This window comes from Telopea speciosissima, chromosome 9 (genome assembly GCF_018873765.1).
Source record: "Telopea speciosissima isolate NSW1024214 ecotype Mountain lineage chromosome 9, Tspe_v1, whole genome shotgun sequence".
Taxonomy (NCBI): domain Eukaryota; kingdom Viridiplantae; phylum Streptophyta; class Magnoliopsida; order Proteales; family Proteaceae; genus Telopea; species Telopea speciosissima.
Window position 1 is genome coordinate 14067880 of NC_057924.1, and position 106947 is coordinate 14174826.

Here is a 106947-nt window from a genome sequence, read left to right on the forward strand (position 1 = left end):
TTTGCTTATTAAACGTGAATTTACTTACTATGTCTCTTCCTCTCTTTCCAGCCTCCTCTCTCTCTCTCCATTAGAATGGTTCCTATATCGGCTGAGCATGTTCCTCACAACACCTTGATGTCGTCTACTTCTTCTCCTTTAGTTGTGTCCTTCAAAGAAAAACTTCTCAATTCACGTCACACCCCTCTCCCACTTGGGCATAATCGTTGACACCGACCATGAGGCGATGGAACTCTATGGCTTCAAACTCTTTGGTTGCTTCTCTAACATACCAACAATTGATATTGACCCAAAATTTCAAACTCGTCTGCAAGAACCTTGACGCCTCAACTTCATCACCAAACTTCTAGGTTTGTGCCTTTCTTAGCTTATGCTTAAAATTTGTATTCATGCTCTATGGAAGTTACAATAACTCCCGCAAATCATTAATGTAGGTTCAGGTTATTATGTGTTTAAGTTCTCTTGTTCAAAGAATTATAACGAGGTTCTCTTCAGTGGTCCTTGGTCGATAGCTAACCGGTTCCTCTCTCTTTGTCGATGGAAACCTAGATTTAGACCCTCTCTAGTTACTGATACACACATTGTTCTATGGCTCAGATTTCTCAAACTCCCTTTGGAATTGTATGGCCATGAGATTATCTTTCTTTTGGACTGTCTATTAGGCATGTTATGCCCGTGCCCAAACCGCATTTGATTTGACCTTAATGTGCAGGTACTACGCTAGCATCTGTCAGTACTGGCAATATGTGGGCCATAACAGTCAAACAACCACATAGGATCCTTGATGAGAAGACAGAGAGATATGTGGAAGATCAAGTTTATTGACCAAAACAGTGGTGGTTTGTCGACCGTGGCAGCTTTGTAGATGGTCCTCCTCTTATGGCCGGACGCAATGAGCGACAGGTTTAGAAAGCGATGGCCCCATCCGATTCCGGACGACTTGAGTTCATAGTTAACCCTCCACATCATTCTAAACCCCTCCGGCATGGTAGGACACACCCACATTACTGTGCACAAATACCCATTGCGATGCCCTCGCAAGTGGGCGAGAGCCCCGACCAAATCCCAGCCCAAACAGAGCTGGAATTGACCTGCCAGTCAATCATTTGGGCAGGCCCAGATCAGTCGGCTACATCAATCGGTGGGTCCTGCCGTCCTGTTTCGGGTTGTTGTGTGTGGGACCCCCAAATCCCGCATCGTATAGAACCCCGTGTGCATGGAATTATGGTGTGACCTACCTTTAACTCCATGACCAGTATGGAGTCAAAGTGGGGGGTCCACGGGATCCAACCGAAAAATTAATTCGTTTTGACCCAAATAGGTGCGCAGGCAAACGGGCCTCAGTAGCTCTAACCTCTATATGCAAACTGAGTTTCTAAAACTCAGTTCTCACTTCATTTAAACCGGAGAGAGGAGAGGAAAGAAAAGAAAGAGAAGAAGAAAAGGAGGAGGAAGGAGGAGTTGGCCTTGGATTGGTCCCAGCTGCCGGTTGCATTCCAAGTTAGGTAGGCCTTAGTTCCCCATCTTTTTCTCTCCTATGCTACCATTTTATACTTAGGTTTTAGGATTTTCGGTTGGGTTTCAGTTGAAACCCAGTGTCTGGCAAGGAGGCCAGCTGGAGTGTTGTTGTGTGAGGGTTCTACACCTTCTTTCACACTCCCATATTTGTTCCCGGCCAATTCCAAGGTGATTTGGGTGAAAACTTTCCAAACTCTAGCTTTTAGGTTTTGATTGGAAATTCGATTGTATCTTTGATTTCATCTGGTGAAAATGCAGTGCAACTAAGCTCTGTGTGTAGGTGGAGTGATCCACTACAATCTCTATGGGGTGGAAATAATCTAGGCAAAGTGTTGGATTGCATCTGAACTGAAGAACAGTTCTCAGAGCATCAATCGTTCGATGACTGTGGATCCACCCCGGTCGATGACTGTGGATCCACCGGTCGATGACCACATCAACCGATGGGAAAATTTTGGAAAACTAGAGCTTCTGCCAAGCCACTGGTTGATCATAAGGCTTAGCACCGATTGATGAGTACATTAGCCGGCTACATCAACCGTCTGGTTCCCAATGTGAAATTGAGATTTACTCTTCTAGGAAAACCCTTGGCATTCGTCCAATGTTGGGTCTAACACTTGGTTAATATGAATAGGTCAACCCTAGTACATCCAGTGAGGCGTATCTTGGGATCTCTTGGGCATCCATTGGGTTGTGATCACCTAGTCTACTAAGAAGGTGAGTGGGTGTTGTTGACTATTTTTGCAGAGTGTTTTTTTTATTTCAATTTAAGAATGACCATTCCATTCATCTCAAATATGAATTGGTGTCCATATAACCATGCTTGATTATGTGCTATGAATGAGAGGTATGCTGAGAGTTGGAAATGAGATCTAGTGTGGCCGAGGTGGATTTTGGTACCGAGATCGCCATAACTATGTTGTGTTTATGCTGCATTTTATTTATTTATGCAAACGGATTACGGTGTGGCCGAGGTGGTTCCAGTACTGTATTCTTGTAATTATAGTATATGTATGTGTATGTTAGTGGAGACAAAGTGGGTAGTGAGCCAGAGCGGATTTCAATACTATCATCTTGTTCTCTGATATACATATATATATATATATATATATATATGCGACATCTATCATATTAGATGCATGCTGGTTAGGATAATCAACCATGTGCTACAACCCCTAGTCAACATGGGGTTACGTGTTGGTAAAGCCTTCGTGGCATGTCGGATGTTGATTTTCCCGAATGCCACATCCGTGGTACGATGTGATTATTGCCAGAGGCGGTTCCGAGCCGGGTGACCGAGGTTGTTCTGGGACCGATAGGGTCTATCGGGGTTTGCTGGGTGGCCCAAGACTCATGTTGGGACCGACAAGCTCCTAATCGCAACTAGGGGTGTATTGCTAGGTGACCCAGGACACATGCGTGGACCAGTAATACATCTGAATGTGTTGCAGTAGCACAATACCAATATGGCTTAGTTTTGTTGTTAGGTTTTCATTATAAAACTGGAAATCATGCACTCCATCATATTTATTGTGTATGTTTGCATGCCCCCATCCCTCATTGAGCTTAGTGAAGCTCACACCACATGTGTGCCTCTTTTAGATGTTTCCACAAGTGATGCAGTCATGGACTATGTTGATTCTCCCTCTTTCATGGCGGATGAGTGGTGGCTTCTGAGTACAAGGATCACGAGTTTGGACGTGTTTGTGAAGTTTATGCCTATAGTGACACTTTTTTATGCTTATTTGTAATAACTTATATACATTATCTTTTGTTAGATTTTGGGTATCAATTTTGGTATTTTTGAACATCTTGGATAAATGTAATTATATCACTTAGATGCCTTATTACAATGATCTTATTATATTATAGAATCAAGTCTTCCGTTGACTTTCATTGGTTACTGTGTTGTTAAGATACTGTATCTGTGATTCTGGCAGGTGGTGTAGGATGATGTAAGCATCCCCGTCGCACTTCCATTGTCTTTGGAAGTGGGATGTGAAAAAGCAAGCCCTTGAAGGCCGATTACACCATTGATACTATTTCTCAGGGCCGCTATGCACGGGTTTGTATTCAAATCTCTCTATCTCTCTCTCTCTCTCTCTCTCCCCCCACCTTGCAGTACATCATCATTGGCTATACTTTCGCCGTCTAGTGATTCAAGGACCTCCCTTGGCCCTTGGATGTTGATTTCTCCCACACAATGTCATCGCCCCCTCCAGGATTCGCTACCCTAGTCTAGCAACTCAGACCATCTTGTCGCCTTCCACAGTTCCCCCCCCCCCCACTCCTTCCTCTCCCCTTGCGGCACATGGTGAACCCCCATCTTCCTCCTTGCCACCTCATGACTTATCCCTGGCCTCCCACCACCACCCTCGTTCGCCCTAATTCTACCCCTTGATGCCACGACATCCTTGCCTCATAATAGCGATAAATCCAACCCACTGACCTCCTTGCCACGTGGCAACCATCCTTCCATGCCACTAACTCCACTACAATGTAGTACACAAAGTACAACCCCTCCCTTTCCATGCCACCTTTTTACAGCCACCACAACGCCCTCACCGCATCCTCCTTATGCTTACGCACAAAACTACCCCTCTTCTCGAAAGCTTTGCGGGGACTACTTTACGACAACAGATGACCACCTATAAGGGTTTTACAACACAAGGCCCCTGTAGAGGAAAAACTTTATCTCAGTGAATAGAAGATGCTTAGCTCCGCACAACATAGGGATTGGCATGCTTTCAGGAAAAATATAGAATAGTTCTTACTTAACCCCTTGATACATGGTACACACCTTCTACTTCATCACCACTTGGCGACACATCTGCGTCATTTGTGACTTCCTCATCTTCATCACCTAGTGGCCCTTTTGTCTGGCACGCCTTAGCCAAGCGGTAGTAATATTCCTACAACGCTCCCCTTGGCCGCTTAGTATTTAGTAATACCAACCCCTTCTATAGTGGACCTCCCACCTAACAACACTTCATCTAAAAGTCCATCGTTTGCCCCCTCGCCTTGGCTGTCAACCTCTCACTTCCCGCTTAGTCTCTCTTAAGAAAATCGCCCTCAGACATCACAATATGGATAAAGGACTTCTCTCCACTGGCTCCAACGTCGTCAACTACCTGCAAGTATCATCGAGCACCCTCCTTTTCCTCTTTCAATTGGTATTACGTGGTCTCAATTGGGAGAGTCCTAAGTTCCCATATTTGTGTTGATTACAATCTCTTTTGGTTGAGATTGAATCAATCTCTTTTATTTGATTTGATTTTTCTTTCCTTATCTCAAGTGATTCAATCCCATCTCTTGTATTCTTATATATACTCTTCACATGTGATAATAAAGATAATTCCTTTTTTTTTGGTAAGAAGATAATTCCATTCATTCTCAAATTCTATATGGTTGGTCTCAATTGGGAGAGTCCTAAGTTCCCATATTTGTGTTGATTACAATCTCTTTTGGTTGAGATTGAATCAATCTTTTTTATTTTATTTGATTTTTCTTTCAATTATTTTTATGTATACTCTTCACATGTGATAATAAAGATAATTCCATTCATTATCAAATTCTATAACTGCGTCTCTTACAATGGATGTACTCACAACACCAGCACTTTGATGACCATTTAGTTAATGTTTGATTGAATTTCATGTCTTGTTTGCTCTACAACTCTTTTATTTTGTTTATCTTTTATCAAATGATTTTCATGATATTTTTTTCGACATCAGTTATACTCGGGCTCTATAAAGTCCTACTTGAGCATACTCTTTAAGTAATACAAATTTCTTTTCTATTGTCAAAAAAAAAAAAAAATTCATTAGAAGTATTTTTGCAGTCTGCCCTTCCTACCTACAATATTGCTAAATGTTCTAGCAAATTTTTACTCCTTGAAAGTGAATTACCCATAGAAATTCGAATCGTAGGGCTTGCTCAAGTTCACGTACAAGAACATCCTCGTATGCCCCTGAGCCGACCTAATGAAATCCACTGTAGACCCCACTTTGTGGATTCCATAAGGTCAGTTCAGGGGCGTATGAGATGGTTCTCATACATGAACCTAAGCTGAACTCTCGAATCATTGACATACTCTGAATATGCTATTTTGCCAACCCTTGATCAAATCTCTTGACATCAAATCCTAAATTCCTCATGAGAACTGGGAACTAATCCACCTGGGCCACTTCTATCTGATTATTATCACTACAGGGCTAATTAGATTCATGGAAAAGGCACCATAGGGTGTGTTTCAAAAAATTTGTTCCCCACGAGATAATAGAGGCTTTTCATTGGAATTGCCTTTTCTAAACATCTGATTTGTCCGCAAGGCTACTCATGCATGCCGAGTTGCATAGTACTTGTCCTAAGGCTATGTTTGGATGCCAAGAAAAGAAAAGGAAAAAAAAAATGTAATGACAAAATAATCATGATGATGCAATAATTGATTTATGTGTTCACAAAACAAAATTATGTTCATCAAAAAAAAATTTATGTGTTCATAATTTTTTTTTTAAATTTGTTGTTTTCTTTTATCGGCATCCCAACATACCTTAAAGTTATACCAAAAAAAAAAAACATAGCCTAAAGTAGAAAAGCAAGAGAGCAAATATCTCTTCCATCTGCTTTTCAACAAGTGGCACACTGGGAATCTGGGAAAATGAAAGCAGATATCAATTTCTTTTACTATTTCAAAGGTTTAGGGTTTGACAAAGAAAAAAAAAATTAGGGTTTGACGGGTTCATCTAGCCTTGCCTTACCCATCTTGGAATTCCCAAACGATAATATTAGGTTACTATTAAGTATCAAGGATAAACAGAGCTTCGGTTACTGCTATCTTTCTCCACATGGACTCCATGGGAAGAAAGCTTCTGATGCATCAAATATCAATAATTAATGCCTTAGCTCTTGGATCCATTTTATATCTTTTATTTAATACATAAATGTGTAAACAAGCAGAGTGATGAATTGTAGGGACCCATGTTCTTTGACTGAAATTGGAAATTTTCGGTTTGGGAGGAATATTGAATTGGAAGTAACCTGTAGAAACAGGTACCCCACTCAGCTGTTCGATACCAACATTGCACCCCAAAACCTTACCCTCCACCCTCCACCCTCCCATTCATTTCCTTTTTCTCTGATTTCTTCTGCCAATGCCAATGTAGAGAGCAACGTTACATCTTACCTCATCATATATAAAACCCATCAAACCAGGACAAAAAAACCCACAAATGAACAAATCAATCTCTCTTTCTCCCATTCTCTATTCCATGTTGTAGTTTGGTTTATAATTATTGGTGCATTATGGTTGTGGCTATCTGATCATGCGTGTTTATTTGAAGGTTTTAGATTTTGGGTATCTTCCAAATTCCTTCAGTGTCCCGCATTCATTCGCCTTCTACAGTTCTACATCTGGTATTGTTGCTCTGTAGATTTGTTGATGAAGAAAATTGTTTCCGTTTAGGTTGTTTAGGTCTTGTTGATTTGTGGGGTAAGAGATCCAGGATTGAGCCCTTCTCTGTTTTGAGGACATTTTGGGAGAGAGACAATTATGGCAGGCAATGGGTTGTTGTATCCACTGCTAGGTTTTACATCCTGTTTGGCTTTCATGTATATGTTCTTGGGGGATTTGAGCTTCACTAGTTATAAGCAGCCTAAGATGTCATTTGTGGATACAAATGGAGCTCAGTTCATGGTGGACGGGAAGGCATTCTACGTGAACGGATGGAATTCGTACTGGTTGATGTATCTGGCTACGGATTACAATACCGCGCCTAGGGTCAGGGAAGTGCTCCAGCTGGGTGCCAAGATGGGTCTTACGGTTTGTCGAACCTGGGCTTTTAATGATGGAGCCTACAATGCCCTCCAGATCTCCCCTGGTCAGTTTGATGAGCGCGTTTTCAGGGTATGGCATAAATTCTTACTTTTCTCTTCTTCTGTTCTTCTCTGCTCTCCTTCTTCTTTTCTCTTTCTGCAAGTTATCTGCGTTGCATATTTATGTCTTCTTATATGAGATCGTAAGAGGAAAGGGGAACGAAGAGATGAAAGCTTTAGACTGTTAAAAGAGTCCCAAAACCCAAAAAGAAAAAAAAAACCCTTAAATTCAACACTTGCAATATTGTTATCTTACATCTGGTTTGAGATCTTTGAATGAAATTGATCTTTGTATTAATTCATAAATGAATTGTTCAGTTGCGATACAGAAGGTAGTTTTCTTGAATGGCTATAATAATGTATTGCATACCTTATTATTATCAGTGACATTAGAACTATTAATGAGATTTGTAAATAAACCCTTTTGGTTTTTGAACGACAAACCCTCTTGGAATTTTTGTATATTTGTTTCTTCATATTCTAAATTTTTTGTTATGAAACAAGCTTACTGGAAGTTGAGGCAACATTTTATTCACTGACCAACTGATTAAGCAATGAGGGTTCATTGCAGATTTGCAGTTTAAGGCTCATTTCTGGAAGGAAATGATTGAGCTCCTAAAGATCACCTCCTTTTTAATGGCATAGGATATCATTAATTTTGATCCTCTTTCTCATTCTACCTGTTTTGAATAATGCACTTATCTTCAAATGTACATTAATTTTGGCTTATGTTACACATAAGTTTCTAATTGTAATATATGCATTCGTGATGTTTGTTAGAGCTAGTCACACAATACCTGATAAACAAGGTCCAAGTGTTCTAACTTCCCCCCACCCCCCCCCCCCCAAAAAAAAATCTTCATGACTTTTATTGTCTGTTGATCATGCCATTCCATGCTTTAAATACCCTTTGTCCTTTTTCTTTCTTTCTTTTGTTTTTTTTTTTTTTTGCAATTAATAACCATGAAGAATGGCAGGCATTGGATCATGTCATTGCAGAAGCAAGACTGCATGGGATAAGGCTGATTCTTAGCTTGGTTAATAACTTGCACAATTTTGGTGGGAAGACCCAGTATGTCAAATGGGCATGGGAAGAAGGTGTTGCTTTGAGTGCTTCTAACGATTCATTCTTCTTTGATCCATCCATCCGCAGTTATTTCAAGAACTATGTCAAGGTAGGCTCTATTCTCTTGTGAAATTAGTATGTTTACCAAAAGGAAACATCTTTGATTCTATGTATTACAGCAAGAATATGGCATTGTAGAGTGCCTGATAGGAAATTTAATCTGAAAATGCAATATTTGACATGATATGATACATCACCCATTATGAAGTATATGGAACGTTGTTAAATCATTTGCACTTTATAGATGATTGCTATGCCAACAAGGGATTCTTCCTAATGAAGTGTAAAAATGTTTCTAGAATATCAATTATGAATTTGTCTATATTTGTTTGCAGTATCTGGAGAAACGCCAACCTGGTGGTTGATTTGTATGTGTATGTGTCTCTATGTGTGCGCCCTTTGAAGTGTTGGCTGCAAACGATGAAATTGATACTCTTAAATAAACCTCAAGCATTTCAGTTAGTTCCAACTTGGGATTGGGTACCCAAAATTGTTCTGCTATTCCATTCTGTCTAAGGCCATGTCATCTCTAAACTCATGATCCAGTCGGTCTTTCTTTAGGGTCTTGACCCACATACATTTTTGCTAATCCCCTTCTAACAAATAAATATATTGACAATTTTCAGAACAATATTAGCTTTGAATGACTTGTTCTCTTGCCTTGGACTGAGACTGTTAAGTTAACATATTCATGATTAGGACTGTAGCATTCAGAAAAGAATTGTCTAGGTAGGCTCTATTCCCATGTGAAATTAGTATGTTTACCAAAAGGAAACATCTTTGATTCTATGTGAATACGGCAAGAACATGGCATTATAGAATTGCCTAATGTAGTCCTAGATAGGTAGAAGACCTACTAGGAGCCAGGTAGATCAAACCCTCACAAAGGTGCTGGCTGATTGGGCAGAATTGAGAGTTTTAGGTCAAAACTAGGGTTAGGTTTTGGATAATGAAGTGGGGGTTTATTGGGTAAAGCTAGGCAGGCCTATGAGAGTTTAATGGGGTAGGATTTGTAGGGTTTAAGTGAAGATTTGAATTTTAGGAAATTAGGGTTTCGGGTTTTGGGTTTCAGGAATGAGGGGGATAATGAGATCTAGGGTTTAGAGGGGGAATTATGTCAAGGGGTGCTGGTCGAGTATTGTAGGTATGGAGGGGATGATTCGGTTGAAGTTTGGTGAGATTTGGATGATTGAATAGGGCTGGACAGAATTTAGGAGTTTTTAGGGTTTTGGGGTTTTACAGAGATGAGGGAGAATTAGGGTTTTGGGTGTTAGGATGGGGCTGCAAGCTAGGTCGAGTGGAGGAGATGAGAGGGGGCTGTAGTTGGAATCTAATTGAATTTGGTTGGTAGAATTGGACTGGGCAGATTCTGGATGACCTGCAGTTTAATGGATATCGATTAAGGTTAGGTGGGAGGATTAAGAAGAAGATGGGGAATGCTGAAACAGTAACTAACTTACTGAATTAAGAAGATCTTCAATGGCAGCAACCTTGAAGACAGCCTTGAAGAAGAACCTCCCGATCTACAAGATGCAAGGAGTCACTGGAAATCCACCAGCCCTTCACCTTGATGTTACTCACAAGGCAAACTCATGTAGAGCTCAACAGCAGCAGCATTGGCAGCAGCAAAACAAATGAAAATTTTAAAGTCTGATTGTGGGGGAGCCTCCCACGATTTCAATATTAATAATAGAAGGCCATAGGCCAAATCCTGGTCTAAACAAAACACTCCCTCACTAAATCATGGAGGGATGGACCTAATTAAAACAACTTAAAATTTTAAAAAGGTTAAAAGACCTATCTACCCCTGATAACTTAAAATAAAAGACACTTAATTAAATCACTTAAATTAGACCAACTTAAATTGAACCAATTGGATGAAACCAATTTGAACCGGTTCAATTAAAAACTTAAAAATAAAACTAAGTGCAGAACTAATCTAAGGCTCCTACTATGACCCTATGCCTAGGTTGGTTTCTTCAACTCGAGGAGGCTTGGATCTACTTCAATGCCTGATGGGAAATTTATTCTGAAATTTTAGGTATTTGACATGATATGATACAACACCCATTTTGAAGTATATGGAACTTCGTTTAACTTTTTATTGTGAAATCATTTGCATATGCCAACAAGGGATTCTTCTAAATGAAGTGTAAAAATGTTTCCAGAATATGGATTATGAATTTGACTAAGTTTGTTTGCAGTATCTGGAGAAACGCCAAACTGGTGGTTAGATTTGTATGTGTATGTGTCTCTTTATGTGTGCTCTTCGAAGTGTTGGCCACAAATGGTGAAATTGATACTCTTAAATAAACCTAAGCATTTCAATTAGGTAGACAAGCATGAAATTTGCAGAGAATGAGAGAAAACGAGAAAAAAGAACCTTGATTAATAATATCAAGAAAGCTTTATCCAACTTTGGATCGGGTACCCAAAATTGATCTGCAATTCCATTGTGTCTAAGGCCATATCATCTCTAATTTCATGATCCAGTCAGTCTTTCTTTAGGGCCTTTTTGCTATCATTTTTCATTTTCATTTTTTCATGTGTTTGATATCTCACTTTTGAAACTTGTCTTTATTTTTGGATTATGGCCAAAAGTGTTTTTCTTTCATTTTTTCGGTAGTTTAATGAGCATGTGCTCTTAAACCCTCAAAGTCGACGGTAAAAGCGTCATTTGGCTTATTTTTAGAAGGGCATGCTTCCCGCCCCCTCTTTTCTTCTTCTTCTACCTGCAAAGCCTTGCGATTTGGGAGGGTGATAGAGAGGGAGGGAGCCAGATCCATGGTGGAATAATCGGCCGATTGCTGAATCAGCTTCATCACCTTCTTCTTCTACTTAGATCCCCTTTTTTAATTAAAATAAAAAAGCTTTCACAGCCCAAGCCACAAGGGGCCTGCGGGCAGACTGCTCAGTTGCAGAGGGATCGGTTGCTATTGGTTGTTTTAGACTGCTCAATAGTTCTAATTGGTTCCAGATTCTTCTTTTATATGGGGCTAACCTGGGGGCCTGGTCATTTCAATTTTTTCTCACCTAACTCACAAGGGAACCTACCAATCGAACAATTTATCAGGGAATTACGGTCCCTGGACTGTTGAGCCCTCTGACGTTCACGAGGTATTGGTTTCTCATGATTCCTTTTTGGTTTCAACTTCTACCCTTGGTTGCAATTACTTCATTCCCCCCCCCCCCCCATTCAACGAGAATTAATCACTTCGTATCCATGGAGCTATAGCAGAAAAATAAATCACTTTGTATCGGAAACTCTCTCTCTGGGTGTGTGTGTTTCTCTCTCTCTGCCATTTTGGTTTCTTTTCCCGGTTAGTTGAACTTGTTTGAGGTTCAGATTGGTGAATGGACCGACTTGCGCCAACTCCGCATTCCTTTTCTACAATCAGTGATTGAACTGAATTTTTTATGTTGAAATTCGGCTGCAAAGAAATAATTTATTGTAAGAGATGCTTTTTCTGTTACCCTGTTGTGGGATCACCGATGATATTTACGTTTCTTGAGAACACATTTCCGTTGATTTCAAGCATTTGTTGATTCCTTATAAATCCTCCATTAGGACCATTACTGAGAGAAGTATGAGATTGAAAAATCTGTCCTATCAACTTTCTCCTGGCCTTGGATACTCTTTGGTTTCCAGATAAAAACCATGTAAAAGGAAAATTTTCAGGTAAAACAAGAAAATAGGATTTACCTTAAAAATGTTCCTTAGAGGGGCGCAGATATAGCAAGTAAATTCAGTTTGAGAGACATGCTAGAAAATTTTGAAGTTTCGGACTGTCAAAGTGGGGAAGCATACTGGCTGAAGTGCTTGGAAGGATGAGCAACAAAAGATGGAGATGTGGGTGCAACGGCTGGCCATACCCGATCGTGGTGGCGGAGCTTGCAGCGATGGGTAAGATGCACAGGCACTGGTGTTCGTACACCTACCCCACCCCTAAATTCCCAACCCATCAAACCCTCCATCAAACAAACAGGTTTAGAGTTGATTTGGGAAAGATGGGTGATGGGAGAGTTTCTTCACCTACTATATGGGCTTTGGGCCCATTTGTTCAAAAAGTGTTATAAAAGTTATTTACACAGATAGTTCCCAAACTTATTTTTCATTCTACAACCTATTGTGTTTAGCATTTACTAAACAATTTTTATTTTTTGATCAAAATGGATTTTATTTTTAAATAGGCCAAAAACAAAATGAAAAATGATACCAAAAAGACCCTTAGTGTCTTGACCCGTGTATATTTTTGCTAATCTCCATCTAACAAATAAATATACTGACAATTTTTAGAACAATATTAACTTTGAATGACTTGTTCTCTTGCCTTGGACTGAGACTGGTAAGTTCACGTATTCTTGATTAGACTGTAGCATTCAGAAAAGGATTGTCGAATTGCTCTTTCCAAAGCCACTTTTGGGTGGCTGACAACAGTTGGGAGGTCTAATTTGAAACTTGTTTTCTTAGAGCCTTGAGATCATTGTTGATATGTTAATCATTTAGGAGTTTTACTTTCAAACTTGTCTCTTTGAAGCCTTGACATCATTGTAAACACTGAAGGTAATTGCATCAATAACAGACCTTTTCTCAGTATAGTCACTTCTCATTTGCAGGCTATCTTGACAAGGAAGAACAGTGCCACTGGAATTGAATATAGAGATGACCCCACTATCTTTGCATGGGAGTTGATGAATGAACCCCGTTGTTTCTCGGATCCCTCTGGTGACACCCTCCAAGTAAGTCGCCCACCCAGCTGTCTGTACCATCTAAACAATGCTACATGTTTCAGGTCCAATTAACCCATTTTAAGGGCCAGGAATGGGATGATTACATTTAATTAAAGCTGTTGGAGACGGATGTTTGTTGCTTTACTCAGTATCTGTAACATAGAGTTTATTGAGTCCTGAGTTTGATGTAATCGTCTCGTCAAGAATTGCAGGATTGGATTGAAGAAATGGCTGGTTTTGTGAAAAAAATTGACAAGAAACATCTATTAACTGTGGGGCTTGAAGGATTTTATGGTCGTACGAGCCCAGGAAAATTGAATTTGAACCCAGCAGAATGGGCAGGTGCTTTTGGGACTGATTTTATTCGAAATTCCAAGATCCCAACCATCGATTTTGCCTCTGTCCATGTTTACCCCGATCACTGGTAAGCATTGAATCACACCAAACTGTTTGTGAATTTCTTCTCTACAAGGATAACAATAGATATGAGGGGATGAAACTTGCCTTGGTGAAAAAAGAAAGTGCTAGATCAAAACTTGCATCTCCTTTTCTCTTATACCCATTTAAAAATCAAATTCTGACACATTTTGATTGTATTCTTTTTGTAGGTTTGATGATCTAGATCTTGAAGACCAAATTAAATTTGCTTCAAAATGGGTGAAGTCTCACATTGAAGATGGTGACAATGAACTGAAGAAGCCTATCTTGTTCACTGAATTTGGGTTGTCAGCCAACCAAAAGAACTTTCAACCATTACATCGTGAAAAATTTTATAAGACAATATATGACCTTATTTACAAGTCAGCTAAGAAGAAGGGATCAGGAGCAGGGGCATTTGTTTGGCAGTTCATAGTTGGAGGTATGGAAGAGTATGAGGACGGTAATGGGATTGTGCCATGGGAGAGGGCATCCACTTATAGTATTATAACAGAGCAGTCATGTAGGCTGGCTAGAATCCAGGGAGGGCAAGATCAATTGCAAGGGAGCCTGAAAGATCTTTGTTCAAAGATGGTGAACTAGTCATTCTTTTTTTTTATTTTTTTTATTTCAAATTTAATTTTGTTTTTGGCAGAATTGTGTTTTCCTTCATGCTTTTGGCATTGTTTGCTCAAGGGTTGCAGAGATCACTGCCCCTGTTAGCATCATTGCATTTAGGCTGCCTCGCAATCTTTGGTGCTCAATAGGTTGCCTGATTACAAAAATACCCATGTAACCTTGACTATCACATATAAATGCTTTACTCAATTACTTGTATGGGAAAGGGTTCTCTAAGCAAGCGACATAGAGGAACGCACCAATGAGGTGCAACAGAATGGTTTTATACATAGGAGGGCAGCTAGGTCATTTCATATGGCCGTTCTTGTTTTGCCTTCTATGCTTGATCCTAATGGACATTCTGCCATGACGGTTGAAATCAAAGTTTTTGAAGACAATAATACTGGGGACTGTTACCAATCTTCCTCCTATCAAAGTGGTCACTGGCTGCAAGTGGGTATATAAGATCAAACTTATCTAATAAGTCCATTGAATGTTATAAGGTCCCGGCTTGATTATAAAGAGACTTTTGCTCTTGTGGCTAAGCTAGTTATTGTTTATCACCTCCTTGCCATCGCCGTTTCTTGTTATTGGTATTTCTATCAACTTGATGTTAATAATATATTTTTGCATGGTGATCTAGAAGAAGTGTATATGAAACTTCTACTTGGATTTTCTCGAAAGGGGAGAAAAAATTTAGTTTGTTGTCTTCGCAAATTCATATATGGTTAAAAAAACAGTTAATAATGTGAGGAGAGAGATGGAGAGAGGGCGTGTTAGCGTACCTTCACCTACCGGCTCAGTGAACCTTTTTCCTACTAGTATAATTTAAAAATACTGAACCGGAAGCAAACTGTTCAGTGCTTTATTCTAGTTAAACCACCTTCGGTTTCACCAACCACAGGATTCTTACCGGAAAGCTGGGAAATGCTTTTGGTTGGTTTTTACTTCGACCAGCTTGACCGGCCGGTCTGGCAGTCCCGTCTGGTTCTACAACAATTGTTATGATTGGGCAGCGGTAAAGTTAGGAGCTTCACCACAAGGTAAAATGATGAACAAACGACCTTGTGGGAAAATCAATCTCAATTTCCCATTAATTTTGGGTTATGGGCCTCAATCTATAGGCCCATATCAACCTATTTATGAGCAATTGGATTGCCACATGGGCTTTCGTATATGGGCTTGGGCCTGATTAGCCCAATAATTTAAAGATTGGAGGAAACAAATTATACTAATAATAATAATATGACCAAATTACCATTAAACAACAAAGATAATTACGTTACACAGTTACTATGTATGAAGCACAGCCATGGCTGACACCCAACAATAGCACACAAACACAGAAGAAGATGGAGGAATACACACAGCTTATTCAGCACAAACACACATATCATACCACACCTCCTATTACATTCTTATGTTTTCCCCCCAAACTACTATTTCTGTTTATTATTATTTAGTGTCCACAAGTGCAGTCAGTGCAAGCGCAGGCTGCTCCGCACTTGCACTTGCCATCGTGCTCCGCTCCGGCAACTTCAATCACGGCATCATCGTTGTAGCTGCAATATAGGAGAAACCCATCAGGAAAGATCTCAATTTCCATGTATGTTCCTATGTGGAGGGAGAGATTGTTGGATTCCACGCGGAGCAATTATCCCACATAGGGTGTGAGTAAACCGATGCAACAACAACAACAACAACAACAACTGAGCCTTATCCTAACTAAATGGGGTTGATTACATGGATCCTTTAAAAAACGCAGTAAGAGGAACGAAGAGGAATGCAGATTAAAATGAAGAAATGAGATAAGAAAAGTAAGTAATGAAAAATGAAAAATGAAAGTAAGAAGAAAGATGATATCCCAGGAATTCAAGAAAATCTCAGCTATATAATGTTGATAACGTGGATCCTTGCCCTCCAAAAGACTCTATCCGAGGGCATACTTGGTACAAGGCCCAGACTAAGCATATCATTCTTCACAACCTCACCTATGGTCATCTTAGGCCTACCCCTAGCTCTTTTAACTCTTTTAGCTCCTTCATCCGATGCATTAGGTACTTAACAGAAAGAGTAGATCGAAATCGTACCTCTTCTGGGTTTCGACGATTTCGATGCCATAGCTGTTTCCCTTCTTCCTGTGATTCAGAAACATATATATTAGCTGAATCAAATGAAATATTGATCATCAAGTATGTATAGATGGAGAAGAAAAAACAGCACTTACACACACTGGCTCTTGTCAGCGCAGTCACAGTTGCCACAGGTAGACATGGTGATGAAGTAAAAGAAAGATGAAACAGAGAATGAAGTATGAGAGTAGGAATTAGTTCTCTTGTACTCAGCTATACCTTTGAGAAACTTAGCTTTGGTATTTATAGGGAAAATGGGAAAGGTAGTCAAGGAGAAGATATGGAACACAGAAGGACTGTGAGGAGCACACGCCTTCTCTGAAAAAATCCAAAGGAATCTCAATTATATATAGTGGGCTGGCCTTCTATTGTCCTCTCATGTCATCTTCATTACTATTTTATATAGAGAAGCTACAGTGAAATTACATAATCTATCTCTTTCTTTCTTAATCTTTGAAATTGAAAGTGTGAAAACAAGAAATTGAGACCCCACACTTGGGTTATATCCTACTTCTTATTTATCAAACAGATTTCTGTAAAAAATTTAAAAAAAATAATAAAAATGGAGATTGATTGATTAAGAAACAAAGTTGATTAGGCCTAAAGATAGGATACAATATACTATCCATTATTTGATTCTATTCGTGAAGTTAATGCATGTGAATTGATTGGTTAAAAATTAATTAAGATTGACAAAGTGATATCATTGTTCAAAATTCAAATGAAATATAAGTAACTTTGTTGAAATGTTGGGAGGAAGTGATTTAAAGTCTTACATTGGTGCCTTCATATACTTGAGAAGCTTTCTGTTCGTCTAATGTCTTAAGGTTTTTGGTTGAACCTTTCAATATGGTATCAAAGCCTAGGTCTCTTTGTTGTTTGACCATCTATAGAGCCAAGTAGCGGTGTCAATCATCAGTTTGGATTGGTTTCAGTCCAGATTGCATTGGTTTTGGTTTTGTAAGGTTGAATCCGAAACCTAGGAAAGCTTGAGTTTCGGTTCAGTTCAGTTTGATTAGGTTTCTTATCGATTTGTTATTGGTCCGGGCTGAATCGGTTTCAATTTGGTAAGGGTGAATCTGAAACCAAACCAAGAAGGAAAGCATCTGTTTCGGTTTCTTATCGATTTGTTACCGGGTTGGTTTTTTTGTCTGTTTTGGGTTCAGTTTAACATATACATATGTATGCAACATTATGGAAAACATATGCTTTTCTAATGAGTTTTGGGCTGTTCTTATCGGGTTATATTGGTTTAGTTTCAGTTTCGATCAGGTTTTTTCATCCTGTTTCAATTTCAGATTAAGTCAGTTTTTGTTTGGTTCCTTTTGATTTTAGGTATGCAATACCCTAATCCAAACCCAATCTAATAAGGATTGGTTCGGCCTGTATTGGTTCGATACAAGTTAATTTCACCAACTTGATCCAAGTTTTGACACCCCTAGAGCCAAGTATGTCGAAGCCACATGTGAGGGAACTCTCAAACAAATATACTATAATTTATTGTGTCTACTATCTTAGCCTTGATTTTAGTGCATGGTATCAGATCGAGTATCAACCTGTTCCAAAATCTATACCGATATTGATATGTATTTGTCCATTTCAAACATTTTTGCACTCAAAGATACCAATGACATACCATAATTTGACCATTCTACCCTTTGTCCATACCATTGATTCGGTATCGACTAGGTATTGATATTTGTATCAGTCGATACCAATATGGATTGACTGATATGACCCTGATCTTAGCTTTCTTTTTTTTCTTTTTCTTTTTTATTTTATGAAAACTTGTGATTATTTTGGCGGGGAATAATGTGCATGGTCATTAAGTTTAATCACCCATATTCCAAGACATGGTTGGCCCATATAGCACATATGCCTTGGCTCTTCTTCTTTGTTTTCAAACTACCTTTTCAAATGGCATCAACTTGATCAAGAAAATTAATCAAAAAGGATTAAATTAATTTTTTTAATTAACAAAGTTTTCATACACAGCCGTGCAAGTATCCACGATCATGTTCCCTCTTACAAAGAGTGGAAAAGTCATAATCCCTCATCTATACTTAATGCCTTGAAACTCCCACCCTCTCACATACACGACTTACACAGCCATGTATGAAAACTTTCTCCTTATTTGCTTCCAAGATATTTTCACTTTTAGTTGAATAGTAAACTATGGTTTGAGATATCCAACAAGCCTTAACATCTTATTACCAAAAAAAAAAACAAAGCAGCCTTTAACACCTTATGTGTTCCAATGGGAATTTTATTCGCTGCTGTAACTGCAACGCTGCTGTACTCATCGTACGGTGCTGTAGGTACCATGTATGCCATGTGGGGTTCACTGTGCACACATGGCACCTGCAGCGCCACACGATGAGTACAGTAACGCTGCAGTTACAACAGCAGATAATAATCCGTTCTAATGGATTCCAAAAAGTGCCGTGTAGGGCACGGTTTGCTTTAAGTAGTGTGCCATAGAAATGTATGGGTCACTGTCAACTGTCAACAACAAAAGCGCCCTTCATTTCATTTCCTTTGATAGCAATAGCCACTTTATATCAAACCTTCTTCTTATCAGTTAAAATTTTTTTGTCAAACGAACGCTGGCCTTGTGTTTTTGGCCTTTTCCTTTAATCCATAGGTGCACTTAATTGATGGTGGTCCTCCCTCTCTCTCTCTCTCTCCATTCTATGTCATGGTTCTAAGTATCGGTCTTGTATCACTTGTATCGGGCGATATGTATTGATTTTGCTAGTTGCCGATACTGATATCATGCTAATATCGTATCGATAACACGATATGGACAAGGGGTAAAATGGTCAGAAAACTCATTTTTTAAAGAAAATTTAGAGGCATTTGTGTTCGATACAGTCGATCCAGACCGATACCGTATCGATTTTATATCAGTTTTGCAAGTCACCGATACCCATTCCGATACCATACACTAAAACCATGAGTCTATGTACCAAGTCAAAATCAATTTTTTTTTTGGCAAACATCATACTCTTTCTTGTGATGTATTGTCTGTGGTTCAAGACTTTCGTCGGCTCTTCTTCTCTAGAAGAAGTTAGAATTCTTGGGATTTGTAGTTCTTGGGGGTGTGCGAAGGTAATTTGATTCATGTAGTAACCCTATTCTATTTTAGAATTATGGGGTACTTCAATTGTGTTTCCTTTCCATGGGTAACATATTTAAGGTCAAGGGTCCTAGTACAAGAATCGTTATAAGGTACCTTAAACCCTAAACCCTAAACCCTATTGTAATAGTATGTTACAAAACGAGAACCTAAAAAAAATATAGAAATCATATAAAAAAATGAAAATCATAGACAACGTACAATTACATAATACACATTAGAATTTACATGCTTCAATAAAATTGCCTATGTCCAGATCAAATGAGATTTGTTTCACTATCAATAAAAAATAGGGTTAAGTCGTCCGTCTCACATCTCTCTCAGATTGATTATAGAGAAAGAACCTTCGCTACAAATAATATATAATGAAACTCTATATAAACAGTTTACCGAAACACTTATATTGCCCTAAAAAAGTTCTTTCAGGGGTTGTTGCCCGTGAACACCTGCATGAATCTACCAGTTCATTACAGCCCCAGTATCAAAGATTAACGCATAAGGCGGGCCAATTCCTCTAGGTCTTAAGGCCTACAACCTCTTAATGACCCTTCAGAATCAACCCACTTTATAATACTCATCATTAATGCAAGTGTGCAAAAACAAAAAAAGCAAATACCAAAAGCCATGTCCTTCCATGCGTAAGGTCCCCTACAGCCTCAATATATACACCTTCAGAGTTCTTCTGCACTTTCTCTTCCAAAGTCGATATCAAACTTCCATAAGATAACATATTGCTACTGGCCTACCTAAAGGAAGACCTCCGAAATCTAAAGTTGGATTGGATTGTGATAGATCACTGAATATGGTATGGCCCAGCCCTTACCCATCCTACAATACTGTACAACTTTGCCCACTACGCTCATTGATGAGGAAAATTGATTTGGCAAATGAAGCCTAATCCATTAAGCCTATATGGGGTCCATTGGGGGGAATGAAGAACTTTCTCTGATCTTATCTGTTTTATGACTTTGTGCTTGTTAACAATCAACTAGGAATTTGCAATTTTCAGTAATTTTGCACTGGTTTTTTCTTATACTCACTCTGCAACATTATCTTTTGGAGAGTCTACATCTACACTACTCCCAGTAGAAACCCATCAAATAATTCTCAAGTGTGTTGTAGGGTGAGCTTGGAGATGGAAGTCTTCTAGAAGCTCAGGTTCTCGTACGAGAACTATTCTCGTATGGTCTGAATCACACAAATGGAATCCAAGAGAGGTGGGTCTCACTCTTGGATTCCATTTGTGCTGCTTAGGCCCGTACGAGAACCTGAGCCAACCATTTTATCATCCTAGGTCGGAACAAGTTGATAGGGTACCCTTTTTGAAGTACACAAAGAATGAAGAGCAGAATGCCTTTTCGGGGACATGAGGAGTCATACCGTAGTGTACATGAACCAAGATCTAAGAATGATCCAAAGAATTTTTTTTATTATGCGAACACCTGACTTGCTCAGGTGGCTTGCTCCCTGCTTGTAGAATGCAGGGCGGAGGGCTTGGTCTCATGTTTAAGCCTCCCCACCTGCACATGTAGTGCAGGGCAGCCCCTACCCCCATCCCCCCTGTTACGTGCGCAGATCTTGGTGGTGAGAAAATAGATAAACAAATAAAAAAAAGGAGAAGAGATAAGAGAGAGAGTGAGAATTGGCTTTACGGACGAAGTCGGGCATCCTGGCGCAATTGGGAGGCTGCCAATCCTCTCTCAAGATAAACTCAAGAATTAATTAATATTTTTCGTATTGCTTTCTGCTTCTTCATTCATCATTAAATACACAGATAATATTAACTACCCACTTTCCCACTCCTACAATTTCTCTCAACTCCTACAATATCTCCCTACAACTCATCCCACTTTTAATAACTATAAGGGTAAATTACACGACACTCCCAGATTTTCAAACGAAACTCAAATCACCCCCTGGTTTTTTCAGAACTCAAATTACCCCCTCTACAGTAATGGTGTTAGTCTGTTGTTGGTTATTGATGTGAAAGGATTATTTTACCCTTGTACTAAAACATTAGAATTAAATTTACAATACTACCCTTCAAAATCTATGTTTGAATGTCAAGGGTAGTTTAGGTATTTAAATTTATTTAATTGGCTGACATCTTCACTTAACAACATAAAACAAACGGTAGGGACTAATTTGTCATATTGGGGTCTAAACCAATGGGTGATTTGAGTTTTTTCAAAAACTAGGGATGACGTGTAATTTACCCTAACTATAAATAATAACTAACCACAATCCCGTACATACATATAATTAATAAAATAATAATTAACTATAATAACAAATAACTACACCTAAGCAATAACGACACATAACTACCCCCCTTGGGTGGCCCCATAGGGCGCCCCACTTTGGCATTAAAAAAAAGATTTTTTTGTGATTTGGTTCTCTGAGCAAGCTGCATAGGGAGCACACCAATGAAGAGCAACGAAACAGTTTCATACATTGACGAGCAAAGACATCATTTTTTTTCTTTTGGTGAAGGGAAAAGAGAGGATGCTAGTTGTACCCCCCACAAAGCTGCATAGGGAGCACACCAATGAAGAGCAATGAAACATTTCATACATAGAGGGGTAGAGAGATCATTACATGTGAAGAGAAGAGAGAGTTAGAGAGAGAGGATGTTAGTGTGTACCCTCCTCCAAGCTGCATAGGGAGCACACCAATGAAGAGTGTTGTACATAAGAGAGGGCATAAAGGTCATTTCATTTGTATAGAGAGAGAGGGAGAGAGAGAGAGGATGCTAGCTTGTGTGTCCCCCCTCGGGTGGCCCCACAAAGTGCCTCACTTTGGCACCAAAAAAATATTTTTTTGGTCATAGGAAGCACCACCAATGAAGAGTGATGAAACAATTTCCTCTGTAGAGGGATAGATAGATCATTTCATGTGAAGAGAAGAGAGAAATAGAGAGAGGATGTTAGTGTGTACCCTCTATCGCAATCAGAAGAAAACCTTTTTTCCAACCCCTTCGATGAAGGCTGGGCAGCTCCAAAGACGTCTAGGGAGCACCTCAACTGCCAAGGGCCTCCTCTCCTCTCCTCTCGAAAATTCCAAAGAACTGTTTGAAGCTTTTATTTCGCAAGATACGAGTGCCTCTTCAGCTTTGGATCAAGAGAGCAAAAGAAAAATTGTGATAGGTTCCTATAGGATCCTCCCAGGTTCCTATAAGATCCTTCCCCCCCCTCCCCCCTCCCCCCCCCCCCCAAAAAAAAACCAGATATGAAGGTTTCTCCGGGTCAAATAGTTACACCAACTAAAGATTAAAAAAAAATAAAAAGGTGTTCTCGTTTTCAAATATTGTTCTAGAAACCCCCTAAAGTGTGCACCCTCTTTTGCAATCAGCAGGGAATCTTTTTCCCAAACACAAGACCACATGAAATGACAAAAAAGAAAATCCCAATCCTGTTGATGCCCCTGCATACACTCTCATTAGCCCCATACTTGTGCCATCTTTTTATAATCTCGCCAAAATATAAATCTTTGGACCCTTATGAGCTCTTATATATTTTCTTCCTAACATAAAACGGAAAAAAAAGATAAGGAAAGTTGAAATCACCTTATCGACTTTTTTATTTAGATAATATCTTGTGTTGGTCGGAGCTGATCCCCTCATCAAGGTACACATGGTAAGCTACAAGGGCCAAATACCTGTAGAACAGTCTAATTTCCCAGAGCAAAGATATTGTTTTTTCCTTTTTTAGGTGAGATCCAAAGATATTCCTAGAAACCAAATATCTATTACAGAGTTATAGTCTTTGATGCATAGCTACAAGATTTACGGTTTCTGCCACCTTTGGTTTCGCTCTTCAGATTAGGTTACCTAACAGCAGATCCTTGGAAGAGAAACAAGGTATCACCGGAAATGGTGAAGATGACGAGGCTTTTTCTTTATTGTTACCTTTGAACACTTTTTTTTTTTTTTTTTTTTTCATAATTTTAGAATTCCAACACTATTCGGGTTTGAGAATATAAAAAAAACTTTCAAGTTGTGCTCAATCAACGAGGACAAGAGTATAAAAAATAAGGGAGAATGTTCTCTGTGCCGCAGTGCAGCCTGTGCCCAGACACATGGGCAGCTTGTGCAAGGGGGCAGGGTGGTCATTGCGTCCACCCAATGTGCCTGGGCGCAGGTTGCGCTGCGGCACAGAGAACAGCGCCCTAAAAAGTAAAAACACTTAACCTAAAATAGGGAAAACTGGAGACAAAATCAGAATAGGAGTTTGAGAGTACATGAGACTGAGAAAGAGTTTAGAACGCTTAGAATGATACTCTAAGGCTGCGTTTGGTAAATGTCTGAACAAAGAACGGTCGTTCTTGACTAGAAACATTCTTTGGCGTTTCTGGTCTGAGACGGCGTTCTGAGACCGAAAATGACTGTTTGGCAATGGTCTCAAGAACACCGTTCAGAATGAATATGGTGTTTGGATGAATGCCGTTCAGAACGAAAAGGTTGGGTTTCCCTGATTTTTCCATTTTTTCCTCTCTGATTTTCTTCTCCATCTTTCATCATTTAAATGCAAACAACGGAAAAGCAATAGACTTCAGACTGGTTTGTTGTTGAATAAGGTGGATCAGAGCACAATAGTCGATCTTTAGGATGAAGAAATTGACATCCAAACAGTCAAAACCCTAGGGATTTCTAACTGATTTGCTGGAAAATGTTGAAAATGGATACCCGAAAGGAACTTCATTAGGGCCTAGTTGTTTGTCTTGGCGATAGTGGTGGTGGTGGTGGACCAAAGTGAAGGTTGGAGGCGGGCATATAGGTTCCGGTGGAGAATGGCATCTGGATTTTTTGACACTGAACATTCTTCCATTCCCTATGCAGAACACATAGGTTCGAAAGGCAGAGAGAGAGAGAGATGCAAAAACTACAAGAGATAGAGAGGGAGAGAGAGAGCAAACGAGAGACAAAGAGAGACAGATAGCGAGAGAGAGAGAGAGAGAGATGAGAGTACCTTGGGAGGAAGCTCCCGTAGTTGCAGGTTTCCTTCTCTTCCCCCTTCTAACTGCAACGGCCTGTAAAAGCTCAAATCTCACAATGTTGAAAAGCCAAAAAACCTAATCACGAGTTTCCTTGAATTTTTTGCCCGATAAATTTGTTCTTGTTCTTTACAGACTGTCTCAGAGATGTTCTGTAAAGAACGTTATTTGATGGAAAGATTCCTTCGATTCGTTCTAAAAGAACGACAAAACTAACCAACATGCAAAATGTATTTTCGTGCTTTTTTGTTATATAAGAAGTGCATTCTTTGGAAGGGTTGGTACTAGTTTAATGAAGCTTTGGAGCTGATCACCACGACACACGCTCAAGTGGCCTTTGCGTTTCTCGAAAGCAACAGAGCAGCGGATTGGATGGCTAATCATGCCTGTGATTTGGGCTCCTCGGTCATGTACCTTCAGGGCAGGTTGCCAGGTGGGAACTTTGCAGACATCATTCGAGAGGACAAGGCAGGAATGCCTTGCTTTAGGTTTTAATGTGCAGTTTCTTTTGTAAAGGGAGCAGGATTTCCCTATCTGAGGGTTGAGAGTGCGCTAAGCATTAGGCTGAGGTAAGGCAGTATGTCTCTTGTATTCTCTGATTTTTTATTAGATTTGTATAAAAGATAGGGGCTGCCACGGGTCCCAGATAAGTTTCGGTTATTAAAAAAAAAAAAAAAAAAGAAAAGAACTATTCTGAACGGCGTTCAGACATTTACCGAACGCAGCCTAAAGTGTCTTGAATGTCTTCTATTTATAAAGAAGAGATGCCCTTTGAAAACACTTGTCCAAAGAAGTCAATAGGATGCGTCTCTGTACGAGAGAAGACACGGAAAACTATTCATTGCCGGCATCCAAAGAATTCCAATTTAAGTTCTTTCATGGTCAAGTCATCCACTCCAATTGGACACAAAGCTTATTCCAGCACCACAAGGTCTCCTAGAGAGCAACCATAAGAACCGAGTTCTAAACAACCCAAGGAGGCTGCAACCACCCCTCTCATAACCACATCTCCACCGCTATTGAATGAACAGCACAAGCCTAATCTCTAAATGTTAACATCCCTTAAGGCTCCCCTATAGAGAGCAACTATTCCAATTGAGTTTGAATCAACCCAAGGGATGCTGCAAGCCTGCAACCATTCTCTTATAACCACATCTCCCCTGGTATCAAATTGATACCATCCACGCCATCACTAATTTGTATCATCATCCCTACAGATCCTTAGAGATGTCCAACTTCCCATGCTACTAGATCCAACTGCAGTATGACTGACCCTGGAGTGATTTTTTTTCCTATTTCCCTCACTTATTAACAGTAGTGACAGGGCTAGCTACTACAAGGGGTCGTTACTGGAAGCCGGCCAAAGAGATAATAGCTTTCAGCTTCTCAATCTTCACTCTGGCTGCAAGATGACATCCACATCCAAACTAGTTTTAACAGAAAAATGAGAAAGAGGGATGGGGGTGGGGGACGGGGAGAGGTAATTCTCCATGTACTTGGAAAGAAAGCAACCAATCATAACTACGAATATAAAACCAACAAGTCAAGTGCCGAGGACTCCAAAAACTGCTCAGTAGAATGTAACATAAAACAATTGGGGAAGAAATGAACACAATTACAAGTAGGAAACATGTAGGAAACAAAACTGTGGTACTGCAATGAATATATAACTCTTTTGTCTATACAATATAACATGTGCACTAAGGGCGGACAACATCGCCCAAGCAATCAAAGAAATGACTGATGCCAATCTTCTCCTTACCAGAGTAAATGGCCTCTGCAGCCCCACCTCGCTCACCTTGGGCAGCCATTTCGATTATCATGTAAACCTTCTTTATTGGCATCTGAAACACGGAAAAATACAAGTTCATGAAGTGAGAAGAGCATGATATGATTCTCATATCAACCCCATGTTTTTAACTAAAATGCACCAATCTTTTTGAAATCAAATCATATACAGATAATATCATACAGGAGTTGACTGGTACATATAAAGTAACCATATAATGACCAAATTACCCATTACATGTTAGTTTAAAAACTGCATCCTAATTGGCCACCATATAGGATGGCCGGTAGAGGATTTTGTTCTCCATTTTCAAAATAATAAAGACCAATATATTTAATTGGAAAGAACAATATTTTTTAAAAAACATGCTCCGAAAAATTCATCCCATATGAATTGGATCCCATCCTTGAATTATGTAATCACCAGATAAGTTAGGTTAAAACACCTCCACTCAAAGGACACTTATCTGTTTTTTAAAGGCGAAAGCTTAATAAGCTTCAGAAGACAAGAGATAAAATAAAAAGAAAATAGATTTCACGCAAAATGTCACCAATATGATATAAAATGCTGAAACAATTCATTTCAGTTTCATTCACAATTACCATCATATGTGCTGCTCCGATCCATAATGGCTCCAGTATGGGTGGAGGAGGGATCTGCAAATCCCCTTTATTTAAGGTCACTAAGGCTCCGTTTGGTTAGATTTAAAGTGAACGGAAATAGAATTTTCATTGGTAAAGCAAATGAGACAAGTCCACGAAAGTGAGTGAGTGAAAATAACCAAAAGTGGGACAATATCAACACATATTACATTCAAAATCAATTTTAATGTGTTTGGTTGCAATAAAAATTTGTGCCCCACACTTTTTTTCTGTTCAGGTATTACTTATAATGGCTGTTTTCCATCTCTGCATAAATACAGCAGAAAATTATTCATTACCTACTTCTATTTTGTGGTCCCAACATTTCACACACCACTTTGCATCGACTTTACTTCTAACCTAATACCCTATTGAAAATTCTATTATATTTCCTTTTCATTTCACTTCAATTCACATTGCTGATGAGCATTTTATTTTACTTCACACCAAACCAAACAGGGCCTAAGCATTGTTCCGTCTACATAGCATCCTAAGAGGTAGTACAGAAAATAAACAAATAATTACTGAATAAATAAATGAAGAGATCTGCCTGAAACACAAATGAAATTAAGCTTACATCATTCAAGGCCTCTGCGGCAGCATCAATATCATGTGGTGCAAAAACGTTTAGCTGTTCTAGAACCTGTGGATAAGAGATAGGAACCATGTCAGCAAAAAATATGTTATTTCAAAAAAAGATATATATATAAGGAAATATCCTCTTAAACCAAATGATCCTTCGAACCCAAAATATAAGGAAACCGTAGAAAAATGGTTAGAAATTACAACACCAACTATGCTAATCCCTCTCGAATCTTACAGCACAATGGATATCAGAAATTGCAACCATCAAAAGTACACCAATTTCCTACATGGATTGGAAAAATCCAGCATTTCATAGAGGTTGCAGACTAAAACAACACGAGGAATACCCCCAAAATAGCATTCCATAGAGAGAGCAACCTAACTATTGGGAAAAAACCCCTAAATAGTTTTCTTTCTCCACGAAAGAATAAATTAAACTAGAACCTAAAACATATGAAACAAAATATCATTTTCTAAAAAGCACTGACTAATAATTTATACTATATTTAAGCACAGTTCAAACTGAGTAATGCCCGAGGCCATAATCCCAGTACAAAGGTGACATATTAGATCTCCCAAATGCAGACACATTAACTTCCATAAAGCCAAACTAGTTATTGGGAATACACATGCATTAAGATTTTATACTCGAAAATCGGTCGTGAGGATCATTACTTGGAAAACAATAGAAAGCTCATTCCCATTTGGAAAGATACAGCACACATGCACATGAAAACATCAGAACTACCTCAAAATAATGAATATTATTATGTGCAGACCTATAAATCAACTTTACTCCCTGGTATCCCAAGAGATGAATACTTTTTCCCTAAACCAAGCTAGAACGATAAATACTGAACTACCTACTCTATCCTTCTCTGAAATTTCATCATAAGAAAAATCAAGTCCCTGGAAGCAACCTTAAGGATCCCTTCTTGGAAAACAAGAATAGAGAGCTCTTACCTGTTAGAAAGGCACAACATAAATGCATATCTAAGAAGAAGATTAATTCCAATAGAGAATCCAAAGTTCCAAACCATACGAGATTGCACACACTTGCCAAATGTCTAGGAGACAAATGGGTACACCAATCTTAGAGATAGTTGTATCAAGTGTTATAGAAATGTCCGCATAGTTCTCTTCACTATTAGTTTCTTTAAATTTCCTACAAACTTTTATCACAGGCATGGAAAGAAATTGCTTACAAGGACTTATTTAACAAAGCAATTAATTGAGATAGCTAAAAAATATGATGATCATTTACCTTTTTGGCATCTCCTGTCTTCAGTGTTGGAACATTGTAAGTGACTGAGAAGGCATCACAGAAACCAACTGAATCCAGGAAATCCACCTCACTAGTTGTCCCAATCACCAGCATGTTTTTCCCCTGCCAACAAAGCAAGAACAGAACAGATTTTCTTGTGCCCCCCTTGTGACTTTGGGCTACATATAAAACCATATGGTCAACAGATCCAGTACTAAAAAACTATCAAAACTGCCAGCGACCTCACATAGACTCGTATAAGCAAATACCATCAAGTACAGCTTCAATATTGGGTTGATATCAAGAACCAGATCAACTACATATAGTTTTAAGAGGACCAACCATGTACAAGATTAACTAGATTAAGAGTAAACATCTTGAGCTACAAGTGGAATTAAGCTTCATGTTAAAATAACATATTAAAATCAGGAATTGATCTAATCAAGAAAATTGATGCCACGGAAGTGACTATCTCAACCTTCATGCATGGTAATTTGTTGGCATTTCAGCCTTACACAGTTGCAAAATTAGATTGATATGACCTGTAGAAGTGAAAGCAATGGGTTGCCCCAAAAGAGGGAGGGGGAATCACTCCATTGGGAAGACACGTCTAACTCATAGCAGTAAAATATGGAAGTAGTGTAATGCAATCTGAAAATCCAAATTATAGATCTCATATGCAAGCAGACCCAATGATGTATGGTATATGCAAGCCCTTATTTTTTTGCACTAATCATAGATGATTTAACTAGAGATATTCAAGATGAGGTTCCTTGGTGTATGCTTTTTTCTGATGATATTGTTTTGGTGGATGAAACAAAAGCAGGAATCAACGCCAAGTTGGAGTTATGGAAATAAACCTTGAAATCAAAAGGTTTTAAGATAAGTAAAACGAAAAGAGTATATACTGTTTAACTTTAATTATACTATTCACCCCCCAAAAAAAAAACTTTAGTTACACTAGAACTAATAATGCGGTGGTGAAAATTGCTGAGAGGGAGATCCCACAAAATGATTATTTTAGGTATCCCGGTTCAATCATAAATAAAGAAGGTGATATAGAGAATGATGTTTCACAGAGAATTAAAATAGGATGGAAGACGTGGAGAGATGGGTCCAGAGGGTTGTGTGATCGATGTATTTCTTTATAACTTGAAGGAAAATTTTATAAAGCAGACCTACGACTGGCTATGATGTATGGTGCGAAATGTTGGGCAGTTAAGAAGCATCATATAGATAAATTGAGTGTAGCTGAGACGAGGATTTTGAGATGGATGTGTGGCAAAACTAGGAAGAATAAAGTAACGAATAATCATTATTAGAGCTGATTTGAGAGTAGCTCCGATACATGATAGCTACAAGAAAATTGTTTGAGGTGGCATGGGCATGTTCAATGGAGACCTTTAGATGTTCTAGTACAGAGGAGTGATTTAATTCAAGATTAAAGGGGCTAAAAGAATCAAGGGCAAACCTAAAATGACTCTGGGAGAAGTTGAGGCAGATAAGTCACATAATGGGCTTATTTTATTGGAAATAAGCCTTGGATGGGGTTATGTATGCATTGGGCCTTTGATTCTATGTGTTTTCTTTGTAATGGACCTAAAATATGGGTACAAGGAAGGCATACGGGATTAGGCTTAGTAGTAGCTTATTTAGTTATTTTCATATATCTAGGTAGTTAAGTGTCTTTTCATATTCCTAGGCAGATTTATTATTTTCCTTGTTTGTAGTTCCAAAGTCGTGGAGCAAGTCTCTAGTTTTCTTGGGGGTGGGGTTCAATGTATTGGGTTTATGTTTTCTATGTAATGGGTTGGGAATACCAACAGTTCATAATTGCTTACATGTATGTTTGGGGAACTCCTTCCTCCCCTATAAATTCAAATGGTGAAGGCTGCTTTGCCATTCCAGAATTCTTAAAACAAAGACTTAGTCTTCTTCTCTCTTTGAGAACTTTTTCTTGTGAGACTCAAGTGGGATCAAGGTGGGATCAAGGTGGGACTCCTTCGATCGTGACCTCGCCACCTCGGTGCGACTCCGGTGGTTGGGCAACTAGTGGGACCCTAGGCTGCCACCTATATATCTTCTTCTTCAACTGTCATCATCCTCATCAGTATTCCGTAGATTTATTATTTTCCTTGTTTATAGTTCCAAAGTCTTGGAAGAAGTCTCTAGTTTTCTTGGGGGTAGGATTCAATGTATTGGGTTTATGTTTTCTATGTAATGGGTTGGGAATACCAACAGTCCATTAATTGCTTACATGTATCTAAGGGGTTTTTGAACTCCTTCCTCCCCTATAAATTCAAATGGTGGAAGGCTGCTTTGCCATTCCAGAATTCTTAAAACAAAGACTTAGTCTTCTCTCTTTGAGAACTTTTCTTGTCAGACCCAAGTGGGATCAAGGTGGGACTCCTTCGATCGTGACCTCAGTGGGACTCCGGCGGTTGAGCAACTAGTGGGACTCTAGGCTGCCACCTATATATCTTCATCTTCAACTATCATCATCTTCATTGGCTCCATCATCATAAGGTCCTACTAAGCCTAATCCCGTATGCCTTCCTTGTACCCATATTTTAGATTAAAGTGGCCCATTACAAAGAAAACACATAGAATCAAAGGCCCAATGCATACATAACCCCACCCAAGGCTTATTTCCAACAAAATAAGCCCATTATGTGATTTATCTGCATCAGAAGTGGCGAGGAAAGACATGCATAGCTTAAGCATTGTATCAAACATAGTTCAAAATCTCGACGAAATTTCATTGAGAACTTGAATATTTCAAGTATTTCGGTCGAGCCGAAACAAGATGCTATGTCGAAATGAAAAAATGCAATATTTTGAAAACTTAAATTTCGGTCATCTAGTTTCAGAAATTTCGGTTAAAAAAATGCACTGTTTCATCGAAATTTCGATTATTTCGGTCATTTCAGCATTTTACACAAATGACCAAACAAGATTCAGAGAAAAAATACAATATTTCAAAGAAATTTCACTGCAATTTCGGTATCTCGGAAATTTCGGTCTGGCTGAAATGGCCTTCCAAAATGAGATTTAATACTATGGTACCAAGTATGACCTCGAACAGAGCTAATTGGAGGGTAAGGATGCCGACCATATTTAGTTGAGATAAGGCTGAGTTGTTTTTTACACAAGCAGGTCAAATGATCAAATCCAGAATCAGATATGAGATAAAGGAAGTAAGTGTGTTGTCAAGGGAAGAAATCAGATCGATGAAAGGGGAGGGAAAAGATATGAGACTGATCTTCTTTGGAGGAAGAAGAGAGAAGAAGAGAACATATGAGAAGAGATAAGGTTTAGGATACTAATCATGTATGCACTACTCAACAACAACAAAACTCTTATTAAAAAAAAATAAAAAATAAAACTCTTATTCTATAATCTATACTCAAATCATCCCTAATTGATGAGGGTGTATTACATATATAGGGCGCACCCAGTGTACGAGGCTCGCACCACTGGGGTCTAGGGAGAGTCATAATGTACACAGCCTTACCCCTGCTTTTCGCAAAGAGGCTGTTTCCAGACTCGAACCTGTGACCACTTGGACACAATAGAGCAACCTTTACCGTTGCACCAAGACCCACCTCTAGGGTGTATTACATATATAAAGACCTAAAATTCCTAAATTGACTCATAAAAGGACTCCTAATCACATTCACACTCAAAGTAAATAAACTCAAAATATAACACAATCTAGATATTAAGTATTCTAATCTAAATCAAACACTCAACATAACTAATGAAACTCAAAAAAATAAAAGGCCCAACCTATAATATAATTACACAGATCAATTTCAGCCCAATGGACTGCAACAAGAACCTTATACGCCTCCCAAGCTTGTGCATAGGCCTCTATACTGGATAAATATCTAATGTAACTACATCAATTCCTCTGGTGTTGAGAAAAAATCGCCCTTGAGTTTTGTAGAATGGTAGGAATAAAGACACTTTAATGGGTGTTGCAGTTCCTTATTTGGAAGACTGGAACTTGAACAAAATCCAAAATATGAAGCTTCGATGTTGCATCCATGCCTTGAAATAAGTGGTGAACAACATGTTGAACATCCTCTGTTGCAGTGGAGTATGTTGTTACTTCACTACTTCACCCATAAAAACATTTCGTCTCCCTTTGTCATTCCTTGTTGTCCCTCATCAGAGGGATCTTCCTCTTGTGTTGATTAATTATGTGGCTGCACTGTTGGTTTCACCTCCTTTGCCTCTGAGCATACTTCGTCAACCAATCCTTCAAAACAAACGTCTGTTGTAGATGAGAAGGTTTTAGGATGCACATATTGTTATTGCAAACCACACCTTTGTGCTCGCCGACTAACTTTAATGATGCGTTCCAAAGATTCAAATATCCCACAATAGGCACCATCACAATATTGAGAAATTGATATGACATTGTAACTCTGTCTGCCATCTGTAAGTAAAATAGCAGTTTTCTGTTCAGCAAACTTACTTTAGTCTTAAAAATGTAAGTTTCCTTGGCCAGTTCAGCTTTGATACCAATTAATGCAATCTGAAAAATCTAGATTATGGATCTCAGATGCAAATAGGCCCAATCATCAAATCTGAGATAAAGGAAGCAACTACATTGTTGAGGGAAGAAATCAAATCGATGGAAGGGGAGGGAAAAGAGATGAGATCGATCTTTGTGGGAAGAAGAAGAGAGAAGACGATAAGAGAAGAAATCAAGCTTGGGATACCATCCTGTATACACTGCTCAACAACACCAAAACTCTATAAACACTCATATTATTTACTCAAATCATCTCTAATTGATAGGGTGTAATATATATATAAAACCTACTAAAATTCTTAAATCGACTCATAAAAAGACTCCTAATCACAATCACACTCAATAAAGCAATAAACTCAAAACAGAACTTTATCAAGCTATTAAGTATTTTAATCTAACCCAAACACTCAACTTAACTACTAATCCCATGTACTAATTTTATCCCCACTTTATAAGCTTATAAATTAGTCTCATTACAATGAAACCCCAAAAAATATAAGGCCCAATCTATTATATAAATATACAAAGGTCTATTTCAGCCCATTGGACTGCCACAAGCACCCTATGGGCCTCCCAAGCATGCGCATAGGCTTTCATAACGGATTAATGTCTAATGCAACTGCATCATTATATGACTCTCAAAACATCGAAGTAATATTGACCAAAGTTTGACCCCAAAAATTCTCCTTACAAGAATTAAGTAAGAAAACCTCTGAACACAAATTAAGTAGACCTGTTAGAGGGCTTATTCAGAAAGCCTCAGAACTACCACAGAGTTTATCTTTCAATTATCTTTTAAGTTCTTTTTTTTTTTCTCTTTTTCTTTTCCCCTTTAGGATCAGCAATAAAGAAAGACGACAGAAGGCAAAACCTTTGGAGGAGGTCGTTTGAGAAGGACCAACAATGTCTGGCATATCAAATTTGAAAATCGAGGTCCAATTGCAACATATTCCAGTAACCTGCATTTCATATAACCATTGAATACAAATGAGTTCATCATTACTTAAAGAAAGAAAAGGGGGGGGGGGGGGGAAGTAAGAGAATAAACACTCTTAGGCCTTATAAGATTCCAATCAGCTGTTTAACCTTTCAATGTCATCAAGGATGATGATGCTTAATGGTGACTTGTAAGCATCTTCAAATACCTGTAAGAGAACATATAAAGAGATGTTTTATTTCTCTTAAACATTGGGGATAAAACTTTTATTGTTCAAAATAAGTTATCTCATTCTCCTAAAAGCACAAAGTAAGATACATTTCTTCCTTTAGACAAGTGAGTAACTAGGATTTCTCAAGTGGGGTTCATAATGTATTCTTCAACAGACCTTGACAATTTGAGCACATTTACTGCTTTCACTAAGACCAATCATTGTTTCTGCTGAGATCTGAAGTCAAAGAAATACGGGAAACGTTAGAAAGAGAAGAAAAAAAGTGAAAACCATAGGAAGTATTACATAATATCAGAAATGGGAAGGAACTTACTATCTTCACAAAGGGAAAATCACTGTCAATACCAATAGTAGCTGCCAGTGCAGTCTTTCCACTGTCCAAGAGACGATGTTTTTTAGAATAATGACAATACCAAATATAAATACAAAAAAATGTAACAACCAAGATGCATTCCTACTAAATCAACAGAATATTTCTTGTCAATGATCAGACCAACCTGCCGCTTAGGCCTTCAAGAAGGCAAGTGACAAGTGGGCTTCCTTCGCTCACTTTAACTTGCTCCACTAGTAGCATGGCTCTTTCATAGAGGTGCTTGTGCCGTTCACCACATTCCACCATGCCATTAAGTCTGCAATACATTGAATGGACAGAAGGAAGACATGGCATCTAAATAAGAGTTATTCCTTCTTCTTTTTTTTTTTGGGGGGGGGGGGTAGTATTGGGGGAAGAGGGGGTAGCTCAAGGCATCAAAATAACAAAGCTGGTCTGCCAAGTGGCAAGAATGAAATCCCATGCCAAGCCCACAGCCATACTAGCACCAAATGACATTGACCTGCTGCTTCCTAGACCATCTTATATTTTGACGAGGAAAAAAGAACACTATAATGCAAAAAACATGTACTAAAATAAACATATCAATTATAATTCAAAAAGTTAATTAACAAACACTTAATATTCAGATATAATATTAATATTATATCCGAATAAGAAAGCTGGTCTGCCAAGTGGCAAGAATGAAATCTCATGCCAAGCCCAAAGCCATACTAGCACCAAATGACATTGACCTGCTGCTTCCTAGACCATCTTATATTTTGACGAGGAAAAAAGAACACTATAATGCAAAAAAACATGTACTAAAATAAACATAACAATTATAATTCAAAAAGTTAATTACCAAACACTTAATATTCAGATATAATATTAATATTACTTAGATCTAACTACGTATCTTTTTCATGTTTTCTTACAAATGATGGAATAAAATGATATTAATGATTTAAAAACATAAAAAGTAAATATCAAATTAATGTAGGATAGTTCTTAAAGTTAATTGTATGTGGATTCTATATGATTCACATTAATACTGCTCTCTTCAGCTCTGGGGGACTCACAGTAATATACTTGGTTGGATGCCATCCTTGAACTATATGTATGATGTTCAATTGTTGTACTGTGATCAAGTTCACATTAAGATTTCATGGAGTTTTAGAAAAAAAAATCCATGTTTTCCAAATATTTACCTTGAACCAAAAATTTTTGCAGTATTTCAAAATTTATAGCAAAATTTTTAAACAATTTACCAGTTAAATATCAATTTATTTAGAAAATTGGATGCAATTTTTCACTGTGCAAACAAAAATTACCTGCGGCGTTCAAGGTCATCTGTGGAGGCTCCAAATGCAGGACGAATTTCTTGAATTGCAGTAAGAAAATCATCCATGGTTACTTTTATACTCTCTTCATCAACTGGCTTAGTAAGATCGTCTAGGCTTAGTTGCCGATTCAAGGCAAATGATACCGCACTTTTTACAACACCTTCAAGTTCGGCTCCACTGTAGTTCTTAGTCCGGGCCGCTTTATCCAGATGAACAGTTTAAGGGATTGAATAAGAAGTTAGCATCGTCAAATTATGCCTAGTAGTTCTCATAATTGCAATCATAGTTGGTATAGTAAAATCATCCAAGCATACAAGTCACAAGGTTTGTTTCCAAAAGCTATATGAGAGGATATATCCAAAACTGATTTATATCATCCACTACTAAAATTCATAAATGTTGAACCTAGTTCAAAAAATGAAAGAACAAAAGGCAATAGTGGGACTGGGCCGACTGGCAATAGCAGGAATAAATAGGAGAAAAATAACAAAGCATCACCTAATCCATTTTTTCCACTAATCACTTCCTGAGCATGATTCAAAATGATGGTCTCGATAATGACTAACCAAAGACAAAATATATTTCTTTATAAAACATTTTCTTGTGGTGGATCATGAAGGAATAGTCAGAACCTTTTCCTGAGAAGTTATAAAGGGCTTTGGTCTGTAGAAGAAATACTGGCAGTGAACATCTGACTATACTAACCAGTACAGGGATGGAGAAATTAATAATGAGAAACATAATCTGCACTTCTTAAACAAAAAGAGATGCAAAGCTTAAAACAAAAGGTTAAGAAAAAATTACCAATTGTCCAAGAAAGCACAATACAATAAAGAGCAGAATCATGTCATAAAATAAAATGGGCAGTTTATTTTAAATTAACTTTCCAAAGCACATACCAAGCTCCTGAAGGTCCACATCTGCAGCAAGGAAGGAATTTTCTTTCATCTTGTTTGTATGAATTTGAAGAATTTGTAAACGACCAGCCTCATCAGGAAGGCTTATTTCAACATGAACCTCCAAACGTCCAGGTCTACAAACCGAATAACAAACTGAATTTAGAAGATGGAGCATCTAACAGAATGATTAACGTATAATAAGTCCCACTAAAGCAGGTTTACTACAGATTACAGAGTTTGTTGGCTATGTAAAAAAATTCAATTCGAACAAGAAAATAAATATTTATGCAGTTTCTGCATTATCATAGTTGTCAAGGCGTCCAGGCGGCTTTGCCTGGATTGGCACCTTGCTGGTGTTGTCTTAATTTTTGCTCCCCTAGACCACCTTGGTTTGCCTAGGCACCATGACAACTATGTTCTACAACTGATTGTTTTGCTCCTTCCTTTTTTATGTAATACAGGCTCAGTCAGGAAAAATAAATAGTATTCATAACCATTTTCACAGAACAGTTGACAAATAACCATTATGATACCCATAATTGCCTTGTTCTAAATATGTAACCAAACATATGGTGTGATCCAATATGATCAACTACGTTTTAACAGGTAAATCATTACCATTTTTTGTCTACATGCAAAAAAATACTTGCCAAGTACAATAGAAAGTTTCTTATATCATATCGAAAGGATGGAACCCCACAAAAAGCATTAATACAAGATTACTCGTATCTCAATTTATACTTTTTTCATTTTTTAGGGGAGAGAACGGGCCTTGGTGCAATGGTAAGGTTGCTCCATTGTGACCAAGTGGACACAGGTACGAGTCTGGAAGCAGCCTCCCTGCAAAAGTAGGGGTAAGGCTGCGTACATTATGACCCTCCACAGACCCTGCAGTAGCAGGAGTCTCATGCACGGGGTACGCCCTTTTTTCTTTTTTTAGGAGAATATATACGTCATTATCTGTAGCGCGCAGATTTGAATGACTTAAGATTGTATCAAGCATTCTCATGGAGATAATTTTGCCAAGATAGCAAGCAAATGCAGAAACGACAAGAGGGGGAAGGAGGTTACCTCAAAAGGGCTTCGTCAAGCAAATCCTTTCTGTTCGTCATCCCAATTAATAAGACATTATTCAAAGCCTCCACACCATCTATCTAAAAACAATTTCCATTTGCTAAGTATAATGATGAATATAGTGCCAAAAATGGGGTTGATATGGTAGCCAAATTTCTACATTTCCTTGAAGAGGTAAAGAAACCCCTTCAAACTAACCTTAGTAAGGAGCTGGTTCACGATGCTATCATGAACTCCGGTACCATCTCTAGTTGATCCTCTTGACTGCAGATTCAGAATAAAACAACCAATCATTAACCATACAAATTCTCATGCATGAATGTTCAAAAGGAACCCCCATATCTATCAATAGATGGATCAATCAAGTGAATTAAAATCACTAGAGAAATTAATGGATACTCAACTACATGTAAATTTCATCACAAGAAATTACAAATGGGTCAAATTAATTCAACATTCCATTAACGCAAATGAACAGTGAATTAATGAAGCATGACATTTTAGATAGAGTTGTGCATGTACAATCTCCTACCTTACAGATAGCATCAATTTCATCAAAAATGATAACATGTAAGTCACTCTGATCCCCTGAAAATGATAAAGTAGAGTATTATACAAAGTAGAGTATTATACACTGGAAATAATAATCCAAAACTCTATTTTCCACCCAAACCTTGCTTACTTACCTAGAGTCCTTTGGTCATTCTCAGCATCAGCAAATAAATCACGTACATTCTTTTCAGTTTCACCAACAAACTTGCTAAGAACTTCAGGCCCATTAACAATCTAGAGTTAAAAGGAATAAGTGGTGGTCAAAAACAGAAGCCATATAAGCATTCAATGATGATGTCTAGAAAAGAGCATTTTTAACAAAGAAAAAGAATGAGAGAGAGATTTCCTTCAACCATGCACCTAGAGAGAGGAAATCATAAGGAACATGCAGTAAGGAAATAGGAAGCAAAATTAATCGGTTAGGACAAGTAAATAGAAGCCACTATCCTGGTCAGAGAGGGGGATGTTTGGCCAGAGTACCATATTGGTCTTCTATTAAAAAGATGTGCGACCTCCCTCCAAGATATAACTCTTGTCTAATCTTTCAATTCCTACTGAAACTACCACTAATAAATAGAGATACCCAGAACTGCTAACACAGGAAATAATCCCCATGCTCCAAATGGAGTTCAACAGTAGAACCATTGCACCGTCCCGATATTTTTCACTTATGCACATTAAGAACTTAGGGTCTAGATCACTTAGAAATGGCAATGATCCAATTCTTCAAATGCAGTTCAGTTATGAAGCATTAGTATCCACCTTAGTAAGATCCATCAACTTATATGCATATTTACTTTCTCAAGTACCCTATGGAAAACAACAATTCAACCATCCCTATACCTTTGGATCCCTTCCATTTAACATTTTCCCAATCTGACGAGCAATAAGAGTCTTTCCAGTGCCAGGAGGCCCATGAAGCAGCATTCCCTTGACATGCTTGATACCCAATCTGGAACATCAAAAGCTTTTATAATGAGGTATAGAAATAATGAAATACTAGAAAGTGAGTGTTTAGAACCAAGGAAGTTTTAAATTAATTATAAGTATAAATTACTTATTGGCCACATGTGGAGGGAAAACACGAGAGGCAAATGCTCTTCGAAATATATCTGCAAATTCTGCACTTAGACCACCTATACCCAGTGACTGAAGATTAAACTCCTTCTGCCTGAAGATGTTGCTGCTGGCAGCTTCTCTTTGATTAACAATCTGTAGAATTCAGTATAAGAAGGTAATCAATAGAATAAATCCCTGTTTCACTCCATTTTCCAAATAAAAACATAACTTCTTCCATACCATCTTCTAATGATAAGAGTTTCATCAGTTAAAAATTAAGCAAAAGAAAGCTAAATATTAAAAAAGAAAAGTGTAAGCACATGAAGATGACCTTTATGCCACTGGCATTTGATGCTTCAAAAACCAAATATGTATCACTTGTTATCATCCCTCTTTCAGGGCCATTAGATTTTTCCTGACCCTCCACATTAGCACGAGTTACAGTAAATATATAGTTGTTGCCATGATATTCAAATGATACCCTTTGCCCTTCAGTCATGACCTGCACCACATAAAAGCATTTTTCAGATAGATACCCACGAAATGAATGTGCTACCTATAAAGAAATAAAGTAATAAGCATCACTCAATTAAGTGGTAGCTAGTATAATAAAGTAAACCAACAACGAGAGAAAGGGAGGAACTAGAGTGTACCCCACACAACTATTGTAGATTAAGATGCAATATTTACATGGATGCTTTACATGGGGTGTTGGACTCAAAAACATAGTTGTCAAAGCACTAGGCGATCCAAGGCATTCGAGGGACAGATAAGCGCTTAGGCGACAAGGCGCCCGCATAGGCATCCCCTAAGCCCCCTAGGCGCTTTAGTATATTTTAATGTATTCTCATAAAATTTGTCATCATCTCAATCTTAAAATGTCCAAAAATGCTTTTCAACCCAATCAATCATTCCTCCTTCATCGTCATTCAAGACCTAACCTTCATGCCATTACCCATTCTAGAAGCCAAGTTTACTAAAAACTTTGATTTCTCCTTATATTCATTCACATACCCACCCCATGAGATATCCTACCTGGTCCAGATTCCAAAGCCCGTCTGCAAAGCCTATTCCTGCGTGTAATAAAGTGATACACACTCAAAGCTAAAACTCCCTCCAAACACCCCCTACCTCATGTTTTACACAATGCGATCAAATCAATGTTTCAGATTTTTCCTAGGTGATGATTTCGACCCCTGGTGACACACAAATATTTTTCCAGTTTCAACATGTTCCCCTCAATTTTTGGCAATTTTGCCAACTTCAACAGATTTCAACCCCCTGGCAAGACAGAAATGCTATACCAATTTCAACAGATTTCACTCTAAATTACAAACATTATGTCAAATAGACTGAAACAGAAATAAAGATCTGTTTCAATTGTACCCTTTTTTTTTTTAATAAGCCGGAAAGGAAAACAAGAAGGGGATAACCTGAAAAATATACAAGAATAACCCAACCAGAAAGGAATCAGTTGTACATCTTACGCTTTCATTAAATATATATATATATATTATATAAAAAATGCTCCACCTTATGCAATTCATTTGCTTTACATTAATAAAAATATACTTACACCATTCCCCCCCCCCTAAAAAAAAATGTTATACAATTCATTTAAGAGGAGCAAGTATCGGCCTCATTGCAGACTTGTAAGCCAATAGGTACCATAAATCATATCATCATTAACCAGATTCATCATATAGATTCGATAAGGAAAATTAAGCATAGCTGTCAAGGCAACCCAAGGCAGTGGAGGGCTGCCTAGGCACCTAGGTGACAAGGCACCCTATTGTTTTTCCCCCTATCCTGAATATCTAGTATAGACACATCATAAACATCATAAGTACATTAACAGCCAATTAAAGAAACAGCAGTTACATATACTTACCATCCTCCCCCCACCCCCAGAAAAGAAAATGTTATTCAATTCTTTTAAGAGGAGCAAGTAGTGGCATCATTGCAGACTTGTAACCCAATAGGGACCATATATCATACCATCATTAACCAGACTCATCATAAAAATTCCATGAGGAAATTTAGGCATAGTTGTCAGGGGAACCCAAGGCGGTGGAGGGCTGCTGCCTAGGCACCCTAGTCTTTTCCCCCCTATCCCATATATCTAGTATAGACACATCATAAACATCACAAGTACATTAACAGCCAATTAAAGAAACCAGCAGTTACATATAAATTAACATCTATTGTAAGACTGACCAATTGTTCACAACAAACTAGCAGTAAAAACGAGCAGTTAAACATAAATTGAACAAAATTTGAGTAGTTCAGTTCAATGATATTTGATGTCACATAGGACCAGATTTGACTCTAGCTGAGAATTAGCAAAAAACTACAATGGTATAACCAGATACAGTATAGCAAGGTTTCAGATTCATGATTCCATGTATTGCAAGCATTATAATCATGTCACCACCAAATAAAAAGGTTAGGAAAAGAATCTATACTATGTAACCAAAAAACAAAAAACAGCAAAAGGCACTGCCCAGCCACCTAGGTGGACCAAGGCATCCAAGGCAACACCTAGACAGTCGCCTTACCTACATCTAATAAGGCGAGGCATCGCCTTGACACCCTGAAGGTGTCTAGACGCCTTGATAACCATGAATTTAAGCTTACATGATCTGATGAACATTCCCCATTTCCATGCAATTAACTAACAGAACTTATAGCTGCAACTATATCCAAGGCAGGGATGACATTACATTTTTAAACAACTTTAATTAGTAAATAGACAATCAGAAAACTGCTGGCAAATACATGCATATGTAATATAGGGAAAGCAAGAAAGTAGATTTAATACCACACATAACTTCTACCTGGTCAGTAAATCTCTTCCGAAGTTGTTGAGACAAAAGAGCAGCATCAATCTGCAAAAGAGTATGTCTAGTTGAGTCCTAGAACCCTTCATAATCAACTTCTATACTAAAAGGACTAGGTAGGCAATTTTGCATGCCCCAATACAAGAAACCAAGCACACAAATGAATTGAGCAGAAAGCTGCATAATCAGATTGAACAACTGAAAGACTAAGATCGACGTATCCAACAAAAAGAAATACCCCTTGCTTTTTTTTATCTTTTAAAAGTTGAATATTATATTGATAAAAGTAGTGCACACCATGTCATACAACCAAAAAGCATACCTGTTCACTTTTTGTTCCTTTCTTCACAAACTCCAACTCCAAAGTAAGCAATGCCAAGTTGAAATTGTCAGGTGGGACAAATCTAAGTACAGCATTTCCACAAAACAATTATAAGACTGCAGAAAGGTACACCAGAAAATCCAAAATATGCTCAAATGAAAATAAATAGATTAAGGAGTAGATAACTAACCTGCTCGCAGATACTGTGTCCCCAGTAGAAACTCTAGCATGACGACGTTGGATAGCATTCAAGGCAATAGAACCATCACGTATGCTTTCATGGGCAGTACGTCTTGGTCAAGGGTCAACATTTTCAAAAGGAATTTCACTACAATATTTTTAAGTTTATTGAAATATTTTTTATAAAAGGGTAGACCTCGGGGCAATGGTAAGGTTGCTCCATTGCGACCTATTGGTCGCGTGTTCAAGTTGGGAAACAGCCTCTCTGAAAAGCGGGGTACGGCTGCATACATTATGACCCTCCCCAGATCCTGCAGTGGCGGGAGCCTCATGCACTAGGTACGCCCTTTTTGAAATAATTATTATACCCCAAAGAGAAATCTAGATTTTCTGAACACATGTTAAATTGTTGCTCCTTTCAAAAATTTGCCACTGCAGGTCCTCTAGTGATCCATTACCAACATAAAAGCTGAATAACAAATACTTACATACAATACAAAGAAGTGATTGGTAGATAAAAAAAAAATTAGCCGACTAAAATAAATGGCACCCAGAATAAAGAATATGATTCATGAATCTACAAATAAACACAACCAGGGAGGAGGGGCAGATGAACAAAGGAAGTGTAGATGACAGACACATGCTATGCACAAGGCTCACAAATCACACTCCTTGAGGAATTACCTGTGAAAACAGATACTGCAATTAACTCAAAAGCCTTATCCTAGTTATTTGGGTCATCTACAGAATCCTGCATTCCTGTTCCACCATTGAATCCTCTCACAGACCAACAGCTCAAAGGCACCAACAGAGTTGGATTGACAAATAACATAGAAAATAAAAGGAGAAACAGAAATGCAAATTCAGAAACTAATGCTTAAACTTACAACAACTGGTAACAAGCTTTGAATTGTCCAGAATTCTGACTATTAAAGTCCAATCTACAAATAACAGTTATTTTTGAACCTAATGCATTCCCCCCCCCCCCCTTGTTTTCTTTTTTCACCTTGTGGTCAAACATTAATGCATCTTGTTGATTAGAATCATCTTCAACTCGCTGATTTTGAATCTCATATTCTATGGTAAAGATACCATTGAATTACAAGTTTAATACTTAGTTACTGATTTCCCATAAAAGGATTTGACACAGACAAATATACAATGACACATACAGGTATGATACCTAATGAATTATAAAGGAATTAAAAAATGATTGTTGCTTCAGGTATCATGCTCAAAACTCCTAAATACAGTCAAGCCTCAACATGACAAGTGCCCCTGAGAATTTCAATGAAACAACCCTTCAGAATTGTGCCTCAATGATGCGCTTGGCTATACTGTTGACTTACCCAGAAATCTACATCTGGAGTTGTAGGGGGATTTGACTCTTCTAAGAATGCTGAATAGAATCTCACTCGCAAATGTCGGATTCATTGAGTGATTCTTACCATTGTTCTTATGTGGATTTTTTATTTTTAAATGAAAATATTTCACCTGTATCCCAAAGAATTACTCCCTCATTTAGGGTGGGTAGGATCATTCACATAACTGTTAATTTAGTGTAAGAATCACGTTTATTAATCAAACTATCAAAGAAGCAATTCCCAAAAGAATCGTTCTTTAAAGTGAGATGTTTATCAAAGACAGCCGAAGCATCCGAAATTTGATGACCTGAATAAGGAATTAAATTTTTTCTACGACATTGTATCCAACCAAACCTATTTCAATATTCAACAATCTCATGCCAGTTAAACCATAAGAACACATAGAAATTAAGAATCCGAATAACATACTGAAATGATCAAAAAAAATACAAAATAAAATTCGCACTTGGAAAGCATAGAACACAGTAAAGGACAAACCGTTTATGAATTAAAGGATATCGTAGAGAGAGAGTGAAGACATCAGCCACCAATGCAAGATGGAGCTTAGATCCAGGGACCGAAAACTTCTTAAGATCTGAAACAGAACAATAAGCAAAATTCGTAAGCGCTAGATCTGCAGCTGGAGTGTTGGTGACGGTCATGGTCATCACAGCATTTGCCGAAGAACCAAATCCGAATCTTCCCGCCATTGAGGCAAAAGGGGAAGAGATCAACGCGATTAATCTTAATTCTCTGGAGATGAATTAGCAGTTTGCTTCGATTCTAAGAAATGAAGAAATGAGGGAAAGAAGCAGGGAACCCAGAAGTCGTTGGTTAGACGATTAAAAGAGGAAATTCTGTATTTAAATTTGGGGGGACGTTCTTAAGGGAGCACAGACGGAATATAAGAGGGCAAAAAGGTCATTTCAATTGAGGAAGAGAGAAAAAGAGGATGTGCAAGCGTATCAACCGGACAACCTTTACACTTAAAATTTGATTCGAGCATGTCCTAAGCTACATCATCCTGCTGGTAAAATAATGCCACGTGGAATGAAACACCCTTGGGTGTGACCTGGCTACAGAGCTGCCTAGCTGGACAGTATTACCGGCCTGCCGGGCATTCTCACTCCTTCCCTAATTTCCTTTGTTTAGTTTTCTTGTACTAAACAAATAATGCTAACATTGAATAGAGGGGGAGGGGGAGGGGGATCGCTGCCAGGCTGTGTGGAACCTACACCAGCATGAGGCCAATGAGAGCACACATGCAATCCAACTGGGGTGGGATTTATTTCATCCTTCTTCTGTCCATGTGCAAGCACCAGGCAACTTTGGCTGCCTTCTTTTTCTTCTAGAAATTACAACATTCCATCACAATCTCATGTTTTGTAAACACGTATTTATATTTTAGGGGAGTGTTCTCTGTGGAGGGAGTGTGGCTCCTGCACATGCACGGAGACCAATGAGAGAGTACACGGAAGCATCATGGGGGGAAGGATTTCTAGCTTCCATAGGGGGTGAAGTGCCGAAGGTGGTCATTTCGCCCCCAACTGTGTCTAGCTTGGCTGGTACACTCTCCACAAAAAACTTTTCTCCTTATATTCTTTGGAGAAGGTTTTATGAGAAAGCAGCATAGAGGAATACACTAATGAGTTGCGAAAATTAGTATCATACATTGGAGGGCAATGAGGTCACTTCATGTGAGAAGGTAATAGATAGACAACAAAAATTATTTTTAACAAAAGAATTTCAATATTGATCCCATTATCATCAGGTTCTTCAGCTTCTTTAAACACAAGTTGTTTTTGACATGCTTCCAAGTTTCTCTTCAGTTTCTTTTAAAACAAATATGCATAAAATATACCAGAATGCATGTAGAGCAATGATTGTACAACAATATCTTCAAGGGAATCATGCAAATACAAGAATACCTTAAGCATCCACATATCTATAATACAATCTATCAAATGTAGAAGGAAGCTAAACCCACCAACAAGTTCTGATTTTCTAGGAAACAAATCCAGAAATGATCGAATGAATTCAAGAAATAATGAAAATTTTGCATAAAACTCACAAAATAAACAAGGGGGGAAAAGGATATTAAAATTCAGAGAATGCATATAGCTTCAGAAGGAGGAGAGAGACCTTGGGATAACCACATAATCCCAAGGTTTGGGTCAAAACAAAAGGGAGAAAGGAGACAATCTCAAGGATTTAGGGATTGAAGCAATGTGAAGAACCAACTTCTCTCTAATGTGAAATCTTACCAAAGATGGGACTGGCGTGGGAGAGGGAGAAGAAATTTAACTATATTGTGAAAAAAATCACTTGGCATGATTCACCATGTCAAGTGAACCAATATAAGGTCCATTCAGATTACCAAAAGAGCTAAGCCAAGGTTTATCTAAAGGAGAATGTGCTAAAAATAATTACTAGCATGATATTTAAATTACAAACAAATCCAATATTATGACTATATACTCTCTCTACTACATGATTGCTATTTCTTTTGTTAGGGTTTAGGGTTTAAGCACAAGGTTGTTTAAAGCATTACACCCTGAGTATCGAGTTTGGAATACCCAGGCTGCTGCCTCCAGCTAGTATTTATAGGGAAACTAGGGTTTAGGTCAGATAGGCTAATTACTAGATTACCCCTCACAGCCTGAGCTTTAATACAAGTAGGATTATATTAGAACATATGAAGGAATATTACCTTAATACCCTTACATCTTTAACCACCCGTCGTGTTTTGAGTCTTGACACCATTCTATTCTAGCTTTTGAGCAGTCCAACTATGCGTGGTTGCGACTCTATTCTAGCTTTCAAGTGGTTCAACCTTGCGTGGTTGCAGTCTTGCAGATAAATAGATTATACAAGGGCAGGACTAGGAGAATTAAAAAAAGATAAACAAGCAAAGAACCAACAAGAAGTGATTAATAAATGAATAATTTCATTCCCATCTGAAAATCTGTTGTTGTATGAAACATCAAGAGATATAAGACTTAAGTAAATTCTAGCTACCAATTGAAGGAAAGTGTATGAACTTTATCAAATTTAGATTCTGCCACACTTGAACATGTTCAGATTTCGCAACACTTTGAATGAGTTGAGTCATACCAAAATGTTCACTCTTCTTAACGTTATAGAGGCCCGGCCCATATAGGACAACCGAGTTTGCTTGCCAATCACCGCCAAATTGTGAGGCTAATAGTGATACACCACACTTAGTAAGCCAACTAAGGACACCAAGAGTTGTGTTCAATGCTCACAAAACAAAGAAGAAGATAATGAAAAAGAATGCTCAAAATCATTTACTAGAAGAGAAGAAAATGTTTTTGTTGTTTTTTTTTTTTTTTTTAACATCCCGATGAACTTAAGAAAATGTTTTTAAATGAATGAAAATGACAATCATCTACCCTCTATTTATAGATGTAAAAGTTCCCTTTCAAGGAGTCTCTACGAAGGGGTCTAAAATATACCGTCATTATTCAATTTCCTTCGGAGATTCTGAATCCATGCATTTAGGTTTCTTCAACGTATGGGTGTGCCTCTATGACGAGACATAATCCATATGAAGGGATATGTCCCAAAGAAAAGATACAAAGACAATGAATGTATCAATTGCATTGGGCCTATAAAAACCAGGCCCAAAACCGAAAGCCCATATCTTAAAAATAGAAGTCACCAATAGATCCAAAAGCACCTTAAGACATTTTCTAAAAATATAACTAAATAGATTCAAACTGACCCAACTTGTCTTAACTCGATGTGTGTAAGAAAAATACACCGTCGATCCAAGGCTTGCTCTGGTGGTTCGCTACTCCCTTGGGAGACCTACGTCAGGACTTTGATCGGTGCTTCACCGATCAAGCTCCTTAGCGACATCTAGTCCACATTTATTTGCTTTTCAAAAAGTGAAACCTGAAAGAATGTTCCTACTATCTCCTTTAAAGCAAGTCAAGGATAGTCACTAATTTAATTGGACGCAAGCTGTGCTGCCGCAGAGAGAACATCAACCCAACAAACAAACAAACAAACAAACAAAACAATAAGAATAAAATTTTATGATGACCAATAACAAGATTCTCATTGTTCTCCACGGTTGAAGGGAAATCTTTCAGCGCAAGCTACTTGCTTTGCAAGTCAAGAAAGGTGGAAGAAGCCACGAAGCCCAAGTGTTTTTTTATTTTGATGTGAAAGCTGGAAATTAGTGAAAGACCGAAGATTTACATTGACTTCAGTCCATGTTTAGTATTTAATGAAGTAAAGCCCAAAGCCTTCCCTCATCGTAAAGAAGCCCAAAGCCTTCTCCCTTTTCTTGTCCTCTCTCTCTCAGTCTCAGTGCTCCATTAGTTCCATTGGCTTGGCATTTGGACACAAAAGCAAATCTCACAATTTTCATTACCACATCAAAGGAGAAGAAGAAAGAAGATCAATATGAAGGTATATATCTATAATACATTATCTATAAATTGTGTTAATTAGCATAATTTTCCATTCCCATATCAGCAATTAGTCCTCTATTATACTGTAAAACAAACAAGAGCTAATGATAAGTGTTTGTGATTTGTAGCAAAAGATAGTGGTGAAAGTGCAGATGAAGTCCCAGAATTGCAGGACCAAAGCCCTTCATATTGCTGCTTCTTTATATGGTAAGTAGTAGTAATTAGTAAGTTAAAAGTATATATTGTTATGTATGTCTCGAATTCTTGGATCCATTTCGAAGAATGACCCACTCCAACGTTTTTTGTGGGTACTCGAATGAAACTTTTTCTAAGATCTGTGATGGTAGCATCGGCCGAAGCTCAGAGCTTGGAGCCCCACACTGATCTCATTAGGGGGTGCGGAGGTGAAGCCCCCACGCTACAGTTCTACCCAACCTGATGGATCGACCCGATCCGATGGAAGAGTATTTATATTCTTTACCCTCTGGGAGAGTAAAGCAGCACCGTTTTGGGTGTTCTTGTGAGATCTCCATTGTGACTTTCTTCAATTTTACATAGTGAAACATCTTCACCTTCACCCGTGGATGTAGCACACCATACTGGTGTGTGAACCACGTTAAATCTCCGTATCATCCCGCTCTATTTTTCATTTTTGCTCGTGTTTTGGTTGGTGTTTATTCTAACATATATTTTTTTTAATTTTAATCTCCTGCATGCTTTAGTTTCTGATTAAAAATGATTATGAATGAAGGTGTGGATGAGGTGAGGATGGAAGGGAAAGAGAAAGATGAGGTGGTGTTGATTGGGGAAGGAATGGACCCAATTCCTTTGGTCAAGTCTTTGAGGAAAAAGGTTGGGCAGTCACAAATCTTAAGCATCATTGAAGTAAAGCCCAGTAAGTAGTTCAGAGAAGTTGCAGCAGAACTGTAGAAGTCTTCTGGTTCCAGGGATTTGTAGATCAAGTGTATAGCTGGACTAAAATGAGTTCCTAGTAGTAGCAGAATACCTTTTCAGTTCTTTGGCATTACAGATCGATTGCTAGTGTTTTTTTTTTTGTTTTGGGTAGAACAGATAGATTGTAAGGTACAAAGTAGGTTTACCCTTCATACGTACTAATAAGTCTTTTTGTTTACAATATTAAGAATAAAGGATAATAATGGAATGATTCCAAGATGGTTTTTTTAATATCATGCAAAAATGTGTGGTTGAAGAGCTCAATTCAATACTTTTTTTTTTTTCCTGTTTTCCACCCCTACCCCCAGAAAAAATTTTCCTGCAAACCAACCACAGGCGCCGAAATGGAATCCCACTCTGACTACAAAGGGTATTTTGGAAAGGGTAAATTACATGTCATCTCCTGGTTTTTAAACGAAACTCAAATCACCGCCTAGTTTTTGAAAATACTCATCCGTCCCCCTCTACAGTAACGGTGTTAATCTGCTGTTAGTTTATTGGTGTGAAACGACTAGTTTACCCTTGTACTAAAACATTAGGATTAAATTTAAAATACTACCCTTCAAAATCTATGTTTGGATGTCAATGGCAGTTTAGGGATTTAAATTTATTTAATGGACTGATCATCACTTAACAGCATAAAGCTAACGGTAGAGACTAATTTGTCATATTAGGGTCTAATACAAGGGGTGATTTAACTATTTTCAAAAATCAGGGGGTGATTTTAGTTTCATTTGAAAATCAGGGGTGACGTGTAATTTACCCTTTTGGTAAATACTGAAGTCTAATGGGGTAATTGTGAAATCTAATGGGGTAATTGCGAACCCATAGAGGAAGGGGAGTATACCATTTTGGAGCTTATTGCTTGTAATTGAAGGTGCTCAAATAGAATCTCTTTCCAATTAAAAGGGGTATTTTAAAAAATACTAAAACCTAAAGGGGGTAGTTGCGAACTCATAAGGAAAGGTAATTATAACATTTTGACATTGCGATTATAGCCCCCCCCCCCCCCCCCCCCCCCCCCCCCCCCCCCCCCCCCCCCCCCCCCCCCCCCCCCCCCCCCCCCCCCCCCCCCCCCCCCCCCCCCCCCCCCCCCCCCCCCCCCCCCCCCACCCTACCCCCCCCCCCCCCCCCCCCCCCCCCCCCCCCCCCCCCCCCCCCCCCCCCCCCCCCCCCCCCCCCCCCCCCCCCCCCCCCCCCCCCCCCCTTATTCAAATTTACCCAAATTTAAATGATATAGATTCTTCGATTGGTCATAAATCCATTAAAGAACATCCGTTATACGATACAAAAACCCCAGGGGTTGGGTTGGGTTGGTTTGGGGGCGATCTCAATCGGGACAATGCTCACTTTTTTTCTTTTTGTTAGAAGGACGGTTTAGGGTTTTACGCTCACATCATTTCTTATCTTGTATCATACTAAATAAAGTGAGAAATCTCCGGAAATACTGGTTGGTATCTAACTCAAAACCTTAAGGCCTCCTATGTTTAAAGGGGAATATGAGTTGAGTTTGTCTAATACATGTTGGTAGGGTGAACAATCAAAATTGTAAGGGGAGGGGGGAGAATTACTGTAGCATATAATGTAGATGCTAAAGTAATTATAATTGCCAAAATGATAAAATAAAAATTCATTCTAGAACCAAACCGAAATAGACACTAAAACAAAATTCACAACCTCATAAAAAATAAAAATAAATAAATAAAAATTCACAACATAGAATACATTCGGAATGACTGGATCCCATTATCATAAACAATTTCCATGAATAATCTAAAGAAACATTCGGATGCTACTATCAACAATCCTTCTTTGTAAAAATTACAGAAAATCAAACACCAGATACATTTGACGGAGGAGTCGCAATGGCTTTGGTGCCAGAAGCTTCAGGAATACATTTACTCTCTCGGTCTGTTACTTTCCTCTGCTCTTTCTTGAAAATTTCTGGTCAATTTCGAAATTCTTTTCTGCTCTTTCTAAAAAATTGCTGGTGTGATGGTTACTTTCCTCTAGTCTTTCTTAAAAGTTTTGAAATTCTTTTCTATTCTTTTAGAAAAATTGTTGGTATGATTACTTTCCTCTTCTCTTTCTTGAAAGTTTTGAATTTTTTTTGCCTCGCCTGATGGCTGACCATTAATTGACTTTGATAATTCTTGTTTTTGAAAACTGGAAACCGAAACCTCACCGAAGATGTTCCATTAGAAGCCATGGATGGAGCAATTGATGGGATACCTGTAACTCATCTTCCCCAATCGATTTGGGGAAGAGGAGTTGCAGGTTTTTTTTTTTAAGGGCAATTCCGTCAGTTCAAGTCTACTTTTTAACAGTGTTAGTCATGAACTGACGGAATGGACTTATTTGTTACCGTGGGGGGGGTACGCAGAATTTTCCAAACCTGGGGGGTGAAAATATCCTTTCATCAAACCTCAGGGGGGTATGTGTAAATTTCCCTAAAAATAATTACTAGCATGATATTTAAATTACAAACAAATCCAATATTATGACTATATACTCTCTCTACTACATGATTGTTGTTTCTTTTGTTAGGGTTTAGGGTTTAAGCACAAGGTTGCTTAAAGCATTACACCATGAGTATCGAGTTTGGAAGACCCAGGCTGCTGCCTCCAGCTAGCATTTATAGGGAAACTAGGATTTAGGTCAGATGAGCTAATTACTAGATTGCTCCTCACAGCCTGAGCTTTAATACAAGTAGGATTATATTAGAACATATAAAGGGATATTACCTTAATACTCTTACATCTTTAACCACCCGTCATGTTTTGAGTCTTGACACCACTCTATTCTAGCTTTTGAGCAGTCCAATATGCGTGGTTGCGACTCCATTCTAGCTTTCAAGTGGTTCAACCCTGCGTGGTTGTAGTCTTGCAGATAAATAGATTATACAAGGGAAGGACTAGGAGAATTAAAAAAAGATAAACAAGCAAAGAACCAACAAGAAGTGATTAATAAATGAATAATTTCATTCCCATCTGAAAATCTGTAGTTGTATGAAACATCAAGGGATATAAGACTTAAGTAAATTCTAACTACCAATTGAAGGAGAGTGTATGAACTTTATAAAATTTAGATTTTGCCACACTTGAACATGTTCAGATTTTGCAACACTTTGAATGAGTTGAGTCGTACCAAAATAATCACTCTTCTTAAGGTTATAGAGGCCCCATATAGTACAACCGAGTTTGCTTGCCAATCAACCGCGAAATTGTGGGGCTAATAGTGATACACTACACTTAGTAAGCCAACTAAGGACGCCAAGAATTGTGTTCAACGCTCACAAAACAAAGAAGAAGAGAAGGTACTAGAAGAGAAGAAAATGTTTTTGTTGTTTATTTTTTTTTTTTAACATCCCGATGAACTTAAGAAAATGTTTTTAAATGAATGAAAATAACAATCATCTACCCTCTATTTATAGATGTAAAAATTCCCTTTCAAGGAGTCTCTTCGAAGGGGTCTAAAATATACCGTCATTATTAAATTTCCTTCGGAGATTCTGAATCCATGCATTTGGGCTTCTTCAACGTATGGGTGTGTCTCTATGACGAGACACAGTCCATATGAAAGGATATGTCCCAAAGAAAAATTCAAAGACAATGAATGTATCAATTGCATTGGGCCTATAAAAACCAGGCCCAAGACCGAAAGGTCATAACTTAAAAATAGAAGTCACCAATAGATCCAAAAGCACCTTAAGACATTTTCTAAAAATATAATTTAATAGATTCAAACTGACCCAACTTGTCTTAACTCGATGTGTGTAAGAAAAATACACCGTCGATCCAAGGCTTGCTCTGGTGGTTCGCTACTCCCTTGGGAGACCTACGTCAGGACTTTGATCGGTGCTTCATCGATCAAGCTCCTTAGCGACATCTAGTCCACATTTATTTGCTTTTCAAAAAGTGAAACCTGAAAGAATGTTCCTACTATCTCCTTTAAAGCAAGTCAAGGATAGTCACTAATTTAAATGGACGCAAGCTGTGCTGCGGGAGAGAGAACATCAACCCAATAAACAAACAAACAAACAAACAAAACAATAAGAATAAAATTTTATGATGACCAATAAGAAGATTCTCATTGTTCTCCACGGTTGAAGGGAAATCTTTCAGCGCAAGCTAATTGCTTTGCAAGTCAAGAAAGGTGGAAGAAGCCACGAAGCCCAAGTGTTTTTTTATTTTGATGTGAAAGCTGGAAATTAGTGAAAGACCGAAGATTTACATTGACTTCAGTCCATGTTTAGTATTTAATGAAGTAAAGCCCAAAGCCTTCCCTCATCGTAAAGAAGCCCAAAGCCTTCTCCCTTTTCTTGTCCTCTCTCTCTCAGTCTCAGTGCTCCATTAGTTCCATTGGCTTGGCATTTGGACACAAAAGCAAATCTCACAATTTTCATTACCACATCAAAGGAGAAGAAGAAAGAAGATCAATATGAAGGTAGATATCTATAATACATTATCTATAAATTGTGTTAATTAGCATAATTTTCCATTCCCATATCAGCAATTAGTCCTCTATTATACTGTAAAACAAACAAGAGCTAATGATAAGTGTTTGTGATTTGTAGCAAAAGATAGTGGTGAAAGTGCAGATGAAGTCCCAGAATTGCAGGACCAAAGCCCTTCATATTGCTGCTTCTTTAGATGGTAAGTAGTAGTAATTAGTAAGTTAAAAGTATATATTGTTATGTATGTCTCGAATTCTTGGATCCGTTTCGAAGAATGACCCACTCCAACGTTTTTTGTGGGTACTCGAATGAAACTTTTTCTAAGATCTATGATGGTAGCATCGGCCAAAGCTCAGAGCTTGGAGCCCCACACTGATCTCATTAGGGGGTGCGGAGGTGAAGCCCCCACGCTACAGTTCTACCCAACCTGATGGATCGACCCGATCCGATGGAAGAGTATTTATATTCTTTACCCTCTAGGAGAGTGAAGCAGCACCGTTTTGGGTGTTCTTGTGAGATCTCCATTGTGACTTTCTTCAATTTTACATAGTGAAACATCTTCACCTTCACCCGTGGATGTAGCACACCATACTGGTGTGTAAACCACGTTAAATCTCCGTGTCATCCTGCTCTATTTTTCGTTTTTGCTCGTGTTTTGGTTGGTGTTTATTCTAACATATATTTTCTTTAATTTTAATCTCCTGCATGCTTTAGTTTCTGATTAAAAATGATTATGAATGAAGGTGTGGATGAGGTGAGGATGGAAGGGAAAGAGAAAGATGAGGTGGTGTTGATTGGGGAAGGAATGGACCCAATTCCTTTGGTCAAGTCTTTGAGGAAAAATGTTGGGCAGTCACAAATCTTAAGCATCATTGAAGTAAAGCCCAGTAAGTAGTTCAGAGAAGTTGCAGCAGAACTGCAGAAGTCTTCTGGTTCCAGGGATTTGTAGATCAAGTGTATAGCTGGACTAAAATGAGTTCCTAGTAGTAGCAGAATACCTTTTCAGTTCTTTGGCATTACAGATCGATTGCTTGTGTTTTTTTTTTTTTTTGGGTAGAACAGATAGATTGTAAGGTACAAAGTAGGTTTACCCTTCATACGTACTAATAAGTCTTATTGTTTGCAATATTAAGAATAAAGGATAATAATGGAATGATTCCAAGATGGTTTTTTTAATATCATGCAAAAATGTGTGGTTGAATAGCTCAATTCAATACTTTTTTTTTTTCCCCCTGTTTTCCACCCCAACCCCCAGAAAAAATTTTCCTGCAAACCAACCACAGGCGTCGAAATGGAATCCCACTCTGACTACAAAGGGTATTTTGGAAAGGGTAAATTACATGTCATCCCCTGATTTTTAAACGAAACTCAAATCACCCCTAGTTTTTGAAAATACTCATCCGTCCCCCTCTACAGTAACGGTGTTAATCTGCTGTTAGTTATTGGTGTGAAACGACTAGTTTACCCTTGTACTAAAACATTAGAATTAAATTTAAAATACTATCCTTCAAAATCTATGTTTGGATGTCAAGGGTAGTTTAGGGATTTAAATTTATTTAACTGACTGATCATCACTTAACAGCATAAAGCTAACGGTAGGAACTAATTTGTCATATTGGGGTCTAATACAGGGGGTGATTTGACTATTTTCAAAAACCAGGAGATGATTTGAGTTTTGTTTGAAAACCAGGGGTGACGTGTAATTTACTCTTTTGAAAATTACTCAAATCTAATGGGGTAATTGTGAACCCATAGAGGAAGGGGAGTATACCATTTTGTAGCTTGTTGCTTGTAATTGAAGGTGTTGAAATAGAATCTCGCTCCAATTGAAAGGGGTATTTTAGAAAATACTAAAACCTAAGGGGGTTAGTTGCGAACTCATAAGGGAAGGGGATTATAACATTTTGGCACTTAGGAAAATTCTTGTTGCGCACCCCGGCTTGTAGGAAATGTTTATTTACAAATTTAAATGATGTAGATTCTTCGATTGGTCATTAATCCATTAAAGAACATCCGTTATATGATACAAAAACCCCAGGGGTTGGGTTTGGTTGGGGGGCGGTCTCGATCGGGACAACACTCACATTTTTTATTTTTTTTTTTGTTAGAAAGACGGTTTAGGGTTTTACGCTCACATCATTTCTTACCATGTATTAGGGGTGTCAATTCTAGGCCCGGCCCGGCAGGTCCGATCGAGCCCGTCCGATTAAAGCCCGATCCGGACCTGACCGATTCTTAAACGTGTCGGGCTTAAGCCTGACACGTTTAATAATAGGGCAGTTCCGGTGTGGGGTCCTAGCCCGTCGGGCGTCCGATCGGATCGATCGGACCGACCGTTTTCAAGCCCGACCTAGCCCGCTCAGCTACAGCTCGACCCTTTGAGCAAACCACCCTCCATTAATCCATTTAGCCCACCTGATAACCCTCTCTCGTTTCCTATTTAACTCCTTAAAATGATTAGCCCATTAAGCCTAAATTAATGGGCAATTCAATTGATGGGTTTCCTTAACTCAGAAAAATGTTTATATTCTTTTCCATTAAGCTTCTCATTTCATAGAATCAAAACCAGACATATACAAAAAGGACTGGGGGTGTTCTTGCTCCAAAGAGAAAACAAATAGCAAGACGAACCCAGTATCGTCAATGATGATTGAGCTGATAAGTATAAGCACTTCATAAGTTTGAGTTAATTATAATTACAAAAAGAAACAAATCAGTAAATAAAAACTAATAAACATAAGTTCTTCCTTTTTTTTTTGTAGAAACTAATAAACATAAGTTCAGGAAAAGATTATGGTTTGAAAAATTGGGTTTGGATTTGGGTCTTAAATGTGTTTTGGTGGAAACCCATTTCTTTTCTCTTTATTTTTTCAAGTAGGAATTTAATTCTGTAAAAGCCCGATTAAGACCTGGGCAAGGCTCGATGAAGAGTTAAACAGGCCCACAACCCGGTTAAGACCCGATTAAAGTCCGATTTTAGTACCCGATTAAAGACCGACACCGACCGAACCCCGATCGAGCCCGACATGGCTAGGACCTAATTTTTAAATGGTTGGACACGGTGCAGCCTGCACAATTGGTGAGGCCCGGCTAAGCCCGACCGAACCCGACCGGTTGACACCCCTACCATGTATCATACTAAATAAAGTGAGAAATCCCCAGAAATAGTGATTGGTATCTAACTCAATACCTTAAGGCATCCTATGTTTAATGGGGCATATGAGTTGAGTTTGTCTAATACATATTGGTACGGTGAACAATCAAAATTGTAAGGGGAGGGGGGGGGAGAATTCCTGTAGCATATAATGTAGATGCTACAGTAATTATAATTGCTGAAATGATAAAATAAAAATTCATCCTAGAACCAAACCGAAATAGACACTAAAACAAAATTCACAACCTCATAAAAAATAAAAAAAAATTCACAACTTAGAATGCAAGTGTTGACTTTTGTTCAAAGTAAGAGGTAATTAAGGTTTTTTAATTAATTAATTAATTAATTTATTTTTTTGTTTTGTTTTTGGGAGGGGTCTCTTTGGGTTTATTTGGTTATTTTATAGGGGAAGATTAAATACATTTTAAATATAATATTAAAATATGTAACATAAAAGTATCTCACACTTATAAAATTATGTGAGCAAGGCTAGTCCGATGCAACTCCATCCTCTACATATGCCACTTGGTAGGTCAAGAGAGTCCCAATTCTTACGAAAAGTTGGTATCATGGGAAGTGGATTTTTAATTGAACATATCTTTAATTTACAAATAAACATTATACACTAACTGCACGTCGATATATTCTATTGGCATCATTCGTTATAACATCAAAGTCTATAATATTCAATTGCAATGATAAGGGCCGTCCAAGTTTGGGGATCAATCACAAACTAATATTGTTGAGAATTTCGTTTCGTACAACCGATAATAATTCATTCAAGATTCGCAAGCGATATTGTTCAATATACACATATATACACTTCACACTTGTATTTGGAATCACCATTCATGAGAATACACAATATAATAGCCATATGAGCAGACTCTAATTTGGTCCTTAGTTATGGACAGTTTAAGTTACAATCGAAAGAAATAATATGATATAAATAAGAGAGAAAAAATGCTATCTGGTCGCATGACATTATGACAAAGCCACGCGAAATGACCGCCACTCTCCCTTGGAAAAGTAGAAATTTATGAGGGCACGATGGTCGCATGGTTGGACTCTATTCTAACTTCAAAGTAGTCTCACTTTGCAGATATATAGATAATACATGGGAAGCACTAGCAGAATTAAAAGAAGACAAATAAGCAAGATAAGTGATTAATAAATGAATAACCAAATTTTTTTTCTACACAATTTCACCATGGTCAGCATTCCGAATTGAATATATGCAGTTAAACATCGAGGAATAGAATACTTAAGTAAATTCTACCAAGTTGAAGGAAAGCGTATGAACTTTACCAAATTCGGGTTCGAATTCTGCAAGACTTTGAATGGATTAAATCAGTCAAATAGTCAATCTCCTTAAGGTTATAGAGGTTCCTTATAGTACAAACGAGTTTGTTTGCCAATCAACCCCCAAGATAAAACAACCCCCAACTTGTGAGACTAATAATAATGCACTGCACTTAGTAAACCAACTAAGGGCATCAGAAGTTGTGCTCGACACTCACAAAACAAAGAAGAAGAGAAGGAGAAAGCGTGCTAAAAAACAATTATAAGCATAAAAGAAAACATTTTTAAATGAAAATGACAACCATCTACCCTCTATTTATAGATTTGAAAGTTCCCCTTCAAATAATCTCAACAAGGGAGTCTAAAATATACCATCATGATTTAATTTCCTTTGAATATTCTGAATCCAAACATTTGGGCTCCTCCTACATATGGGTTTACCTTTATGAAGAGACACAACCCATAAGAAAGGGTATACACCAAAGAAAAGACACAATAAACAGTGAACATGTCAATTTGTATTGGGCCTAAAACCAGGCCCAAGATGGAAAGCCCATAACTTAAAATATAAGTCGCCAATAGGCCCAAAAGCACCTTAAGTCCATTATCCAAAAATATAATTTAATAGACCCAGACTGACCCAACTTGAATTAACTCAATGCATGTATGAAAATCATACCGGACATGGGAGAGGATAGATACCTACCTCTCTTCAAGAAACCCTACACTTATATTGCCATAGATATACATGAGCTAATCATTTCATTTCTATGACACTAAAAGATGATCTTACTTTCTACTTTTAAAGCAAATCAAGGATAGTTATTAGTTCATATTTCAAACTTTAAAGCCAAAAACATACAAAAAGAAAAAAAATGTTTCAAATACAATTTGCGAAAAAGGCACTCCTCTCTCCTCTCCCTCGGTAGTTGTAGATAAGGGTGTCAACCGGTGGCGGTATGGTATGCTATACATTTACCTCATACCGATACCATATCGAATATCGGATCAGTTCAGGTATCTCATATCGATACCATACTGTATCTATTCCATATAGGTCGATCGGTATGGTATTGGTACGATATGGTTCATTTTTATTGTTTTGTCCATATCGATACCATACCGAATACTGGATCGATATAGGTATCTCATATCGATACCGTACCATATCTATTCGGTATGAGTTGTTGGCCTATGGGTCTTTGGGTAGGATAGACAACCCCAAAAAAAAAAAAAAATTTAAGTATAACAGAACAAAATCTGATTAGACTAGCAAAGAGTATTTTGGACCAACAAGAATGAAATTTTATGATGATAACTCATAAGGTCAAATCATCTCTAGATTCATCCTTTTCCAAAGGAAAACCTTCGCCGTAAGTGGATCCAGATCTCCTACGGCTCAGCTGCCCGTAGCAGCCTATGCGACGTGACAGGGTCACGCGTGCAATGATCGCTTTAACCCCACTCGAACAAGGTGTTGGGCAGGGGGTTAGACGGTCATTGCGCGCGATCCAATCTGTGCCGCACAGGCTGCTACGGGCAGCTGGGCCGTAGACGATCTGCATTGCAAGCAAATTGCTTGCAAGTCAAGAAAGATGGAAGAAGCCCACGAAAGCTGAAAAAAATGTTTCAAATACAATTTGCGCAAAAAGGCACTCCTCTCTCCTCTCCCCCGGTAGTTGTAGATAAGGGTGTCAACCAGTGGCTGTATGGTATGCTATACATTTACCTCATACCGATACCATATCGAATATCGGATCGGTTCAGGTATCTCATATCGATACCATATTGTATCTATTCCATATAGGTCGATCGGTATGGTGTTGGTACGATATGGTTCATTTTTATTGTTTTGTCCATTCCGATACCATACCGAATACTGGATCGATATAGGTATCTCATATCGATACCGTACCATATCTATTCGGTATGAGTTGTTGGCCTATGGGTCTTTGGGTAGGATAGACAAACAAAAAAAAAAAAAAATTTAAGTATAACAGAACAATATCTGATTAGAGTAGCAAAGAGTATTTTGGACCAACAAGAATGAAATTTTATGATGATAACTCATAAGGTCAAAGCATCTCTAGATTCATCCTTTTCCAAAGGAAAACCTTCACCGCAAGTGGATCCAGGTCTCCTACGGCTCAGCTGCCCGTAGCAGCCTATGTGACGTGACAGGGTCACGTGTGCAGTGATCGATTTTACCCCACTCGAATAAGGCGCTGGGCAAGGGGTTTGACGGTCATTGCGCGTGATCCAATCTGTGCCGCACAGGCTGCTACGGGCAGCTGGGCCGTAGACGATCTGCATTGCAAGCAAATTGCTTGCAAATCAAGAAAGATGGAAGAAGCCCACGAAAGCCGATCTGTCCCTTCCTTTAAATTTTGATGTTGAAAGCTGGAAATTAAGTGAAAGACCAAAGACTTACATTGACTTCATTTAAAAAAAAGGCAAAACCGTGTTCCCTTGTTCCCCTGTTTAGTATTTAAGGAAGTAAATTCATCAAAGAAGCCTAAAAAGCCTTCTCTCTTTTCTTTTCTAGTCCTCTCCTCTCTCTCTCACTCTCACAGTATTCCAAATCAGAATCTCATAATTTTCATTTCTACATCAAAGGAAAAGAAAGAAGATTACTATGAAGGTATGTAATTATAATACATAATTATATATAAATTGAGTTAATTAACATGGTTTTCCATTTCCATATCAGTAATTAGTCCTCTAATAAGTGTTTGTGACAATTCTTAATTATGCAGCAAAAGATAGTGGTGAAAGTGCAGATGAAGTGCCAGAGTTGCAGAACCAAAGCCCTTCAGATTGCTGCTTCTTTAGAAGGTAAGTAGTAGTAGTATTACTAATTAGTAAGTAAAGTATATATTAATTTCCTTAATTTTAATCTCCCTGACTTAACTTAATTTCTGATTAAAAAAATGATTATGAATGAAGGTGTGGATGAGGTGAGGATGGAAGGGAAGGAGAAAGATGAAGTGGTTTTGATTGGGGAAGGAATGGACCCAATTCGTTTGGTTATATCTTTAAGGAAAAAAGTTGGGCAGTCACAAATCTTAAGCATCAATGAAGTAAAGCCCAGTAAGTAGTTCAAAGAAGTAGCAGCAGAATTGCAGAAGTCTTCTGGTTCCAGGGATTTGTAGATCCAGTGTAGAGCTGGACTAAAATGAGTTCTTAGTTTTTGTTTTTTTGGTAGAACAGATAGATTGTTAGGTGCAGAGTAGGTTTATGAGTATTTTAATTGTACCTTTAATACGTGCTAATAAGTCTTTTGTTTACAATATTAAGGAAGGAAGGATAATAATAGAATGATTCAAAGATGGTTTTTTTAATAACATGCAAAAATGTGTTTCAATTTTTTAGTCAGATTTAACAAAAAAAAAAAAATTTCCTGTTATCCATCCCCAATTTGATGGTTTCAATTCTTTGGTCAGATTTAATAGAAAAAGTTTTTCCTGCAAATGGGGAAGCTGCCTTAGCTGGAGGGGCTTGAAATGGACTATCAAAATCCTCTACTTCCCGCCCGGTACTACCGTGTGTGTCCCCCCCCACACACACAAGTAAGGTGGAAAATACCGCCCTGGAATCTTATAAATAGTGTTTTTTTGAGATAGCTGAAGAACCTTATAATTTCACTAGTATTGACTTTATTTGGTGCACCGACAAGGAAGGTCATAACATCATCTATGTGTAATCTTTCTTTTCCATCCAAAAAAAACTAAAAAAAACCACTACAGGGGTTATTGGATTGGGTTGGGGAGGAGGGTTTGTCTCAAGGCAACGCTCACATTCTTATTTTTTGGTTCACATCATTCTTTGCCATATATCATACTAAATAAAGTGGGAAATCTCACGAAATATCGCTTCGGATCCAACTCAAAACCTTAAAACCCCTTTTGTTTAAAGGGGAATATGGGATGAGACTGTCTAATGCATATGCCTCACATGTTGGTAGGGTGAATAATTAAAATTATAAAGTGGGGGAGAATTAGTTTGAGAGTTAGGAGAGACAATAGTCTAATGAGAAGAGAGAGAGATGGGGGGAGGGGGAGGGGGAGGGGAGGATAAGCTTAGATTTGAGAAGAGTGGGCTCTCTGCAACTCATTCCATGGAAAATGCCTTCAAATAATCAAGCGGCCTAATGCCGGCGTACAACCCTTCTAATTCGCTGCACTTCAGAATGCTCCATCAGAGGCTCTATCCTTCACTTCAATAATCTAATCTAGTGAAGAAGTGGCTTCCATTGCCTCCGTTTTGGACCCAGATCGACAAGGCGATTCGAGTCTTGATTGAACAATTCAAGATTCCATCCAACGAAGGTGAACCTCTGTATGTTGGAGTACTTCAAGGTTTTTGCCATGGAGCTCTTCACAGATGCCATTGAAAGACTTCATGGTGCTATTAACTCCCTCTCTCTCTCTCTCATTCCCAAACCTTGGTGAGATATCCCATCATAAATGGGGCTTTGGGTGAAGTGGGAGAATTGGATTGAGAATGTATTGCTATGACACTTCAAAATCTCAAAATCTCACTCATATCTTGCTTGTTTAATTTGAAATGGTGACCTTACAAAAGAGGGAATAATATTAAATGTTTTGTCTGTTGACATGGTATTTGAAATCACATCTCTCTGTTATCCAAAGTTTCACAAAAAAACAAAAAACTTTAGTTATTATTCATGAAAAAATAAAAAATCTCACATCTCTTCCACAACACACTATATAGCAAGATCCAGTCCTATAATATTCTCACCTCGGTATCCCGACTCTCCCCATCAATGTTTTTTTTTTTTTTTTTTTCATTTTGTGGTACTGTTCTTCTCATCAATCAAATGGGGCCTAATTGTTCTTAAGTTACGGGTGCAGACTTTAATTGAGACATGTCACTGGAGGATCATTATCACCTTCGATTCTGACACCCTCCAGTCCCTCAAATGGGAATGAAATGACCACTTACCCATTGCTTTGGGAAGTGTGTCAAAGCAATGGATAAGTGGTCATTTCAGTTCCCCTGTGAGGGATTGGAAGAGAATTGGAAGGTGTCAAAATTGGAGGAGATCAAAATTCTTGATACAAGAAAGATCTTAATAATTTATTTTTTTTTAAGAGTGGGTGGTAGCGGTGCGACGATGAAATTCTTTAAACTCACCACTAAACGCGACAACTTAATCTCAACCGTTTGAGAGCAGGTTTCTTCTTGTGTGTGTTTTTTTTTTTTTTTTTTCTACTTCTTTATTCACAGGTTTCTTCTTCGTTGCAGGGAGTGTTTCAGGATTCTCCGTCTCTTCCCCTACAAACCTATTTTCTTATTCTTTGTTCACAGTTTTCTCCGTCTCTGCCAATCTCTCAATTGCTATTGTGGATTTGGTTTGGGTTTCAGCAGAGTTTTTATTTTGTCCATTTCGTAAAGGTATAAAAAACGAAACTCCAACCATTGAAAAGAAGAAGATGAAGATGACCCAAATCCGATGAGATGGCTTAGAACCAAATCTTCTTTCGTTTCCTGTTAAGACTTCAAAGATCAAAAGACCCTGTAAAAATTAATCGAATTGAAGACCCTTGATTCTCTAGGATCTTGGAACCGAAATGCAAAAAACTCCATCTGCCCTTTCATAAAAAAAAAATAAAAAAAATCATCTTCCCACCCACAATACACAGGGAGGGCGGAGGTGGGAGGAGACAATACTCTTCTTCTTCTTCAATTTTGCTATTCTTTCTCCGGTGGCTGTTTACCCCACAAAAAAAAAAGTATGAGATGGGTTTGGGGTTGCAGGGGTGCTTTTTCTCTATTTTCAGGAGAGCTTTACTGTATTTGGGAGCCACTTCAAGAGCCAAATTGCACTCTCTGATGGCCCTGGGCTAATCGGCCAGACCCATCTGCATGTAACAAGCAGCCATGTTACTGTGGAGGTGGGCTACATCTATGTGATTTCTGGGCAGCAACTTGAGGGCTTTTTCATAGTTTTAAGATTGCTCCTTCACAATCCCTCTTCTGAAAGAGCTTGTTCCCTTCCTCCTTCAGCTCCTGAGACATAGTGATGAAGACGGCCGTGTCCTCGTCGTAGGCTTTTGTGCCCTGGTCTCCCGGCTTGCTCTTCGCATTTGCACCCTCAGGTTTCCCTTCTGCCTGTGTCGTCTTCTTCCCTGTAGGCTTCCCCATCGCTAATCGGGAAACAACACCTCTAATTTTCCTCCCATCAAACACCTTGTAATAATCCTACACAATTAGATCCACACAGAACCAAAGAAGATCGGTCACTACTCAATCGAGAGTCGAGACCGAGCTTCTCCGCAATACAACCAATTCAGAACCACAAAATCCCTAGTAACTCACCCAGCCCACAAACTCTGTTCTGACCCAAAATCCTCAAACACCCCAATTCTCTACAATTACATAAACAAAACCACTCAAAATTCACAGACTACAAATTCAAATGAAAAAATAACCAAAAAAAATCCCAGGGCCATTAGAGAGTGCAATTTGGTTTTTTTTTTCCTGAGTTTGCAGAAAATAGCTTTGCAGGGGAAGAGAGAGGGGAAGAGAGAGCTGAGGAAGAAGACGTGAGAAGGGTTTAGGGTTGCAAGGATGGTTTTTTTTTTTTTTAAATGATTACAATAGGTTTGCAGGGGAAGAAACAGCGGAAGAGAGAGAGGAAGAGAGCGCTGAGGAAGAAGACGTGAGACAACCGGTAGTCGGTTGAAAATTGAACGGTTCCGATCAACTGGATAAATCTCAACGGCTGAGATTCATCCGTTGAGTTAGTGGTGCGTTTAAGATACTTTATACGTCGCGCTGCGACTTTTTCTCCTTTTTTTAAATATTGTTTTACATTCGGAAACGGAAACTTATCAATTATTTTTAGGGAAATTTACACATACCCCCTGAGGTTTGACGAAAGGATATTTTTATCCCTCAGGTTTGGAAAATTCTACGTACCCCTGAGATTTGCAAACGGTAACAGATAGATCCATTCTGTCAGTTCATGATTAACACTGTTAAAAAATAGACTTGAACTGACAGAATTGCCCTTACAAGAAAAAAGAAAAAAAAAACCCTACAATGCATCTCCCCCAATCGATTGGGGAAGATGAGTTGCAGGTTTCAAAACCCTTTCAACCTTTACTGAAATTAGGGAAAATTTTCAAATCCACTCCACCTGCAACTTATCTTCCTAAGAGGAATCTCATCAAGAATGAAGCGAAGACATGAAAAAAAGAGAGAATTTAATCTTTTGTCATCTTAGTCATCAAGTGGAATCCACTCCAACCCCCAACTCTGAACCTTTTGCTCACCTGCAACTCGTCTTGCTCCCCATTCCACTTCTGCTTCTGCCCTACATTAGGGTTTCTAAGAGAGATGTTTAAAAACTCAACCCAAACAATTCGATCATGTAAGTAGAATATCTCAGCAAAATTAGATATCTGAGACTAATAATTTGAGATATTGGAGAGTCCTACTCTAGTTAGGAAACCAAATGATGCAGATAAGCGTTGGACAAATTAGATTTGAGAGTTTTTGGAATGAAATTTTGTCAGGTTAACCAATGGTTGCCATGAGCCTTGCGTGCATTTCTTCCCTCCTCTGATTTCTACTTCTCTTCTTCTTCTTCTACCCAGCTACTGTTTGTGTTACTGTTGATAATACCAGGCAGAGAAGGAAGTGATTGAACTCCTTGCTGCTCTTTGGTTTTGACCTGAGATCCTAATTGGAGGCAGTATCCATATAGGTTATCATAATCCAAGGGTTCCACCATCCAAATCAACCCCTGTTTTGAAGATCAATCGTAACCTAAATGTTTGGTTAAACCCATGGTTTAGGTTTAGAAGGAAGAGAAAGAGAGGAATTTTCTTAAACTTCAGATCGAAGTAGATGCCAAAGACGAAGAATTTTCCTTTGAATAGAGCAAATGTGAGTCACTGAGAAGCGGTTCCATATCTGAAATCCACCGGCAATGGAGGGCAAAGCTCCCAGGTGTCAATCCTAGGGTTGTAGATCTCGACGGCCAAGCGGTCCTCGATGTCGACAAGACCACCAATGAATCTGACTCCGCCGACGACGATGAACCGAGAGATACCAGACTCGTCATCAAAGACACCAACGAAACAAGCTTGGGTATCGTTTTCTTCCATTATTGACTACTGGAAGAGAATCAGAATAAAAAATCAAGAATCCAGAATTTGTGATTAATAGATAAAAATGAAACAAAAACCCAGAAAACAAGAACAAATTAAAACCAAAAAAGGAAGAGGTTGATAGTGTAACAGTTGATTCAACTAATCCATTACAGTTACCATCCAATTTGATTGGTTTCAGGGTAGGTTTGCTTGAGGATCGAGATATGTGAGTTGCAGATTTTTTTGGGGAAGATGAGCAATTGCAGGTTTTTTTTTTTTTTGGTGCAAGGGTAATTTTATCATTTGACCCCATGTTTTTAACATTGTTAGTCATGAATTGATGGAATGGACCTATCTATTACCGTTTGCAAACCTCAAGGGGGTACGCAGAATTTTCCAAACCTGGGAGATAAAAATATCCTTTCGTCAAATCTCAGGGGAGTATATGTAAATTTCCCTTATTTTTAATTTGACAAGTGAAGATTAGACAATTTGGCACATGTTGGTCATATCCCCAAGACTCCAACCCAAACCTGCCACATGCATATTTTCAGGCCATGTTGAGAAGAAAACAATTAATAATGCCTTGACTTGAAGCTTATTTGGGCCTGACTCTGAGTTTTTCTCATGGGCTTTTAGGCTCGATCAATAAGATAAATCAAAATTAAGCCAAGCCTGTTAGAATTCTATGTAGAATAGAATTGATATTTCTATTATGGATTAATATTAAATAATCTAAAATTCAGGTTGATTATGGTATTGGTCTAATTAAGGGGGTCATTGGGTTATATTAGGAATCCTATATGGACTGGCTTTAGTTTGGGCAGATAGATTCTTAGTAGAACTATGATGAATCAGGCCCTATAAGAATTACTATATAAGGAGAGCAAGGTCCCCCTCTACCCATCACAACTAATTATTCTCAATCTCTATTGAGGAGTGCATTCTGGAAAGAACGAGAGATATTCAGTGTTAATCATTTCTATGCATTCGGTATTCTCATCCAGCTAGTTACTAGGGGAATAGAGGGGAAGCACCTAGATCTTTGGTCTTTGTTTTCCACTGTGATCATCATCACTATGGATGTGAAACAAGCTTAGTGGTTCTATCCCTGTTCTCTATTAGTTATTTGATTTTGTTCTTGAACACCCTATGAAGATCCTGGCTTTTAGGGTTTTGTCCCTATTAGGATCAAATTAATTCTAACAAAGCCAGCTGACTTTGAACCATACCTATAGTTATATGAGCTGAAGAAGGATTCCATCTTCATCAAATGGAACTCACTCTTTCTTTTCTTTGATCTTCAGTTTCCATGTGATGGCCAGTTGGCGGTTAACTGGTTAAGAGTTAGTGTTGCCCCCCAAAACCATGAAGAATTGTACTTGGTCACGTACGGTGTGCAACCTCTGTGCCCCGACATAGGGTCATACGAAATGATTGTCGTACCCCATGGAAAGGTGAAAATCCTTGGGACGTGACGATCATTTCGTGCAGCCCTATGTATGGGCGTAGAGACCGCACACGACTAGGTAGCATTCTCTTTCCCTTTACTTTATGTTTGGTCTGATCATAATCCTTTGTTTGTGTAGGTGGATCTACATGGTACTGTAAAAATAAATCATTTGCAAGCTGTCTAGTTTAAGCATCTAGGTTTTCTTGATTTCTGTAAAATAGGAAGAAAAAAAATCCTCTGCAATGCCTTTATCTTGCGGTATGCTTTGCAATTCGGGCCTAAGAACTCGACATGTGGAAGATCCGACATCCAACAGTGCTGAGCTAAAGAAAAAAGGGGAAAAAAAAAAAAAACTTGGTCAAACGAGCTCGCACTATTGCATAAAGCATCTTTCACGTGTCAAACTCTCAGGCCCGAGCTGCAAGGCACCACAAGATAAAAAATTTGCAGAGGATTTTAATCTAGTAGAATAATGTGGGTATCTTTTTTTTTATAGAAAATAATGTGGGTATCTTTGATGCCAAATAACTCTTATATAAATAACTTAATTTAAGGCTTGAAATTTAACACATGGACGATTCAGACCAATCCCTAGATATCCAATGATAAGATTTGTCACATCTCGTCCACGTATTAAAAAAAAAAAAAAAAAAAAAAAAAAAAACCAAATATACCCATTAAGGAGATTCTTGCGAAATTTGGTATTCATCTCTATTTCCAACAGACGACGTTTGAAAACTAACTAACCCCTTCACCACCAACCACGAGCATTGTACCTGTTACACAAACACTACCTTAATCCTTTCAAGTAATGAAAAACTATTATTGGAGGATCCGGTCCCTCTCCAATGAGGGTTTCGCCCAATGAGGATCCAACGCTGGGCTGTTTAGGCATGTGTCGTGGGATGTGTGCCAGGCAGCCCAGCCATTGGATGCCTCATTGAGCACTCATTGGAGAGGATCCCAATTGGCATGCACTTTGTAAATCAAAATCATTCTGGAGGACTTGAGTTTAGTTTAATTGCAATACATTATAAGGCTCTTCCCTTGAAATTAGCTTGGCTCATCTTAAGTATTAAGACAACCTGAGTTACTTTGGACCAGAAGTCTTAAAGAGAAGTATTTCTTTCATAATGATCTTTGTTTTCCACGAATCCACTCTACATTTTATCGCAACTTTCCAAAAGAAATATAAGATATAGATCTCCTCTTTTACCCAAAAAAGAAAAAAGATAGATCCCCTCTAGATAATAGGCTTTCGAAGGAAAACAATGGCTCTAAGGAGGGTGACCTAGCTAGCTCACGTAATTAATAGAGAATGTGTTCTCTATCCAGGGAGTGGTCTCATGTATCCAGACACAGGGGTATGCAAAATGACAATCACTCCCCTCCTGGTCGATGGCTGCACAGTGTGCCTTTATCATTAATCAAAGCGTTGGCATAGGGGCCACGCTCTCGATCAGAGTTTATCTTCCCTTTATAATATGATTATCAAAAAAAGGAATCAAAGGGCATTTTAGTAATATTGTTTATCCAACCTTTGTGTTGACAAAAGTATCCCTAGATGCTTTTTTACTTCATTTGATACGAATAACTAGCTCACCCAATCCTCATCCAATCACTGTCGCCCACTGGAAATGTTATGTTTATAACAATGACTGCTCCAATACTCGCCCTAAGATTATGATTTTGACTTAGGAGATATTATCAAAGAAGCAATGATGAATGAGGAAACCCTTATCCCCAAGCTTTAAACCCAATTCGCTCTGTGGCTGGGGGAGTTTGGATTTTGGAAGCATTATTATGTCCATAGACAAGAAAAGGCAATGTCTAATAACAGGATTTTTATTTGCTGCTGTAATGACACGCTCCATGTTGTTGCTATACCAGCTTAGATGTTTGACATGTGTATTGACATAATCCAACGGTCATAAAACAAGTAGGTAAAATTTTGATTTTTCTTTTTTCACTTTTGTTTAAATTACATATGCCTCCCCTGTACTTTGCCCTAATTACACGTTTCTCCCCTTGGTTTTTCCACCTTACATTTTGATCCCTTATGGCTGACGGTGTTAGTTTGCTGTAAGTTAATGATTTGAAAAGACAATATTACCCTTGTTCTAAAACAACACAAGTTGAATTACAATGACACCTTTTTCATCAGCTTCAACCTTAAAACACTCATTTCTTTCCTCCTCCACCGCCGCCACCACCACCACCACCACAGCCGCTGCCTCCTTCTCCACCGCCACCACTGTCGCTGCCGCCTCCTCCTCCTCGGACTCTTATTCCCTAAAACTTTAAATTCACGCACCGCAAAGACCGAACAGCAGATGGGTTCATCATCATAGCTTCCATTACGCGTGAAAAGCACGCAGAAGGTGTTGATTTCAACCTTCATGTTTCGCTTGAACACGCTGGAGCATCTCTTGTTCTATCACGTAGGAATCACAGAATAACAAATTAAAACTGCATTTTCAATTCTACCTTTCTCATCATCTTCAAGCTAAAACACTCATATCTTTCCTACTCCATTGCCAAGCACCACCACCACCACCGCACCACCACTGCGCGCCATGCCTCCATCACCGCCACCACCGCAGCCGCCGCCGCGTCCACCACAAACAAATAAGAAGAGATTAGAGGAGAAAGAAGGGATACCGATTGGTAAAAGATCACCGAAGGTTCTTGCAGTAGGACTAAAACATTAGAAACCGAACGTAGCCGCAACCTCCGTCCTGCGCACATAAGAAAAACACCGTGAACCTCTCGGTTCTACCCACGTTTTATATTTATGTCTTTCATCTAAATCATCTTCTCCATAATTGCGAGAAAAATAAGAAAGAAGAAGAAACAGAGAGGCGGAAGGAGCCCTTTGGTTTCTCCCGACCGAGGGCAATCAATTTCGGGAAGGAGAGACTAGAGAGAAAGAGAGAGATTGAAGGAGAAGACGGAATTCAATGCGATTGCAGAGATTCTGTATTTAAATTTTCTTTTTGTTTTATTTGTTTATCAGCTTTTGAATTTTTATCGTCAATAGATGAGATAAGTTGAAAGATCCGATTATTTTCTTTCGCTTCTTATTTCGGAGTGCTTTTATGTCTTTCCTTCTTGAATTCTAACATGCATTTTCGCTGTTTGATTCCCTTCTCATCCAAAATAGCACCAAAGATTCACTTCCACCAACATAATTGGTAGTTTTTTTTATCACTCTTTTCAATGGAATTTTTGTTTCCTTTACTGCTGGTAATTTATAAATCCAGGCTTTTTCAAGGTGTACAGAAATCACACACAAAGAGAGCATACCTTGTAGCAGAGAACCGTATGGAATGAAGAGAAGTTGGTGAAATTGAGGCCTGAAGGTGGGAATGGGTTTCGATAGCAGAAGAAGAAGTAACTCCATTCTCTCTCTCTCTCTCTCTCTCTCTCTCCTGCGTTAACAAGCCACAAATACAAGAATGGGGGCTGGCTGCCCTGAAACTTAAAACTAGAAACTGAATCCTATAATACAAGAATGGAGAAGGGCTTCTAATAATTGTAAAAGAAAGAAAAAGAAACCGGTTTGGGAAGGAATCTGTTTTAGAACCAGAAACAATCGAATGACAGCAATGGTCACTGTGAGCATAAATACTCGGCACTGGTAGGGGTATCGTTGTCGCGATTACAAGGTTCAGAGGTTGAAGATGAAGTTGGGAGAGGAGAAAGGGCAAATTTTTCCTTCTTATTTTGGTTTTTATCAAAAGGGTAAATGGGTCATCTCACAATGACCAAGGGTTAGTTTGGGCATTATAAAAAATCTAATTATGCCATGTCAGCACTTAACAGACGGATGCTAACGACAGGGGAGGAATTAGTAATTTTTTGAAAACTATAGGGGAATCGTATGTAAGGTGGGAAAATCAAGGGGAGGAATGTGTAATTAGGACAAAGTACAGGGGAGGCATATGTAATTTACCCTTGTTTTTATCGTTTTTTCATTTTTTTGATTTTTCCATTTCCCTCTCTTTTTTTCTCTCTCCTTTCACGAAGCCTTCTTCGTTTCTCTTTGGTCTCCGACCCCACTTTGAAGCTCCGCCGGTGATAGACCACTGTGAAGAGCTAAAGTCTTCGGCGTGAGCGCTCTGATCTCCGACCACTCTCAAGAATCTCCGCCGGTGATGGAGCTCTGCCGGTGATGGAGCACTATGAAGATCCAAAAGTCTTTGTCGTGGGCGCGACACTCTGAAGAATCTCTAGTCCAAGCTCTTCCCTTCCACGGAACCTTCCTTCGTTTTTCTCTCTGGTCACCAAGAGAAACCCACCTTCGTTTCTCTCGGGACTGTCTGAAGAATCTCTGGTCCAATCTCTAGTAAAGTCTTCGCCGTGAACGCAACCAAAGGTCTGGTTTCTTGTACCAATGTCTTATACCTTTCTTGGTTGTAGGGAAGAAATTGGCTGATCTTTTAGGATGTCTTTCATGGCAATTTGATTAATTTTTGAATTTACATATTCACATCATGTATCTTGACAAGTTTTTATCATATTGTGAAGTTCCCAACCACCTCCCTGTTACAATTGCATGTCATAATAGTGAGAGATGCTGGGATTCAAGCCCTGAAAATCTAGTGTTTCAACAGGTGAAAATTTTAGAATAAGCTGTCCTGCTCGAGTGTATGCGAGTGTTTCTACATGAGTGAGCTGAACCTGAGTCTCAGATGAAGCTTGTTTGGCTACATGACTCTCAATTGACTTATGGACCTAATTTTATTTTGTCTCTACACAAGCGTTTAGGTCAATGGGTGAGCACGCCTAGGCATCTACTCAAGGGGTAGATGCATCATGCACTGTGAGAGGTCATAGGAAACACCATCAAGTAGAGATCTTTTTACCATTTTATTTGTAGACAAAAGGGTTTGTGTATTCGGGCTTTGCGAGCCCAGAAAAGTGAGAGGGTTAACAAAAAATCATTCTTAGTATGAACAAAACTAATATCTTTAGACTGATCCAGAATATCCAAAAAATAGTTCATTACTGACCAAGGGCATGTTGAACGAGTTGGAGATGGAAGAAGACCGGGCAGCAACATGTAAAAATCCCTAAGAACAATGAACATTACTGGTTAAGGCTACTTAATGTGGAAACCTATGTTTCTAAAACTAAATTTGAAAAAGACCTTCTTGTTGTTTTTTTTTTTTTTTTTTTTAAATTTTTATGAGGACTAAATTTTATTGTCTCTACACAAGCGTCTAGGTCAATTGGTGAGCACGCCTAGGTATCTACTCAAAGGGTAGATGCATCATCTCACAATGCATTGTGAGAGGTCATAGGAAACACCATCAGGTAGAGATCTTTTTACCATTTTATTTGTAGACAAAAGGGTTTGTGTATTCGGGCTTTGCAAGCCCAGAAAAGCGAGAGGGCTAACAAAAAATCGTTCTTAGTATGAACAAAACTAATATCTTTAGACTGATCCAGAATATCCAAAAAATAGTTCATTACTGGCCAAGGGCATGTTGAACGAGTTGGAGATGGAAGAAGACCGGGCAACAACATGTTCGAGCATCAAAATACTTGACATGAACAAGGCTTGCCACAATGCTATATAAATTGGATTCCATGTCATGATGAGGGTAGATGTAACTTGCAGTGATCAAAACGAATTTGTCATCTAACAAAATGTAGAATGCTCGACCGGAAGAAGTTAGGTCTCTATCAAAACAGGATATTTCAAGACTAGTAAAGGAGAAATAGAAGTAACAGTGACAATATCCTCAGAATAATCCCATCAAAATATGTTGTTTTAACCCTAACTAGAACATTAGTTGAGGAATTTCTATAATCCCATCAAAATTTGTTGTTTTAACCCTAACTAGAACATTAGTTGAGGAATTTCTATAATCCCATCCAAATATGTTGATTGTGGGGTTTTCAACTTCTCCCATGTTTGAGATATTGGTATTGGATCGCCTGGATCAGGTGATTTGTATCGGGGTCGCCTCTATTGGGCAATCCATTTCGGTATTGCCCATATCGGGCAATCCGTATTGGTATTGCTAGTCACTGATCCCGATACTTGATCGATTATGTATCAATGGAACGATACAGACTGAGGGTAAAACTATAAAAAAAAATCTGATTTTTAGAAAAACCAGGGTCAAAATTGTCCAATACAAGTTGATCCATATTGGTATCATATTTATTGGTTTCCAAGATAGCTGATACCCAATCCGATACCAATGATTAATTCCATGCCTTCGCCTATAGGGCCCAACAAAGTTTCTTATTTATGATCCTTTGCATGTTTTGCCTACTTGGAACATATAATGTCATTATTCGCTCCAATTCATCATAGGTTTTTTTTTTCCTGATAACTTTGCAAGTATTTTACAGCTTGGAGATATTACAACAGCTCAAATCCTGATTCCAGTTAATTCTTGTAATTTTCTTTTGAATCGCCCGTTATTCATGTTTGATATTCATTTCTTGTTATTATTTTTTTAATTAACAAAATAATAAAAAATCAATAAAAATTTACCTTTTATAAGAACACCTTTAAATTTATTTTAAAAAAATAGATTTTAAGAAAATCTTTGCTTCTTCTTCTTAATTTCAATTTCTAAGACTCCAGCGGATTTAGATTTGAATAGATTGTAACTGATTCCATATACTACTTGATTTCTCATAAAGGGAATTCTAGTAAGACAAGCTATAGTTTGCCTTGTGTTACAAGTTTGAGGACATCCAAAAAGAAATTATGTTTCAAATAGCTTTTAACTAAAGATTCACTTCAACAACAATTGATAAAAATTCTTAAATATCATTTGGTAGGAATTTGACATGTGAGCAATGAACTTTGGGGTTTACTAGTCCATAACATGTCAGCCTTATCCCAATTGCCATGTAACACAATTTTTTTTTTATGGGAAAAGAGACATCTATTAGATCAAAGAAAGTAAGTTCTGTATAATATTGTCTAGAGAGAGAATTGCTCATAGTTGATAGATACATAATTTGTGATAGCAGAAAGGAAACTAAGTATCACATTGTCTGTAGTGAAAACAAAAGAAACAGATTTTGTTGAGAAAGCCTTCAAAAGATGAGGGAAAAGAGGTAGAAGATTCGTAGTCTCAATAGGAGAATGTACTATGTCTACAACGGTTCTGTTGGTACACCAAACTTCTTTGATATTGTAACACTTCTATGAAGCATATTCCAAGCCCCGACTGATCCCATAAACTTCTGTTCCAAGAGATTGTTAGTTCCCAAAAAACCTGCAGCTAGGAATCTAAATATATAGTGAACTCAACCTTGACAAGTTAGCAAGAGTACAAACACCAAAAAATTTAAGATGACTATGGTCTAAATGTTGTACTTCAATAATAATGAAGTCGAGATGATACTATGTTTTTCAAGGAATTTAGAAAAAATATGTTTTCTACCAATAAGATCATTTTTATTCCTGACAATTAATATATAATTACCATGTGAGATACATACCAAACCTAGTAAAAAAATTCTTGTTCGATACCAAATAGGGGTGTAAGTTTAGTTCTGTTAGCCCGAACCCGTCTTGAGCTCGAACAGGGCCTAGGCTGAGGTACCTAGCCTTGAGGGCAAGACAGAGATGGAAATTTTTGGTTCTAAGTCAAGGTCGGGTCAGGCTAGGGTTGAGGCATTGGGCTAAGCCCGGCCCGGCCCAGTCCGACCCTGTTTTAAGTTATACTATAAAATATATATTATAAACTTTAAATATCACACATATTTTTTTATATAATATATTATATATGAAGATAATAAGTGATGATATATTTTATTATAGTGTTATTTTTATGTAAAATTGATAATTTTCTTTCCGATCCAACCCAACTCAATCCAGTCCATGCATCTCTCCCTTCCCCAACTCCATGAACAGGGCCAATCAGGGTCAGCAAGGCCTGAGCCTGAGCCTGAGGGTGGGACAGGGTTGGATTTTTCAAGCCCTTAATCAGGGTCGGGTTGGATTTTCCAGGCCCTTAATCAGGGTCAGGCTGGACCTGGGCCCAACTAAGGGGACTCAGGGTTGGATTGGGGTTTTAAATCCGACCCAATTCGACCCTGTTGCAGCCCTGAAACCAAACGATCACGTAGCTGTAACAGGATTTGGAGCGAAGATAATGATGCCCATTTGGACTTATCATCTAGAAGTCATTTTAGGGGCCCCTACTTCTCCTTTGATTTTTTATGTTTCTTTTTGGTGTCTTTGGACTTTATTCTTTTTTCACCCTTCAAATTGATCATTTTGAGGGTTCGAGACTTGAAGTTGGAACACATACCCTAGGAAAAAAGTGTCGTTCACTTTTTTCGCCCTGCAAATTGTCTTTTGTTTGCTGGGGAATTTATGTTAGTCCCTAAACTTAACTTATATGGGAAGTAGTTTTTGGCACGGGAGTGTGGCCTACGCCAGCACTCCCTTGTGTCTATCTCTCTCCTCCTTAAAATAAGGGGGTAGAAGTGTCTTTTCACATGGGAAGGAGAGAGATAGACTCATGGGAGTGCTGATGTAGGCCACACTCCCGGACAGAGAACTTTTTCCCAACTTATATTTATCCAAAGTCTCTTGTAGAACACTTCTTTTCTAATCCTCCAATATAGCGAACTTTCATCTCTTATTTTCCATGTCTTTTTAAAATTCTCGGAAACCTCTCAGTGACATGTTTTCACTATTTTTTTATTTGCCTTTAAATGTACCTCTTAAGTACTTATTGAGATAACCTAACTACATAATATATAATTATTGATGTTATATTATTCTTTTAATAAGTATATTTCATGTTTCACCAAAAACAAATGTATATATTTCATTTTAACATCTATACGGTCATTCTCAATCATATGGTACAAATTCTCGATTTAAAATTTCTCACCAAATTAGTGGCTTAATACTATATTTTGTTGAAATATGTAGATAAAAGAATCGGTAATAAAATTAGTCAATCTATATCAAATATCATACCTTTTTGGATTGAGGATGACCAAGTGGATGTTAAAATGAAAAATAGACATTAAAAAGATAACATAGCATTTATAATACGTAATACATAGTTAGATTAACTCAGTACATACGTACGTAGGATGCAAATTTAAAAGTGAAATGACAAAAAAAAAAAAGGTTGATGTTCTCTGTGCTACTGTGCAGCCTGCACCCAAACACATGGGCATGCCATTTAGGGGGGCAAGGTGGTCATTTCACCCACCCCCATGTGTCTGGGCGCAGTATGCGCCTCCGACACAGAGAACATTTGGCCTATAGTGAATCATTGAAGGGTAATCTATTAGGGGTCGAAGGAGAGGTGAAAGCTTTAATTTATTGAGGAATAAAAAATGTACTCCAAAGTATACTTTGAGTAAAGATATAGTACTCAAGTATCTTTAAGATATAGATCTAACAAGCCATCTCAGAAGATCATGGTTGAACCTAGTCCACTCCCATTTTCAAAACCAAATGAAGAGCATGTGTACTGTTGTACTCAAGGGTGTTAAGTGTAGGAGACTCATAGAAATTTGCCCTAGTTAATCATAAAGTTGCACTTTATAATGCTCTTTTGAGTGCTTCCTGCCTTTTGTGTTAAATATGATTAAGCTAATGGAATTCATACTCACAATAACTCCCCCACTGAACATCTCTCATTCTCACCTAGACCCAAGGATCTCTTAATAGATGATCATTCAATTCCCACTATTTATAAATAAAATTAAAATCTCTCACATGACAGGGAAAAAAAGATTAGCACTAACAAGGACAAATTCCTAACATTATTTAGATACTTTTGTTTAAACTTTTGGAGAAAGTCATTTTGTTTTAGTACCCCCAAATAGATCTAATTAAAAGAAGAAAAAGAAAATTATGATATCACACTAATGATCTACAATCAATGTGGGTAAATATTGTTATTTCACATGTGTACTCGAAATCTGTGCATGACAATAACATAATGATATGTCATTTTTAAATTATTATTGAAAACTCTTTTATACTCCTAACTTAAGGAACTTTTGAAAATAAGACAAAGGGTAGTTAAAAGGAAGTGCCAAATTACGCTACTAAAACCATCAGGTTGTGGGTTCAAAACTTGAAAACAACCTCTCCCAAAGTGGGGGTAAGACTACGTATATTTACCCTTTCCAGACCCTGCAGTAGCAAGAACATGTATAATTAAGATTCCTCCATTTAATGAATGGTCTCTAAAAGATCTTAGACCAAATGCTAGCTAATCAAAGATTGGAAGTCCAAAACCCATTAATCTTGCAACCATTTTAAGAAGAAACAAAAAAAGGTTCAAATGTTTGATGAGTTAATAATGCACGTGTTATCTTACCTCATTATTTATGTCTAGTGTCTATAGAAACGCACTATGGATATGAAATTAGTGGTGTATCATAGTGGTGATTATTTTATGAACCCTCCTTTTAGCTAGGGCATTAAACAAAGATAATGCTCTTTGCCTTCTCATGTGTTCATGCTTGGAGAACACAAAGTTAATGCTTAGTGGGGTACATTTTTTGTCTCCTTTTGCTTAAAAAAATATGAATTCTTTTTGAACAACGTTTTCTGTGCACTAGTTCCACTTAACCAAGTGTTCAAATCTTGCTCCTCTATAGAGGAGTTGGTACTCTAAACCCCAAGATTATTAATATATTGTTTTAGTGGAACTACTATGTAGAGGGATGTGCACTAGAAACTAATGGGTTTTTCAATTCTCTCTCTCTCTCTACAGTCAAGAGTCAAGAGTCAAGAGTCAAGCGTCATGCCCTTGTGCTTTGGCAATTAGTGTTTGTTACCAAACACCCTTTGTATTGGGAGAATGAATTATAACTAGGTCTCTCTCTCTCTCTCTCTCTTTTGGGAGTCTTCAAGAGCCAAGAATCAAGCTCTTTAGCAATGGTAACATAATTCTTGTTATAGCAAACAACCTTTTGTGTTAAGAGATTAAAAATAGCAATTAGGACCATTTGGCTCACTCTTGGGAATGATCAAGAGTCATCAATTGGGTAAAGAGCATGAAGATATATCAATTAGCTCGTATTTCGAAGTTTTTTCAATCACACAATGCATATAAGGAGTTTCGTGGTTCTGCAAGATTGCTTATGTCCATGGTGAGATGAGAATAGGTTACAACCGCTCGTCCTCACATCTCTCTCAGATTGTTTATAGAGAAAAAACCCTAGCTACAAACATATAGTGAAACCCTATATAGGCAGTTTACCAAAATAGCCATATAGTCTTAAAAAAAACATTCCTCTGAGATCAGCCCACTAATACAAGCAACAGAATACAAGACACCGTACCCTCAACAGTGCGTGCATGCGTGCATACATGCGTATGTGTGTGTGATGCTCAATTGCACAAGAGTCAAAACTTGGCAACATGATTCTTGTAGACAAACACACCTGGAAATATATCAACTGAGACCTTTTTTTTTGGGTTACTTTTGGGACTTCTTACTCAAAGAATGTGGTAGGGCCCACCTAAGTTAAGCTTCACTTCTCTTAGTTCTTCTTTAGGCTAACAACAAAACGCATTAATTAGGCTTATATGAAGTTTCATTAAGTGTTTTTTTTTTTTTTTGTTGGTAGATTTCATAAAGTGCTTTTGATGTTCTTGAAATGCCTCCCTAAATGCAACCCACAGGCTAACACAACTCATCTCTCTATAAATAGAAATCAGATAATAAACATTCTATTGCAATCAACAAATAGATTTAATTGAGCAGACTTGGATGGTTAGGAACTAACTGAAAAAACATTCCTTAATTCTCTGTTTATTGGCCGACATATATGCGCTTTCCCTGCTTAGAGTTCACTGTTGTTTGACAGATTTAATAAGGCAGTGTTTAGTTGCATTCTCGAAATGCATTTCAAGTCGATTTCGCATTCTCAGATGATAAAAATATGTGTTTTTATCGTTCGAGAATGCAAAATCGACCTAGAATGTATTCCGAGAATGCATATCAAACACAGCCTAATTTCAATGGTCCATGTTCATGGTTCTTGATTTATTTTAATTGAACTGAACCATATGTTTTACCCGACTCATTTTTACCTGTGCAAGATGGTGATATTGTTGGAGTTGCACGCAAAAGATGAAAATAATAATCCCACATCGGATGTGAGTGGCCCGATGTGGAGACTTATAATTACTTGGACACCCTCTATTTAACTGCAAGCTTTTAAGGACGAGTTCTACCCAAGTCGCTTACAGAATCCCTTAATTAAAAAAAGGGAGAAAGTTCTCTGTCTGGGAATGTAACCTACGCCCGTGAGTCTATCTCTCTCCTCCCATATGAAAAGACACCTCTACCCCTTGTTTTGAGGAAGAGAGAGATAGACATATGGGAATGATGGCATTGGCTGTTAAGAAAAACATTGCCCAGAATGACGATTTGCAGAAGAAAAACGGAATAAAGAAAGTACACACAATGCACAACTCAGAGATTTACGTGGTTCACCCCCAAGGTGGGAACCTACATCCACGGCCGAGCAATAGAACAGATATCACTATTTTTCTGAAATGTTACAAATCCTCTCAATCCCATCTCAAAGAGATAAGAACATTATATAGGGAAGCCCTAACCCCAGAAAGTACAAAAGTGCCCCTAGCCCAAAATTGCCAAAAAAACAAGGCCGGACCAAAACATAACATATGACTCAAAAGTACTCATTTCGAAGATCTCGACGAGCCCAACACAACTCCAGGCCCTTGGACGTGGAGCTCTGCCATTTTTTACCATTTCGAGGCCGAAACGACCCTTCGAAGGTTTCAACCGCACTTTTTGGACCAAATCAGGCTTCACCAACCACATTGGCCACACACTCGATAGAAAACTACTTCCCTTTAAAAAATAATAATTCATAACATCTCTTTTCTTTTGATGGGGAATTGTACTTTGTGGTTTACTTAAAAGAGAGTAAGAAAAAGAAGGATGAACTTTGATTATAAAACATAAAAGCCCACTTTTGTTGAATCATTCTCCATATTTTTCATTTTTTTTTTTTGTCTTGAAAAAGTAACCAGAAGGAATAATACTGATCCACCTTGGACGGTTAAGCTACTCCAAGAATATCCTTAATTCCTTATTCCCATTCCAATAGCTAAATCAAAAGCTAAAGCTTTTATAGTTTAGAAAAAACTGAGTTCTTGGTCACTATCATCAGCTACCCATTATTGTGTCTATAAGTCTTGTTATGGACAGAAAATGACACATTCATTTGTTTGCATTCGCAAATGCTTCCAACAACACTTGATTGTAAGTCAACGATCATATTTGGAGTTCGCAAATGCTTCCAACAACACTTGATTGTAAGTCAATGATCATATTTGGAGTTCAATTAAAAGTTGATGATATGAAATCAAGTATTTTGAATCACATCAATTCATGGGTATGTTGGGAAAAATGAATAAACACGAGAAAGAAAAAAAGCAAGCAATCACACACAAACACGAGAAATTTACCTTTGGTTAACACGAATCTTTACATCCATCCAAAAGAACATAGACTTTTCTTATTCACATAAAAGCTCTACACCACTCTCCACTTTACTGTGTGATCTCCTTCTATGGATTTCACCTACGATGACAACATATAAGCATTCTAGAAATCCTACTCCTCACACAATTATAATTTTACCTTTATACATGTAATGGATCGAAAATTGACACAATTAAACTTATGCAAACTTAATTAACTATGTGGGCTCCACAGAATACAAGAAACAAAACCCAACAAGATTTTCGGTAACATCAATACAATCTACGACTTTTAGAAATATAATAACAAAAATTTAGGTAATGTGGTTCATGCATTAAACTACTGTAAGCTTGTTAAGTGGAATAGATAGGAATAAGTCATTGTCATTGATCACATTTTTTTGAAGAATATCTATTTCTTTCTAAGTAAAAGCAATTTTGGTGCGAGTTCACTAAATCCTTGGATTAAGTTGTACCAAAAAGAGAACAGTGAAGTCAAGTAGCCTCGTTTTGTTGCAAATACCAAAATGTTCAATTCTTTTATAGGAAGAGCCAATCTACTTCCTTTGCCTAAAAGTAGATGGCCTATTGGTTGAAGAAGTTCTATTGAGTGATAATGCTATGGTGGATTACTGGCTCAAGCATTTCATTGATACATATCTAGTTTTGAAGACCTTGTTGAGATATCAAATATTATTGACAAGTGAACTGATGAGTATTAGGCTGTGTTTGGTATGCATTCTCGTTAAATTTTATATTCTCGGACGATAAAAATGCCTAGTTTTATCATCTGAGAATTCAAAATCGACTTAGAATGCATTCCAAACATTGCCTTATAATAAATATAGGAAAGGACACATAACTGAGTAAGGAACTAAAAGTGATTAACTATAATTTTCACTTTACAAGCATTGTTGTAGGGACAAGTCATTGTGTAGTTTTATCGGTATTTAGAGAATGCCTTCAAAGCATGTTCATTGATCATCAATTTGTTTAAATAAGTGATCGTTCCAAACCATCCTGGCTTCTTAATTTGGCTTTAATCTGTTGCTTCTTTAACAAATCAAATCCCTTGATCACATTGGATTTTAACTTAATTGAAATAAATAAAGTATTGGAGTATGACATAGTATGCCTCATTTTGTCCTAAAGTATGCCACATTGGATTAAGCAACAGATTAATATACAAATGCTGGTATTTAACTTTAAACACACTAGCCATAATCATAATTTGTAGTGTTAATAAGGAATATATAATAGTGTATTCCATGAATTATGGGTCCTATTGCATTCCAAATCATTGCATAGATCATCACCCATCACAAGTGAGAATGGGAAAAAAAATCAGAAAGATTTCTTTACCATATTTAACAAACGGGTCCTTCTAGATGTCAGTATCCCTAGTGAAGTATAACGTATGCTTCATTATTTATCACTTGATAGTACGTGGGTTAGCCCGTGTGATAGGGACCCATATACATCTCAATGGCCTAATTTTAATTTAACGTAAGCAAGAAAAGTTGCTCAAACTCTGATTCAAAATTTTAGTAAAATTACAAAATGTCATCAAATGAAGATGAACATAAAATACAAAATGACATGCATCTTTTATAATTTAAGTTCCTTCATCTACTCATTTTAAGCTGAAATTGTACCAATGAGATGCTTGCCTGGTCTTCCATCACATGAACTAATCCATGTAATGCCATGTGACTAATAGTGAGGCATTATACTTCACTGCGCATAGTGACTCTAAAGCAAACCCTTGACAAATTCACCTTGATCATCATTACAAAAGAAGCCATGCTACTTATTTTAATTTCTAGCCTGATACATTCTAGCATTGCAACAGCATAAGCCCTATAATATTCACCTTATAATTCCATCACATTCTCTTTCTCTCTCTCCAACATCCGTAAAGGAAAATGTATTGTTTAAGTTCATCCATGGCACAAAACATCTGTTCTAGCAAGACCCTAAAGTAGATTGACTAGCGATGTAATCACATAGTAAAAAATCCGAATTTGATTCATATTCATATTTGTTTAAGGGCATCTATTTTCGTCACAAGGTATTGGATTCGAATTGGATAATCTGAAACAAAATCTATCTGATTTGAATAAATATCAACTAATAATAAATAATAAAAAAAATACATAATGATATTGAATGTTCTTAAGGTTTGACTGGTTCTAGAGAATGAGAAAAATAGCTAAGACAACTGAAAGACATGGATTTAGAGCAATCATATCCGTCCGATCAAGAAAGAAAGGTCTAGGTTACACATGTTAGGAATGTAAACGAATAATTGAAAATTCAAATTCGATTCGCATCCATATCTGATTAGGAAAATCCATATCCAATCAATAGATATCTAAATTCAATCACATCCAATCCATATTTGATTAGTTTACATACCTAGGACTGATGTAGTTTTGTAGATCAAACGAAGTCATTCCATGATCTTCCTAAGGTTATTTTGATAATTAGGCATTGTAACTGTTCAACTTTACATTGGGCAATGATTCCTGAGCTTTTGTCAACCTAAATCTGGTTGGAAGATTTGAGAATATGTGTATTGGTTCCATAAAAGAACAAAATATGCAATACCTCAACCATCGGATTGGAATCTTTCTTTTTCCCTTTTTATTTTTTTTTCAGAGAAAAAGAGATTCCATCTTGCAAAGAGAGTCAGAGAGAGATAGTGTCATGTACTGACTCGTGTACATATCTGATCATTGTTAATGATCTTAAATGGCATATTCTCCTGTCGAATCCGTTCCATGCTTTTTGTATCTCACTGGATGTGAAAGCACTTAAAGCTCTGGTATTTGAAAATCTTAACCCACAAAAGAAAACCATTACAGAGGTTACAGAAGTGCAGAAATAAACAATAATAGAGAAGGAAGGAGGAAAAGCAGTTTGTAAGGCTAGAGGAAGATCTTTGACATGGTGGGTTGTTTTGAAAATGGTTTGATGGATGGGATTTGGGGAGAGATTAGGCCTCTCTGAATTCTCCCTACTTCCCTGCTATTTGGCGTCTACTATGAGGAGGAAGAGTTCAGAAGAACAGATAAGAACAAGAAAAAACCATCGATTCTAGCTTTGGGTTGAGGAATTCAAGAGAGGCTTTATGGGTCTACTCGACCCCATTGCCTGATTTGTTTGGTTCTTGTGATCTTCGAGAGCGGCGACAGGTACTTCTGTTTTTATCAATTTTGTGTTGGGCAATCTCTGTTTTCTGTTCTTTAAAAAAGTTTTGTAATTTTGATAGTTTTTTAATTCTCTTGATACCAGGACTGTTATTGACCTTTATCCATTGAGTTTTGATAGACTAGCTTGCTTGTATGATTTTAAGAATTTTCGGTATGAATAATTCTGAATTTCAACTCTTTTCCGCGAAGAACTGAGAAAGACGCTTAGAATTAATTCTGTTTATTGTGTAATTCTGTTGATAACTAGGACTGTAATTCATAGTTATCCAAAGGGTCTTAGTAAGTTTATTTTAAGGTTTTGGCAAATTTTGAAAAAAGTTTTGAATTTCTGATAAGCTTTTATTATGTTATTCTCCTGTATTTCCCCACTTTGGTTTTGATAAAATTTGGAAAGTTTCCAAATGTGTAGTCTTCACATGTTATTATTGTTGATACAAAATTCATTGCAGAAATTTAAGGGAAAGAAAAAGTTAAAATTGAGTCTATCTGACTGACTGCAAGATATTCCTCCCTTAATCCCCTCATTTGAGACTGTAGATTTAAATAAATATGATCCTTTGTTTTAGGGGGGGGGGGGGTTCTTGATCATGCTATTTTCTCTTCATGTGCTGACAAATTATTAACTCTTTAACACCAAAAGAAATTTATCAATGCATTTTGAGATTGATTTTGCTTCGTCCTCTCTCTCTCTCTCTGTCTCTCTCTGCACCCCTTTCCCCCACCTCTTTGAGAGAATAACATTATTAGAGTGTCTGTTGCTACAGGTTCTTGGAAGCATTGGATGGATCACTGCAGCTCTTCCAAATGTTAGCAGGCGGGGGTGGTTTTTGAGATGACCTTGTCAATCCCTATTATTCAATAAATTTTGCTAGAGGTTCCTCATCAACTGTATATCTCCATATGTGGCTTGCACATGTTACCTTCTCCATCTTTGACATAAACTGAAACAGTCCAAAAGTGTTCTTCGCTAGTTTGAGTGAATGCTTTCATAGGGCAAATCTCCTTTGGCATTAGATAATTCTTGTAAGATAAATTTCATCTTTGTTGGGGCAAATCTCCTTTGGCAAGAAGCACATCAGGAATACTGAACTGTTGGTGTAAATCGTTAACGGGCTTGAGGACAGTTCAGATTTAATTGGAAATTATTAATCTCTTTGGGGAAATTTGATGCATATGTGAAAGAATCAGCTCTGCTGGGCAAATCTCCTTTGGCAATACTCACTGCAGGAAGAGTGCTATTCAGGCTTATCTTTTTGCAGCAGTAAAAAAGTTGAATCTCAGATCCATCTTTTGTTGGACAGATCTCCTTTGGCTCATTCTCTTGGGTGTTTCACTCCAGTCTCGGGCAAATCTCCTTTGGCAGTTTCTCCTTGTAAACTTAAATCCACAGATCTTGGGCAAATCTCCTTTGGCAATCAGTCTTTAGAAACATAAGTCCATCCATTGGGCAAATCTCCTTTGGCAGTTACTCCTTAGAATCATAAGTCCATCCTTTGGGCAAATCTCCTTTGGCAATTAGTCTTTAGAATCATTAGTCCATCCATTGGGCAAATCTCCTTTGGCAGTTACTCCTTAGAATCACAAGTCCATCCTTTGGGCAAATCTCCTTTGGCACTTGGTCCTTGTGGAAACTACTCCACAGTCATACTCTCCTTGGTGGATAGTCCTTGCAGAAGTCTGAACTCTTGCTGTTTCACCATATCTCCACCAGCTTATTCTCCGTGAACAATTTTCACTCTGATTGTTAGGGCAAATCTCCTTTGGCACTTAGAAATCTATAGGTTCTTTCTCTGGTTTCTGGACAATTCTTCCTTGGCATTACAGACGTTCAGATCAGTCTGAATGTTTAGATTCCTAATTCATCTTTGAAGACTTAAGGTGGAAATTTTGGTTTTGCATCATTTTCCTATAAAGTTCCAACTACAGGTCCTTGTCAGTCTTGGGAAAGATAATATCAGAACAACTGGGGTTCAGGTGCTGGCTGTCAGAATTTGTTTAATTAAGAAACAAAGTTGATGGTACTCTCTCTCTCTCTCTGACTCCTTTTTTTCTTCCCTTTAATGCTTATTTAAATTATTACTATTTGTATTATAGGTAATGATGCTCAGAGTTTTATGTGGTGATACTGTAGCTTGATTCTGTTAAATGTTTTTGAAGAATAATCTAAATATGTTGCCGTATATGATCAAAGCTCACAGGTGCAATTGTGTGTCACCTTTGTTCAGGACCAGGTGTATCAGCTTGCTTAAGTTATTCATTTCAAGCAAAACACTCTGTGCTTGAAGAATCTGATTCTAATCAACATACTTTTGACTTGAATGCTATAGAGGTGAGTGAACTTGCATTATTGGTAAACTGCGGTTGGGCTTGTTCTATGTTTTGTGATGCGATGCATACATGTGTGTGTGTATCTTTGACATTTTTTTAATGCTGAAATAAATCGCAGTTGTCCGTCTGGCATCTAAATGATGGATATGTTCCATAGTGACACAGATTGTGAAAGTTTCGGTTTGAGCAGTGGTAGTGAGGATCAAGATGACATTGATTCTTATGGTGGACAAGCTCAGAGCATTTTCTCAAGCCTGGAGGATAGCATTGGGAAGATTGATGATTTCCTTGCATTTGAGAGAGGGTTCATACATGCGGATATCGTTTGCTCCATGACAGATCCATCTGGACAGATGGGACGGGTGGTTGATGTAGATGTGGTTGTGGATTTGGAAAATTTCTTTGGTGAAATTATAAAAGATGTAAACAGCAAGAAACTTTTAAAGATCCGCTCCTTTACATCAGGGGACTATGTAGTTCATGGGCCATGGCTTGGAAAAGTGGGCAGAGTGGTTGATCGTGTCACCATCCTCTTTGATGATGGTGCAAAATGTGAGGTTACCAATGCGGATTCAGTAAATCTTTTACCCATGTCTTCCAACCTACTCGAAGATGCACAGTACCCTTACTATCCAGGTCAGCTTGTTCGAGCTAGGCACTCAAGTTTTTTCAAATCAGCAAGATGGTTGTGTGGTGTCTGGAAGGAAAATCGAGTTGAAGGTACTGTGTGCCATGTGGAAGCAGGATTGGTATATGTCAATTGGGTTGCCTATGCTACTGTTGGTAGTGATTTTAATTTGTCTGCTCCCCCCTGTCAGCAAGATTCAAGGAACCTAACTTTGTTGTCATGTTTTCCACATGCTAATTGGCAGCTGGGTGATTGGTGTGTACTTCCAGTTGATGTTCAGATGCTTGTTGATAAGCATGTCTCTCCTACTTTCTCCTTTCAAGGGTGCAAGAAAATGGATGGACTGCAGCGAAGTGTTCCAGATTCTCATTTTGAGGAGACTTATGTAATCATGAAGAGAAAGATTAAAGTGGATGTCCTTTGGCAGGACGGTAGCCACTCAAGTGGCTTAGATTCACAGTCGTTATTCCCAGTAAACAATGTTGGTGATCAAGAGTTTTGGCCTGAACAGTTTGTCCAGGAGAAGGTGACTTATGATGATCAACATGTTTCTAGTTGCCAAAGATTGGGTGTTGTGAAAAGTGTGGATGCGAAGGAACGAACTGTGAAGGTGAAATGGAGGATTCCTGTGGTGAATCAAACTGCTTATTCAGACAAGGATTACAAGGAGGAGACTGTGAGTGCATATGAATTGATTGAACACCCTGACTACTGTTACTGCTTGGGGGATGTTGTGTTTAGATTGGATAATAACAGATGTGCTGTTCAATCTGATGGGAAGAATGAAACCCATGACGGTTACCTAGAAAGGGAAGCGAGCATGGGTTCCGCCCAGATATTTGGAGAGAGTGCTCTTAAACATAAGCACAGTTGTCAAGGTCAGCAAGAGGACCCTTGTAAATTTTATTTATCTTGTATAGGAACTGTTATTGGCTCTAAAGATGGGGGCATTGAGGTGAAATGGGCTAATGGTCATATATCCAAGGTAACAAACTATTTCTTGGTATCATCGTCTTAGAAGTTTTTTTTATTGTATCCTAGAATATGTATGTTCTACACACAATGATTAGGTTCTTTTGGCTGAATTTGCACTGATAGTGTACAAGAATTGTAGGATATCTTTGTGAATTTTCTTGCTGTAGATAAGATCTCAAAAGCAGACAACACTTTAGAACTAGGAAGTGCACAATTAAATGGGATAGTTATTTACAAGAAATATAATAATTTTATTCCGCAAGGCATGGTCATGTCAAATTTTGCAAGAACTGATTAATTGTTCTCTTTTTATCAATTTTCAGGTTGAGCCTCATGAAATTGTTGGCATTGATAAATATGAAGAATCAGATGCAAACCCTGTACATAATGAAGAAAATATTGAGGGTGATTTGAGTCAGGAAATGCCAGGGTATGGAAAGCAATCTTGGAAACTGAAAGAAAAGGTGAAGGCAGTGCACCACTCTCTCTCTCTCTCTCTCCCCCCCCCCCCCCAACCACACCCACCCCTAATTCATGTACAAAATCTAACTTAATAATTTGGATGTAACTTTATTTTTAGGATGTGTTGGACAAGACCTCAAATGTTGTTGACAAGGAATGCAAGAAGGATCTTTGGGATGCTGGTGCCTTTTTCCTTCCTCGAGCTGCTATTGGGTTTTTCACAAATGTAGTGGCAAATTTATTTGGCTCACATGGATCCACTTCTGAGGATGTGAATAAATTTTATCGTACCCATGAGACTGAGGTGTTTGAACATTGCAAGATGAACACAGAGGAACCACCATCAGTGGTATACAATATGGAGACATTCAGACAGACAAGTCTGAAGCAGAAAGTAGAAGAACAAGAGAACAAAATATTATTTTCATCAGGCAGTGAGAAACAAGGACTGTTTAAGCCTTTTGATATTGTTGTTGATTGCTCAGACCACCACTTTGTTACTGAATCTGGTGATGGATCGATGCTATCTCAGGTAAGAAATTTCTTATCTTTTCTTAAATTAAATTATACTTTGCTAGTGCTTTTTGTTTGGTGGTCTGAAGCCTGGACAAAGTAGGGTGGATGCATGAGGTGTGCGTATAGATTCCAAAACCTTAGACAAACTCTTTGAACATGATCCTGAAAATTCTCTGCTCCAAAAAAGAGTGCAATGAAAAAAATAGCGGTTGTGTAACCAACCCCATAGAATAGGATGAGATTAATTAAATATTACTGATTTATTTGACAGCACCCGTTATTGTGTGATACAGATAATGTTAACTATGTTTTTTTTTTTTTTTTGGTCCCTTTCTTTGTTATGCTCTCACAGGCAAAAAGAGGTTGGTTGAAGAAAGTGCAGCAAGAGTGGACCATTCTGCAAAGAGATCTTCCTGGTTTGATTCTTTCTCCTAACTGTTTCTTTTCGTGTGTGTGTTTCATTTCTGTTTGTTTCATGCTTAAAAGCATCTATTTAAGTTACACCTAGTTGGGTCTGACAAATGGGGTTTTACCAGATGTAGTTGATCTGGAATGAGGGATATACCATAGAGTCCCTTGATGCTGCCAATTAATGTGCTAGGCTGAGATTCATCTCATATATTAAATTGCTTAACTATTGGTGTGCTTTGCACTAAAATAGGACTTACTATTGGTATGTTTTGCACTAAATTAGGAATTACCATTGGTGTGCTTTGCACTAAATTATACTTGTTAAAATATCCAGAATACTTGATTTGTTTAGTGCGTGGATAAGTCGAAATATCTCTATTCATTCCTTTCTCTTGATTCCTCTAATTCTCATTTCTACATATCTTCTGCCACCTGCTAGGCAGAGCTCTAATGGGACAGTTTGAGCTTGGATCACCTGTTGTGACACAATGAGAATACTTTGTAGTAACTTAATCAGGCCACTGAACACTAGGTGCAGAATTACTAAATGTGCCCTTCTATCTTTGAATGGACAAAATTACCACATTTTTCTTGAAATAAATACCCCACTTTTTCAGCATTACATCGTGGTTGGAATGCTTCAAGGTGTTGCAATAGCCAATAGTATCTACAAAAGTTGATCATGACTTGGTACTCGAGTTGTGCCCACTTTCTTTCCCAACAATTATGTGATGTTTCTCTTGAAATATCTAGATGCAACTAGCCATGTAGGAAACCATTTTTCAATTGCAATGCCTACATGGCAGGTGCAACTAGCTAAATGATCAGGGTTCAAAGGATGGCTGCAGTAGCTTAACCAATCTGTGATAAGAGACCAATAAGTTTGGTCATTTTGGTACAAATATCAAGAAACTACATAAACAATGATGAAATTAAAAGTCAAAAATACAAAAATGGTGAGATATAATTAATAAATACATTTCTCAATTATGATTATGTAATCTTAGTATAATGTTAAGATATAAAGAAGAGAACACATTTGTGAAGAAGTTATATGAAAACTGTTTAGTGTGTCTAGTAAGTAATATTAAGAAATTAAAAGCAGGGGGAAAACAAATAAAATGGAACAATACTGGGAGTGGAACATGGAGATTAGGTCTTGAACCCATCAATTCCCACCATTGAGTCATTTTTTGATGATGTACTTGTCCTCATCATATGTTCAATATGCTACTGTACTATATAATAATGTTCTAGATTACCAGAAGTTATAGAAAATAACTGGTGGAAAATGGATGCCAACAAACTATGTAAACAAGCTATTTTATAATCTGCCATGTATAGGAATTGCATGATCCTGAAGAGGAGTCTTGTAGCAGATGATTTTTGAAATTATACTTTGTGACCATACAAGTAACATCTTTTTGAACCTCAATAGATACGATCTATGTTCGCATTTATGAGGAAAGGATTGATCTCCTGAGGGCAGCCATTGTTGGAGCACCTGGAACTCCATATCATGATGGGCTTTTCTTCTTTGATTTTCTCCTTCCCCCTGACTATCCACATGAACCACCAGTAAGTATGTCATTTAATATTTGTGGCTTACACCCGGTAGACACACACACACACACAATCAATCACAGTACATGATGTAATTTCAATTAACTATACATGTTATGTCTGTCAAAATCTTTATGCAGTTGGTGCACTATAATTCTGGTGGCCTCTGTCTCAACCCAAACCTATATGAATCAGGAAAGGTCTGTCTCAGCCTCCTCAATACATGGACAGGCACAGGCACCGAAGTATGGAACCCTGGAAGCTCCAGCATTATTCAAGTCCTCCTTTCCCTTCAGGCACTTGTTCTCAATGATAAGCCTTATTTTAATGAGGCTGGATACGATGAACAGAAGGGCAGAGCAGAGGGAGAGAAGAATTCTATAACTTACAACGAGAATGCTTTCCTTCTGTCTTGCAAGTCCATGCTATACTTGCTACGGAACCCCCCAAAGGTATTGTAAACCACCTCTTCTAGAACCTCCTTGTTGAAGTTTGAAGTAACTCGGTGAATATCACAAGAGATGAATTGGAATTGGTTTTCTTGTTTTTATATTGAGACAGAATTTCGAGGCTCTAGTGGAGGAGCACTTCCGGAGACACTCACACTTAATTCTTCTGGCTTGTAAGGCATATATGGAAGGTGCACCAGTTGGCTATGCTTTTGGATATGGAATGACTAAACAAGAAACTCAAAAGAGTAGTTCTACTGGTTTCAAAATAATGCTAGCTAAGCTCTTCCCTAAGCTTGTTCAGGGTTTTGCTGCTAAGGGAATCGACTGCAGCCAATTCATTGAGATAGAGAATGATTGTGTGATAAAGTAAGTAGCATCAATCTACTTGACAGACATATATACAAAGTTAATGACCATATGTTCTGTATATGCTCATATGCTCAGAAAGGTTTGTATTTTATGATTGTTGTATTTGCTGAAGAAAGACAGCACAGAAGGATGTTGTGGGTGCAAGTGTGTTGTTTGATGGCTTGTTAATAACTTAACTGAAGACTGTTTTGTTGAATTTCTGAGTAGCAGCGATTGTGTGTGTGTGTGCTTAAAATATTGATTCTGTGTTTCTTAATGACTGCATGAGTACTTAGATTGCTTGAACAACCAGTTGAGAAAATTTATACCATCATTATTATGTGTTACGCTAGAGGTTCAGTACACATTATCTTTGTGGTAGTAGCTCTAACTTCTTGGTGTCTGAAATATTGACATCTTCTGTTCTATCTCTTATGACCAATTAAATTACTTGGAGGTGGGGTATATATTTGAAATGATGTGTACAAGACAGGTCAATAATCTTTTTAAGGAATTGATCGATATGGCAACCAGCATTAACTATGTTACAATATCAGAATTGACCATTAATCAAGATGTGAAGTGCAAAAAATGTGAGATTCTGCATTTAGTTATATGTTGTAAACCAGTTACCATGTTTTCTCGAGTATTGAAGTATAATACAGTGAAACTTTAGGTACATCAAGTTGTGTTTATTTTTGGCTCAAGTGGTCTCCTTGTGCCACAAAGTGGCTGGTTCTTCAAAGGGCTAGGCATAGATGCATATATGTGTTAAACTGAAGAGGGATTCTTGCATATAGTATATTTTCCATTGTATTTTTCTCTTCATATCCCTTAGAGTATTATTGTACTTATGCATATTCCATACATAAAGGGCTAATGACCCTCCAAAATCTGTTCCTGTGTTGAGGCCTTCTGGATCTGAGCGTGGTTCTTAGTTTAACATGGTATCAGAACCCTGATACACCGCCAACCACTTTGGCTACTACACCTGACAATTCCTCCGTGCATAGATCGTTCATGTGCTTCCTGTATGCAGCTCTCCAGCGCACTGCAACTCCCCTGCTCACTTCCTAACCCCTTAGCCTCTCCGTGTGCATTTAAAACCTCCCAAAACCCTTGCTCCTGCAACCCATCCCGTGCACATCTGCAGCCTAGTGAAATTTTGTACTTATTGAAGACGGATGGTTATATTATTTCCGAGTGCAAGGATAAACCACTGCAGAACTTTTGTGTTTATTGTAAGAAGGATGGCCATATTATATTTGAGTACAAGACCAAACCACAAAGGCATGGCACTTTTAGTCAGCGTAACATTCTTTGAACCTACCAGGCTTCTGCCACATCATCCACTGATATTGCTTCTTGTTGTAAGGGCACCACTACTTCTGTGTCCACTGGTATGTCGGATGAAGTTAGGCAATTAACTCAAAGCACAGTGACCTTTGTCATTTCATCTGCATTCTATTCGTCTGTCTGTTAAAGTTTCCTTTTTTCTGCTCCTCTGCTACTCCTCTGTTGTGGATTATTGACTCCGGTGCTTCCAATCATATGATGGTTGCTTTTTCTTCTAATGTTTATAAATATTACACTGATGGTTGGCAAATTATTACTGCCAATGGTGATAAGTTAGACATCATTGGTACTACTACTCTATTGTTATTTATTCTTCTCATCCGCTTCAGTTAACAAATGTCTTTCTTGTTCCTCAACTTACTACAAATCTTATTTCTATTGGTCAATTGGTCGATCCTCTGTTGGGCATGTGATTCAGGATCTGTGCGCTGTGATGGTGATTGGGAAGGGGTGTAAGGTTGGATGTTTATTTGACTTGGAGTCTGAACTACGGATACATTGTCACCACCTACTTGTTCCAATTCACCTAGTTCTCTTTTCTTGTTTCATCTTCTTCTGATTTTCCCTCTTCAAAACATTTGTAGACGTGGCACCGCCGATTAGGACATCCACATTCTGACTCCGTTTAATATTGTTCATAGTGATGTGTGAGGACCCTCATCTATTTTGTCTCAGTTGGGATATCCGTTATTTATTATTATTTAATGATGATGCTATACGATAAACCTGGTTTATTTCATGTGTAAGCGCTCTAAATTCTTTGTTCTTTATAAATCATTTTGGTTTAGACTACATTTAATTCCAAAATCAAAGTGCTTAATACATTAATGGTTCTTTCCTTCATTTTCTAGCTCAACAAGGCACTTTACCTAAAAAAACCTTGCCCCTCTACTCCTCAACAAAATGGGTTCTCTGAACGGAAAAATCATCACATACTATTGTGTGGACTTTACTTCATTATTCTAATGTACCTGTGACTTTTTGGGTTGAGGCAGTCTCCATCGCAGTGTTTCTTATTATTTGTCTTCTATCCTCTTTATTACAGCATTGTTCCCCTTATCATTGTTTGTTTCGCTCATCCTGACTATTCTTTACTTCGGGTATTTGGTTGTTTGTGCTTTGTTCACCTTTTTTTGGGGGCTATAGGTTGTGCTTTGTTCACTTAACTCTGCATGAACGAACTAAATTCTCTACTTAGACTGTTATACGCATGTCTGTGCGTTATAGTCTTGAACATAAGGTTTTTGTCTGTTATGATCCTCCCATAGTCGTATCCGGATTTCCCGCCATGTTGTTTTTATGGAGCATATTTTTCATTACACACATTATGGAATATCTTATCTCATCAGTTTCTCTTCTTTCTCTCTTTGATCTCCCTTCCTCTTCCTCTTCCTCTGCTCCTCTTCGTGTATATCAACGTCGACAAAGAACAAGAACTCTTCCTACAATGTCCCTACCTTTGCCTCAGGTGCCTGGGTCTATGCTTGCATCCTCCTCGGAATCTCCTCCTGAAGGAACTTCTTCCTTTCCCACTCCTTTACCTTCTGATGTTTCGATTGTTGTTTCTTTGGTTCTACTTCTAAACCCATCTTGTGTCGTTCTACCAAGGTTTCTAAGCTTCCTCATTGGTATGAGTTTTCTATTACTGCTTCCACTGCTTTGTGTACTTATCTTGATCCTTTTTTCCCCTCTCTCCATTAGATCCTGTTACATCCCTTTTATCCTCTTAGATCCTGTTTTCATTCCTAAATCTTAACAGCAAGCCAGTCGTCTTCCTTGTTGGCAAGAGGTTATGGATTCTGAAATTTAAGCGTTGTTGGAAAATGACAAATTAGATCTTGTGCCTACTCCTGAAGTTTTTCCTATCATTGTGTCATTGGGTATTTCTATGAAACTCAAGTCCAATGGTTCTATTGATCGATATAAAAGCTTGTTTAGTTGGTGAGGGTGACTAACAAAAATATGGGATTGATTACTCTTAAGATTTTTGCTCTATTTGCAAAGATGATGACTGTTAGGGTGGTTTCAGCTTTAGATGTTAAGAATGCCTTTGTTTATGGTCAATTGAAAGAGTTTGCTTACATGCGGCTTCCTCCTGGGTTCCCTCATCCTTCTTCCATGGTGGTAATCTCCCTATGGCTTGAAACAAGCACCTAAAGCTTGGTTTGAATGCTTTCAAGAGGTAATTCTTTGAGCTGGTTTATTCCGAGTTATCATGATTATTCACTCCTCTTCAAGGGCTAAGACATTTTTTCTGTTATATGTAGATGATATTCTTATCACTGGGGATGACATTAAGACAATTACTACACTTAAATCCCTTTCAGTTCCACCTTCAAGATGAAGGATTTGGGTCCTCTAACATACTTCTAGGTCTCGAGGTTCACTACTCTGCTTGTGGTTATTTTATTAACCAGCACAAATATACTCAGGTCCCAATTAAGCTGACTCACTGGAGTGATGGTAAGAAGGTACATACTCCTATGGAAGTTAATGTCAAATATTCTCAGCATGAGGGATAGCCTCTTACTGACCCTACTATATATCACCAGCTTGTAGGAAGCCTCATTTGTCTCATTATGACCATCCTGATATTGCTTATGTTATCTACATTGTGAGCCAGTTCTTCTCATCCCCTTATTGTTGTTCATCATATTATTCATTATTTATGAAGCACCCCCTTGCAAGGTTTATTTTTCTCTTCCTCTTCTTCCCTTTAGTTGCACACCTATGTTGTCCGGACATTAGCGCCCTACTACGTGCTGTTGTGTATTTTTTGATGACTCCCTCCTTTCTTGGAAGTGTAAGAAACTGCTTGGCTTCATGACTTATTTGGTGATTTTGTCATTTTTATCGGAGCCTACACATGTCTATGCTGATAATATTAGCGCCATTCGCATCACTTAATTCCTGTGTTTCATGCGTGCATGAAACATATTGATGTCGATTGTCACTTCATTTGAGTGAAATACCTTGATGGCCTTTTTTCTCTTCCTTACATAGCTTCTGCTCATTAGATTGCCGACATTTTTTTACCAAAGCTATGTCCTCAGCTCAACATCATTATCTTGTTGACAAACTTATGTTGAAGAGGGAAGAGATCTTTACTTGGTCTCATGGTCTCTTGAAGGGGGAGTATTAAGCTGAAGAGGGTTTCTTGTATAGAATATATGGGCAAGAGATCTGTACTTGGTCTCATGGTCTCTACACAAGCGTCTGGGCCAATGGGTGAGTATATGCTTGGGTATACATCTAGGGGACAGAAGCATCTTCTCACGGTGCCCTGTGAGAGAGCATAGGAAACACCACCAAGTAGAGATCTTCTTGCCATAATATTTTCTCTTGTATTCATACCACTCAAGCTGGCGTAGGCATTCTTATGTTGTTGACAAACTTTTATTCAAAATCAAATGTTAGATCTCTACTTGGTCCTATGGTCTCTACACAAGTGTATGGGCCAATGGATGAGAGGGTGTAGGAAACACCACCAAGTAGAGATCTTTTTTCACAAAATGTAACTATTATGGTCTCTACACAACCGTTTGACCCGCATTGCATCTATATTATAACTAGGGTTGCAAGTTTGGCCCTGTCGGCCTTGACCCGCCCTGAGCTCGAACAGGGCATGGGCTAAGATTTCTGGCCCTGAGGGCGGGTTAGGGCCAGAAATTCCTGGCCCTGAGTCAAGCTTGGGTCAGGTCAGGGTTGAGACCTCAGGCTCAGTCTGACCCTGATTTTGGCCTTGAAGAAAATTCTTTATTTATTAAAAAATAGAAGTTACATATAAACAATTGCCTAGCATACTTGGTAGTTTGTGGTCCATAAAGGCCAAATTCTACTAGGAGGTCTTGGGTTCAAGCCTCCTCTAGTTAGGATATTTAGGCCCTGAGTCAGGGTCAGGGAGGGCCTGGGTCCAGTTAAGGGGACTCAGTGTTGAGCTAGGGTTTTAAAAAGCCCAGCTCAACCTGACGCTGCTTATATTGAGTGGTCATAATGACTAAAGCAGAGCCAAACCCAACCTCCTCTGTTACATCTTTCCTACATTTGTTGTTTTAATTTGCTTATTCCAGGGCCAGGGTCAGGGTCAGGGTCAGGGTCAGGGCCAATAGGTCAAGCCCGACCCAATCAGGGCAGGCTTAGGCTAGGCTTGGCCCGTCAGGGTCAGGGTTAAGGTCAGGGTATTTAGGCCCTGAGTCAGGGTCAGGGCGGGCCTGGGTCCAGCTAAGGGAACTCAGTGTTGGGCTAGGGTTTTAAAAAGCCCGGCCCAACCCGACCCTGTTGCAGCCCTAATTATAACACAACAAAGAAAACACAAGAGGGTGAATGGACCACCGGAGGGATGCATGGACACATATGAAGGTATTTCCAATACATGAGAGGTAGGCGTGTCAAATTTTAGCCGAAGCCAGTCGGACCAATTGAAACTGACTGGTTCAGTTTGGACCAAACGAACCCTAATTGGGCCGATTTTGGTCTGGGCTTTTATGAAACTGAGAAATCAAAACTGACTGAAGCCGAAATCGATAGGAAACCAAACCGTATCCAATAAAAACTGAAATCAGAGCAATAACGATCCAATAAAAGTTTATTAATCAAATCCAATAAAAAGCTAAACCAAACCAAACCGACCAATTGACACCCCTAAATTGAGAGGATATATGATTGAGCTTGACTCTGAAAACACATGGCCAATCTAGACCGTAATCTACAAATCCAATGGTTGGAATTGCTTCCCCTTCCACATGGCAAAACTAGATGTGCCCGACCTTATGTAGCCATTTGCCTTTGTGGATACATACTTAACAGGTGGCAGTTTACAACCCAGCCTTTCCATTAGGCATATATTGGGCCTAAAAGTATGATAAAATAATTTTATGGCCCATGCCCTTCATGGGCTTCATATTTGATCCATCAAGACAAATCACTGACCACGTTCATTTTCCTTCAATGTGATTATGTATAATCTGGGTTGCATAATCTATAATTATCATAGAGTAATACTCCCTATGTCCTACAAAATTGTTTTTCTTATGGGAAAGAGAACGCTACTTGGTCGTGTGGCTCCAACGTCCAGGGACATAAGCACACGAAATTACCGATTAGCCACTTCTGAAATAAAAAAACCTATCTATGTTGATGCTTGTGCGTGTGCTCTCATTGGATCCTGAACTAGTATAGGGGCTACACAACCAAGCAGCGATCTCTTGCCCTTTATTTATTTAATGCATTAAGTTTTTATCAATCCCCAAATTACCCTCTGTTATGTAATTTGCTAAGACCTAAAATACATAATTAAATGAAGGGAAAAAGAAGGCTGTCAAGTTGGGACCCTGATCCTCTACTGCCGAGCTGCCCAGTAGGACCCTACTCTCAAGACACAGCAAGACTATAAATTACCGCCTTACCCCTGCCTGAGCACCTTGTCCGAGTGGGGGTAAGGTGGTCATTTATCGCTTTGTTGTGTCTTGGCAGTAGGGTCCTGCCGGGTAGCTTGGTAGTAGAGGATCCAAATTGGTCAAGTTGTGTGGCCCCTACGTCAGCATGGGGCCAATGGTAGTGCATGCACAGGCATCAAACAAGTGTGGGCTCAGATGGTGGGGTGGTCATTTCACCCTCCCTATGTCTAGGCGGTAGGGGCCACACAACCTGGCAACGAACCCTTAAATGAAATGAAGATAGGGAAAAAAACATTGTCTGGTTGTGTGCAACCTGCTCCTAGACATACCGCCCTACACCCCTACAAAATGAAAAATCTCCCTACACATCCCCTCATTGGCCCACCGTGTTGGTGCAAGGGCCACGTGATCGGGCATCGTTCTCTTCCCATAACGATATTATTAGGGATATAATTTGGATAATTAAAAAAGGACTCTTTCTTGGAGTATAGCCCCTATGTCAGACATAACATGGGGCAAAATGACCACCCCGCCCCCACAAAAGGAGGAAACCCCACCCCTATTGATGCTTTTGCTTGTGTTGCCATTGGGGCTACACTCCTGGACAGAGAACACATTCCCTTTAGAAAATTTGAATAAGATTATTGAGGTTTTTTTTTTTTTTTTTTTTTTTTGAGTAGAAATTAGATTATTGGGTAACTAATGGCTTAACTACTTCACCTAAAAAAGATAGTTGGAAAACCAGGATTTCTATCTTGACTCACCATTTAGAAAAACTTGGTGACTCGGCCTTGTCAAACCCAGTCAAGGTGAGTCACGTTTTTTAATGCAATAAAAATGTATAAATTAGTAAAATCATAAAAATACAGAAAAAAAAATTTTTAAAAAATCAAGGAATCGCATATAGTTGCATTTTGAGTTTATACCATTAAACAAGAAAAGGGAGCTGAGGAGTTGAGGGTTTCTTACTATTTTAGAATACCAATTTACTATTTTACTCAACTTCGTTTCTAAGTGAAGTTTCTAAATTGAACCGGCTTCATGGTTTTTAAAAAACACACGACTAAACTCGTCAAGTTTGTCTTAATTTGGGTAAAAATATCGAGTTTTATTTGACTCAAACGATTTATGACTTAGTCTCATCATTTTTTACCCTGACTTAGTTTACCCGACTTTTGACCAGATTTTCCAAAATTTTGACTCTGACTCAGGCAATTCGTCCAGTCAAAACCCAGTTTTCCATCTATGTTAAAAAGTGAAATTTGTCAAATGGACAGTCATTGTGGGGAAAGGGAGTATATAATATAATAGAAAAAATTACTTTTACATGGTCATGCAAGGGAAGTTTACCTTAACAACCTCGAATATTTACCACATGGCAGCTCTATGACTATTGGTCTTCAAATGATGTAGATATGCCCAACTCAAGAGGGGAAGAAAGGAAGGCGGATGTGAAAGTAGGAGACCCAACCATTGATCTCCTGGGACCCTAAAACCTGTTGGGATATCAGTCAACATTTATGCTTTTACTAATCTTTTTGTTTTGGGAAAAAGATTTCTATTCGGGAGTGTGGCCTACGCCAGCACTCCCATGAGTCTATCTCTCTCTTCCCCATGTGAAAAGACACCTCTGCCCCCTTGTTTTAAGGAGGAGAGAGATAGACACATGAGAATGCTGGTGTAGGCCACACTCTCGTACAAAAAACTGCTTCCCTTTATTCCCTAATGATTCTGCAAAGGTCATAAACGCACAATCTCTAGATGATCTTTAGAGGTCATCCCATTCAATGGTGGGATAATCTCTTTAAATTTAAAAGGGTAATTATGAGGAATTTAGTTTTTAAATATGTTTTCTTTTTTTTTCCTTTTTTTGAATTCTCCCTCATCACCAAGTTCAAAATCCGGAGTTGGTCTCGAGATCGGTCAATGACAAAACCAATCCAATACCGATCCAAATCGATCAAAATTGGCTTGGATCGGCCAAAAATGACCAAAATCCAGGTTATTTTTTGAATGGGTTAGTATATCGTTCAAAAAAATATCTAAAAAATAGTAATCACCTGGTCTTCCAGGTTTTGTGGTTCAGTTATGACGGTTTCACTAATCTCTATTGCTCGGTTGAGCTTATCTTCTCCGCCTCCTCAACCTTATTCACCAGTCACCACCACCACTACCACACCATATCGCCACCTTATCCCTAATTCCAGGTTTTATGGGATCAAATCAATGTTTTCATGCAACTAAATCTTCCCTTAATCGATTCCCCAATCAAAAATGGTGAAGAGCCCACCTCCTTTTTTTGCGGATTTGAGGCTCCCAAATCTCCAAATCGCAGCTTGAAAGGCTCGTGACGAAGAAGAACAGGAAAATGTGGGTTTTAAAACCCCTAACCACCTTATGCAATGTTGTGAAGCAGATCAACATTTACAAGGAATGAAATATTCTTTTAATCAATTAGTCAATCAAAAACGATAAGATCCTCCTTTTCTTGCAGATTTGAGGCTCCCAAATTTGTGAATCATGGCTTGAAAAGCTCAGGACGATGAACAAAGAAAAAAAATATGGGTTTTAAAACCCTTTTATTCATGGGTATCGAATTGGATCGCCCAATCCTAGCAAGTTACCCGACCCAACCATTGTTCCATGAAACCTGGATAAGCTTGTTCATATCTCAGGATTAGTCATGACTGATACCGATCCGATCTAACCGATATCAGCCGATCCAATCCGAGATTACAAACCCTGCTCGTCACTATGTGTAATAAAGTATAACAATCAATTATTTGCCACATGGTAGTAAATGGGTTATTCTTTTTTTTTTTTTTATAGAATAAATGGGATATTCCATGTGATAAAGGATCAGGCAAACATCTCATAGGTACAATTTCAACATAAATGAATAGAAGAAGCAGCTAAAATTACAAAAGATGCCATTTTGTATTTTACATTTATCTCCATCTAGCATTTGGATAATTTTACTAAAACTTTGATTCAATTCAGAGTTTATCAATTTTTCTTGCTTACTTTGTACTATGATTTGGCCATTGCGATGTATGTGGGGTCTTCTATCACATGGATTAATCCATATAAGATTAAGTGACAATTAATTAATAAAACATTGTAATTCATTAGGCACAGTTATGTCAAAAAATGATTTTAGAAATGATGTTGCATTTGACAAAGTTTATTCAACATCTATGGTGCCATTTTTGAAACTTCAAGCATAAAGCCAATATTGGATGGTCTATGTCATCTGATTAATATCAAGCAAAGCCTTCTCAACCAACCATATTTTGCTTTGTGTATAGATCATCAACACTCCATAAGAAGATATTGGCCAATGAAGACTAATGGTTAGTCTTGTACGTCTATATCCTCCTCCTTTGGCTGTTTCACAATTGAAATGAAAAGCTAGACAAGTATTAAATAACTTGAAATCACACCCACCTTTCAACTTACTAATCCACAAAGATAGTTTGTAAATTTATTATTATTATTTTTTCTAAGGAAGTGTTTGAATGATATCTCTATAAGTGTATTTAGAATTTGACACCTTTCAATTACTCCGTGTTTTATTTCTAAAGGTTTTTTAAATTAAGGATATAAATGAATTTTCAAAAATAATTGAAAGTAACATATAATTACGTCATTATCAAAAGATGTCATTGTCATGCATATTTTGAAAATGGTTGCGAATACAATAGAAGGAAGTGAAACCATTTTTGAAAAGAACAAAAATTGTTTTATAATCATTGTTGTATATCTCTTTAAAATGTTTACCATAGTTGATTAGGGAGAGAGATGTGTGCATCTCACTTACCTTAGTATCATACATGCCTAGATTATCAATCAACTATACTCGCAATTGCCTTAAACTTTGTTGGTGATTAAATTTTGCATTTGGCTGACATCACCATCTGCTTAGTTTTAGATTGAAATTTCTAAAGTCACCCACATGACAAATTCAAAGTTTCATGATTTCAACTTTTCTTATTGAAAGCTCCATTTTTCAAGTTCCAAGTTTAATTTTAAGATAGTTTCATGGCATTCTCTACGAAGATTTAAAAACGCATAATTTAGGGTTAGGGCAACAATACATACGCACTAGAAAGGTAGAGAAAAAAAGCTTTACGTTTTAAGGATAAATGATTGTTTTTATGGAATGAGATCCCTCTAGTGCGCACCCGATGACTAGACAAACTCGAGGTGTGTGCCAGGTGCTCCCAGCCATCGGATGCGTGCTAGAGAGTATGTGGATCCCTATTTTTATATATCTCAATTCTTAACTGCTTTTATTTGGTCTTTAATTGGTCGATTTATCAATTTAATTAGGTTAGACAAAGAATTGTCCAATGACCTAAGCGGGAAAAGGAACGTTAACTGGTCATTGGGTACAGCATGTACCTGCACCCAAACACAACCCAGTGCAAAAAGACCGGCTCACAATAGAGGGACCAACATATGTGACCATTGATTTCATTCATTGTGGGTGAAGGAAAATTTTCAACACATCAAAAAAAAAAAAGGGAAAGTACTTCCTATGAGGGAGTGCGTGTGGCCTCTTTGCACACAAGCGGAAGCATCCATAGGGACATCAATATCGCATTTCATGGGGGCGAGGTGGTCGTTTTGCCCCTTGTGTCTAGGCACAAGGGCCACGCTCCCCCCCCCCGGGAAATTAAATTTCTTATAAAAAGGAAGGAAAAAGAAGGCTGCCAAGTCATGCGGCCCCTATGTCAATGTGGCGACCAGTGGAAGCTCACACACAAGCATCTAACAGGGTGGTCATTACACCCTCCCTGTGTGTTTGGACACAGGGGCCATTCATCTTGGGAGCGATTCTTACCCTTAGAAAAAGGAGAAAATTTTCCTTCATAAAACCCTATTTTTATATGTTCCAAAACCTAATCCATACACCATGACTTAAAGAAAACTAGGTCCTAAAAAAATCTATAAATTGCATAAATTCTATAGAGTAATTGATAGACTTGTTTGACTGCCCAACCCTCCATTAGATATTGAGGCGGCTTTGCTAAATTATATATATTTTCATCTAAGCGAGAAGTTTTAAAGCGTGGGCTTGGAATATTCCTTCATGCATGAATCATAGTTGTGCTCTCTTCTTGCCTCTTCTTGCCTCTATCCCGATCCCTTATAGTCATGTTATCATCGAATATAATACATTATTAAGTGGAGTTTCTTCATTTGAAAAAGGTTAAAAAAAACAGTGGAGTTAGGTACTTGGGAGGAAAGTGGTGCTATGAAAAATTTTTTATTTTTTTTCTCTTTAATTAGGAGTTAGGACAATAGTGACATGTCCATACATTTTTTGTTTTTATGAAGAAAGAAAAGATTCTATTACTCAATAGATGGCAAATTGGTACATAATTCATCCATACAAGCAAGTTTCTGGGTGCCAACTAATCTAGCTTTGTTTTTTAACCAGATTAATATTCTATCGTTTGTTATATTTTGAAAAATGACACATTTACACAATTTCAAAATCTACAAAAAATATATTAGAAGGTCATATGGTCAAGGAGAATGGGATGGAGTTGGAAGAAGTCCAAACAAAAAGTTGTCCGCACACTAACTTCTTTCAGCTTCACACCTCACTTAGTAGCAAAAGTAAACCCATTAATTATTCCCACCAGTTTCGGTTCCAAAACATGATGATTCTTAATGAAACCTGCACTGACCAAAATGAATTTGTCATACAATAAAATGCCAACAGCCCAACCAGAAGAGTTTAAGTCTTTGGAATCAGTCCCTGTGCATAACAAAACAGGAAAGTCTAAAATAAGTAAATCATAAATGAAATAAATAAACACATCCTCCTCATAAGGGTCATTTATAGGAAGGATTGGAAATGGGGTAGGGAACATATAAAGATCCTACAACCATATTGTAATCCTTCTCAGAAGTGAGAGGGGATTAGGTTTGAGAGATTTAAAACAAACATTGCTAGCTTCTCAAATACAATAACAAGTTATAATGAAAACCGAAAAAATTGACAACTATACATTAAATGGAAAAGATGGTATGATAAAATAAGCCTTGTGTGGTATGTATGTATGTGTCATGTATGGTCCACAACTCCATAATACACCAACCATATGTCCATTATTCATTGGTCAAGTAATTAAGATGTGACATTGGATGAGATGACTTCCATTCATCAATCTTAAGATTCCAAGTCAAACTTTTACTTAGGCATGACTTTTGATACCTTATCTCCTTCCCATTCATAAATTGTTTGGTGCTTTCTCAAGTCCTTCACACCCATGATCGAAATTAAGATAGAGGTCCATAGCCATCTCTATCTCTATGGAAATTGGAGTACTAAGAATTAAATATGGGTGGATCTTGTTCTCATCAAGTACATGAACTATGAAGTAGTAACTTTACATTTTTACCCCTTATCTTATTCTTAGAAGTTATTTAAATTAGGTTTAAATACGTATACCTCTTAAAATTGACCCAATATTTCCCATATCCCCCTAAGCTTCTGACAAGGCCACACGCACCCTCTCAAAATTCCACGTACAACCCCCTTTTTCTCAATCTAAAGTCATTTAAGTCCACGCCGTTAATTTTAGGCATTAAATGACCAAGGTGGCGGTCATTTCACGCACTTCTGTGTCGGGGTGCAGGGCGTCGTATCTAGCGCAACCAAGTGGCGTTCTTTTTCCCTTTTAAATAATTTTTTTTTTGGTCAATAAGGGTATTCAGTCATTTCATCACATAAATACTAGATTAAATAACTTTCAACTTCTTAAAATCTTTTTTCTCTTAACATTAAATACTACATTAAATAATTTTTGTAATAATAAAAAGAGCTTCATTGTTGACAACTTTAGTGAAAATAAGTTGCACCCTAAAATAAATTTTTGGAAAACAATTGAAAAGAAACGTCAAATTTCATGGATCGTATCAACTACTTTAGGTCCCATTCTTATCAATAATCTCATATGGTTAATAATATTTTAAAAACTCAAGTAACTTTGGGTCCTCAGTCTTATCTTATACTTCTTTAACAGTATCAGTTAAAGAAGTATAAGGTATCTCACAAGCATAAAAATCATGAATCTTTCCCACCTCTGAAAAACCCAAAAATGTCCTCTAATTGCTTGAAGGAATATCCAAAAACACAAACAACAATTTTGAAAAGCAGAAAATTCTTATTGCTAATCTTCTCAATTTGGATCCTCTACTATCAAGCCGTTCGACAGGACCCAGCTGCCAAGCCACAGTAAGGCAGGGAATGATCGCCTTACCCCCACTTGGGCAAGGCGCTCAGGCAGAGGTAAGGCTGTCATTCCTCACATTGTTGTGTCTTGGCAGTAAGCTCCTACCGGACAACTCGGCAATAGTGGATCTGAATCCTAATCTTCTCCAAGAAAGCGTCAAAACTTTTTTTTTGGTTTTTTAATTGCTCCCAAAAAG

The 106947-nt window shown here is 38.0% G+C and overlaps 3 protein-coding genes and 3 long non-coding RNA genes across 7 annotated transcripts; 3 read left to right on the forward strand and 3 right to left on the reverse strand.

The window, feature by feature from the left end:
• Nucleotides 1–7029: 7029 nt before the first annotated feature.
• Nucleotides 7030–14394, forward strand: LOC122639542 (mannan endo-1,4-beta-mannosidase 2). Its single transcript, XM_043832408.1, has 5 exons — nucleotides 7030–7423; nucleotides 8370–8567; nucleotides 13136–13258; nucleotides 13462–13673; nucleotides 13858–14394. Exons 1-5 carry the CDS (start codon nucleotides 7070–7072, stop codon nucleotides 14267–14269), a joined length of 1299 nt encoding a protein of 432 aa, XP_043688343.1. The 5' UTR covers nucleotides 7030–7069; the 3' UTR covers nucleotides 14270–14394.
• Nucleotides 14395–15519: 1125 nt separating this feature from the next.
• On the reverse strand, nucleotides 15520–16639 carry LOC122639543. Its single transcript, XR_006329529.1, has 3 exons — nucleotides 16512–16639; nucleotides 16375–16422; nucleotides 15520–15846 (listed from the first exon to the last, which is right to left on the reverse strand). It is a non-coding gene; the product is annotated as an uncharacterized LOC122639543 (long non-coding RNA).
• Nucleotides 16640–26177: 9538 nt separating this feature from the next.
• On the reverse strand, nucleotides 26178–55112 carry LOC122639541 (vesicle-fusing ATPase). The gene is made up of 22 exons (XM_043832407.1): nucleotides 55097–55112; nucleotides 45004–45284; nucleotides 43131–43226; nucleotides 42941–43022; nucleotides 42616–42666; nucleotides 40110–40280; nucleotides 39777–39931; nucleotides 39563–39671; nucleotides 38854–38953; nucleotides 38700–38755; nucleotides 38366–38431; nucleotides 38165–38247; nucleotides 37094–37227; nucleotides 36183–36393; nucleotides 35036–35167; nucleotides 34852–34912; nucleotides 34695–34754; nucleotides 34456–34514; nucleotides 34241–34328; nucleotides 28827–28949; nucleotides 27555–27620; nucleotides 26178–26391 (listed from the first exon to the last, which is right to left on the reverse strand). Exons 2-22 carry the CDS (start codon nucleotides 45192–45194, stop codon nucleotides 26248–26250), a joined length of 2238 nt encoding a protein of 745 aa, XP_043688342.1. The 5' UTR covers nucleotides 45195–45284; nucleotides 55097–55112; the 3' UTR covers nucleotides 26178–26247.
• LOC122639544 lies at nucleotides 54297–61813 on the forward strand. Its single transcript, XR_006329530.1, has 3 exons — nucleotides 54297–54326; nucleotides 61549–61627; nucleotides 61739–61813. It is a non-coding gene; the product is annotated as an uncharacterized LOC122639544 (long non-coding RNA).
• Nucleotides 61814–64769: 2956 nt separating this feature from the next.
• LOC122640786 lies at nucleotides 64770–83548 on the reverse strand. The gene is made up of 3 exons (XR_006329749.1): nucleotides 83537–83548; nucleotides 82062–82069; nucleotides 64770–64991 (listed from the first exon to the last, which is right to left on the reverse strand). It is a non-coding gene; the product is annotated as an uncharacterized LOC122640786 (long non-coding RNA).
• Nucleotides 83549–86010: 2462 nt separating this feature from the next.
• LOC122638914 (probable ubiquitin-conjugating enzyme E2 24) lies at nucleotides 86011–93026 on the forward strand. Of its 2 annotated transcripts, none has more exons than XM_043831765.1 (9): nucleotides 86011–87084; nucleotides 87292–87395; nucleotides 87513–89007; nucleotides 89321–89461; nucleotides 89578–89991; nucleotides 90328–90391; nucleotides 91825–91964; nucleotides 92090–92401; nucleotides 92511–93026. In XM_043831765.1, exons 3-9 carry the CDS (start codon nucleotides 87532–87534, stop codon nucleotides 92769–92771), a joined length of 2808 nt encoding a protein of 935 aa, XP_043687700.1. In that variant the 5' UTR covers nucleotides 86011–87084; nucleotides 87292–87395; nucleotides 87513–87531; the 3' UTR covers nucleotides 92772–93026. The 2 variants fall into 2 exon arrangements, with proteins under 2 accessions (XP_043687700.1, XP_043687699.1); XM_043831764.1 differs by having other exon boundaries at nucleotides 87524–89007.
• The last annotated feature ends 13921 nt before the right edge of the window (nucleotides 93027–106947 follow it).

Excerpts from the sequence above, each read along its gene's own strand:
- LOC122639541 (XM_043832407.1), bottom strand. The coding sequence starts at position 45,194 with ATGGCGGGAAGATTCGGATTTGGTTCTTCGGCAAATGCTGTGATGACC. Across the intron at positions 39,672-39,776 it reads CCTCCACATGTGGCCAATAA|ATTGGGTATCAAGCATGTCA; the intron begins GTAATTTATACT and ends TTGATGTTCCAG. Across the intron at positions 34,913-35,035 it reads CTTGAAGGCCTAAGCGGCAG|TGGAAAGACTGCACTGGCAG; the intron begins GTTGGTCTGATC and ends TCTCTTGGACAG.
- LOC122639542 (XM_043832408.1), top strand. The coding sequence starts at position 7,070 with ATGGCAGGCAATGGGTTGTTGTATCCACTGCTAGGTTTTACATCCTGT. Across the intron at positions 8,568-13,135 it reads ATTTCAAGAACTATGTCAAG|GCTATCTTGACAAGGAAGAA; the intron begins GTAGGCTCTATT and ends TCTCATTTGCAG. Across the intron at positions 13,674-13,857 it reads CATGTTTACCCCGATCACTG|GTTTGATGATCTAGATCTTG; the intron begins GTAAGCATTGAA and ends TTCTTTTTGTAG.
- LOC122638914 (XM_043831765.1), top strand. The coding sequence starts at position 87,532 with ATGATGGATATGTTCCATAGTGACACAGATTGTGAAAGTTTCGGTTTG. Across the intron at positions 89,008-89,320 it reads CTAATGGTCATATATCCAAG|GTTGAGCCTCATGAAATTGT; the intron begins GTAACAAACTAT and ends ATCAATTTTCAG. Across the intron at positions 89,992-90,327 it reads ATGGATCGATGCTATCTCAG|GCAAAAAGAGGTTGGTTGAA; the intron begins GTAAGAAATTTC and ends ATGCTCTCACAG.